A 144,179-nucleotide genomic window follows, 5' to 3' on the forward strand; every position below is an offset into this window, starting at 1 on the left:
GGCTGGTTTGGGAAATCAAAATAGATTTTCTATCTGATAGTTTCACAAGAAGTTCCTTGTAACTGTAACCACTGGCCCAATGAGCCAAGTCCCCTCATCAACTCCTTCATTTAATGATGTTTTTTATTACAGTTCAGCAACCCAGTTGAGTGAGTAGCTGCATGGGGAACTAAGTGCCTCTGACAGCTCAGCAGTAAAAATTTTTGCACATCAAGTGCTGTGAAAGTGTTCTCCCATCACTTGAGTAGGTATTTTTTAGTGTGGTTTAGGAGAAATTACACACTAGCAAAACAAATCAGGAGAATAAGTAGCCATCAACATACAAGTAATGATCAAAGATCAGTTTGCTTGAGAGAGGTTTTACAGTGTGTTGATATCACCATACACATCTTTGTGGTCAGAACTTCAACAACAAATACAGAATGAGACCCATTCCTGACCTTTTTTTTTTTTTAACAACCCCATGCAATCCTCCCTCCTGGCTCTTCCTTGCAGAAAAGTGCACTCTTGTGTGGATTAACTTGGGAGGTTTCCAATTTGCAGTGTGTCAGGGACAGAAACAAAATAAACTCTTACGTGAATGGGCTGTGGAAATAAACTTAGGTATAAGAAAGTGAATTGACTGCCCTGAGTCATTCTCTGCTACTTTATTTGCTCTAATTGGTTTGCTTTAATTAATTACATTGTTTTCACTTCTGTTATGATTTTGCATGGCTTCTCATTAAGCCTTGCCTTTTATCTTTTCCACTCTTTTTGGTCTGTGCAACAGGTATGCTAACTACCTTCTAGCATCCTAGAATGGTTTCCATCAGCATTTGTACCTGTTCTACACAAGCCTTGTAAGTGCTGCTTGTAAACGGCCAGGGCCCAGTGATCTTTTTGTAGTTCCAGAGGTAGATGGTGCCTAGGGAATGAGGCATGGCAAAGGTCTGAAACTCAAGGGGTTTATTTCTGGGGAAGTTCATGTCCTTAAGATCAGTTTCTTGGAAAAGGCCCTGCTTAGTTTTACGTTAATAAAAGATGTGTATTTGGCTTCATGTCAGAAACAGGAATTCACAGACTTTGAGAAACCTTTGAAGACTGTTACAGCTGTAATTGGTGTGTTTTGTCTTGGGTGGAGAATTGGAAAGGTTTATTTCGAGAATATACACTCTTAAGGGCAGGAACTGTTACTCATCTGTGTTTGGAAAGCAGCACCAACACAGTCTGGATAACAATGATACTACAGAAGGTTAAAAGAACAATTAAAGAGTGGAAATAATGACCTAAGGGAGAAACACTTAACTTTAGCACACCGACAACTGCACATCGTGTGTTTGGGGAAATCCGAGGGGGGAGAGAGAGAGTGAGAGAGTTGTCAGAGAGACTTATACTCTCAGAAGAAATATGTTGAAATCTCTGCTTACATTTCAAATGATATCAAATATCTTGAAGAAAATTCCTTTGAAATGGAAAGAGGGAATTTGTCCTTATTTGTGTTTTCTCCCAGGAGAGCTTGCCTCGTTTTTTGGTTCTTTCTCTTTCCTTTCTGAATACCTTGGGACAGGGGGAGTCTGTCAATAAAACAACATCTCCAAAGCCACAATTTGTGTGCAGGGAGATGCACACAAAAACTACTGGTAAATCCAGCTTCCCAAGGCCCCTCTTCCAGAGCAGCCTGGGTGCTCTGGAGCCAGCCAGCATCCCTCCAGGGTGGATACACCAGAGGTGTCATGTCCTGATGCCACTTAGCAGCTATTTTTTGTGTTTGTTGCAGGTTTGAGATGTTACATAGACCGTCGTGTTTCTGCAACAGCACAGGATGTAGGTCAGCCTTGGCTGTGTCCTGCAGGTGGGAGGATCAAGGCAATGCATCCTGGGCATTTTCAGGGATCACAGGTGAGTTTGTGACTAAAAAAAGTTATGAATTCCTGAGTTGTGTGCTCTGGATCTCCAGAAGACAACTCTCATACAAGCTGAAGTACAGACCTGTTTTCAAATACATCATGATTGACAGGCCTATTGAAACAGAACAGAATTTTATGTGTATATATATATATAATTATATATACACAATTATACATACAAAATCATGGTAATGATAGTAATAATTTTTAAAAGGGAGAGAATTTTTGCTCTTTTATCCATCTTCTGGAACATGTCAATCATGTCTGTATATACACTTTTTTCTAAAATAGTTCTTTAAACTACAAACAAATTACCATTTTCTTCCTGGCTGCATTAGTTTGTATTGTATTACTTACGGCTTTCATGAGAAGGCATTAAAACAAAGTAGAACAACTATAAAGTAACTACCAGGAAGAAAACAGGGTTTTTCTTGTGTTCTTGGCCTCAATTTTATCATCCTGAAGTGATCACTTCCTTTCTGGAGAATTTTTCTTGTTTTGTGTATATTATTTCTGTGTGTAGTTGGTCACATGAAATCAGCCTCCTAACAGAGCCAAAATGTAAATTAAAAAAATTTGTTGAGGAGTGAAGCGAACAGCATCAGTAAAGTGATCCTTTAAGAAATCAATTACAGTCTAAATATCTGAAAATACCTGTTACTAGCATTCTGTTATTTTCTTCACAGCTCCCACAGGCAATAATCAAACAGTGAATCTGTGTTATTAATTACTTCCAAGTATATAAATGGGGAAACAGTTCTAGAGCTGCAGATAATCTCCCTAAATCTCCCTCCTGCCCGTGTTTCCAGGCTGGCAGCTGCTGGCACTGATGTGCTGCTCTGTGGCATGGGGAGCAGTTGGGCTGTGCAGTGTTTGCTTGCAGTGTTTGCTTCCAGTGAGTGCCCCTGTTGGCTCCTTGGAGTTGCTGATCAATCCTGAAAAAGACATTACTGAGACACCTTTGATGCTGCTCTGCAGAACATTCGCAGGACTCTGGCACACCAGGTGAGGTACCAGCAAGCTTTTCTGACTGCAAGGAAAGGTGTCAAATGTTTCACTACCGAAAGTCATGAAAGTAGTTATTTTTCATTTTTTTTCCTCTGCCAGATGCCCAAGGGGCAAAGTTGGGTCAAAGTTTGATAAATAATAATTAACCCCCCCTCCCAACAAAATAATAATTTAAAAACCCCAAAACAAAAAACCCAAACAAAATCCAAAAATCACAACAAAAAAGCAAAAATTGGCTCCTTTTCCTGTTTTTGTCAATGGCTATTTTCTTGGTTATGTTGCATATTGCTAAGCATGTTTTTAGTGAAAAAAACATTGTCTTCAAAGAGTTTAATCCTAGCCCAGATGCCACTGCTCTGTTTAGATTTGTCTATTAATATTTCTATGCAGTTCTTTAACTAAAATCCTGGTGTGTTTCCTCTTTCCTCTCTGAAAACAATGTTTGGTAAGGACTGTAGGTTGTTTAGGTCTGTGGGACTGGTCATTGTAAGCCAAGACACAGAGGGCTGATTGGTGACCTTGTCTTGCTTTTGGCTGGAGCTTCTTCAGGTTGGTGTGACCAGGCCCAGCAGTTGCTTTCCTGTTTTGACATTGGTGGTCACTTTGCTGCTTCAGACATGTAGACAATATTATGTCCTTGACTTTTCCTACTCCTTGACATATTAAACTCTCGTGAAAATCCTGATATGTTGGTAAAGTTTATTAATGAGTTTTGGTTTTGATACAAAGAAACGGAAAATTAAAGTAGAAGTGTGGCAGAGGGAACCTGAGTGGTACAAAAGGAGTCGAAGACAGCAGAAGGATCCCCTGAAGAATGGGGGCTCTCACTGGAAGGGTGTGGGGAACATCAGCTGGGTGTTCAATAACACAAGTGAGCAGAGGAGGGACACTGACACAAAGAAAGAAACAAAAACTGTGAGATGTGTCCCAGCTCCACCTTCTCAGGTTCAGCACCACTGAGCTTCAGTATCTGAGGTTCTGTATGCAAAAGCATGCAGGGACTTGGGGGGAGGCTGCAACTGCAAATCCAGATATTGTGGGACTCATAGGAGCGTGGTCTTAGGAAGAGTAGAACATTGCTGTGGAATACTTCAATTGCATTTGTGAATTGAAAAAACAATTTGACACAGTTTGTTAGACAGCTGTAGTGTTTGATGCTAAATAAAAGCACACTCCAATAATAAGCCTCTGTTTTCACAGCATGAGTTACATGAATTGATTAAAAAAATTCAATCAGTTATTCCATGTCATGCTTTTTATCTGAAATTTTTATACAATGAAAAATAAAACAAAGTTTATTAAATGAAAATTAAAACCAATATGGCTTACTGTGGCAGCTCCCTAAAATATATACATGATAATTTATTCGGGCCTTGTTAATACTTCAAAGCAATTATAATAATCCAGCATATTTTATTTAATTTTTTTCTTTTAGATTAAAAAGGAATCAATATTAAATATTTCTGAAACATAAATATCCTCATGTCTCCTCCACATCCATGTGCTTCCTTTTTTATTTTACTTTTGGAGCTATTCCTCTCCCATTATCTCTTTTGCTCTCTACTATAGTTTATGGACTGATCATAATAGACATTCACAATACTCTATTTTTTACTGTTGAATTCAAGCACAGGCAGTCCTACAGACCTTCTCTTAACGTACAGTTGTAGTGTGCTGGCTTGGTACACGAAGCAGAGCTCTTGCAGAACTTCCCCTTGATACATGTTGATCAAGATCAAGTTGTAAAGAGCAGGACAGCTGTCGTGATGTAGTGCAAGGTATAAACACCAGGGTATTGATTTGAAATGCCTGCCTCACTCCTCTGCTATTCTGCACCAGCACTCTTCTGCTTATATGAGTGGGGGGACACCACTGGGAAGCAGGAGTTGAGCTGTATGTATGACTGAAACTCAATGTCCCTCAGGGAGCTGTGCCTCATAAAATATTTGCTATAGGAACAGAAGTACTGGATGTTTGAGCATGCTTTAGGAATTCCCAGAGGTGGCATGGGGGGTGTGCACACGTCTGTAGGCATGCCAGCAGCCACTGAATGGCCGTCAGCATTTTCTGTTGTACAAACAGCAGCTTGTTTGGGGTCCTTGCCGCAAACAGGCTTTATTCCCTCTGCTGCAGAGTCCCTGTTTTGGTGGATAATTGCAACTGACAGCCTGGATTGGTGGTATCCAGCAAATGTTCAGCAGCATCAGTGGCAGGTGATTGACGTGAACACCGCACAGGGAGGCTCTTGCTCTGTGAAGGTTCTGGTCTGCAGCAGCATGATAAGCAATCAGTGTTACTGGAAGCATTCTGACATGCTGCATCTCAGCCTGAGAGGTATTTCACCCATTTACACCCTGATCCTGAACACAGGGAGGGCAAGATGTCAATGGACACAATTTTGATTCCACTGCTGTTTGTTTTGGCCTCTGTTTTATTAGCAACTAATGGTAAACCCTGCAGTCCTTGCTGAGGCAGGGCAGCAGTGGTCTAGGCCTCCATGAATACAGACAGCATCAGGAGCTTGTGTTCCACCACCTTGCTTTACCTCATGTCTGAATTGTCCCCTGGGGCACACACAGGACGTTCACAGGTTTACAGTAGTTAACATAGGACTTAGAGAAGTTACAGTGAAATGGAAATGGATCAGGGCCTTCCTGGGGCAATGGTGAAAACTCACCTATTGTTGCAAGTCCAAGCTTGCATGCCAGACTTCAAAACTGTCAGTAAAATAGAGAGAATTTTGTTATGTATTGGAGCAAACCCAAAGGTTTGCAAAGTGTGTTTGATGCAGAGAATCTACATCTTGTCCCACCAATGTGTGCCAGACCAGACTGTATCTATCAAGTAGCTTCTAGTGCTGCTGTCTTCTGCTGAGATCCACTGGCATCAGAGTAGGCATCAGCTGTGTACTCCATCTGAGGGGCAGGTCCCCTTTTACCTTTGTCATTAAGGAAAAGTTTTGGGTTTTTTTTTGTTGACAAGTTGCCCTTAGAAAATGAATCTTTTTTCTACTCAAGTGCAACTGAATTTGCTTGACTGTCACAGAAGTATTTGGGCTCATGCCAGTATCATAGTGTAATACAGCTCTAGGATCTGCCCCTAAAAGTTTATCTACAACTTTCTTGGTTTGTTAGTTAGTTTAATGCTGTTTGCCATTCCAAATTCCTACAGATGCAACTATATGGAATTTCCCTAGAAAAAACCAGCAACTCTGTCAGAGAAGGTAAAAATTATTGTTAGAACTCTTGTGATGTATTTAGACTATGGACTTCAATGTAGGGGTTAATAGAGTGTTATTCAGTATTCCAGGAAATTGTCAAGATCACCAAGTATTGTACTGGCTTGACCTGTGTTACATTGAACTCACTCTTTCCATGTTTCCAATAAAAACATACAGCAGATTGTTCCAGAAGCAGTGTCAAACTCAGTTAAAAATAAATCCCCTCATACTTTAAACATGTAGTGTATATACTAAATATATCTCACCAAAATATATCTCTTGTAAGGAAAGCGATCTAAAATACATCAACCCTGAAATCTCCCCTGGGTCTCTGCAAAACCATGGGTTTCTGTTATGATTCCTAAAAGTTAAAATAATCCTTCTTCATTTATAAGCCACCAAATCCTCTGTGTTTTACCCTGCTTTTATTGCAACACTAAACCAGCTTTGTTTCATTCAAGTGCAGGATTTGTAAATAACTAATTATAGCCCTGTTTTTTCCCCTGAAGCGTTAACATTTGGCACCTGAGAGAACAGCCCTGTTTCTACTACCAGACAGTTCAGGGGAAGCACTGGACTGGGTCTCAGAACAGTAGGGTACAGCTGACAAGCTCTCTTGGACCACTTCACCTCCTGCTCTCAGAACAGCAGTCAAATGAGCCAGAGGGCAACTTTAGGAAAATATTTTCCTCTAGTAGCAGTAACATCTGTCTCCTTGGCAGCCTGCACTGGCAGTTGTGTTGGAAGCTGTGGGTTTGCCCCTAGCCCTGTCATGTATTTACATTGCTGAGAGGTTATCCTGAGCTCTGCTGGATCCTGTTACCTGATTTTCTTTTGTTCTGTCATTTTCCCTCCCTGATGCTTTGGCTGCTTAACTCTTTGTGGGTACATGTAAAGTGAAAATTATGTGTGCAGTATGAGACCAAAGGTATTAATTTAAAGTATTAAGCAGTAAATTTCTTTCTGGTTAGAGATTCAGCTTTTCTAACCTGTTTTAGCTGTATTTACTTGGCTTCAGCCTAGGCAATGTCACCATTGCTGTCTGAGCTTTTGAAGGTGCTGTTCTCTACACTTGTGTCTTCCACTTGTATCAAATTCTCTTTGGTGCTCATATTTCTCCTTCATTTTACTCTCCTCTTCTGAGTAACTGATTTTTGACTGATGCTTCATTTCAGTGGAACGATGGTATTATACAGACAATTATAAAGTAATCAGCACGGGCATATCAATATTTATTGAAATACTGAAAAAAATAATTCCATTGGTGATGAGAAACTCTTGGCAAGAACTGACATGACAATATGTATTTCACTGATACAGTAAGAGAACTTCAACTTCAACAAGTAACTCACTGCACATTCTAAGAGTTGCATGGATTTAAATCCAAGGCAGCTGCAGAACATCTGTAATACAAATAATCAGACTTTACAGATTGTCTGTTTACAAACACAGAACAACTATAATAAACCAGCCAAAGCTAAACCTTTTTGAATTTTAGTCTGCTTTTACTAATATATCCTGTAATCAATAAGGCAGTCAGAAGAAAATGCTTGGTTGCAAAGTAGTTAACAATTAACGTGAGCGGGTTCTTTTTGTGGGTTTTTTTTTTTGTTTTGTTTTGTTCGTGTACTTCGGGCAATATGATGGGATTCTTGGAACCCTGGATATGGGCAAATATAAGTTCAATTATCTGAAAGCATTTTCATGAATTGTTCCTTTCTTCTACATTCTTATTTTAATTCTTCTGTCCTGTATATGGATAATGGTGCTATGAATATTTAGTAATATTTTTTCAGCTTTTTCCTTAATATTCGGTGAAGTTCACTGTAGCATTTCAACAGGAAAAAAAAGAGAAAATACAGAATGCAAACACTTGAATTAATGCTTTGCTTTTCTTTCTGAAAGGAAAGAATGACCACACTTATCTTGTTCGTGTATTTCACAGCCACGTCAATCTTTACTATTCTGCTAATTTCGCTTGTTTGAGGGAGAGCACTGGTATTTAAATAATGTTTCTGTCTGCCTTGGGGGATGCTGAGGGGCTGTGCTCGGTTTGCTCGAGGTCTGTAGGACAGTGTGTGTGTGTGCTGTGGTACAAGACAGGCATGTAGGAGTTGCAGACACTTGGCTTTGCTGTGTTGGTACCCTATGCATGGACAGAATATTAGAGCTGATTAATACAGGCAGTTAAATAGTGTGCTTCGTACTAATGCAGATGTAATAACTGATGTCTTTGGTATACAATGGATGAATGGTTGGACAAAAGTGAGAGAAATGCACCTTTTCAAGTTCACATGAAACAGAAAAAGTTACAACTCACATAATTTACAATAGATTTAAATAAACTACATTTAGGATTATGAAGATTTACAGACATTTAATCAAGTGAATGATTTTAATTTGTAAAGACCCTTCTGTGTCCCTGAACTATGTTCCACTAACTTGAAGACATGCTACAGTAAACACATATATTTGGCTTCTTCATTCTGGCTATATCTTATATAAAGATGAAACCAAAGAACAATAAATTAGAATCATAATTGTCTACAGTGAAAACTATCATATACAATATAAATAAACTATTCAAAAGCCAGCAATCTTCATGAAAAAAAGTAAAGTATTAGGATTTTATACAGTTTCTACAAGTGATTGTGCAGCCAATAATCTCAAAAATTAAAGTAAAAATGAAATACCCCTATTGATTTTAGTGTCTCACGACATACAGTAATTAAGTACTGGTAAAATAATTACCAATTTAAAAGAAATAATAAGGAAATCACTGCTCTGCAATTTTATCACAGTTTTTCCCCACAGGACCTAAAGAATGTAAACACTATGTTTTTGTTAATGCTAGAGATTAATACTTTAATTTGAAATGTATGTTGATCTACACCTGCGCAGTTACCTTTAAGGGTAATGAAATAAGGCAAGACTTATAAATGTGGCACTACATGTTAATACTGATATCTTCATTTGGACAGAGAGAGAAGTGTTTGTTCTTTTCTAATATTTGTTCTGCAGCAGACTTTGGCCTACATAGACACAGCAGTATCACTCTTCTTTCTTTGCGTAAAATAGGTATATTACCTAACTTTGAAAACAGGAAGTTTCATTAGATATTGGATGTTTGAGTTGAAATTTAGTTTCCAAATTACTGGCAATTTTAAAGATCATTTCTTAATAAGCTCCCTGGCATCATCCAGTTGTACAATTCACTTGTCACTTCTTTTATCACAAAATTCTTTTAAAAATTTATTTTTGGATTTTTAGTATCAGTATTTGGTGTTCTAATTCTGTTTTCTTGTCAAAGAAAGTGTTGTTTGGGATGGCTAAAATATCTCTATTTTTTTATTTGGAAACAGGCATGAATATATAGTGGAGCCATCTTTTAGCAGCTGGTTGAGTATGCAGTTGAATTGGTTAATTTATTTTGGAATATTCCCTTAGCTGCTTAACAGCTATCTGATAAGAGCAATAGAAGAGGGATACTGCCTGGTAGAACAACATGAACACGTGACAAAACAAACTTCAGAGCACAGTTAAGAATGCCAAGCTAACTGGATCCCAGACTCTTCCTAGGAGCGGTTTGCAGGCCCCACAGGCAGGCCCAGACTTGGAGGGTTTGGTGGCCACAGCCACAGCACGTGGCCTAGGCCAGCTCTCTCTTACAGCTTGTTCAATGGATGCCACATCATTTAGCACAGAAGAAGTAAGCGTTGGGTCCCTGTAAGGATGACAGAAGATGCTGTAGATGCAGTTTTGCATCTGTTGTAACTGTTTTATGAGTCCTTCTATGCAGTGAAGGAATTTAGTGCACTCAAATTCCCCACCATCTTAGCTCAATAATACAGATCAGGTTTTTCTTCACCTAGGTTTCTTCATATTGGCAATCAGCAGAGTTAAATATACAATGATCATTCTGTCCTTTTTCTTGTTGACATTGGTGATGGTATCCACTTGGTAAGTTCACTCCGGTATAAAGTCCTATATAGATTCCTTTGGGGATGTGTAGCATATGATTCACAGTTTGCAATACAAATACCCTGATACATCACTTATTTACTATTAGTATTTGATTATTACACCATTTTGCAAAGTCTTAAAACCATGTTTTAATTAGTGTTGCTTGGAGCAGTTCAGAATAATTTCTTTTCCTTGAAAGCAGAAGCTCTAATGGGTATAATTTATGCTCTCTTTGCATGCAGCATCTCAATGAGAAGGTTATTACACGGCACATCCCCGTTCAGGTGTTTGTAGTAGAGGTATTCTTCGGCCTGCATACTGATAGCCCGGATTTCTGGTAGTCGCAGGAGAAGCTGCCCAAATTTGTCTGTTTGCTGTGGGTAATTACACATGGTGTAGTCCAGCAGAGCAGCGTTCACTTGTTCCTGAACACCTTCCACAAGCTGGAAGTTCTCGAGGTTTTTGACATCTGAATGATAATAAAAAAAAGACAGAAAAAAACCCAGGTAACAATTCAGTTGCATTTTAATTCCTGTTTATGAAGTCAGTGTTTCACTAAATGGATGTATTTTTTTGCCTCCTGACAAAAGCATACTTTACAAGCTGCTGAATATTCAGTGAACCCTTTTGCCAACTTTCCTGGGAAAATGATCACAAAAGAGCTTTAGTGGAGTGTCTTGTTGAAATTCTGCATATACCTCAAATCAATTAGACACCAATGGAGTCTGAGCAAGGTCAGCTCTTTTCATAGCTAACAAAAAGAAAGGTTGAGGATTCCTAAAGTAGAAGACCATAATATATTGCTAGCAAATGAGTCCCAAGAGGAAGCCCTATCTTTAACCTACTATGTTACACAATTCATATAATTCTGTATTAATTTTTCTGACCCAAGGTGAAATCTGTGTCCAGGGTATGATGTAGTTAATTCTAATAAAAAGTGACAGTGCTCTTGTTTCTGTTTGACATTTTCAAAATGATTCTGAAAGCCTTTGACTTGTCTAGCCTATGTTAATGAACCATCTGGTACACTCCAGTGACTGCCAAAATAATATTCCCTACTAGAAACTCTCTAAAATATATATTTCACTGACTAATGATCTTTATAAAATGAAATCATTGTCCTTTGGGTGGAATACTAGATAAGAATGGTACCCTTTAACCTGCATATGGTTTCTGAAATCCAACACAGATTTTTTTTTTTTCTGGTATTGGACAACGGGGCATTTACATCAGCACGGCAGGTACAGTTTGTTCACTCTGCCTTTGTTTGATTATCTTCTGTTCCTATACAGCAAGTACAAGCTCTGGAAATGCTGGTCAAAGATAAATGCCAGTATATTATCTTCTCATTGTTTGCTCCCCTGTGTAAAAACCACTCAGATGAAATTGTCTTTTAACATGTCTGGTGAATGCAGAAGTTATTCTAAAGCTTGCAAATTAGAGTGCTGCTCTAATGCAAGAAGAGGGAGCTGATTAGAGAGCACTTGCTGGGAGAGCTTGTTTTGGTCGTGTTTGATCATTTTTACCATCAGTAGAGTACTGTAGCACTTTCTTGTAAGGCTAGAGCATGGTGCTACTGGGCACAACTATGCTGCTTATTCACTTTGTAGAAAGACAAATCTGTTAATCTGTGGATATTTTTGGAGCCCAGGAGATGGAGAATTTTGCAGAATTTGGTTCATTGTAAATGCCAGCCTCTGATTGTGGGGAAATGAGTGTTTTCCTTTGCAAAACAGGAACACATGTTGGTCACCCACTCCATTGGGAGCCTGGGAGGCTGGGTAAATTGGGTCTCACTGCAGCTTTTCCTAGAAGTGCTTTAAACAGAGCAAATACTGGTTTCTGCACATAACTTTGTGCTGGAACATGAGGGAAATGGTTGGGGGAGGCAAACATTGTCTTTAGAACAAGGGAATAGGAAAGATGCCAAGGGTCCCGGTGGCTGCCAGTGGCAGCACACAGAGCCTCCAGAGCCGAGTTCCAGGCTGTGAGCAGGAGCCCCTCTGGAATGTGCTGGCTGCCAGCTGCACGCTGGATTCCCTCTTGCGTGAACCGGGGCCAGTGCTTCCTGCTGGGCTTGTTATTGCCTGCCTCTTTCCTGTCCCAGTTTCACTGTGGAAATGAAGCGAGTGACTCCTGGATTTGTGCTGCTTGTTTGGGAACTGGGGACATAACATCCACCACAATTTTGCTAGTTGACTTAAGGAACTTGCCAGTAATAGTGAAATTGTGATGGCTGTCCAACAAGAATCGTCTCAGCTTTACATTATCCCAAGTGAAGAGGACTGGAAACTTCAAAGCTGCTATGCCTGGTCCCTTAGCTATTCAAACTCATTTATCCAAAGTCTTTTTGCCAGTGTCTCTGGAGATCTTTAGATAATCACGTTTTCCTGTACTACACTGGACATTTTCTGATATAAAATATAGCTGTTTATTATTTTATGTACCTACAGAAAACTCCCAAGGTATTTTGTACCTAGTGTAACCTGGTTTAAAAATTGGGTGTTCTAAGCATATTTTTATAAAGCTAAAAAAGAAACAGTATCACCTATCACAATTAGCTTAAATAGGTTGTTTCAGATGCAAAATATAATCATGAATGAATTGCTAGAACATAAAAACTCCCACAGAAAACAGGGACTATGCTGGAGATTAAACTGTCTAACAGCAAGGTAAAATGTATGATTTCAGAATCAGTATTTGGAACTTTTTTCCTCTGTAAAAATAACTAAGTCAGAAAGTTTTACAAACTGTTATCTAATTCAACCCCCTTTAAATTCAAAGGGCATCTTTCTGTTACTTTCTGTCTATTTTGAGCCATACTGTGTATGAGATTGTGCTGGCTTCTTGGAAAACCAAGTTCATTATTATTTTTACCCTCTATTTAAATGTTATTGCATGGATTAGATATTTATTGAAAAATCACAAGATAAATTTTTACAGAGATAAGGAAGAAACAAAGAGAATTGCAAACTTTTAATATTTTTCTACAAAAGTGGCGAATTTAATATGTCTTTTAGAGCCAAATGTTCTTCTGTTTTTAGCTGTATTGATGCCATACTCCAAGTCAAGAGGAGGCATAATATTTTATATATTATATATTATCCCCAAACCCAGGATCAGTGCTTTTTGGCAGTGGGTGCATGGGTGCAGTGTGGCCTCAGGCTGTCCCATGGGCATTGCAGAACTGCAGGGGAAGGTCTGTGCTGGTCTCTTTCCTCGTCTTGAGACAGTTCCTTCTATGTGGCAACATAAGCACTGCATCTAAGATTTAGAAACAAGTCCAGTTTATGCTAACAGTAAACAAAAGTAGTTCTGGGCTCCTGTGCCACTTTCAGCCTGGGAAAATACTTTTAATGTCTTTCCTCTAAACAAGTTCTTGCTATTTGTGGTGAGGCTCGGTGCTTGTAAACAAGATGTTATTAGTTAACCAGTGAAAATATGTAGATTTTCCTGAATTTCTATACTGAATCAGGGACAGTCCAAGTTATCACAATTTAGGATATCACTACATAATTCATTTGTGTGTAGATGTCTTCAGGACTGCAATTACCAGAGTAGGGACATAGAGGCAACCTGATTTGGGGTGAGTCTCTGTGAAGTGACCAAGATCTCTGCATATGACTTTTGATGTGTGTTCTTATCTCATATCCATTAACAGTGAATGTTGCAGTTAAGCAAATGAGACAATCTGAACAGAGAGAAGTCAAAGGACATGTGCTGAGAGCGCTGTGTAAAACTCCACTGTCATCTCTCAAGCTCTCCTGGGATAGTTATATGTTGTCAAAAATACGTTTGCTGAACCCATAATTGCAATAAAAATTATGTGGTTTTTTTTGAGAGAGAATCATAAACTGTAGCTCTGGTTAAGATTAGTAGTAACAAAGGAAAACATGTGTTTCCAGTACCTTCAAATTATGCAGGTAGAACAAGAAATGGTACTGTTTTCACTGGTGATACTTAGTGTTGGTTGACAGTGATACAAATAATAATGTTGGGGTTTAAGTAGATGGTTTTCCTGTGGTTTGAGTTTGGTTTTGTGCTCAGTGTTTATTATGGAACTCTGGCCAAACAGATTTGGTTTTACAAGTATTTCCTTTGACTGCTAAGGAGTTAACTTGGTGAGACACCAAGCAATGCTGGTGTAGCTGCTGAAGGCAGACAGTACAATGAGTGTGAAATCTGTTACTGATGTGTACAGCACGACATCCCTTATCCTTTCACATAATTCCTCATTCCTGTTATTTTTTTTTAAACTGGAATGTCTCTTATCGATCTTTACATCGGTTAGTAACAATTTAAAGTACACATGTTTAAGCTTAATGCAAGAAATCATTTTCTGAAGTTCAGATGCTTGTAAATTAAATGAGTAGGAGTAGGTCCCCCCCTCCCACCCACACACCCTTTAAATCCTAGCAGCTAGAAAAAGTGTTTTGTGTTTCTACAGTAAGTATCAGTCTCTTAGCTCTTCTACTTTATTCACTCAGGGACTAATTACCAACTTTTTACATGAAACAGGCTTACTGTGAGCTCACAGTGGGGCGCGCATCTTTTTCTATCCTTACTGAAAAGTAAACCCTTAGGTCTTCTGGAATATATTATATATTTTACAAGAAATAGCAATTGCTTTTCTGTCAAACAAAGAATTTTTGTTCTCTATAGCTTACTTTTGACGATTAAGACAAAAACAGTATTATAGTGTGTCAGGATCTGCTCTGCAGTCACAGTAAAGATCTGCCAGTATTCCCAGACATCCCCCATTTTGATTATTTTCCACATCTGCCATAAAACCGTGTGTTAAGCTGAAACTGCATACAACATTCAGCCCAAGGAGAACACTTTTGCATATTTTCCCCCAAAATGGGTCTGGTCTTTGGAGGGGAAAAATATTTAGGTTTCAGAGAGATTTTCTCCCTCTCATATTCCAAACATGAAATAGTGAAAATTTGGGGGTGTACTAATCTATAGAGAGTTTCCTTTGGTCTGGGAATTTTGAAAAGAAAAATGAAACAGAATGAGAGATTTAACTTTGAAAAATAGTAACTCCTTGGGAGCACTAAATATTTCCCAGAGAAAGCTGCTTAAATTTTACTGCTCATGTCTTTTATTCGATGCTGTTTCTACATGAAGCCATGAAGAGGTGTGAACACAGCTCAGTTGCCTCTTTGCATTTTGCACCATTGCAAGGACAAAATAAGATTTTGGGCCTCTCCATGGGAAAGAGGATTTCTCCCTTTCACAAGGCTGCTTCCAGTCTCATGGATACTCCGGGCTCTAGAGCTGGTTACCAGCCCTGGCCTGAGCTCCCTCACCCGAGGGGGCTAATGAGCCCCATCATTTAAGGACTTTATTGAAACCCAATGCCTCTAAACTTAGCAGCTCTTTGGAACGACTGTAGCTCATCGATAAACTGTTACATCTTCTAAACTCTGCTGAGGCTGGTTTTGGCCAGGATGGCCTTTAGGCTTGCCCTCTGAGAGGTTTGCCTGGTTCTTTCCAACCATGCTGCACGGCTTAAGAAGCAGCATTGCCTCTGCCTAGAAGTGTTCTGTTTTATCAGGGAAAGAGACAACGTGCCTCCCCACATGGCTGGGGCTCTCATCATGGCCTTTTGGGTGAGGCAAATTCCCATTTGAGCTTGAGGATGAAATACGTTAGTTCTGATGAAGTTTTTTACCCCAAAATAGTTCAAAGAAGGGGAATTAACCAGGGCTGAGGTGATGTTATCAAACCTGATACATAACAAACCTTGAACAGATTTGTACTACTTTTTCCTGCTTTCTGCTAGCCCTGTGAAATCTGTGCATTATAGGACTTAAAACACAGGTAGATTTTTGACATGTGGTAAAAATTATTTTGAAGGCAGGTGTACTAATGGTTGATAAAGTGCCCATCTCTGAAAATTACCCACAATTCTCCTTCACTGAAACTAAGGGCAACAGCAGCAGTTCCATATAGCACATCTGTCATGAAGGCAGATGCATGCCATTCTATAGCTAAGCCTTCTTGACAGACAAAATGCTGTAATGAAGGAAGATTTATGGTAAAGATAAGCTCCTTACTACAAAATTCCCCTCAATTTTATTACAGCAGGACTGTGCTGAATATTATTCACTTAGAAGTCATGGGAAACAATTCTTGATAGATGTTTTTTAATCAGTGATAAGCTGCATATATTTACCACTTTCCAAACCTTGAAAAACCTCTATACTGTAAGAACAAAAAGCACTTTTCTTAAGACTCCCAAGTCCAAACTGAATGTGTAGAAAAATTTTCCTGTCTTTAGGATTCTTTTTTGGCAGTGGCTAAGCTGTCTGTAACAGTGCAACAGTCGATCTCTGATTATTTATTAGGGTCATAAAGTAATTTTCATTTTCAGTTGAACGTAACATCTGATAAAGGGCACATTGTTTTGAAAATCTTAATTAAATTCTTCTATAGCAGAATGTTTCATTCATGCCCTAGTATTGGGCAAGACTGTATATACTTTTAAAGTGAGAACAAGATACTTAGGAGAACAAGCTGCAATTCCTAGTCGGGATCCTATTTCACTCCCTCAGTTTTCAATCTTGATGGACTTCCGGTTTCAGAAGAACTTAGACTGAACTAAAACATTTTCATATTGCTTTATAGTGGTAGGCTTCTTTCTATTGCTATTTAAAGCATTGAAGCCTATTCTTCTTTTCTAAAAAGATTGTAAAATGATGGATTCTTACTGAGAAGCTCCTGATGTCTGTTAAAAACCATGTTTATTGATTTTGTGAGTAATTTTATAATTGCTTTTGGCACTGTTAGCTCTGCAATGGGAAGAGAGACATGGGAAAAAAGGTGGATTCCTCTCCTTGTGTGAATGTGGAAGTAGGTTACTACATTTCAGTTGTTTCTTTTCTTACAGTACCAGTAAAGACAAAGGGCAAAGCTTAATTTGATTTCTTGAATCTTTATGACTGGTGTAATTACTGAGTCATCACTCAGGAAAATAAAACAGCTTGACTTTCAGCAGCTCAGGCTGCATTTACTCTCTTGGAAGTTAAACAAACAAAATCTCCACTCACTTCTTGTCCTGACACCCCAGGAACCAACATCCTTATTACTTGCACATGAAGCATATGTGATATGGTGGCCATTGAAACACAATCAAACAAGATCCTGTCAGGCCTCTGATGGAAGAGTTGCTCACAGATCCTGTCCCAAATTCCACAGCCAGCTACACCCTTAAATACAAAGTCCAGCATTTCTCACTGCAGTTTGGGAGGGAAAAATATATCCAGGTTCAGCCACAAAGCCAGGGGTGGTAGATCTACACAGCCAGGGGTATGGGGAGCCAGTGGGGATGAAACTATGCCCCAGCCCAGGAGATGTGGGGACAGACCACAGCCCCAAGCAGTGGTTTGGTTCCACTGCTGGCATTTCAGCTTTGCCATGCTTAAACTCCACTACCACCTCTCTTTCTTTCACTTTCTAAAGCTCCCTCCCTGCCTGCAGTTCTGCCCCTGCTGAAGTCCAGCCTGGCTCCTGCCTGGTGGGTCAGCAGTGAAACATTTCTTGTCTCTTGCTCATCTGGGACTGAGGGGAGCCCATCCATGGCCCAAAGGTATTTTAGTCCAAGCTTCAGCATTCACTGATAGGATTATTTTCCATATAAAAGAGTAGCTGCTGCTTTCTTTGAAGACATGACAGAGGAACAGGAGTTTGGAGAGCAGTTGCTGTGTTGTGTCTTCAAGGAAATTCCCCAAACAACTGGAATCTCTCCCCATGCCAATGGGTGGTCTCTGCTATTGCTTGCTGTTCTCAGTGAAAGTGTGCTTCAGTCTTTAGGTTGAAGCACTGCTGGTGCATTGGATAAATTGACCCAATGTGGTTAAGCCCAAATTTCCTGCCTGCCTTGCTAGGCTGGTGGAAAGGGAACCTGCCTGGGCTGATGTGGCTTTCTGGTTCCTGCTTCTAGGCTTGTTTTGTGTTTGATCTAGTGACTGCTTAAGGTAAATGACAGATCAATTCTAGAAAAAATGCCTCAATCTAAATCTCTCTTTTCTAGGAAAAAAAATCGGTAACGACTGTCTTGTGGAGGCATGGTCATATTTGTATGTGAGCACATGTTGGTAACTAGGGCAGAAATGATTTAGTGAAGGTCTCATAGGTAAACCAAGAAAGAAGGTGAGTCAAAACATTCTTTTTGGAACTCCTCACCTCATCCCAGGGCCATAATATATGTTTGGGCAGTAAATGTTTGTATTTGAATATTCGGTTAGAATGAGCATTGGTAACAAAACTACTGTGCTAATTATCCTCCTATCACCATGTTTTTTATGTATATATGCTTACATACAGGCAAATCTGCCAGAGCAGTAGTATCACAGTATCAAATTTCATAAAGGCAGGAATTAGGCTTCTGATAAGCTAAAAAATGAGACTAAGTAGGAAATTTATTGAACGAAAGAGTTTCCCCAGTTAATTTCTGCAACATCACTTGAATCTTCAATAGCACACAGAGCTGTTGGTGTTTTAAGGGAATTATCTGTCAATGCCTGCAATTTGTAGGGTGTGAATAGTTTAAGATGTCATAAATATTTATGAAGTTCCTGGGAATGGTGATAGGACATCATACAAGTCCTTGAAGTTACGAACTGAGGCAGGAAGGGTGTTATATGCAAATTAAAATAATAGTGTGGTATAATTTTAAGAAGACCAAAAACCAATCTATTATTTAGGTGAGAAGAAGCTGAATATTTAGAAAGTAAGGAATGAAAATTTTTGAGAGATTTGCTTTTACCTAGAAAAATTTTGCTCTGCTTTTGCCTAGACATTTGTAACTTTTCTGAATGTTTGCCTTTATTGGTCTCATGAGAAGCTTGCACATTATCTGTCTTTTCCCTTTCTATCCCTCTCTTGCTACTCAAGTGCTGTTTAAAGTAGGAATAATGGAACAGATTAATCTCAGAGGTATTTCTGCTGCTGCCACTGGAAGTTGACCAAGGGGTGATATAGGTCCAAAAAGAAGAAATATAAATATTTTCTGGAAAAATATAGGATATAAATTTCTACTGAGGTTAAAGCACAGAAATGCAGCTGCCACTGAAACCCTTTTGAGTATCAGGCTCTATCCTTTTATAAAGCCCATCTGTCTCTGCAGATTATAAAAAATGCATGATCATAAAAAGCAGCACTCCTTAGGGGAAAAATCTCTCTGTACTAATCTTGTAGTCACTTCACAAAACAGTTTCTAATCCCAAATTTGCATTAGATTTTCAGTCAGGAACTTTTGTGGTTTTTGCAAAGTTTTCCTATTCCATTAGAATAAGATATGAGGTACAGTTTGTTCAGGTGGCAAGTCCAGACTATGAATAAACCAACGTTATCATATGAAAGAGAATTAAACAGGCAGATCCAAGTGGGGATATATTAAGCCAAATTTAAGCTCCAGTAGTTGAATTTAGCCTGTACTAGATGTCTGGTTTGCCTCAGGATATATTCAGCTTTCCAGCTAATCGACTGAGGAAAACTGCCTCAGGTATGATAAAATTTACAAGAGAGCTCAGTCAAATAGCTCTTGTTATAAATACTAGCTTAAAGGCATTCTTCTGGTCTTTGGGATCAGAACTGTATTTGCATTTAATTATTATATTTCAAACTTTTTCTACTTGGTTAAAAATATTAGACCAGCCAGTTTGGATTATATCATTATAGTGATTTCCAGATAATGGTTGAACTTCTTACCAGATTTTTATTACTGGGTGAATATTGTTTGGCTTTATTCTTTTGTTAAATCTAAATTCCCACAGGAGCAAAAATTATTATAATATATTCTCATTGAGAGAAGGAGAATTAAGCAAAGGTGTTTTAGTGATGTGCTGATCTAAGAGGTACAGCACTCTGTGATGATTTTCTGTCAACATAATTGACCACTAATTCAGAGCTTTAAGCCTCTTGCACTATTTTCAGACAAGGCTTAGTGTGAGAACTAATTTTCTTTTAGTCATTGATTTCAAAAACCTCTTTTTACCCTTTTCTGAGACTTTTCAAGACATGGTTTTACTAGGTCTGTGTGCCAATATTTGCACTAACAGTTTGAAGTTTTTTTCACTGAACCAAGTTGTATCAGTGGAAGCTGATTCTAGTTTAGAAAGAACATGAAAAAGAAAATCACCTCTGCCTGTGTAAGATACAGGAAGTGGAAATCAGTAACAGAACTATTTTCTTTTATAATTGTGCTGAGATAACATAAAATTAAATGCTTTTATTTATTTGCTCAGTACTGAAAGCACTACAGTAGAAACAAATATACGATGCCTGTTATCCAAACACTTGAATTCTGCTATTTTTGAGAGGTGGACTCTCCTCTAGGCAGTTACAGTTATCTTCTATGTAAATGTAGCTGCAGACAGCTAACAAGACATTGATGGTACACTGAAGCTGATGCTGTTTCAATCCCCTAACAAATTAGCACTGACAAAAAACCACACTGGCTTAGATGAAAAGAGCCAACAAGTTTGGTAATGTCATATACAGGAGTGTACCAGTCACCAGATCACTGCCACACCTGACTGCAGCAGCCCATGAATTCGCTCAAATGTGCAAAGGAGTATTGCCAGTATTGCCTTTGTGGACAATGAACACAACTAAGGGAGATAATTTTCTGCTGCACTATTTCAAAACACATTGTTTCTGACATTTGATCTGAGAGGGAGTTGCAAATTTCACTTTTTACTGTCCCAGATGTCTGAGCTTAGTTGTGGAAATGGTTTGACAAATGGGATGACTGAAGCCCAAATAGGGACATCTCCAACTACAAGTGCCAAATAGGGACATCTCCAACTGCAAGTGTCAGTGCTGCCTGTAGGAAACACTGGAGAGGCACCCAGTGTGTGTCAAAAGAGCCTTTGGACTATTTTTGCAAAGATTTAGATGTGTTCTTCATCCTTATTCCTTAAACTTTTAAACACACAGATATGAAGGCTAAAGAAAAGCCCACTTGAAAGTCCCTCTGGCAGCATGGTTACTCATCAATCAGAGTAGGGAAGTGAGGAATAGAGCAAATACTCTTACACCTGCATTTCAAACATGCAGCTCTTAGGAGAGAGAGAGAGTTTTACTTTTCAGTTGCCTCTGATTTCTTGACAGGAAGTCCTGGTCAGAAAGGACTGGACACTCTCAGTGAGGTACTGTCTCAGCACAATTTTAACATTTCAATCGCTCAGTAAGAAATAGCAGCAGGAAAACTGCAGATTTGTGCTCACTGCTCAGCTCAGACTGAAATATTTTGGTCAGATATGGATGAGATGTTTCCATAGACAACACAGTCACAGGCTTAACAGGAGGAGCATGAATTATGGGGCTCCAGATCCAGACTAGCCAAGAAGCTGTGCTTTCCTGTAGCCTTAGAGCCATGGCAGACAGTGGGATAAGCATTTGGCAGGATACAATTGATGTGCATACACATGTGCATCCTCATGCTTTAGTTTCATGGAAATCCACAGGCTCTCAAATCTAAGGTAACTGAGCATCAACCACTGCATTTACAGCTGTAAATCACCATAGTCTCAAAGTGCCAAAGTGACCACTAACTCCTGCAGCCGAGCTGCCTGCCTGCCCTGCAGGGACTCCTGCCCAGTTGCTGGGGAAATGACCTGAAACATTGAATGTCTTGGGCTCCTTCAAGGCAGTGCACTCACATGCTTACTGTTCTTGCCTTTCTTCATTTACATTTGCTAATTGGAAGTTAATTTGTTCCCAGAGGCAGGCAAGTATTTTTAAACCAAAAATCACCCTATTTTTTTCCAAACCTTGTGTTGAAAAGCAACTCAGTGCTTTTCCTAGTGCACAGTCCTAAGAGCACCTCTGAGTGTGTGCTAACACCATGCTGCCTCTTTCAACTCTATCCTATTTGTGTTTAACACAGAGATTATTGGTCTGTTTACCAGTCAGCTTGCTTTGACTAATAAGATAGACTACTTCCACAAAGATTACACAATTCTTACTGCTTCTGTCCAACCAAGTTAAGCAGAGCCCAGCAATTTATTTTGGTATTAATTTCCTCTGTCAGCATTATATTAAAAAAATACGCAGATAAGAGTACAGAAAGTAAAAATCAAGCCTGATACTTTGGGGGAAAAAAAATCACATACTGGAAAACTTGACATAGAATCCAGTTGTGTCAAAAATCTTAGATATTTGTTGTTTTCAATTCAGACATTCTTCATTTAGACCAAAATAACAGACATCTGTAGTGTACCTTACTGCTGGTGACTATTTAAGAAGTAGGTGCTCTCACAGCATGGTACTCTTTATGTGCACAGTAATGAAAGTTCACTATTGATTTTTCTGTAGCTGCTTGTAACTATTATAGTTGATACATCAATAGAAAAGGAAAGCACAATGTTTCACAGGAGGCAGAAAATCAGAGAATACATGATGCTCTGACAGTAAATCATGGCATAATCTCAAGAATTGATAGATGGTTACTGCTAACTCAAAACCCATGGCTTTCTCTGAAAAGACTAACCTATAATTGTCCAATACCTTCTAACAGACTGACTGCCCATAATAGTGGTAAAGGACACAACACAATGTTTCATTTCCAGAATAATGGTTTCCCCAAACCAGGTCGTTGTGGTGGAATTCGTTTTGTGTGTTACCACAAAGGAGGGAGAAAGAGTGGTGGGAATGCCATTTAGACTAATAGTTACAGGTTGTAGGAAAAAGACATTTTTTTTTTCCAGAAAAGAGCATAGAAGGGTTTTGTTTAAAAAATAAAAGAGGAAGAGAAGTTGTCATTAATTTTTAACTTGCAAAAGTCTGCAGTTAGTTGAAAAGGAAATGCAAAAGAGCTGATTATTCTTGAGATCAAAATATTGGAGGTGTTTTGTCAAGAAAGGCAAATGCAGAGAAAATACATTTACTGTAGCTGTTTCCAGTTCCACAGTATCCTGAAAGGGAGCCAAAGGCACGTAAGTAATGAAAGCTCTTTTAAGTGTCTGCTTCTGTCTGCTGCACTTTTGAGGAGCATAACAATCTCTGAATTTTACAGTATGCCTAGTGAATTTTTAACAGGAAAGTTCTTAATTGCTTTGTTCCCTCTTTACTCCCTGGCTCATCTCTGTAGCTTCATCTATGGTTTTAATTAATTGTGAGGCTCTTTTTTTCCTGTCTCAAAACAGAAAGTGAGGAAGTGCCACCCGTAAGAAGTGGCCAGCTGGAGCACAGTGTGCAGTCTGGATGACACCGCTCCCACAGTCACCTCTCATAATGTTCCTCTCTGGAAGATATTTTCATTGTGCAGCATTGTTTTCCAGCACTTGTAAAGTAGCATGTGATTTTGATACCTGCCCTTTTCACCTTTGCTGGTGACTCCATTCTCTAAAGACAAATGTGTCCCAAATAGGATGGTCCTAGACAAGAGGAAAGGACTTTCTCAAGGTACCACCCATCCAACCTGCCTCAACCAGGTTTGAAGGACACCTGTCCTGCTAAGGCTGTAGGTTTTCCCCTGGTGAAAGACTGGACAATGTTGTCTCTCTTGTCCCAAGCAGTTTGCTGATCTCTGTTACAATTTTTGGTTTTGGGGAGGAAAGATGCTGTTGTAGTCTCTTTCCCCATTCTGTTGTTGAAATCTTTCTCTTTGCTGAGATGAGATTTTCCTTCACCTGGCAAGCAGAGGTTTTATGTAATATGTTTATAATACTCATCAAACCCTCCTAGTACTGAAGATGATATTAAATGTAGGATTTTCCTTAATAATTTTTGAATAACCCTGTAAAGAAGACTTTTAAACTGCTCTTAGGATGATGTGTAAATTAAATTTTTTCAAGCCCCATGGACTGTTTTGGGGTTTACTCTTTCAGTTTGTCCCATGCTAAATGGCTCTGCACAGGACCAGGGCAATACTAGGAACTCCTGTTCTGAAAGGTTCATCCAGTCTTGGTAGCAGCATTGCCAGAACCTAAGGAATTGCAATTTTCATTCTCCACCCCTTTCCTGTCAGCAGAAATCATCTGGGACACACTCCAAGCCACAAGCTTGTGAAAGAGTGTTTCTGCACAGTCCCCTTCTGTCTCCCAATTCAAGATTCCAGCTGTGTTCAAGGCTGGGCCATAAAGTTTGTTTCTGAATTTTCCTTCATTGTTTCATTCCTGTTTGCTTCTGTTTCCTCTCTTTCCACCTCTGGCTTGGCTTTGATCACAGTTCTATGGTTTCTCTTTCCTTCCTGGCCTTTTCCCCCTATTTTCATGACTTCTATCTCAAGCCCTCCAGTCTCTCTCTGTTCCTCTGGTCCGCACCACTGTTGTCCCTTCTTTTCACCACTGTTGTCCATGGTTCCTGATCTGCCCAGATATCCTCTTCCACTCCTTTTCCATCCCTCTTGCAGAATCTTTTTTCCACCTGTGATTTCTTTTCATTGTTGCTTTACAGCATTTCCCCTCTCTATTTTAATTCCCTTGTTCCTTTAGAGTATTTCACCTCTCTATTTTAATTCCCTCAGAGACACACTTTGCTTTTGTTTCTTATTCAGTGCTCAATCTTGCACAAGCAGCAAAGGGGCAGGACAAAGAGGGAAATTTGCCATGGTCTACAGTGCATGTCCAGTAAATGGCCAACATTACCCATGTATAAACTCAGGTAAGAGCCTCTGCAATGTTTTTTTTTTAACTATGAATACATGAAGCAGTTTTCAGTCTATGTATTCTGGTTTTAAAAGTATTTAATAAGTTGTCTGTTACTACTACAAAGTTATTTTCATTCAGTGAAACATTTATGATTATATTCAAATTAAGACTATAGGGTAGTATTACTGGCTCCAAGATTTAGGATATTCATTCACTTATCTGTATTTTAATATATAACCATTTATTCCCATGTTATGGTAAGTACTTGACTAACAAAAGTAGTCACTGATGTTAAAGATTTCTGCCAACAGCAGCTGAAAAGATTCTATGTAATACTGTATTTCTTTTGTTACCTATATATTACATTTAAACTTGCAACTTAAACATCTAAAAATGGTAAGGAATTGTGAAATTTTTCCAAAAGTAGAGACACCTATAAATGTGGGTTACATGCAGGTAATTTTCCCCCTTATAGGAGGTGTTTAAAAGTCATCCTTACTATTATTCTATAAACATAATGGGGAAAAAGTGCAGAGCACACTGATTGGGCTATTCTGAAATCCCCACTGTCTCCACACAAAGGCAACAGTACAGAATACAAATATTGCTTGATACCCATGTTTCTAATTACTTGCAAGATTTGTATCTAACAAATATATGACCTAATTTTCTCTCAAGCATCTAATCCTATTGTTATTTCAAAACCTTGTTAAATATGCATTTTAGAAAAAAAGGACATGAAAAGGAAAAGTACTTGCGGAAGATGGTTAATCTTTTTTCCATGGCTTGCAGCTGTCAGACAAGCAGACAACATAACCAAGTAATGAACAGATTGAATCAAATTCATGCCTCAAATAATGCCATTGTACTCAACAGTTACATGAGGTATGAATTTGCAGCATTCATTGCATTTAATGAAATAAAATCAGGAACAAATCAACAGCAATTATTAACTTTCCTCTATAATTTAGTGTAGTTTATTCAAAAAACTCAATCAGCCATGAAACAGAAGGCTTTCTCTGGGATTCCTGGAAGAATTTTATCATTCACTACTCCTACATGCAGGGCTGAGATGAATGATTAAAATTTTATTTATTAAAAAATATTGGTTTAATTTTGAATTGTTCCTCATAACCCCAGAATTTGTATTTTATTCCTTTTCTATTACATGCTTTTTCCCCCCAAACCATTGATTGTAGATTTCATGAAGACAGATACTTGGAAGATAGACACTGTCCTACTTTTTTTTCATACTGCCTGCACTTGTGTGCAACCTGCATAGGAGGATGGACTAAAGCCTGTCAGCTCACTGAAATAATGTTCTTAGGAGCAAAACATTGTTTGTCACAGTCATCACTCTATATATCATTTAATATCTTAAAGAAATTTAGGAACCAATTTTTAATTGTTTGGCTTTGCTATGGGTTTTGACAGGTAAGAGAAATGAATACGTCTTTGTTTTTGTTTTTCCATAAAGAAATAAAAGCCAGGGGGAAAAAAAAAAAACCCAACACTTTTTCCTGCATGTACTAAATACACTTCTAAAATAGTCCCTCAAAAGATGAATTGTCAAAGTTTTAGACCCTGAAAATGCAGCAAGGAACTACTTTCATGCTAAGTGATTTATAAAGGAAAGGATCCAATTTTCTCAAAATTTAATCAAGATATTTTAAATCAGATTAATTTTAAAATGTTGTTTGTTATGAAATCTGTAGAGATTTCAAACTGTGTTGTTACAATCTGCCTGTACTATATAAGTATCTTTGAATTTTACCACTGTTTACAAAGATAGATAACTATTGCTTTTGTTTACCAGATTGCACAGTTGAGATATTATTTTAGGCACTTCAAAGTAATGGAGTGAGAAGCAGAATTAGAGACAAAAGGGTTGATTTCTCTGTTGAGCAATGCTGTATCCATGAAAGGAGAACGTCCCTCATGAGATTATTCTGAAATGAGGTTTTGTCCATATTCATTTGCTTTACTTTCCCAGAGGGTTAAAATAGAAAAGTGGAATAGCTCTTCTAATGGCAGAGTGGAGTAGCCTGGCTGCTTTGCCTGAGATCCAGAGAAGAGTTAAGTGTTCCAGGAGCAGGCTGGCTGTTTAACTGTTCTGCTGGCCCTCATCATCTCTAGTAAGAAATGGATCCCTGGTTTCCAAGGCAGTGTGGAACACACAGCAGTGAGGGACCATGTAAGATTGCTGGCAACTGTTCACATTAAAAGCTACCAAATTTGAATTTTTCAAATGCAGAAATAGTTGTAAAACCTGAAGTTAGAAGGCATGATAAATTTCAACTGCTTGACTATTTAGGGACAAGAAAGGACCCCCATAATCATCATTATTACCTCTTTCAGTCTTCTGCTCACTGCAAGGCATAAGTTCCCACCCAATGGTTGGGCATCAAGTCTATAACTTTTGACTGACCTCTGTGATAATAATTTAGAGAAGCACCATCTTGACTTCAGATTCAAAGAAGCAGAGCTTTCATTATATCCAGAGATTATATTTTCCAAAAGACTTACCTTGAAATTTGTGTATTCCTAATGCAATTTATTCCAAACTGATATTACAGAGCTAATCTTGCAAATGTATTCTCACTGATTTCCATGGGATGTGCACAGGGAACATTGTTTAGTTGATTAATTTTTTAACAGACACATGTTGCTTAGCAGATCACATCTCAGTGCCCCAGCATTTCATCCTTTGGCAATGGCAAAGGGTGCTGCCAAGGTACCCTTCCTATCTCATTGCTTCCCTGTCTTGGCAACTTTCCTTTCCCTGCCACATTTAGTTTCAAGGCCTTGTGGCTGTTCCTTCCTTATCTGTCATCAGTCATTCGGTGTCACAAGGTCACATCCTGCCCTGGACTTGCCCAGAATGCCATCTCCATTTTCCACCCACCACCTTTCCAGACCAAGTCCTTTTCCACTTTCTCTTTTCTGCCTCTCAGGCTTAATACGCCAGATCTATCTGTCCACCTTCCTCATTCTCTTTCAAAAGTTTTTGTAGTGACATCTGAGGGAAGCCTGGGCTGGGTGTGCTGGGACTATGCCTGTGATCCCTGTATTGTCTGCCAGTCAACACCTGTTCATCAGCACACAGGGAGACTGTGTGCTTTAAAGGAGCATTTAAAAATGTCACCTGCCATTAAGGATCCCTCATCATAAAATTAGGAAGTGTTCCTATTGCTAAGTTTGTTACAGTGAAAAATTCATCCTTGCTAGATGTCTCATTCTCCATTTTTTTGGGTTCACTCCCAGGTACTCTGCATATGAGACAATAATTTTAAAAAGTCTATTTGAAATAATGCAAAAAACCCAATAAGAATCCAAGGGAGAAATTTTTTGGTCAGAAATTGGTATGTGGAAAAAGGTACTTAAATAAATCTTGATTTTATCTATTAGTTAGTTGTCAGCTAATAATAAATTATGTTTAGTTCTTCCCTTGTTATAAATACATATTGATTAGTTTTAAACTCTGAACTTCAGAATGAGTTATATCTGGTCATTGCTAAACTGCTCTCTTCACTAAGAAAAATATCCCCAACACCTATTATACTGCACTTAATTAAGACAAGCATCAGCTTTATGTACCTTTATTTGCTTCTGCCAAGTCTCTGTGGTATAAATATTGAGCAGCTGCAACTCTTGAATACTAATCGGTCCTTCCTGAATTCCAAATGATTACATAAAGTTTAGGAAGTATTTTTCTGCCAGTATTAGTCTCCTGTACATACTCTGGGTGGACATGAGGGTTGAGACAGCCTGAATCAGATAGGTAGGCAGTAAGTATTTTTCTAAATTCAGACGTAATGTGGGGAAGCCTGAAAGCAGTGCCAGAGTGCTGTCCAGAACCCCTCGACTGCTGGTTCCTGGTGCTTACCAGGTGCAATTGTATAGGCGTCCCTGGGTGGCAGAAAGGGTGAATCTAAGAAAACTTCCAGTGGTTAAAATAAAACCACCTCGTTATTACAGCCCAAACATGTGTTTTATAAACAGCACATATATAACAAGACCTATTGAGGTCTAACAAGACCCAACTATTTAACTAAAAATAGTTGTGTATTTACAAACTCCTGAAAGTAAAAACAGTGAGAGCGACCACTTTGAAGAAGGCATTAAACCCTAAGTACTGTTTGTCCCCATGAGAGAGAAGTCATCTGTAATGACAAGTCCATGCCTGGATAAGCTCTCCATTACTGACTTGTACTGGCTTGCCAAGGAAGACTGTTGTGTAATGCTTCTCACTTCAAATTCACAGCACCTGCTTCATCCTTATCTGCAGTCAAGATCTAAATGCAAAATTTGCCAGGTTATACCTTTATATCTGTAGCACACTTAGTTATCTATAATTCTGCATTAATTGATTCTTGTCTAATTTTCTGGTCTGTTTTCCTGTTTTCCTTTTGATTTGATAAAACCCCTGCCTCACTAATTCCTTCATTTCATCCTCCTATTATATTTGTTTGTGTGCTCTTAACTATCATAATTAGTACAAAATTTTAGTCAATATTCCCTGTTATATTACCTCCAGCTGATGCTTATACTCTTATTTTCCTGTCTGCCTAAGTATGATATTAAACCCTCAGCAAAAGTATGGAAGTGAAAGTATCGACAACCTCATGTTTCATCATAGTTTGCTGCTGTATTTTTTTAATCTTTTCTGTGTATTTAGACTGGAAGCTCCCTGAAGCAGAGATTCTGCTGGTCTGTAAATCTAATAGAACAATCACTAGAAAAATGATGTTATATAAAGTACATTAAAAAGTGCAATAGCTATTTTTTTCAGTTGCAGATTGCTGTGTAACTGCATTGATGTGAATTGCTGCACCAGGTGGAACAGAGCACTGGCAGGCTTTGTGCTGCTGCTCCCCGAGTGCGTGTTTGAAGGAAACACCTTCTAGACTTGTGAGTGCTGGGAGTAGAGCTGCCTTGTGTATGCTTCATTTCAGCCTTTTTCATCTGCATTAGCATCTTAACAGGCACATTTATTTTCCATATGTGCAAATGGTGGGGCTTAGGACTTCAAATACCTCCTCCCATCTCAGCTCTGACACTTTACAGAGGCCAAAAGCAAGGAAAGATTCCTTTTCTAATATTCCTCTTAACTTGCTAATATTTCTCTCATTTTAACAGAGATGAGAATGGAGTGTTGCAGATCTACATGAACTTCTGCTGAATTTCTGCCTAAGTAAGACTGTGGTTTGTTAAAAAATTGAGTTGTTTTTTGCTAGTTTTTTTCCTGTTGCTTAAGCAAGAGCCCATTGTTTGATATCCACCACAATTAAATGTTTATTCTTTGTACTGGACCCTCTTGTCTCATGTTAAGTGGGATGTGAGATCAATAGTGGCTCTGCAATTATTTGTCCATTGATAAAGGCTTCATTTCTCAAATGAAGTACATTTGTCTGTGTCCTAACAGTGGTAAGGAAGCAGTACCAGTCAGCTGCTGCCTAGTCCAGCATTGAGCTCCACAGCCAGCAAGTGCCAGAACATGGGTCAAACTATGCCTAACTTTTTCTTACTGGCATTTCACTTTACAAACTGCTCTGATGGGAGTTTGAAAAATCATCCTTGCTGAGTTCACATAATAAAAGCTAGCAGGACAAATGGGAAGTTTTTATAAAGAGAAAACAATGACTGGATTTCAGGTAAAAAACAATGGACAAACAATGGAAAACAATGGACAAAGATTTCAGGTAAAATGACCAGTCTGTAAAGCTACTGGATGGTAAAATGAAGATGACAGACAACATTCCATTTAAGGCACTAATTTGGTTATTCAAGCATCATTTAAATTTAGTAATTTGTCAAATTTAATTGATGAAAATTTCTTTTGATTTTTTTTTTTTGTGATAGGAAGCAAATTTTGACTCCAATAAAAAAGAGTGACATTTTCTTGGCTTTAGTGAGGTCAAAATTGCATCTCCCAGTGGAGCATATGAATCTATTTCAGCCAGAATTAGACAATAAATCTGATAGATGCTGATCACACAGTTCTGTAACTGTTTTTCTCAGATGTTTGAATTCCATGTGTTGGACATGAGCTCATCAAGTAGTGTTAAAAGTAGGTTTAACACTCAAGTCAGTCAAAGATTTCTTTATTTTTTCCTATTTTTGCAATTTGTGCCTGGCCACTAACTTCCTATCAGTGGTGTGACTACAGTTGCTGAATTATCGTATCCATGCTGGTTCTTCTTCTTTGGAGGAAACCTGTCAAATGCAACTAAGAAGTTGAGAAATCCATACTTGCATATCTCTTGAGCTGCTGTTTTTTTTTGGTTTTTGTTTTGGGTTTTTTTTTTTTTTTTTTTTTTTTTTTTTGTTTGTTATCCACCTATCTTTAGATTGCAAAAACAATTGGCAGACATACCTGAGTTAAATTGTGGTTTGACATATTGATTACTTCACTCCCTAAGGTGGAATTAAGGGGAGAATATCTCTATATGTGAAATCACAGAAATGATGCCCTAGAAAACAGACTTTCTTTGGGGTTTGCAAATATAATGTAAACATCAGTCAAAGAAGGGTTGGCAAGGGGAACTGCAATGAAAGACTTTTATGTACAGAGAGGTAAGAACTAGCTACCCGTAAAGACATTTGCTTTTTACAGCTGAGAGGGGGAATTTAAAAATTATGTAGTTCTTCATATTTAACTATTTTATAGCACTGAAGAGATATCACAGTTAAGAGACTATTTACCAAACTATTCTGGCTTACTGAATAATTGTTGAGTCAACTATACCATTCTGTAGTTGGCAGTATTGGTCAGAGGGTCCCAGCCAGAGCAGGTGGCCCTGGGAAAGGACCAGTGCTCCTGTGCCTGGGGTCCCACACAGCGAGGTGAGGCTGTGCAGTGTGACTGCAGAAGGAGTTGTGTCCTGCCAGCCACAACTGCTACACATAATATGCATCTGGCTAAGCCTCAGCAGCGTCTTCTTTAATGCTGCCAAAAATCAAAAGGATTTTCCTGTATAAACCCTTTGCAAATCCTTACGACTAGATAACGAACAATTACCTCTTTAATTTAAAATCTTGCAAGCAAAATGGATATGGTTTAATTTTATTTTGAAAAATTATTCTAAGTACTTTGGGTTTTGAACATGGCTTTACTTAGTTAGTTTGCTAAAATAATTACTTCTGAAATGTTAAGTAAAAAGGCAGAACCAAATTCTTTGCCCTAAAGGAGATAGCTGGCTTTTGGATACACAGACAGGACAGTCCAGCCATGAATAACAAACAGCTTTATAAGGCAGTCTCATATCTATACAGTCATAAGAAACCAAACAACTTCTCAATAATTTAATTCTGTGGATTATTGACTTCATATTGCCTTTGAGAGGCTTTATAGCTAACATTTACTTTTCAATCAAGCACTGGACTAAAGAACAATAGTAAGAGGTTTCATTGGCTTGGTTAACACTCCTATGAACATTCTCAGAAATGTAAAAAGGCTATGTCTTGAAGCACTTTTTATTCCATTAAACATTACAGGGCCAGATTGTCAACAGCTGAGGTTTTTGAAATATTTTTTTTATTAAGTGATACATTATTGGTATTAGGACCAGTTTTCTGTAGAGATGCCTAAGAGATGTAGATATGTGCTAAATCCACTAGATACTTAGATACAATAATTGCTCCCAGTTATTTGTGTAGAATTTGATGTTTAGCTACTTCTGACAGCCCTGCTGAATGCCTACTAGCATTGTTAGACACTTCAATGTCTTCTAAACATGACTTGCTCTTAGGCTGTGAGGTGTCTTTAATTTCAGCTACATGATTAATTTGTTCTTTTGGGCAGAAACTTAAGTGCTAAGCTGGAAAAGGTATCTGTGTTTTTCATTTCAGTCTTGCCATCATTCTAGTTAAGTGTTTGCTTCTGTCCTGTGGGTCAAGTGGTAACATCTTTACATTTTGCTCTTTGCGGAGTAACATCTAGCTGTGACTATTAGCAAGTGGAATTTGCAGTATGCTAAATAATGAACTAATCGATTTCAAAGGTGTAGCTAAGACCTGTCTTAGCTACACCACTTTTACAGGCAAGTGATGTGAATAGAAGGTTCCTGTTAGCAGTAAAATTAGCTTGTTTTATAGTAGCATAAATGAGAGAAAAACTGGCTAACCTGGCTTGGTACAAGTTTGTAGGTTATTCCTGCCCAAGTGCTTCAGAAGTGGAGCACAGTACCTGGCAGAAATAGAAGAGCTAGAGGTGTGAGAATGATTCCTAAATCAGTGAAAAGTACCAGAACAGCTGATGAAAATCATTAAATAAAAAGCCTCCTAAATGTGAGCATTTTCCAAATGCACTTCATTTATTCAGCTAATTTAAAATGTTTCTGAACTGACTTGAATTCTCTAAATATTTTATAAGAAGAAAGCTACAGGCTTTATTTGTGCCACTGTATAATGACTGAAAAACCTACTTATGAGGAATTAGGAAATATGAATTCTTGTTATCCATCAGATTAATTCATAAAACATAATTTCTGCAACAAATGGTTTGCTTTCGCTTCTCTGAATCAAAGATATTCAAGCAATGAAGCCCTGAATACAAAATGTTAATAGTTACCAAGGAAATCCATCATCTCTTCCTAGAATTCAAAATGGACATACCTCAGAATGATCCATTCCTGTTAGCATCATTCTAATTTCATTATAATTTGTAAAATCTTTTCTGTCTTCTGCATGTTCTGTCCCCTGTACCTCTGAAGGATTGACCTTTTATCTTCCCTACATTTAAAGGGAACTTTATCTAAAATTTTCTCAAGCAAGTTCAAATTCTGTAACACCTAAGAGAGACGTATTTAAGACTGTAATTGAGATCTACAGTGTGACCAAAAGTGTCTCTTTTAGTCTATTTGCAATTGTTTCACAATAATTTATTTTTAGAATTTGATTAATTTACAGAATTTTTTAAAAACTAAAAATGAAAGGAAAGAATTACTAAATGTCACCACTGCTGATATCTTTCATTGTGTCCTTGTCTCACTTACTCTCTTTGTAGACAAAAACACCTTTTCAGTAAAACAGGAGGTTTTGCTATGGAGGAATGGCTGGGCCCGACCTTATTTATGTTTTTAAGTTTCTCCTTTCAACTCTCTGCCAAAAAAAAAGCCACTCACTTGGGCAAAGTTCATTTAGACCAGGTTTACAACAAAGTGCTAACCTGAGACAGAGGACAGGCAGAAAAATCTCTTCCCATGAAGTCAATAGGAATCCATCTCCCTAAGATCTTTTTTATTCTTGGCACCAGTGATTTTTCTCAACTGATTTATTGGAGGGCACTGTTTTAACTGATTTGTCTTGCATAGGTATCTTTCCCATTCTGTCTTCTCCACTAGTACAAAACAATCTTCCCTTTAAAGGTTATTTCCTAGCCAGATCTCTCCTAAAGCTATTATCATTAATTTGCAGTTTAAGAGTTCTTTTCACTTTAAAAAATCTATGAGATACATTCCTGATTTATGGTTTACAGTGTGACAGCCATCATATGCAAAGAAGATTGTTTATACTTACTGCAGACATCCTTGAACAAGAGGGAAATTTCAACCATATCCCCACTCCATGTGCTTTACATAACTGTATTTAATAGCATAGAAGAACATGGCAATCTGTATTTTCCACTGTTCTCTATGATATCTAATAGAATTTTATCCTTGTTCTGGAAAATTCAGTATTCACCTATCAAAATACAGAATGTTTATAATACTCCTCAAAATTCCATAGCTTTTCGGAGTAATTTCGATGGAAACATGCTTTTAATCCTTATACATAAATTCCCAGCAGCTGATAATTAAAAAATTATCCTAAGATTACTGTGAACCTCATTAAACATATTTCAAAATCATGTGTTTGATGAATAATTGAAGAAAAGCAAAATATTTTCAACGTTTTTTAGAAAAAACAGTAAGTATGAAGATTAGAGTGTACCTACCTAAACTAAACAGCACCAGGAATTTGAGACAGACAAATTCTCGTAGGTCGAACTGCAGCGAGCGAAGCTTTGCTACCAGTTCTTGTGCATGGCTCATAAGATTGTTGAGGGTGGCTCCAGCTTGGGATGCTATTACAGAATAATCCACCTGTAAAAGAGAATTGTATTCCTATCTGGTTGTCATACCCACACTTTAGGATATTTCAAGCAATAATATGCAACCAGGATATTTCCAGATATAGAAATCATATCTATCTTAATAGATATCATATATCATATCTTAATGATATAATAGATATCATATATAATATCTTAATATAATGTCTTAATTTAATGATGTTACCAAGACAAGATTATTTTATATATAAACCAATTTTAACCTGATGGTCTATATTGAAAATAACATTAAACCATGTATCTTAATGGTACGTGACATCACTGTGGGTGCTGGTTTGTCTGTATTAGCTTTTTTAGAAGCTTTAAATAGCTGCCTATGACACTGGTAGTTGTCCACATTTCAGTTTTGTTCCTTTGGTGTCTCCTGTTCTCATTGTAATAGTATGATCCTGCAGAGAACAACTGATGGAGTGAGCTTTGTGCCTACCCTGGCTGTATTGCTCCTGAGGGACACAATGATATTCATGGGAAACAGTCCTGTGTCCAAACTTGGCCAGAAACATCTATTCAGGCCCAGAAATGTCGGTGTATTCCCACAGGAAACAGAGGTATTGTGTGGGTGGTTGCAGCTCTCCTCAGCTACACAAAATCCCTGTATTTGTTGGGATTGACTGGAACTTGCTCGTTCTGGCAAGCGCTGCCCTGCAGGGGAAGGAGGGGTGGCAGGTGTGTGACAGCCCAGCTGCCCTCGCACTGCCCCCAGCAGTGACCACAGTGCACAGAGCTCCTTCCCTGGGCTGGGGCCACGAGTGGTGCTGGCCTCTGCTGCCCTGGGCATGCTGTCCCTTGTCCTCGGGCAGGCTGACCTGCCTGGGAGCTTTCCTTGTATGCGGAGATCCAACGGAGGGCTGGAGTTAATACACTTATTCAAAAAGGGAAAATTCACAAGCACAGGATGCTTAAGGTCTGCCATTGCTGACACATCCTTGGGTGATCCTCAAACCTTGGGCAACCTCCCCAAGCCCAGCAAGCTGAAACTGTTCCGGCTGATGCCAGTCCCATTGTGGGTATGTTTCCATGCAGAGACTGCCCCAGCCCCTGCCACTCTGAAGGTGTGCCTGCTTTGTCACAGGGTGGTGACCAGTGGGGAAGGACACAGCCTGTGGGAATGCTGTGATGGGAAGGTGAAGGGAGGAGCTGGGGTGGGCTGGCTCCAGGACAGGGCAATGGGTAGTGTGGAGCAGGGTGTAACTGCTGGATCAGAACTGGGGTGACCTGAGCAACAGCTTCAGCTTCAGTGCTCAGCCCACTTCTCATCAGAGTGCTCCACATCCCCTGCAAGTGCCACTGTCCCATGGACATGGCCTGCTGTGCTGCTGCTCCCCATAGAACCACTCCTGGCCAACTGGCTGAGACCTAAATGGGTCAGTGGCACATTTTCAAAATGTAATACCATCACCTTTCTTTTGCAGGAGCCTCCAGAACAATAGGGAAATTGCTAATCATACTTCATCTAAGTGAAGTCTGGCTGTAAATTATGACTAAGCACAATGGTAAGTGCTTGCTTTGGGTCAGTCATTTGTTTAATGGAATCAGTGCTCTCAACCCATCTCTAAGGTTTCCCATATTTCTTGTGCCACAAGAAACAAACTGATACTGCAAAATTTTGGTTTTCCAGTATTTAGATTTTTTATTTTTTTAAAATTATTTTATCTTAAAACTACCAAATTGATTTTGCTCAAGTATAAACAGCAGTAAAACTTGAAATACTTCTAACCTGACAAAATTGCAGCAAGGAAAGATAGATGACTAAAAGAAATGAAAATTAACTTTTCCTGGTAATGACCTTAATATAATCAATAAGTTACTGACTTTTACTAAGAGATTTCATTTATGTGTACTCTTATTGTGCCCTATAAACTGATTGGAGGTAACTGCACAAGAAAATGAAGTTACACTTTTTGAATGGAGGTTAAGAATAACAACACTTTGCAGTGTTGGAGCAGCTAGAGTTGAGTTCATGCTTCACTTAAATCAATGGATTATGCTGAAGAATCCTGTGAGGTGGGTTATTGCTCTCTTTTACACCTGGGGAAACTTGAAGTAGTGACAATAAATTGCTTAATCAGTGCCAAAGAAATCTGTGGCAAAACTATGATCTGATCTTTGGAAACCCCAGCCTATCCATCTTTCAAAAACTACTTGCTAGTTTATCTCTTGTTTATCACTCTTTCTATAGATGCATTTATGCATATTTTAAAATGTATATATATAAATAATAAGAAAAAGTAACATACCTCAAATAATTTTTACTCAAAGATAAGTTTAATGCATTGATGTGGTTTAACTACTTCGTATTGAGAAGCTGGTCACATATAAATATGAAATTTCATAACTTAATATCTCTTTTGTAACTGTTAAGAGGGGGGGGAAAGCTCCAAATCCCTTACTGAGCTTCCAGTTTGCAGGGAAAATATGCTACTCACTTCATAAGGAGAAGTTAAGATGTCTGAATGTCAAGAATATCAGTGGCCTTAGTGCAGCGATTATGCCATAATGGAAAAACCCAGTAGATGCCTGGATTTCCCAGCATCCCTCTACTGGAGAGCTCTCAGGCAGCCTGCTCCTCTTTCAGGTGCATTTAATATTTGCAGCACCAGCAAATTTGTCTGGGAGGCAAGTCCTCATCTGCCACTCACCAGGAACAGGCTGTATTAAATTTTTATATTTATTGACATTTCATTACCATAATTGACTGCAGTTGGTTCTCTAGTAGAAGGCACAGGGCTGCCTCCTAAGCAGGAGAATTGGTCCCTTGAGTAGGATTTGCAATTAAAAACAACGCAGAATGGATTTTTTTTTTAATTGTGTAAATATGATGAGTTGAATTTTCAACTTTAACTAGAGAATAGTAGGTGTGCAGAAGGCTTTTTTCAAGAGTGAGCAAAATTATGAGTCAGTGGAAAGACGACCCCCAAAGGTGTCAATCAGTTTATACAAAAGCAACTGTGCATGAAAAAGCCTCAGTTAATGTCTATTCTGAAAAAGTGGTCACATTAAAGACTATACTGTTCTGCTTGCTTGGTCCTTTATGCAGAAATTGATACTGAAATGTGTATAAATTCTTTTACCTTCCAACATGATTAAAAGCACTTTTAAAAGACAAAGATTTAACCAACTTGGATTTTATGCAAAATGCTTAATTGCATAATGAAGTCAGAGCATTTACTTTATATTGTACATTTTACTTCATATTGTGTATTGATTTCATTTAGTAAAATCAAATCCATGACTAAAATATTCTTGCATCCCAATTAATACTACTCCTTTTCACATTGATTTTGATGTTGAGGATGTTATTTGGCATTTTTGAAAACAGTAGCTTTGTCAGAGCATCCACATAGCCTAATTTGGAAGTACAACAATGAGCTGAAGTTATGGCTGCACAAACAGAAGTGTGAATTCCTCCTGTACCCTGGGGTAAAAAAATGCTGTGGCTGAAGGCCAAAAATAAAGGGAGCACCTGAGGTTTTTTTTGTTTTGCAAATGGTGTTTCATGGTAATTAAAGATTTTTGAAGACAAATTACAGGGCTTAGATAGTAATTTTTCTGGTGGAATCAGGTGGCTTCTGGTATCACCTCTTCTCTATGCTCACAAAACAGTCTAACACTTAATGGTGGAATTGAGTTCCTTTTTTCCTCTAAAATTAAAGAGTATTTGATTATTCTAGAGTATGACTGTGGTGTCATGGGTAAATATTGTGTGGAACTGCACCATCCCTTTCAATGCTTCAGCAAGCTTGAAATTGTCTCCAGAATATGATTAGAGTGATTTTACTTGTTGATGGTGTTGCCAGGTGCTGACTGTCCCTGAATGCCATTCCTTCTAGCCAGACAGGAATTGCAGAAGTAAGGAATTAAGCCCTTGCTGTAGCTCTGTTCAGTATAATCTAGCAGACTAAGGCAGTCCAAGTTAATAAAAAATTGGGTTCATATTGGATTTAGTAAATTAGACTCCTATGAGCTTGGGGTCTGAGGGCAGAGGCAGTGGGTGCCCAGGTGCAGCAAAGGGAGCATCCTGCTCCTCCTGCTCTAGAGGTGCAACCCTGGCCAGCACCTCTGGCTACTGGGGGCTGCTCCCCAGCACCCCCTCCTTGGCTTCAAACAGCACTGAGAGCCTGGCTGGTCCTCACTGACCTGTCCTGGGTCTCTGAGCCCTGACCCTGCTCAAGGGGATGCTCAGTGGATGAGTCTCATCTCAGAAGCATGCATCCAGTACATAGCAAACAAGCTCATTTACTATTGCAACCTTTCACTGTTTCCTGAGATACAGGTTTCACTGGAAACTGCAGTGGTTATTAGACTAATTTTAATATAATTCTTTAATTAAAAACAGTGCTTCTGTTACATTTCTAAGCAAATAAACATGGAAAACACTTTGAAGAGGCACCTACATACAAAAATTGAGGAGGTTTCAGAATGGAAAAAACCCACAGATATGCTTGTATCTGCTGGTAATCAGGTTTGGATATATTAATTAAAATTTTGTTGACTTATGCAGCATAAGATGCTTGTCATTTTAATGTGAGACACAATAATAGAAGATAATGAATTAAGTTGCCAGTGGCCCTTTCCCCTAGGATAATATAGTGCTTGATAATTAACTATAATATGCAAATAGTAACACTCCAAAGTACTGCAGAGTACAATAGAATCCATTTCTTTATGAAGTGCTATAATGTACTTTTGTTGTTTTTGTTGTAATGTACTTTTGTTGTAATGTACTTTGTTGTTTTTGTAATATTGAGATGAGATTATACAAAATCACTGCTGTGTTTGATATTCAATAAAGCAGATATCTGGGTAACATCTCACAAGGCTGTGTTAACTCAAACTGCTTCTTCAGGAGCTTTGAACCATGTAAGTTCACTCCCCCTTAAGAGACCCTCTTTATTTTACCCAAATTTCTGCTCTACTGTTTTAAATCCTTTCCCACAATGTGTAGTAAGACTGGCTGTACTCACCTTGGATCCCATCACTATCACTACTCCAGCAGGCAGTTGGGACAGACTCGTGTGGTGCTTTCTTCAAACTGAGTTTCTGAACAACTTTGTTTTTCCTGCTGGGCAAGCTTAAGTCAGCTAAGGGATTTTTCCTGAGTTTGGGTTGACAGATTAGTTCACTAGCATGGGACTGGTTTGGAGGACTAACAGGCTTGGAGAAATACTGCCAGACTCCAGGCAAATAACTTATGTTTTCTTTCTTACACATAGGAGCCATGTGTATGAAATACAAAAGAAATGTATTTCCCATGAAGACAACAGAGTCAGCATGTGGAAAATGAAAGTTCTGGTGTTCAAGGATTCATGTCAGGTGCTCTCTCCATGAACCTTTACTGGTACAGGATTTTAGACTTAAAAATATAGTGCTATGATGGTTTTGTGGCAACACAGCAAAGCACACGTGAATTAGGATCAGGTTGTTCATGGGTATGTCCATAGCTAAATGAAAGGCTCAAAATATGTAACAAATATTTGGAAAAACCTGAATTCAGGGCACTTCATGGTTATAACTGAATTTTTATGTGTTTTACCCAGTTTAACTGAGCACATCTAGTTCATCCCCAAGGAGCAGGCAGCATAAAATCTTCATATCTTCATAAGGCCCTTTTAACAACTACCACAACCTTACTTTCCTTTAGGCAGTAACCACTAGAATAAGAAACTGTGCAAAAAAGCTAATACTATACTGAATAGTGAAATAATGATTGCTTGACCTCATTTGTATCCTCCTTGAATCAAATCCTGTGTTTATTTGCTGATGTAAGGACTTATAGATTTGGCCCTCAAATGCCAATACCTCTTTTGTGCCCACCACAACTATGAAGCCTCACTGACTATAACACAAATTGAATGGGAAAAAGATAATTACTAGTTTCCAAAAAACATAAATAATAGGTTTCCACTAGATATCCATGAGCTTTCTATACCTATGACTTGTGGATGTCCTTTGCAGCCACTCCTCTAACACTTGTGTTTTTGTACTTTAGTGATACTTCTGCAAGGGTGGTCTTTCTTGACAACACCATCAAGATTTCATGCTCTTTCTCTGGTGCTATGCTTTAGAATAGAAATCCAGGTGTAAAAATGCATTTGTGTGGTGACTTCAACTAAATCAGTAGTTTCAACAATCTCAAAAAGATCTGAGATTTAGACACATTTTAAAATGGCCTTTTTAATTGGAAAGGCTTTGGCCAAGCTCAGCAGAGGGAATATTTGGCAGTAGAGTGCAGGTATGAACAAAAGGAGCAGATGAGGCTACAATTCACATGTTGTGCATTGACTGTTGCAGGAAAATGCACAAGTAACAATATTCTGTGCAGAGCTTTAGCATCTACCTTATGTGTGCTGGCTCTTGGAAGCTGGCAGTGTATTGCTCTTGTAGAAGATACAAGAGGGAAGTGCTGAAGTTGGAGGAATTAAAATTCTATAATTAGAAATGGTGTGTTAAAATTACATGGCACATGGCAAGCCTACACAACTCAGCATGTGGAGAGCATATTGGCAATGATTTACAATTAACCACCACACTGCAAATCACTCCTTAGCTGTTTTCTATTATGAAATTTTGAGAGTTGTAAAATGCATTTGTGCTACTTTATTTCCTTTTGAAATGGTAATTGCTACTGCTGAGGGGCAGTACTTAGTGCAGAAAATGAAGTGTGCAGCACAGGGAGGAACTTGTTTCTGAGGAACTGCTGAGGAATTGTAATGATCTGAAAAAAGTGCTTTCTTGAAACACATACACACAAAAGAGCTTCATTTATGAAACCCCAAATAAATAACAAAATAAAATAAAACACAGTCTCTTTTTATACAAGTCCAGAGCTTACTAGTTTGTTGCTGACTGCACTTTTTCCCTATCAAAGTGGGAACAGTGGATTGACACTGAGTAAAACCCATAAGTCGGTGGCTTGAGGGAAATGCAGATATATGGAAATGTGATAGGAGTGCCCTAAAGTAATGGGTTTTGAGCCAGTGTGTTTGAAAATTATCAAGTGTTCTTCTAACTACTATCCCCTTTTAGATACCTAGTGCAGCACTGACAGTGGTACCACCCTGGGGACCTGGATAAAGTTTGGCTTTTGTGTCTGAGGAACAGAGGCTGTGCAGTCTAAGTAGAGAGAGCAGATATGTTCTAATTAAGGGATGGTAAATTCCCCCCTTAGAGCTTCCACCTTGATGGCGATTTGTAAAAAGGACAGTGTTTATGAGTAGCTTTTATGGAGGGATATATTAAGAAAAGCGAGGAGTGAGGCTTCTCAGGTCTTAAATTTGCTAACTTGTGACAATAAGCTTGATCTCTCAGGTAATAAAGTTGGCAATCTAGCTCAGGTCCTCAGTTTAAAGTTATTATCTTTGAAAGCCAGGTGATTGACTGTAATTTTGCTCATAGTGCTTTGTTGGTAGCAGAAATAAAAACATCTAGAGCACTTTTCATCAGAAGTGTCAGAGTGCTTTCCACACCTTAATCAACTAATTTTTATGAAATGGTGGCATGATTTTTCCCTGTCTCTTCTGTGGGAACTGAAAGGATCAGGACAGTAATCAGAAAGCATGCAGGAATAGCATGTGCACTAGCAAAGACTCATAACGCCCAGGTCTAGAAGTGTGGCTTCCCAGAATTATTTTACAGTTTTTACAGAGGATACAGACACAGTTTAATTGTCTTTTCATAAATACATTTGAACAGATGTTGTGTCTAAGAGTGCAAGAGTCTGAGTCCATGCTTCCCAGATGGTTTACCTTGACAGGTAGGAAAAGACACAGTTGTATTGGATCAACTTGTCTGAAAAAAATAATTCACTACTGAACAGGGATGTGCAAAAGCAGTGCACAGCAGTTGAAGCCAGGAGTGGCTCAGGATGGGTGATGCAGAAACACCATCCATGTCCACTGCCATGGAGTGATAATGTTAAAAAGGGTTCAGCTGTAGTTGAAACTTTCAAGGGATGTTGAATTGCTAGTCTGGGATAATGAAAACCAGGAAAATGTGGGACTGCAGCTGGATTCAGATGGTGATTTTGTGGCAGCAAGCACAGACCAGGCTGAGGTTCTCAGTGCCACCTGTGCCTCAGTCTATCCTTACAAGATCTCCTGGGCTTTGTGCATTGCATCAGGGCTCAAGGAGGAGGAGTTATGAGCACTGGGTGTAAGTTGGAAAAAAAAAAAAAACAACACTTCATAGGAGAACCAAGGAAGAACTTTCTTCCCATGGAGATTGTCAGGCAGTGGTACTGGCTGCACACGAAGTTTTGCAGTTTCCATTCTTGGATGTATTCAAAGCCCAACTGGACAAAGCCCTGAGAAATCTGGTTTGAGCAGGGGTTTGGACTGGTCCTTAAAATTCCTTCCAGTCTGAATTGTCCTCTGATTTTAAGATTTGTAGCTCTGGCAATTCTAGATATTTTAAAACTTCTGCTTAGCTTGCCCAGCCTTGTCCATCTAAATAAGAGCTTCTTCCAAGAATTATTTTTACCCATGAAAATAATTTGAAAAGATGATGCTGGTTTAAAGTAAATGCTTTTGATGCAGAAATTGCCTACAAGCCATGTAGTGGCACAGCTCTGGCATTGCTGCAGCACCTCGACCAGCAGCAGCCTTTGTGTGAAACGTGTGCTGTGCACAGCCCGGTGCTGCTCCTGGAAGCAATCTGGCTTTTCACTGAGGAGCCAGTGGGGCCAGAGCTGAGTGAAACTGGGACAAAGCAGGGGCATTAGGGGAGATTTCAGAAACAGCAGCCAGAGACTCTGTAGTTCAGGTCCAGTGTCTCCCTGTTTCTCAAAGAGAATCTCTAATACATCCATGGGAGTATGTTTTGCAGCTGTTAGGAATTGTGAAATGGGAAAAAGGACTGGCTGTAGGGTTCTTGTTGCTGTAGTGATACCTCTCCTGCTCTTAGCCTAAGTGCAAAGAGGAAAGTAAAGAAGGTGATGGGAGACTCTGGGGGTGCTTGCACCAACTTCAAAATGACTAATTTTGACATAGGAAAGGGAAATTGGATTTAAAGAAGGATGTATGAAAACTAGTTTACAAACATGGGCAAAAATGAATGCAGTCATTCCAACATAGCCAGGTTTTAACTTAGTTGGAGACTGCCTGCAAATGCACAGCTTCCCAGTCCAGCTGCTGATTTGCAAGCAGTACATTTAATAAGCATCCTGCTACCTGTTGTCCAGCAGTGAAGAAACGCTCTGCTTTGCCTCGAGATCGTGTACAGCTGGGGTTTTTATTTTCAAGAAAAGATAAAAGTGGCTAATGAGGTAAAAATTACTACTGTGGGAAAATGGGGACAATGGTTCGAATTTAAGGGTATTTAGATACCTCTAATGATTTCAGTGGGACTTAGGCACTCAGTAACTTTAAAACAGTGCTAATCACATAACAAAGGAGACACTAAATTAGCAGTTCTCTCAGGAACAAAAACCTGTCAATGTACTTATAGGTTGATAAACAAGCATCCTGTGTGGTAAATGAAATAATTTCCAGTAAAATTGTCTATCTTGCAGAGCATGAAATGGAAAGGGAATCAGTCATTTTCTCAATTGCACCAATATAAATAAGAGTAATGCAACTGAACTAACTTTTGGTAATGCAATTAGGGAGTACAATGAGATAGGTTAATGACATTCCATAAAGTGCAGGAGTCCATTCCGTAGATAGAATTTGAGTTTTCCCAACTCCTTTCTTGAACAAGTCAATAATTCCTCCTTTCTACTGTAGACCTCTTAGTCATAAATGCAAACAGGAGAATCAGAATCCTTCTGATTCTGACAAACATTTATTCTAAGTGTTAAGAAATGGCTGCATCTTTAAAATTATAGCTAAAGCTGTAAGCAGATTCCACAACTTGCAGACACAAATGGTGTAGCACAGGAAAAGGAGCTCTTTCCCATGTGTGTCCAAATTGAGGCAGTTCAGTTCAGTTTGCAGCTACTTAAATAACAAAGAGCCTTCATTTGTTTTCACTTCAAGACAGAAGCATAATGTAAAGGCACACTTTGCTTTTCTTTGATACTCTCTCTCTTTTTTTTTTTCTTTTTTTCTGTTAAAAGCAGAATAACAATCTTAGAAATAAGATTCTTGTTTTACTGTCAAGATCGTTATGCTCTGGAAAGCATAGTGGAGACAAAACTTTCTATTTCTTTTGTGTTCTCAGTGCCACCTGAGAACACAAAAGTTCTCACTGTGTTTTCTCACAGTTTTCTTATATTTACTCCATTATAGCTCTTGCATTTTGGGAGATCCTTGTATCTGACACATGAAGAAAATAATCCCTGGATAGCCATGCAGGAAATGCAGGGTGCATACCCTGAGACAGTTTCTGAGACACTTTCTGCTTTTATAGCCTATGGACAGAATAATTTTCCTGTGATTAAATGTCTCAGCTGCCCAGTTTCTCACACATGTGCATATGTCTCTAAAAACAAGGTATTTCTAAGGTAATAAGCAGCAGGTTCTCTAGATTTCTGACCCAGCCACTGCTTCTTTTCAGTAAATCACAATTCTGAAAGGAAGAAAACTATACATGCTTAAACCTAAAGCATTAGGTTTGGGAGTGTTGTTGTTAGAAACCATTTAGCCCCAAGGAAATACTACTTCTTGAGAAACAGTTCTCATCTGCTGCTTTTCAATTACTGAAGTATTTGAAAAGCTAAGTGCTTATGATTATATCTGCTTTTTTAGGTTTATCCGTAATCAGCAGACTAGAAACAGAATGCACCAGTGATTTTACCTACACTACTTATGAAGGATCTCTGAGAACTCAGTAGTGCTTCTGATCTAGTTAAACTCCTGGTATTTTGAAAATTATTACAAAAACAAGAGATGACTATTTCTCTCAGACCACATACTCACTTGTTGCCCAGTAACCAGAAGGATGGAGCCTTCTTTCCCATGTACCACTTGCCGGTAAATGTGATCTAGGATTAAGAGTTCACTCCAGCAGTTCTGAAGCAACTTCATTTGGTCATCAACCTGTAAAGGAAACACAAACATTGGTGACATCACTCTAGGAGTAAGTCTGACATCACACTAGGGAGGCAGCCCTCCTTCACACAGCTGGCTGACAGGAGAACAGAGATGCTGTCTAGACATATTCATGCCCAAAATTGCTGTTTGCAGTTGAATAAACAGAACACTGCTGTAGCCTTTATCTGTAAAATGTACTCAATATTTACTTCTGATTGGATTCTAGGAAAGCAGAACTAGGAATTAGATTCTAGGAAGGAGATCTTTGCACTGTTATGCTCAGTAGTAATAATAGTATATTTATGGCAATGGGATTTTATTTTTACCCAAAACAAGAAGAGCAGGAAATAATGCTGATGTGAACTTTCTCCTATTCCCCATCTTAAACCTTAGCTTCTGGAAATAAGAAGGATTCTGCAGATTCTACAAGTGTTATTGCTTCAACAGGTCCAAGTCAGAGACAGGTCCTTTGCAAATTAAAAAGTGAAGAGAGGTTAAAAAACTCTCTAAAAATGGCTGTGGTGCTATGAAAAGAGAACACTTCTTAATAAGCAGAAGCTGAGCCGCTTTGGGTGTCACTGGTAGGGCAAGAAAGGGCAATGCACAAGTCAGTAGTGAGCAGTGAGACACATCCATGAGTGGATTTGGGAACAGAAGGAACATACTGGGCACCCAGAACAAGGAACCTACTTTAAGATTTTCTGAAGTTATTTGGGATCTATGTCTTAGAGGACAAAGAAATGTATCCGTAAAGTGACTGTAAATGCAACTAGATTGTATTCAGTCTTCTTCACTTAAAGACTGAAAAAAAATTAGGATTTCCATGGAAATGGGAGAAAAAATTATCACAAATTAGTGGAAGGTAGACTATGAAATTAAGTCATGGTAAGCGTCAATATCCTCTGAACCTATTTTTACTGAGCTTCCTGATTCCTTTTTAAAATCAAAGTCTTTGACTTTAAATGGGTGCCCTGAAAGAATGGAGAGGTGCATAAATTCGTCTTGCTAAAATTCAGGGCGGTAATAGCACCTATGTAATTGAAAGGACTCTAAGAACCTGCATAGACAGCAATTGCTGAACAAATTAAAAATGCTATGAATGCTATAAATCTAGTTTCAATTGCTTTAGAACTAGATTTTGTCATACACAGGAAACCACACTACAGAGAGTAATCCTGCATGAGCTGAATTACACAATGCAGTAGGTGTTTTCAAGTTTTATCAAATATGACCTAATGAATTTTAGAATTTTTTTCTTTCAGGCTTGCTTTCTAGTTGTGTAGTAGAGAAGGAAGTAACATTTCTATGAATAGATTTTCGTAATGTCACCTGTGAAAGTTACCTACTATTGTCTCTCTCTTTCCAGTTATTTGCCACATGGCTCAGACTTCAACATCTGAAACAGTGAAATCTTTGCTTCTTCCATTTGTCTTAACTTCCCTTCAAAGGCACAAGAGGCTGTGTGCTACTGTTCATGTTTTCCCACACAGATACAGAACAAGGCTGATTTGGTATTTAAAACCTCTTGCTCTGCCCACAACATGTATTTGACTACAAAACTGTTTCAACCAATTGATTTGTTGGCTCAAGAGAGGACAGGAAATCACCACATTGATACACTTGGGCCAGGTTTAATTAATTCTTTGAAAAAGATATTTGAAATATACAGATTCTGTTACTCTTGTTTTTTACATGAAACTATTCTTTGATCATTTTCTCCTCTGAACAAAAAGGTGTTGAAAAAAATCACAAAATCAGAGATGTCATGTTAACAGGATAATGTGACTCGAATTTCACACAAAGCTATCACAGCTTACATCCAAAGAAAACAAATTTTGAGAGAGTTTAAACCTTCAGCATCCATGTCATAACACCTGTTACCTGAATAAGATGTCAAGCACTTGACTGGACTATAAATGACTATATATTTCCAGTGTAAGCCAGCTGTCTCAGCCACAGGCTTTTGAAAACAAACCACACTTTAGAGGTCTGGCTTTCTGAAGATCCCAACAGCAGCTAGTCCACAATCAAAGCTTACCTCCCAAGCTCTATCCTGTCATTACTGAGCTGGTGCTGTGAGAACAGTGCGAGATGGCAAAATCACAAAAAATTGTTCTGCACATAGTCTGTTCCTGCTGTTTTACAAGCCCAACAAAAGTAGCACAGTGAACATCTGCTAGTGGTTCACAAAATCTACTCCTCTGTGTTCACTCTATTTTAACTAGTGAAAGCCCATAAAATGGATAGCATAACCAGCTCTATCACATCCCAAACAATGTTGCCTGCAGAAGATTATTAGATCCAGCTGCTTTTGCCATTTTAAGAAAGATGGTGGGGCAGCAGATGCCTCCAGTTTGCCCTAGGAAGGAAGAAAGAAACATGACTTTAATGAGGATTGTGTATTACTAAAAGGTAGCACAAATGACCAGTTCCAGCCTACTTCTGAAAGCCATGTAGATGAGGAAAAGCATTTAGATCACATTGAACAAAACCAGTAATGCACCACTTATGTTAGAACAAGCTGGTAAAGTTTATGAAGTATGTAAGTGCTGCAGAACATAAACACCATTGTGTTTCTGTGGCATGTTGATAAATATGTTGCAGAAGCATGTTATCTGTCAAAATGAGAAAATCAGCCTTTGACCAAAACAATTATGTGCCTTAAACTGAATGTGCCTGAAACTGATCCTGAAGGCAAAGAGACTCAAGTTTGCGTCTGAAGAGGAAGGTCCTCTGCAGGAAAATCCTCTTATGGACTTCAGTCTTCTGACTCCAAAGCCGGAGAAGGCTGCTCTGCCATTAGCAGTGTAAGCAGGAGAAGAGGTAAGATTCTGTCTCCAAGACAGCCACATTGAGTATTTCCGGGAGTGGAGGAAATGGATTCTCAGTTTGAAGAGGAAAGGTCTAACCCTGAGCACTGTGGTGACAACGCTGTCTCTTGGCAGGAGAAGAAGATAGGAATGGGAGTGTCACATCTGCCTGCTAAACCCTGGCCTCCCCTCAGCTGGGCCCTGAGCTTTTGATATGGAATTCAGTGGAAGTTTGTAAGTCTCACTGAGGCCTCTATTGACACTGAAATACACAATCACCCCTTATCAATTATAGTTAAAGGGAGGACTTATCTCAGAAATGCTGGTTACTCATCTGAAAAACTATTTGTGCTGATGTTATAGATGAGGAAGGCTAGTGTGACACAAGAGTAGTATTGTTGTAGAGTGTATGCTTCCCACAGCACAGAACGTTAATCATTATAAACTTTTGTTTTTTTCTGAAGAACAACACTGAAATTGCCAAACAGTAAAATGAAGAATAATGTGTATGCTTTGCTGAAATTCACCTTAATCTTATCAAAACCACACTGTGTCTTTCTTTTAGGAAAGTATTTCACAATATTTCGTGCTGTAACCAACAACTGCAGATTTATTGCAATTTTTCTTCTGAAGAGGTATTTTCAGCCTGAAACTTGATGAATTACCTGTTAAAAATTTCAGGGTCATGGGTTTTTTTGTGTTGTTCTAAGTTAAATATTTTCCTTATAATTATTGCAGCAGATTCAGTTAAACAATGTGTTCACCTTTTACCCAGTTTACACCTACTTTTCTCAGAAGCTGGAGAATCCTTTTTCATCTCTGTTCATTTACATCAACTTGCCACAGTAGCTTTGGGCTTTTCTGCTACTAAAAATTTAAAAGGGTATCTAATAATTTTAAAAAAAGACAATAATTGAAATTTATGTGATAAGACTGTGCTGGATTCAGCTGAATTATTTTTACTTATGATTCTAATAGGGAATGCAAATATGGAATAACATGAAGCATTCATCTCATAGTGCCACTTTTAAATTCTATGGCCATTGAATAGCCATTTCCTAGTGAATATGAAGTGATTAAACATCTGTCTGAACTGCTCAGCCTGAAGCACATCGGTTCAAGGAATGGTTGAACTTTCTTTCAAATGCAGTTAGGAGATCACTCACAAGCCATTGCAGACATATAATTTGAGTTGTTACTCCATTTTCTTATGTTATAGTGGTGCAAATCACCCCAAATCAAAGTTTTATAAGGCAAGTGCACTCCAGAGACTATTTTTTACTCCTGAATGCATGCATGGTTTCCAAATCATTATATAGGTAGGGAAGGATTTGGACTCTCCAGATGGCTTGCTGCTAACAGTGGGAAACCTCCTGTGCAAGGTTGCTGTCAGAAAGTAGCACGTAACAGCCAATGTGATTTTAGAAGTGAATGCACATAACTTTCAGAATCAGTGAATGCCCTAATAAAATATGATTACTACCTATAATCTCAGTAATAAAATGCTACAAAGTTCAAGAAGAAATGATTTAATATTAACTATAATTGTTCCAGCTCTTTACTAGAAACCTGTGGGTTATAAAAATTTCTAGGTGAAGGCAGGGAGTGATCTTTACAAGTCTGTGTTTGGTTAAATGACTGTCCTGTTTCCATCTAGCTCTAGCATGAAGGGAGTATAAATCTATTCAAGTTTGGTAGTGCTTTACATTTGTCTTGATTTGAAAATGAAAAGAAATAGAGAAATACTTCAGTGTGTGCCTTTTCCTGCTCCTTTGCAGCCTGTACAGAGGCTGTTACGCAAGTGCAGTTGTACTTGGAATGTGCCTCTGTGTGTAACTCTTTCTCTAGTAACTCCTGAATCCACCAGTCAGAGCCAGAATATTTCCACAGGAAGTTTTTCTATCCAAGATACTAAGTTTCTATATGCTTTGTTTGAATCAGTGTTGACACAGAGGAAAGTAACTGCTGAATACCACGCTGAAAGAAAGGTTAATGTACTCATCCTTTATTCAACAGCAGGGAAGTAAGAAAGAGGAAGAGAAAAGGACTAAAATGCTTCATTAGCTCCTTGCTTATGGAACCATTATTATCTGGAATATCAAATTACTTTGGAATTTTTTAAAGGACATAGACAAAGAATTTATAGCACAAAACAACATTTGAAAAGTCCCACACTGTTTTACCCTTCCAAGCTGTGGAGGGGTGCATGAGTGGTGCCCATGCTCTGAAAGGTGTGCAGTCTTTCCTGCTTAGGAAATGCGGGCAGGGAGAGCAATGGCTTTGCCACAGCTTCTCCACTCACATGGCCCTGGACAGCTCCCTGTGAGATCACTGGGACTGAGAGGACCAAAGCAGCGCTGCCCAGACATTTCCCAGTTTCATTGCTGATCCTCCAGAGAGTCAAAATTCTTTAACAGAGTAGCCTTGAGCATCAGCTCACACTCATCCTGTTTTCTTGCAGGAATAGAACACAAGGTGCCTGAGTCTGGGGGCCTCAGATTGCTGAAGGAGTAGGGGAGGGCAGCAGATGGTTATCCTACTAAAGAATAAGATCTCTCTTATGGATCTCTGCACTCCATTTAGAAACTATTCCCATCTATTAAGGAGAAGGTAAATGACCAATCTCACTTCTACAAGCATCAGGTGAAAGGGCTGTTACAATAAGTTTTCTGTGTATATAAATCTATTATATAGGGCATCAAATGTGACACATAGCACTCCTATTTCTTCTCCTTTTCCTCACATTTATCTCAGTGCAAACTGCATGAAAATGACTTGGTATTTCACAGTCAGCATTATTTGTGATGAATTATGAATGTGTTTTTCTTAGGTTCTTTTTTCGGTGGTTGTGGGTTTGTGTTTTTTATTTTATTTAACTGAAAATAAGTGAAGTATTTCTTTTTAGTACCAACTGAAAATTTTGCTTACAATGCAGTGTTTCTTGCCTCTCAAAATGAATAGAAAGATAAGGAAAAGGGAAAATTAATTATTTTTTGCCATCTGTTTCACAGAATAGAGGTACCTTCTTTAGCACTGGACTGATAGAATTTACCTTCAAAATCCTACTCCTGTGGGTATTTCTGCAGATGTTAGTAGCTAACAAGTTTGGTCTAGAATTTTAAAAGAATTAGATAAAGCTATGTAGTTTATGTAGCAATTTTGGTACTAGACCTGTGTTGATCACTTGAATTTCTCTGGAAATACACCTGGTTTTTTCTGATGTCAACAAACTAACTACAAAATTGGTTGGACCATATTCTTAACTCTTAACTGGCGTGGATATCAGTTCATTGACTTGCAATAAAATCTGAATTAGGCCCACCTGATGAATTGTTAGTCTTGTGGGTCTGATCTGCTTTTTAGGCTGCACAGTGATGTCCCTTGGGGAATCAGAAGACAAAACTGAGTCTAGTAAAGTTTATGGTACTGCTGGTGAATGTATTCTTAATATATTCAATCAGCAATTTCACTCTATTGTAGAGCAGCCTGTGATTAAAGTCTCTGTGGTCTTCTCCAAGCCACATATATTTTAGCATTACCTCAGAGGATTTCTAATGTCTGTATAATGTTCCATGTCTAATTTCTATATAATATTCCTTTCCTGTTTGGTGATTAATTGGTTAAATTATGTTTTCATTTTTGTTACAATTAGTGTATTGCTCCAGCTGAAACTTATTCTAAGAGTCTACAGGTAAACTCCAATATTAGCTCTCATTTTAAAATATTGTTTAGATATCAGTAACATCAAATCTCAACAGAGATCAATACAATATATGGGGTACATTATTAATGTTAAAAGACAAATTTCTAGTAAGAACTAACATTTTTTGGACAAAATAAATACTCTATTAAAACTCAATCAAATAGGCATTGTATAGAAAATATTTTTAACTTGTCACAAAAGACACTTGCTAATTTCAGAAAGCAATCTTTAATATGATAACAGGCAACCAGAGTAATTTCTCAACACACTTAGAGTCCCATTCTTTCAAGTGTTGTATGCCTCAGAACACTGTTTTTTGCATGAGTTTTTAACAATAGTTACTTAAATCAGCTCTCATTTAAATTACACTGTGTGGTTACTCTTCTGTTTAACAGGGTTAGTGTTTTTTTCCAGTACAACTGTTAAGTGGGTGTGGAGTATGGGAAAAAGGCAAGTCATAACTGAAGAGTAATCTTACTCCCTTTTAACAGGTGACACCTACAAATGTTGGTTTGTGTACACAGTGTGGGACTGTATTCACGATTACACCAATGGGAATATGCAAATAATCTTCTGAAGTCATGACTAAAAAGAAGTTGCTTTAATGTTAGAGCACCATAAGTAAGAGAAGAACAATTTGCCAGGTGAGTATTAGTGACAGTCAGGGTTGGACACTGACAAACCACACAAAGAATCCAGTACATTTAGTGTTTCACACCATTTGTAGTTATCAGTAAATCAGTAGTTTTTTATTTAAATGTTCTTATCTTTTGATTGAATAGCACTGTGATATTTTTCAGGAATTAAAATTTGTTGGTTTATATTTTATGTTTCATAGTCCTCTTAAAACTTTTGACTGACATCCAGCTATGGAAAGGCAAGTCTTTCCTTCTGCCCATACTTGAATCAGGGAAAAATAAGGATGTAGAGTCTCCAGACTGAGGGCTGGACACAGAGTCACCTGTAATACACTTTGGCAGTAGAGGCTGGTGTTACTGTGGAACACTGCACTTGCCATACAAATGTATTCCACTGTGTTCTCCTCTGATTTGTAGTAGAACAGCCAGAAAAAGCCACAGCAAAAGCAGTAAGAAATCATGAGAAACGGTATCTTCAGTCAAGATGTGAAAGGAGATGGTATACTGATGAAGAAAAAATACAGAAATGTTGTCTTATATCCTGAGGGCTGCAGCAGTAACAGTAAGTCACTGGGGCAGAGATTAAATGAGAAAGAAGACCCAATGCTAACGGAGAAAATGAAAGAAAAATCAACCTTATGAATCGGTGTTGTCATGTATTAAACCAGTATCCATCTGACTTGATAGAAAAAATTGCTTAAGAACACCACCAAAGGAAGCTGAAGTCATACAAGAAGGTTGTGGAGGTGTAGTGATGCATGATCCAACAAGGTACACAGGAATGATCTGAAACACTTTCTACTTCTCTTTTTATCTTAGAAGCATTGCAGGAGGCTCTCAGCACGCAGCTACTACCATCTAGCTAAATCCTTTCAACTAGGAACACTGCCTTCAAAATATTGCCTCCTTTCCCAACAGAGCCAAGTGTGAAAGAGCAGACAGAGCCATGTTATTAAAAATCACAGGAAGTCCTGATTGAATGAATGTTTAAGGAACAGGCAAGTGTGTATTAAAATCTTTTTTTTTTTTCCATTCATCCTTTCATTTGGCTTTGTTTCATTTATTCCTACTTCCTGTTTCCTGTAGTCTAATTTGGAAATCTCTGAAGTATCATTAAAATACAATTGTCACAGCTCTGCCCATATTGTCATTAGCTCTGCAATTAGGATTAATATTAATTTTTTAAAATATCTTTGAAGATACTGGTTTTACTTGGGTTGTTTGGTATGTTGATGAGAGGAACTTTTGCAGTGCAGAGCACAGAATGCGTAGGAACCTTATAAGCAAAAATGACAGTAGACTGTGACACAAATCAGTCAGCCTGACTTTCTCTGCTGTCACAGCCAGGCACAGGTATACAAACTGTGAGTCTCTAAATTGGGTTCCTACATGTCTGCATGCAATAGAAGATTAGCTGATTAGTGTGTTCAGAAAAATTGAGAGAGTATGTACATCTAACTTATTGGGTTTTCCTTAGCTTGTTTCTGAATGACAGCAGGGATGATGAACAACAAAATCAGGCTGCTCTAATTACTTCCTGTTCACCCATGAGTGCACCACACACCTCTACTGCAGGAGCTAAGTTTCAGACTGGGAGAGGCTTGGCCAATGGGCTACAGCTTCCATTAAAATGGAAACATTTTCTTCAAAAAATCTTTTTCTGCATTGCTTATGTGCAAGTATCTGGCAATCTGCTATTAATCAATTACTTTGGTTTGTAATTAGGTTTATTATGAATTTTATTATTGAAGGTTTGACATGACTAAAAGATTACCATAACACCCAAATGTAAGAAGTTTTGTTGTTTATTCCCAGGTTTAGCCCAATTTTACCAAAGTTGAGTGCATGATGACTCTGCCTCTAATAAGTTTTTCTGAGCTGTATTAGAACTTTTTAAAATATGGCTACTTAAACCTGTATCAGGGCAATTTTCCTGGTACATAGAATAGCTTGAATGATTTAAAAGTATAAATGAATGCAAGATTATACAAATATTCAGCATTGTGTCACTGACAGGTAATGGACTGAATTCTGTATTTGGCTAATCTGCCTGAGGGTCTGTTTCTTTTAGAGTATAAGGTCTTTAGGGACAGACTGACTATTACTGTCTTTGGGCAGTATCTGCCTATGTTACCATAAATCAAATAGCAGAAAAGGGTTGTCTGACTGCATGGAGCATACATGGACACTACTCTGTAAATAAAATTATCAGTCTTTCAATCTAAACTGCCAGCTTCCAAAACAAACACAGAATGTCCAATTATATAATACAACAAGATATTATTAGTGAAACTCACTGACTCCTTACATAAATATGACCATTAGCTTAACAACACCATGAGAATATTTTGCTCAGTAATTTTTGCACTGTGGCATAATCATATAACCTGACATCCTATGTAACCATGAAATACCAATAGTTGTGGCATTATACAGAATCCTGAGCGTGGATGATGCACAAGAAATTCTTACATTATGAACATCTTCAGTATTGATTCTACAACTCATATGCAGACAGAAATACAAAAATGCCTGGGTTTCAACAAAAGGCTACAAGGAGCCAGTCCTTACTTTTATTGCTTTGTATCTGTAAAGCCTTTGATAATGCACACATTTTTAAAGTACACCATAACATAAACCAACTTCTACGTTCAGCTTCATAAGACAGCTCCTTTTGTATTTCCTCTTGCATGAGCACACACTGCACCAAAATCCAATATACTGTATCAAATTTATGCATTTTGCAAATATATGACTATTTGATAAATGGAGTTGAAAGAGTTTTTTTTTTTTGTTACTTTTAGCAAATGAAGAATGTGCATAGTTTAGTTTGTAGCTCACATGTTGCATTCAAATTCCTCTTTCTACACTGCAATGTGTATATGAAGTTCTCTGAGATGTCTGAACTAGATTCACTGTAAGTACTTATCCAGAATATGCGATTAAAATGTAATTAATTTCTAGATATCATCAATATTCTGTCATTGCATAAGGGGAATGGACTAGGTGACCCATGAAGTCTATTCCTACCCTCATATCTATTATGATTATTTTATATTAGTAAAATTACTTTTTAAGGTCACTTTTATGTCATGGTTCCCCTTACACAAATATTTGGTACGTTTGGCCATTTATGTGTATTTTTTCTAGTTCTGCTTAGCATGGATTCAGTACAGGCAGAGCACCAAATGAAGGAAAAACGTGATGTTTTGTTGTAAATAATTCATAAAACAACGTTATGACCCTACCCCATGAGGCACCCAGATAATGAGCCGCCCAAATGAAGCAGTGAAAACATGCACTTCCCCTGCCATGGGTGTGCCCCTGACAGACTCCTCAGGGTCACAAACCCATCAATCTCTTTTCACACATGAGCTAATCAATTCAAAGAGGGAAGTGCCAATGAGCTATTAGATCAATATGGTGAAGTATGGAGATTGATCTTATCCCAGAGTGACTACATTAACAGACTCGTCAGTGTGACCTCTGCCCTGCGGCGCACATTATACAGGATTGCAAGTCTGAGATCTGAATGAAGACCTCAGGTCATTGCTTTTAATAATCTGCTTTGCTGAAAGAATTAAAAGTAAATCTGTAAAGAGATGACTAATGAAAATATGAAGTGCTTTTCTGCTCCCCTAGTCTTGGTATGCTTGCAGAAATCACGGCAGCTTTTCACAACAGCCGGCAGCATTGGCCGTGTCCCACAGGCACCTGCTCAGCCGGGCCGGGCTAGCGGCATTTGGGAGAACAGTTCAGTACAGCCTCTGAGAGAGTGTGCTCTCCAGAAACCAAATACAACAGGATAACAAGTACTAGCTCTGTCAAAATCACTTAAAGTCTTGGCTGAACTGCCAGACTGAGAGCTGGAATGGAGTCCTGGTGGTCTGAATTATTTAGCTGGTGTAAGTGGGATGGCAGGAGCTGCCACTGCTGTGGAAGTTGCTCAGAGTGCTGCCATGCACTGAGTGTTCCTTCACCAAGCAAAATGTTCCCCGTACTTGCATTAACTCGAGGTCCAGCCCTGGGAGTCAGTCTGCTTTCAGTGAGGCCAGAGGCCAGTGACTTTGGGGAGAATTGATCTGATCAGAGGAGCCTGGTTCACAGAATTCATGAGCAATATGTGCATACATTCTATGATGCTCTGCTGTCTCCCAGTCAACCTGTGCTGGTGAACATTACCAACTCTGCAGGAAGTCTGTACATGAAGTGACCACATGTAATACTATAAGAAACCATTTCGGGCATCTCATTTTAAAGACTCATTCTTTTCATATATAATTTCAGAGATGCTGAAAAAAAGTACACTTTTTTTTTTCTCAGAGCATGATATTAGTATTGTTAATATTTTTAAACTCTGAATAATTTCATTGCAATGAAACATTTATGTATATAACACACTTTTAATACTGTATTTTTATTATACCAAGCATTTTTATTGTTCATTGTATAATTGAATCAATGAATTAGGAAAAGGTTACTAAAAAAAGGATTAATGCATTTTTAATGAAACTAAATGATATAACTTCTGTTAGTCACTGCAAATAATGGCAGATCTATCAGGTTTATACAGATAAGAGCTTTGTGAGTTTATCTGAAAGCCCACATAATGGCCCTCATTTAGTGTAACCTAGAGAAACAGCCCTAGCAATCCTATTCAGGATTTTAATTCATTGTTTATGTATATGATCTCTCTTCCGCCTTGTGATCAGAACACCTGTCTAATGATGCAAATATAAATTTCTTTAGCAGACACATCTATTTCCACTTGTAAAACACTTACTGAAAACAATGCTCTTTCAAACTCTAAATGGAAGAACCAAGCAATGCAATACCACTGGGAAATGTTTCTGGACTCAGGGTAACAGATAGGGAAACCAGTGAGAACTCTGCACATTAATAGTGAGAATGTGAACATTTCAATGCTCGCATAGCTCAAATCTTTAATGAGCACACCAGCCTAAATTCTAAACACTTTTCAGGTAGAAACTACTATGCTTAAAGATATCCCAGTAGAAAATCCTTATATTGGTATAACACTGATTGAAATGTGAACACTGTACAAATGTCATGTAGAAAACTGTGCGGCAGTTGCAAACTTGGTTCTGAATCCTACAGAGACACTAAATATGTGATCTTTGCAACCTAGCATTTAATTTTTGATTATTTTGGAATGGATATAAAAATAGATAACAGAAGGTTATATTAGTACAGGATATACTGGACAGGAGGGACTTTATAATGACATCCTTAGAAATATATTTGCATTTTTTCAATTGGAGGTATGTTACCAAACTTCAAGAGAATGATTCTGGTACTTTTCCTACCTTCCAGTAGAAACTGAGAGTATGCAGAACATGTGTGGTGCACAAGATGCTGTTCAAGAACTTGTCTGAATTCTGTGAGACCACATAATTCATAGTGGTGAGCCACAGTTACATAAATCTCACCACCAAAATGGGCATACTTTTTCCTACCACTAAATTATAGTTTTTACATCATGTCCTTTCCAAACAAACTAAAAAGCTATTCTATAATAGAAGTGTTTTAGATCTAGAAGGGGTTTAAAATCCTGATATTATATTTGTATCTTTCCATTTAAAAAGCAAGGAAGCTAATACACATCCAACAGTACAGGTCTCAGAAGGACTTTGATGCAGGAAAGCTCTTGTCCTTGCCTCACTGATGGGAAGCTGGTGATTAAATATTTTCATTAAAATGAGAGTGATTCTCCTGAACAGGGCCAAGGGTAAGTAAGCTTATAGCATATACAGAACCAAAACACCTTTTCCAGAGATGATAATAACACTATCTTTTTAAGATTCAGTGCCTCACACTCAACAAGTGCTGGAAGTAAATGCTGCCTCCCAATGGAAACATAAAGTTTTTTTCCCAATAAAATGACCATAGAATTTCTAGTCCAATTGTTTTAACCTACCTCTAGTAAGAAAAGAACAATTTTCATTCTGGATTTCACAATCAAATATTTTGGTTTATGAATTTCATACCAGTGGGCTCACAATGTACTTGTTGAGTAAGGTAGATGTCTTTTCCCTTTAAAAACAACCACTTGAAAACTGGTCAGAAATACACGGAAGCAAAACTGCAATCGTGGTGGAGTTCAAACAAGGTCGTGAAGTTCACGAGAAATACAATTTATCTTATGATTCTGCAATTTACCATACAGCCTCACAACTTGTAATTGCAATATCACTGTCACACATGTGCTATCAACAGATGCATCTGCCTGGTCACAGAATCTGTGGCTGCATTAGAGATATCTGCTAGTGGCATTTATTTAGATGCTTGTTATGTATCTGAGTGCAAATAAGTAATACATATTATAGTGAGTAAGACGTGTTACTAAGTTCTTTGTAACACAGGAATGGATAGAAAAAAAACCACTCCAATTTCCGCTGCAAGCAAGAGTTTATAGGCAAAGAACATTCTGAAAACTTTCAGAACAGAAAAATAATCTTCTGGGAAAGTCACAATAGATTCAAAATACATGTCTAGAATCTAAATGCTTCCTCAGCCTCGATAGAATAAATAATGCTTTCTAGGTAAGTACTGCAGCTCTTTTGATAACATATATATTAATAAATTAAAAATGTCTGTAGATTGACAAGTGCTTTGTGGGCTTATACTGGAAAGCCAATAGCTAATTATGAAAGCCTGACTTGACTAATCAATTATTCAGATGAACATTAGGTGCCTATTATATGCGTAAACATGGGAATTATATTTCCCCTAAGTAACTTTGTAAAATAACAAACCCAAAACATGTAAATTTGAAACAGACAGAAACGGCACTATTATGCCCTTATTGCACATGCAGAGCTCCCACTGAATTATTCAGGGAACAGTGAATCGGGAGCCTCGATCTTCTGACTCGGAGCAGCACAGCAATAGCAGCACATGCCATGTAGTATTTGTTATGCATGTAATATTGATTTAGCTCGTTCTTGCTGGTCATGTTTCAAATTCATTTCATGTTTGGGAGATAGGGAAAAGGAGTAGCATCTCTGGATTGATATTTGCAATATATTTTTATGCCTGTTGAACACAAGATTATCTGATAAATTAGTAACACCCTGTCTTTTGATTGCAGGAAGAACAAGCTTTTGAAAATGAGCACCAGTGAGGTAATGAATTGTGTTTTGAGAAGGTTTATACTTGCTGCATTCCCCACCTCCTGTACGTAAAGACTGGGAGAGTGCTGGTATTACAGAATGGATTCACTTATGTTTCTTTAAGGCACAAACCATGACAAAATAATACATAATTGTCTTTTGCATTTAAAAAGGACCATGCTCCTAAACAGCATACAGCAACAGGGAAACCAGAAATAGATGTGACCAGACACCTGCTGACAAACAGTGACAAATCCCACTGACACTGCAGTGACCCCCAGTTAGTCAAGATTTAATTAAGGAGTATAATTAAGTCAGTGGAACAGAACACTAATGAGTGGTGTCTTTTTATATGGGTAATTACACATAAGAATACAAAGTGAGCTAGACCCCTACATATATCATTAAAATGAACAGTATAGAAGGACAACCAGGGCTTAAATATTTTTGTTTTTTCTCTGCAATAAGGCAGGTTGAAACACCCCATCTTGTCAAGCATATGTAACATGCTTACAAATGCCCCAGGCCCAGCCAAGCATGTGTCTAAGCATGTTGGTAACATGACCTTGGTGGCACAATGCACATCACCATGGCTATGTGTGCATGGGGCTGCCAGGCTCTGTCTGTCACTCTGTTTGCCTGTGTTTGTACTGGGCAGGGGTCACTCGGGCTCCTTTTCTAACAAATGACATTCTGTTGCTATTCTCTTACAAGTAACACAGCCTCTGGATTTCATTTATCACAAGTGTTGATTACGAGGAAGACATAGGTTACAAATTGTTCCTATGATTATCTGCATGTTGGGCACAGTATACCTTTACAATCAAATGACAGAGATTTCTTACAGCACATCCAGATCCAGTTCTCTGGAATTTATTCTGGGAATCTTCAGGCAGTTGAATGAAATAGCTGAAATATTTCTGACTATGTGGTTTTTGCTTATATTTGCTTATATTTCCAACATAAAAGTATTGTAAGGTAGATTTACTAGACCAACATTTTAAACTAGGGTGGAAAACATCATCATGAATAATGATGACAATGGGAAGGGAAAAACAACTTTCCTATGGTCTTGAAGATTTAAAAGAATGCCTGTGTAGTTTGGGGCCAACCCTCTGCTGGGATTACTCTATCTGCTCCCAGCTGGTAGCCTGCAGTTCATGACAGCCTTTTATCCGTTATCAAAGCAACAAGTGGAAAAGCAGATCCTCCTGCCTGCTAACACTCTGTTCTGTTCTCTCTGTAGAATTTCTGCTTCTAAATCTTTCCTTTTAACAAGTCCTCAGATTTCCTTCCTACGGCTGCAAGAGACACTAAATATCTCTCAAGTTTCTAGCTCACTTGTCTAACTTAAACTCTGCAGAACACTGAAGGAAGAAAGAATAATTGCACTGCACCAGCATGTTTTCTACAGGAACTGACTGAAATGCAGAATGAGCCTTATCTTGCTCACGCTGGAGCACTGAGAGTTTAGCAACTGAGTTCAGTGACAGCAAAAGAAGAACCTGATTACTCAAACAACATGGTACTGATACAATGCTTTTACAATTTATGTAAGTACAAGTTTTACTGTTGCAAAAACAAAGCAAACAACTTCATTGACACTTGCAAAGTAAATGCAGGATATATGATTTTTTTTAGTAGCATAGGAAAAATAAAAACAGGTAGAACTAGGAGATATTTAAGTATAATTAATGTAAATTCTTTCAAGCAAATTCTATCTACTGAAATGGAACCGTTAATTTTTATTAAAACAAATAGAAATGAATATATTTTATATAGTAAAATATATATCCAAATTTTGTTAAAATCATGCTGTCATGGAGTAATAGGCCTTAGATACACAATCCTGTAACAGTAACTACAATCAGGTAAAAATTAAGAGAATTTAACAAGCTGTTATGTAGGCTATGTTAAACAAAAATATATGTTAAGATTTTGGGGTTTTTTGTTAAGCACTTCAGTTTTTAAAGAGATTTTCCACAATTTATGATGGTCATGCAATGACAGAAGTTGCCATGGGAATGCCATTGTGGCAGTGAATCTGGGACTTGCTCTCTCTCTGGACCCAGGCCTTTGCCACCAGGCACCTCTGTGCATGCCAAGGTACCCCTCTGAGCTGGCCACAAGAGATGGGGCAGGGCCAGGTCCCACCAGCACTGAGCCCTGCCCACAGCACAGTCCTGTCACACTGAGCAGAACCACCTCTGGGGCCTCTGGTGCTTTGCTGAGATGTGGGCAGTAGCATCTCATTTTCATGAGGTGCCTGAGGTGAACATTCTGGAGAAGGACACAAAAATTTCAAGATGTGAAGTTTCTATCTTAGTTTTTTTCCCATAAGCTGCAGCACATGCAAAAACCCTAGCAGAACTTTAATGCAATAAACCAAGGGAGGTCATAAAAATTATGCAAATTATTTCCCCATTTTCATTTTTCTGCAGGCATGTGTCAGTATAAAATACAGGGTTAGCAGGAGGGACTTCTGCATGGGCTGCAGACACATGAGTGCATTAGGGTCCCTGACATCTTCTTCTGCCCCGTGTTTGTCCCCGCGAGGCTGCCCCTGCCCGGCCGTGTATGAATGAACAGAAGTGCCTTTCATCCCCCACTTGCCTGGTGCTTCAAAAGGAATTACAAAAATAGCAGCCACAAAAATCCAGCTGCCTGCCAAAAGGCCCGCACACGTCCCATTCTCACAGGCATGCAAAAGGTTGGAGAGCTCAGCAGAATTTTTATGTACGGGAGCAGGCCCAAGGAAAACTCACACGCCATAACCAATTGTGGACAGAGGATCATCTATCAGCAGACAAATGCAGGAACTCCAGAATGTCTCTCCTCAAATGAAATAATATATCTTTGAAAGCCAATGCCCGTTTTAGGCCTGAGGCCCATATATCAAGCCTGAGAGGCTTGTGGATACGCTCCAGGGCCATTAACCTTCCACCTGTTTCCCCTTGTCCTTCAGGATGAGACCCTGCCCTTGATTTTACTCCCTTCCCCTGTTCATCTTCCAACAGAGTGTAAATGTAAAGCAGAGGGCCTGCGAAATAATTCAAAGGCAATGGACCAGGGACATGGTTACAAATCTCTGCCACTGGCACTGTGACTTATGCAGGCAGTTTGTCACACATGAGCCAGGTGACCTCTGTGACATAACAGAGAAAAATATCGCCTGAGATCAAAAGATGAGATTCAGAGCACTCTAAGTAACTCTGGTGTACACAGCCACACTATGCAGTGGCCAAGGGTTTCCTCTCCTCCCAGTGCTGCTCACTCCCTCACTAGCAGGCGAGACACACTGCTGCTAATTTCAGTAATCTTTTTCCCTCATCTCTTTGGAAATCTTTCCTGTAACCTGAATATCAACATTTGTCTCCTTCTGAAGCCCCTCTTTTTTCAAAAAAGATAATAAAATTGACAAGGAGGGACAGCAAAGTGTCATTCAGCAGATAAAAATTAATGAAAAAATGCATCATGATTGAAAAGGGTGGATTAGTCACCTTTGTAAACAGGTCTATTTTAATCAAGTAATTTTTGAAATTTTAAGTAGTACTGAAACTTTGTATGAGCAATAATGTCTCTAGTATTGCAATAAAAAGTGTTCAAAGTTCAAACATTTATTGTGATTCAACTCTCATTATGGTAAAAATGAGAGTAGGGTTAGTATTAAAAATAATGTAATAGACCCAGGTAGCACACTTCTGTACCTATTAATATTTTACAAAGAGATATACTACAGAATCAGAATAACAGTCACTTGAAATAAACCCAATCAGAGTAATTTAAAAAAAAATCTTGAATTCATTTTTCAAGCTGTGTGCTACATAGGAAGTCTCCCAGCTGTTTTGTACATTCAGGACTCTCTGCTGGGTGCAGACAAAAGAGTAAGGCCTAATGCAGTGTTTCTCTTTCACTCCCTGTAACCTAATGGTATGTCTGGTATGGACATTTAATTTTGTCTATTTCATAAATTAAAGAAAACCCACAACTGTCACAGTATCCCTGGCATGATGATGAAATGAGAAATACAACTGTAGCTAAATCAGCCTAAATCCCACTCTAATCCTAAATCACTTTGGCACTTGCCAACATCTGCTTGATGAAAAACTCAGTTTAACCCTGAATGTATATAAAAATATACAGACACAGAGAAATTCAGCACATTGATTACAAGTGTGCCAAGTGTTACCTTATCAGCTATTTCATCCTGCTTCATCTCATGCCGACTTGGAAAACTTTGCAATGTTCAAGCTCTTTCTCGAAATCACGTTGTGTTCCACTATGGAAATATATCTAAATTCACTACATCTAAAAGCATAAAAAAGTTTGACAATGGATTGGTTTTGAGGCTAAATTGTGCAGCAGTTACAAAGAAACACACAGCTGAAAATCATTTCATGTTTCCCATTGACTAAAACCTGATGTACAGCAGTAAACCACTCTGTGCAGAATGCTGCAACAGTAAACACAGTAAATACAAAATTAGTATTACAAAAAGATTACTGTGAAGTGTTGCCACATTTGTAAAAATAAGACAGCTGTTTGATTTTATAGTGCTACAATTTTTTGGTCTGGTTCAGGCCACACGATTAAACACACATTTTCTTCTTTTTAATATCTCTAAAGAAAGTCTGTCAGAGACACCACAGTCAGCAATTACAGGTCAGTTTTGTCACCAGTTTCACTGAACTCCAAGTCAAATTCCAGATGTCTTAATTTTTGAAAATACCTAGTGTTACTTTTCATGTAAAACAGAGGTGTTATAATAAAATTTTCTGGCAGTCAAATCTTTAGCTCTTTTACACTTCTACTGAATATATTAATTTTTATTTAGTTTTGGTTTCACTTAGGCTTTCTGCATTTTTTAATATATTTGATGTATCCCTGAAAAAATTAATATTTAATTTCAAAAGCACCTAACCCAATCCATTTCCTTTTACAGTAAGTATGATCTAGTGCATCTGCTTTTGTAATATTAATGAAATCTGGAAATCAAGGCTAGGCATCATATGCTACCATCATATGCTAATAGAGGGTTTTGCTCATTTGAGTGTTTGATCTGTTTTGAATGCCCAAATGGCCTATTAGAATTTCCAAGACATAAACTACTGTAAATGTTATTATATGTATAAAAATACTATTATATGAATGTAGTAAATTTTAATTTTTATAGATACACACTCAGATTCACATGAAATAATTTGTCTCATTTACCTCCTGCCATGTGCTTTTTGTGTAAATATCTGCTGAGCTATTTTATAAAACTGAAGGTTAAATTATGCTGATTCTAAAGAAGAGAATTTGAGTCTTGGTTGTAATATAACAGAATATCTTGTCTTGAGGGAAAAAAGCCTGAAAATAATTGGTTTACATAGTACATGCATGCTACCAGCCCAGTTAATTGTATTTTTGAGTGGATATGCCTCTCTGATTCAGGCATTTGAAACAAAGTAAAGCAAGAAGTATTTAACATTAACAGTAATATAACAAATAATAATAATTTGGGGCATGAATCATTCCTTACATTCCTTTCCAGCTAGAGACAATTTCTGTTGGGAAAAGTGCCATATAGTATCGACAGTGACAACAAATTGTATTGTGCGCTGAACATCTGTTTCCGACTCCCACACTGATATTGCAGGTTGGCTACTTCTGATTTAGTCTTCACAGGCTGCCCAACCACAGAGGAACTGGAAATTACTGGTATGTTCAACTTTTATTATTGGAACACAGGAAAACTTTATCATCATGCTGGGAAGGTCTGTGTCTTTTGAAATATTGGAAGGAGGATTATGTGAGCGCAGAAAGCTGCATGCGACAGTTCTTAGGAAGAAGGGGAAAAGTGGCTCCTGCTCATTGTGTGTGCTCATACACATGGGTATGAATGTCTGAGATTAAAATTTCAACATGGATCAGTATTTCTGTTTTCAAGATGCGATGTTTGATGGTGAGGGTTTGGTGAGGGGTGTTTATTCTTAATAAAACCAGCAGCACTGCAAAAAAGGACTGGATTCTCCCAGTCTTGCTCAATAGGTAGCAGTGTCCCTATACAAAATACCTCTGGAGTTCAAAGTAGTTTCTATAGGGCAGAGCAGACTGAGGTTTAGTTTGAATTGCAGGCTCTAGCCCCAGAGAACTGAGCTGTTCTAACTCGTAATTACTGCACCAATTTACTATGATAGCAACTGAAACAGTAAGGCTGTGTTAACTAGCTGAAATTACACCTGTTTAAAAATCAAAGCCAATACTAAGCATTTTTTTCAAAACTAAGGGGAGCTTGTTAGAATGATCAATGTCATTTTTCTCATAGTTACACCACCATTGTTAGAAAAAGGTTAAGTTCCACTTTGGCTGGGAAAAAGAAAAGAAGATACATTCTAGATAGGCACCATGTACCAGTTTGATAAAGCTCCAACTCCTGATCTGTAAACTTTTTTACAGAGAAAGGAGAGCAAGAAATTCCACTGAACTCCTGTTAACACTAATTAGAGTTGCCAGCATGCAGTGGAATCAAAGGCAAAACATGTGGAGCTCCCACTGAAGTCAAGAGGAGAAGGGTATGACTTAAAGGAGAGGCATGCAAATTAAAAATAAATGTGGTTCAACTTTACCAAATGAGATACTCATGTAAATACACACTTTGAGGTCTAACCCTTCCTACTGGGAACACTCTCCCTGCAAGTTCATTCCTAGTCAGGAGACAGCATTGTCCTTGACCACACTTGCCAAATGAGAACCTATCCTGTAAATAATGGGTCCAAGCCATGGACAATGTAAAGCAATTGCTGTATGTTTATTTCTAGCTAAAGTTGTTACTATTGTTGCTGTTGTTAATATTCTTGTCATTTTATTCACTGTTCTATAAGCAAGAACCATTATTTTCCAAGTCCTGCCATCAGAAAGGCAGTGCTACTTACAGCAATTTTGGATTTCTCAAAGACTTGAAATTCTAGGTAAAATCTTAGCAATATGGCAAATATTCCAAATAGTGTTAGGAGAACACACATATTGGCCTCAGATGCAGAAAATTGCCTGTTCTTGTTTTTGATGAGTATGATATGTACTAACCCAAACAATACTCAGTAGAATTTGTTTGTGAGCAGCTGGCTTTCTATGTCCTGCTCTTCTCTCCATGTGTAGATTAAAGGTACCTCGGTGACTGTGAAGTTGTTGAAAAAGAAACTGAAACTATTTTATGCTATAGTGACCTGGGTATGAGCTACACATCAATTTTGGCTTCCACTTGCTCACTGGATTATTTGCACCACCACCTAATTTAATTTCATGTCTCCTAGCAGCCACTCTAATACATCCCTGCCATTCCCACAATTCTAAGGACAGGGTTGTTATTGCCCTAAAACCACTGCACAGACAAACAGGAACAGAAACAGAAACTTTGGGCAATGGTTATTCTTTCTACATGTTTTAGCTGTTACATGAAGGAAAGTTAATACTTAGAATTAAATAACTTTGTAGTTTTATTGAGCTCTAGAAATATCAATATGATGACAGCTGGCCTTTATGATCCACATACCATGAAACTTTTTCTCAAATATTTCCACTTTTTCCAGAAACGGTGCACAAAGATTTTGAGGGCTTGTCACTGAAACCACAGACTGATTGAAGCAAAAGGTCAGTGGAGCCCAAAGCCACAAATAATTGCAGTTACTGCTGCCTATATAGTGGCCATGGCACTAGCACAGTATTCAAGATCTTGCACTTCTTACTTGGACAAAATTCTCATTGGTTACAGTAAAGCTTTTTTTGATATGCAATATAAGACTGGGTCCATAAGCACAGCCTGACTTAGACTGAAAAATTCTATATACAAGGCTGATTTGTTTAGCTCTCTATTTAGGAGAGCAAGCAGTTATAGGTACATATTAGTTTCCTTGCACAGTGAATTCTGGCCATAGCATGGAGATGAGGAAGGTTCCTATCACTGTTAGTCTTTTCTGCTCATATCTTGAAGAGGGATGAAGTAGATGTGACAGCCCTGTCTCTGCCTCCCCTAAAATGCTGGATCATCCCTCAGACTAATCAGTTGCACAAGAGATGCAGAAAACTGCTTCTTGAGTGGTGAGGGATTATGACTCAGCACCACCAGTGTGCTCATTACTCAGGACAAACTGGGAGACTGCAGTAAGCATTCCCCAATAAATACCAAAAGGTATCCAGATGAAACAAAGAGATGGTGTTGACTGTAACACCAGAATAAAGAAACAATTCTTCCTCACATTCAGTGTCACTTAGTCAGGGTGATGTTTCCTGTACTCAGCAAACACGCCAGTAAAAGAATTTCCTTGGCATCGAGACAACATGGAAATGTCCTTTTAAAATCAGTTCATACCAATAGAACTCATGAGCTAGCTGGAACCATTTCCTATGCTATGGAAAGAACACTCAAATAAGGTTAACCAAGACATTTCACCCTCCCAGCCTCCCCCCTCCCCATCTATTTCTGGATGTCTTCTTTTGTTCACCCTTTGCTAATTATAGTGGCCTTGCTTAGGTGATATTTATAGTCTTAAAAGAGTTGCCTGACTTTTAGAACACTTTATTCATGTATATTTCCTGTGTTTATTGTTGCCTTAACTAATTTTTTAAAATTAATTTTACTTGATCCAAGATTTTATTTAGCAACAAAAATCAAAGTAACTGTTCTTTCAACAAATGCAAGAGCTGTATTTAGATGTAAAAAGCATTTTTCTATTTCTGAATTTCCGAACACAGATTTTAGTTTCTTTCCCTCTCCAAGTGATGAGTATGACAGAAAACTCTGGAATCAGACAAAATGAAATTTCTTTTTTCACTGCCGTATGGTTACTTGGTATTTCATTTTACTAATTTATCCTTTTTTGTCAGTAATGGCTGCTTTAATGAGTGGGGTGTTTCTAAGACACAGTGTTAAATATTTTTTTTCCAGACTACCCTGATGTTTTCCTAACCACCTATAACTCAAATTCCACAGGTTACAGAAGTGGAAAAAAGACACTGAGAACATCTACAGAAAATTACATCTTTACTTTCCCACCTGCACCATATTTCATAACTTTCTTAGTTTTTCTTCATTCCTTCTTAAATCTGCCCTTTTGTTTCTTGTGTGGTTGCACTGAAAATGTGCCTGTAGTGATGCCAGTAGCAACAACTTTCAGTCCCTATTTCAAAATAGCAAATAAAGAACATTTTAAGGAAAAATCTGATGCGTGCCTTTCAACTTTCTTGACAGGAGTTGGAAATGCTAGAGCAAGACTAACTGGTGTTCCACCTTTCAGCAGCAAGGCTTTCCCCGTCCCTGGAAGCGGCCGCAGTCAGGCGCGCGCAGCTCAGGTAAGGGAGAGCACCTGGCGGCTCCGGGCCGCCGCCGTGTCCGGTCCCCGCGTCACAAGGGAGCCCCTGGCTGGGCTGGCCAAGGACACGGTGCCCGCCGCAGCCGCTCCAGGAGGGGCGCAGGGAAGTGAGCGGCTCCTTCTCTGGGAGAGCCGCTGGAGCCCCTCAGCCCCTCGAGGCTGGAGCCCGGGGCTGGGCACGAACCCCGCCACACGCCCGGCCCTGCCCGCGCTGCAGCGGCGCTGGAGCGCAGAGCTGAGGGCGGCAACTCGGGCTGCCAGCCCCGACCCCTTCACTCGGTCCAGAGCAGCCTCAGGGGAGCAGAGCCGTGGCTCGAGTTAGCCGCTTTTTTCGGCTTTTCTCCCGTGTTATTTGCTGATGCCTGCGCTGGGCACAGCGCTTCCCTCACCTTCCCTCACCTGCCAGCCCCAACACTCCTCATGGCCCCACCTGGGCCCCACCTACGGCCGCATTCAAGCTCCAGCCAAGGCCCTGGGCTCCCTCACTGCCGGTGCGTGTCCTTGTCCGGTCCCTTCCAATTCTGCCATGTCCCTGGGGCTCCCAAGGCTCTCTGTGAGGGAGGGAGGTGGGATGGGATAGTCCTGTGGGGGGATGGCGGCTCTGCCCCTCAGTAAGGCTGAGGCCATGGTGCTGCCGTGCCCGGCGGTTTCTGTAGCACGTGGAGAGAAAACGTTTCAAATCCATTTCACAATGGGCTAAGATGGTGTGTTGTGATTTAGGTGACATTAGCTCTGAATAAAACTGTGCTGGAATGGAAAATACTTAAGTCCTTTAGTATGTTCCTGTGTTTATACAGCTGAATAAGGTGTCCAACCTGTTCTGAGTGATCCTGTGATTTGCAGCACAGTTTGAAAGCTCTCAGCTTTAGGCCTTCTCTGCAATAATGAGTATGATGGCTGAGTGCTGTGGAAAACATATTTGTGGTGCTACTAGAGGCAGCTCCAACAACATTTATGGTGAGGAACTACACAGTTTCTCGCTCTCCTAGGTACATTTTGTTCAGATGTTGTACTTCTCCAAGGCTTTCATATGGCTATGTAGAAGAGCATCCATTTATATGATGCAGCTTCAGCAGGGCTTAATAGGAAGTCTGTAAGTGACTTCAGTATGGCTGGGATTTCATCCTTACTGCAGGTGATCCTAAAGGCCACAGGTTGACAGAAGAATATCCTTAAATCTGACCAGCTTTGATAAATTTATAGAGGCAAACTTCCACTGTAACTAAGAGCCATCTCATAGATCAGAAATATGATAGAGATATTGTATACAAGTGCTGGTTCTGAATGATACAGATACTATACAAAAATTCTGGATTGGAACAGAACAAGTTCTCTTCCTGCTCTAAGATCTACAGCCTGGTTGTAAAAATATCATAATTTGCAGATGAAAAAACAGCTCTTTTTGGTATTTATTTTGTGGGCAAAAGCTTGCAAAAACTGGAGAACTTTGCAAGTGAAGCTCTGTCATTCTGACAATAAAAATGTGACCTTACTAAGTCAAATCAGGCAATATATCTGATTTTTCCAAGAGATTGGAATTGTTTAATTGTCAACATGTAAAGCTTTCCATCATTTGGCAAAATGATCAGGCCTTCACAACAGAAAGTAACAGCTAAAAATTATATGAAAATACAACAGTCTGTCAACATGGCTGAGCATTCCCTGTTCAGTTTCTTAGTACAGGAGTTATTGTTGGAGTTAACTTTAACATCCCTTTGGACTACTCAGCATGCAAGATCTAAAGAGCACTGGTTTTTCATCTCACCCTACAGCAATGTGATATACATTTGCTAACACACCCAAGTAATCTTTCTGTGTCACTGCTGGCAATTGTCAAACTTTAATTGGAAGCTTACATTTTGAAGGAAAACAATTAAACTGTAATATTAAACTTCTGTTTTGTGTAACCAATACCTCAAACTCAGATTAACTCAGTGTCTGCTTCAGGATTTGTAGCAGGAGTGGCTGTAGCTATGTAATTCGTGGTGTCCATATGTCAGGCTATTACATCTCTACTTAGGGGCTGGCAGCTTTTTGAATGGTTTCTTGCTCAAATTTTCTCTGTAAGTAACAAAATTTTGTTACTGCACCACGGCTGTTCACAGTAACTTTGCTGGTGAAGTGCTGGGGGCAGGTGCACTCAGGTGCAGAAGTGGTAGTGCTTCCAAAAACACCTACATGGAACATGATTCTTAGTCACAGCATGATGCTTAACTGGCTATTAGATAAAAAATTACTGAATCCAGAGAGACTAAACTCAGTCTCCTGCTATCAGAGGTGATAACATCCGACACCAGAGTGAAATTAAAGTACCAGCTCTGACATGGAAGAGCATAAGAGAAAGTCATCTTTCTCTTTATGCCTAAAAAAAGTGCCAGCACTGAACAACCTGTTTAGAAAGGCTACAGAATCACATGCCCTCATGCTGAAATACAGTGTTTAATTTGCCTTTTTCCAGAGAAAAGCCAGATCATCATGAAGTTTATTCTAACAATGTGTTCCTCTATATTTTTGAGTGTTCAAGGAATATTTTTCTTAGATCCAGACACACTGAAGCCAGACTACAAATCAGCAGTTACACATGCCAACATAGTAACTAATCTGATTACTGGAATCAAGTGTATTCCTGCACCTCAGTTTCTGGCAGCTTCTGTAACTGAAAGAAACTGCAGAAATTTTATTTCATCAGCTATGTGAGTTGCATTTCCTGTCCTGATAAACACACACTACAAAGTCCAAAAGCACTTCAAGTTATCAAATTGCACTTGATTACTTAAGTCTTAATAACGTATCAACCTTTCATCATCCTGAAAATTTTTAAGGTATTTCAGTGCTGATCTTTTTCTCAAAAAAACAAAACTCCAACAGAACCCAAAACTATTTTTTGCTATTCTGTGCTAATTCCATTTAATTGTTGGATTTCCATTGTATAATTCCTTACTTTCTATGCATTCCTTGGTACTCAACTACATATGGACTGAAATTTGAAATTAAAGCTGGTATATAAGAATTACATTATTACATCTATGTAAATTGATTTCACAGATGAAATTAAGAGCCTCCAGGAGTTCTGTTAATCCTATTCACATTAAGTTTGCACTTACAGAAATAAGTTGAAACTCTGATAATATAGTTTCACTTCTGGGGAATATGTAACACAAAGCTAGGCCCTTGTTAGTTTATGAGCTGCCAAAATATCTGTGGTGCCATGTATAGTGCAAGTTCTATAGACAGGGTCCTTTGGAGATAAACCACTGTTTCTTTGAAGGCTACAGCTAATGTAAGCATGAGCAAATTTACACTTACAGCAAGAAATCTGGCTTGGGACTGACACAGTCTGACATCAGTGAATAGTCTAGATTTGCAAACTCGGTGAATAATTGTAGGATGAGCTTCTTTACCATGAAGTGCACTGGTTCATCCTGCAATCATTCTCTACAAGGTTTGTGCTCACATGGTACTTTGACCTATGACATCCTCACTAAAATAGCCAAATAAGGAAAGGTAGTTTTTTTTTGTGAGTCACTATTCTTTTAGTGCCTTTTGTAACTATTAACATTCAGTTCATTTTTTCTGATCTTCAGCCAGAAGAAAGTATCCTGAGGACTGTTATTCAATGCAGGTCCTGTTTTTCTCCTGCTCCAGGCAGAGACTGCTTTCTTTTATGGGTTCAGTAATAGTTAGCTCTGGAAGCAGTCTTTGAATTTTCCATGATGTGGGCTGATGAGGAAAGACCAGTCCAGAGAAGCTGTCTGCATCATTCCTTGGGGCCAGGCAGCCTTTGGACTTTAGAAACTCTTGCAATATTTTCTTTTTAGCTTTGTACAAAGACCTTTCACCTGACTAAGACAGCTGGCGACAAATCTAGCATCCCCAGGGCATTCCTGAGTTTTCTTAGCTGAGGATAAGATGGCTATATCTTACTTTTATATTTACTGAGCTTTCAACAACTCCAGAATAGCAAACAAAGGCCTTCTTTACTATTACTATTACTATTACTATTACTATTACTATTACTATTACTATTACTATTACTACTACTGTTATTACTATTACTATTATCCTGAGTCTTTTGGGATGTAACCTCTGTATTATTTCATCCGTGTATAAAGAACCAAACAGAAATATATCTCATTATGAATAAAAAAGTAATATGTAACATTAACCCCCAGAATTTATGTCTTAATTATTCCTTACAAAGTATTCTGACTTCACAAGACATGTAGGGATGTTTGAGATTTTAGCAGGTGTTAAATTCAAATTTACTGGATTGCAATTGGCTGCTTTGGATCTTACTCTGACATTATTATTAATCCTGACTAGTTGGCTTCTTTAATTTTTCCATTAGTTTCTGATATCCTACATGAAGATGAGAGGATCTGCTCCCCAGCAAGTGTGAAAATTACCCTTAAATTACATACTCAAATCCATACACAGGTGATATTCCAATGCAATGCACGCTGTGGGTAGTTCTACACAGTCCATATTTCTCCCTTTTACATCCTCAAATTGTAACATATTCCAAAAGAGGCAACAAAAATCTGTAGATCAACAAGTGAGAAGATTGTGAAAAGCTTAAACTGGTGAAAGCTTCAGAAAATAAAATTTTAAACCAGATTTTTTTTCATTTGAAATTTCTTAAAAAAAACCCCAAAACAAATCTGCCGACAAAAGGGAAGAAATAAGGGAAAGTTAAAAGCTGTAGCTCAGTGGTGGGTTTTTGTTATTATCTCTAGGATAATTGTGGTCTAAACCACTGATGGACTGGGACAGCATTTTTTTATCATATCCTCCCCCTGAATTCTGCTAACTACAAATCTCTACGTTTAGCAGAAAGGAAAATGATTGCTCCTTTTTATTAATTGAAGAGACAAGGGTGTAAGACAAAATTTATGATGAAAAGATACAGTAAATAATTGTAGACATGCTCCTAGTAACTAACAGCCAGTTGTGCGAGGCATCGCTCATCATGACAAAGCCAAGATGAATTGCATGCAAACCACATTTACAATTTTGTACTGTTTAATTATTTGAATAATTTAAATTTTTAGTCCCAGAAATCTGCTAATGCACCTGTCTTATCTGAAAGACAGGTCAATATTCCATTGCTTAGACAGGTAGGAATAAGAGTAAAATATATTTTTGAGCAAATACCTACTTCTCAGCTGTGAATAGATAGGGAACAAAGTTAGCTGTTCTGAAAATCTAATTGCATTTTTATCACAATTGTCTCCCCTTCCTTCTGCATTTAAAATATGTCATAGTCTTAGGTGGCTTTTTTTTTTCCCCACAGGTATTCATGTCCTGTGGAGCAATCTGAAATAGCTGTTTTTGCTACCTTGATCTGAAGAACCTGAAATCGTGAATGGATAGAAGAGAACTGCATTCAAGACAGGTCTGGAAATCTTCTGTTTAATATTGTTCTTGTCCTCTCAACAGAAAAGAGATTTTGTTACCCAGTGCTATTGGGTCTGATCTAAACATACTTTTGACACTGAAAAGGTTAAAGTTCATAGCATTGTGTATAGTCTGGTCCCTAAATTTTGGATGTGGATGGATTTCTTAATGAGTTGTTATTGTTCTGGAATGCTGTGCAATTTTTTTGATCTTGTCCATCTAAAAAAAAATAAATCTGGATATACCAGAAGGTGTGACACTGTCTGGCCTCGAAGCTTCCAAGATACAAAGGGTACAAACACTAAAGTGAAAGCAATGCCTTCTAGAAATGTGTGAAAATCAGTTCATAAGCCAAAGACGCTGTCTAGAAAATTTTTAGAATATGGGTATTTCCAGAAGCTTGTGTGTACATGGTAATGTATAATACATCCAGAACCAGGAGAAGTTGGTCAGCATTTTCATAAACAAATTTCTGCATATTTTGTGTCTACTAGTAAACATAGGTTGGTTGAAGAACATAATCCAGGCTGAAGTTGGAGGTGAAGGCCATCTTTAAAACTGTTCCCAGTATAGCATGTTGAATGCTTATAAAATTTGTCACTTTAATCATAAATGAAATTTTAGGGCAGATTTTTACTTAAAAGTTTGTACACTGAAAGGTATATACAGGACAGTCACTTTTAACTCTAGAGTACCTTACTCTAGACTAAAATACTCCCCAGTGTATGGAGAGAAAGATCTGGTCTCAGATATTTGCCACATAGTCTACTGGAAATATAACATGTTCTTAATTTCAAGTTTTAAATTATTTAAAATGAGTAGCATGGCTTATAGCTGACTACAAAATTGTATACAACTGAGATAGCAAACATGTGCGAGTCTTTTACTGTCTTTAATGCATTTGGTTTTCCTCTCTAAGTAAACTTCCTCTCTTCTTTCTCTTTGAATAGACTGAGCTTTCAGTGATTCCTGCAATCATTCTCACCAAAAAAAAAAAAAAAAAAGGCAAGAAGCTGGAGTTGCATATGCAGCATATACAGCTTGCTTTTCTTGTAATCTGGCTTTATGTCATGTGTCCATGTCCTTATGGTCATGACAAACATGCTGTTGTGGCAAGCTCTCCGAGTGCAGCTTTTCAATGGATCTCCCTTTTGTGCTCTTAACTCATGTAGATTCAATTCTCAGTGAAATCCAACAGTAATTGTTATATTTGGAAGCTGAGTTATTTTCTCTTAGTTTGAAAGTAGTCAGAAATTACAGGCAGTCACAGAACTTTACAGATGTCAGTAGCAAATGTGGCAAAAACATCTCTCTGTAGCAGACAGACACAGTAACTAGCAATGTAACAGGGAAACTCAGATGTGAGTTTAGTTCACCATTTTGAGGGTTTTTTTGAGACTGAAGATTATTCTTTCCAGAGCTGATTTTTGTATCGAAACAGTGGTTAAAAACTGTAGTCCATACCTATTGTCTGATCTCAAATTTCTGGCTTAAAATTTCTGATTTGAAATTTGAGACCACAAAGCTGCTTTAACAATAAGTCTGAAAAACGTAAATGGGTGAATTTCTGTCCACCAGAAAGCTGTGCATGAGGATTTCCTGGGTGCTCCAGCAAAAATAAGAGCATTGTAGCAGCCTAGACTAAAGGAATCCCTCACGTATCAGTGGTGATGAGAATCAAAAGGAGTCCTTGAGGTATCTACTTCCTCATTGCTTTCTGTTCCGTGTGTATCCTGCTTAGGTTTCAGCCTGCATGGTTAATAAGGCATGGAATGCATAAAATAATATCCCATTGAGAAACTGAATTTTCCAAATATGGACTTATATAAAGTGAATGGAGGTGGACAGAAATGGCACTCCCCCATATGTTAAATAAGGTAATGAAATAATTACACAAATCAATATGGAATGGTGGAACAGGTGTGCTTACAGCCCTGAGTACAAGCCAGATAGTGAGTGATGCTGACAGGGAAGGAGTAGGATTATGTGAGGCCCTATGGATGTTAAAAATAGTTGTGATAAATATTGAAGTAAAGAAAAGCTGAACTGAATATTGAATCTCTTTGCTACAGCTAATTACAGGCTCAGGTGGAAGTCAGCAACAAGTTTCCCTTCTAATAGCCTGCCTACTTCAAACCAAATAAATAAAGAATGAGATGCTTGGGGGGGAGAAAACGAAACTCATGCTTTCCTGCTTGAAGTACAAGATTGTAAGAAATAGTATTTTTTTCTTGGCTGAATGATAATATAATGTAAAATTATTACCTACCTTAAGTTCTCTAAAGAAGATGCTACTCCTCGCCCACTCAACAATGGAGAAGAGGGTTTGGTCAGCCATTTTACACATAAGCCCGAATGTGTTGAGCTTCTCATGTTTGCTTCTGTTGGCTTGCTCTTGCTGCAGATATGCCATGATTTTAGCTTGGACTTGTGGCTCATCAGGCTCACATTTCAGGAGTTCCAATATCAGATGTGGGATACTTGCTGGTGAGCTTGTTTGATAACTATCCATGTATGAGTACCCCATTATTGACTCTGGTGAGCTGGTGTAAGGGTCAGGGTACTCGGACTTGATAGCACGGCTTGGAAAGTGGCCATAGGTTTGGTAGCCTTGCAAACTGCCGTGTGGCGGCATTGTCATGCTGATGGGAGAGGTCACAAAGGGACTCCTGTCATAGTCTGTGGGAGGCAAGGCAGTATGGTTCAGAGGTAGGCCTTTAGAAGCTGAATGGATGTTCTGGATTGCAGAGGATATTGTCAGGTCGGTTGGCATTGCTTGGATCACCTGAGTCATGGCTTCCAGTTTCAGTCCATTGGCTCGGATAAGAGCTTTCTTCTGCTGCTTCAACGCCCTGTCTCTCTTGTACATTGGTCCAAACTTGTTTCGACCGCCACGCATTCGGTCAGCTCGCACAGCTGTCAGGGGAAAGGAGCAAGTAAATCATTACTAACACTTGGAATTGACATTTGTAATCAAACAGATATTAGGAAGGAGCAGAAATGTAAAAATTTAACTATTTGTTTTTTTTCCAAATTCAGAGTTGCACTTTTGTTCCTAAGGAAAAGGATTTATTTTGACTTAACAAATGTCACTTTTTTCTAGTGATTTAAATGTCACATGCATATATTACTAAAAAAGAAGGACTTCTCTGTACATTGATTAGGACACAGGGACAAACACAATGGATGGCTACAGGAATTTCACACCTGCTATGGGATCATGTGGAAATCTCAATGTACATTTGGGTTTATATCAAGCTACTATGTCATTAAGAAACAAGGGCTGAAGTCCAGAATTTGTCTGAGACGTATCCAGCAGACCACATTGTCTCATTATAATCATTCCATTACTGCCTTCCACCACAGCAAAACATCTGAAATGTAAATTGTGAAATGTTCAGTAGTCACAAAGAGGAATACATTTCTCTTGGCAAAAGGGAAGCATTTCCTTTTGATGATTGTGTCCAGGTTGGTGTAAAACTTTGAGATTTCTAGTTAGCTGAGCTCTATGGAAATGTTTAGCTGCAGTTGGAATGTGCAGAGAGAAAGCTGTCAGCTTGCTGCCTTCTACGTGGAAGATAGAAGTGAAACAGAAACTATTGACACTGTTCTGGCTTATAATATCTCTGGAATTAGAAATAATTAAAACAAATCCTACTTAACAGCTGCCTTGGGAGTCATACTGGTGGTCTCTGTCACCGCAGTGTCTGTCACCGTGGGATATATGTGATGGACTAGTGAGGAGCTTTCACCAAGCCCACCTTGCCCAACGGCAATTAGATTGAAAGAGGAACCTTTGACAGCCTGGTGACATGTTGAGACTGCTGAGATTGCTGGAGGTTAAGTTCTTGAGCTTTTTATCTTAGGGATTAGTAGGACATTAAAAATTTATTATGAATGCTAGATACGCATAATACTGTACCTTATCATGTAAGGACTTTAACGCTTAATGATTTTTTGGTCCATGGTAATTTATGAACTCGACTTTTAAGGCTTTATATATCACTATCAGGGAAATACACATATAAATGTCAGAAGTATTTACAATTAGGAGAACACATGTTCTTCCAATTTCCTAAACAGTGAAAAAGAAGTTGTATGGATATGTAGATAAGAAAGCTAAAGTACATTTTCTGCAGTCCCTTTAAAACTACAGGTGTTTTGCTTGAATTTGTAGGAAAAATGAGCTGCCAATATTACTTCTGAATGCTGACTTTTAACAAAATGCATTAAATTAATTTTATCACTAGTAAATGTAATTAATTTTAAATCTGTATACACAGTATCCTCACAGGTACTCTGCAATTAAAAACTGTGAGCCAAATAGGATTAGCAAGTGCTTTTGCATACATCCCACTTAAATTTAAGGTGAACTACGTGTAATCACAGAAGACAAAGTTTAGTCTTGTATCATTGTCAGCAAGTGAGAGTAGTTGAAAGTAGGAGTAGACAAATATATTTTATCCTTCTTCTTAATGCCAACAATGACAAAAGGATTCCACATGTCCTGTAATTGTACTATTTGAATTTGGAAGCACATACAATGATTCAGGATGTTTAGTGCAGTGTGTCAGTGCTAGCTCAGTCTTGTGGGCAAATACAACACTATTGAATCAATCAAACTGCAGGAGGCTGATTTTTCTGTTTATCTTCAGTTATATCAACAGCTTCCCTTTGCCAGAGCCTGGTGACTGTCTCTTGTCCTTTCTGGTTCCCTTCATGGCTTACAGTTTTCCTCCTTGGCCTGATTTTTTTCTGGTTAAGTGTCGAGGGTGAATGTAATTTCATACGGTTGTAACAGTAAGGAATTTAGGAGATTGTCCTTGGTCAAGGAAAAATGTCATCTGCTGTGAAATCTGAATTTTAATATTTTATATATCAAAGTTAGAATGAACCATGCATGATTCACAAATTCAAGTTGATGATATTTTTGCATTTGGTTATCTCAAAGGGTATTGTACACTTTTCATTGTTCTCTGTAGATGAGAACGTGAAATGAAGTAAAAAAGTGTACTTCAATATGCCTTATCCTCTTTCAATCACAACAGCCTCGCAGGTGTAGCATCACAAAAATATAGGACACAACTTTAGAGATTATTGGCTCCTTAATCTCAAAGGCAAGTCAGTCTGAGAAAAACCTTTATTTTATCTGTTTCTTTGTGTTCTGCCTTGATGTCAGAAGAACATATGTAAAAAAACCAAAACAACCCAACCCTAGATAAAATACAAATAAAATCAGATCACTCTCCATAGCAAATGAGTATTTTTTTTCTAATCTGGACAGTTGTTTTATATTTAATCTAATTAAGTCTTTTTTAAAAGCTGCAAAATTATTCAATCTACATCCATGAATTCACAAACTTGAAAAGCCTGAAATATCAAACTATATACTTATATGACAAAATGGATCATGGTTTTGACTGCTTCCGAAATAGTAGTGATCTACCATTTACTTATTAGATTTTTTCCATAAAGCAACAATTTCACTGACCATACAAAGTAATCTTTTATTAACATTTCAAAGCCATAACTATTTAACTTTTTAATATAAAATACAATGCATTAACATCTTATCCTATAATTTTATAGTATAGTTGAAGATATCAACAAGACTATAGCTCTTACCTTCCAATTTCATTCCAACACTTAGACATTTTTGAAATCGACAGTAAGGACATCGTTTTCGCTGTGTTTTGTCAATCTGGCAATTCTGATTTTCTATACATGTGTACCTTTTGTTATTCTGGACTGTTCGCTTAAAGAATCCCTGTATGATAGACACAAAAATTAGCCTGTTTTGTTTGAACGTGTGTTTCATTTAGCATTTCATGGAAATAATTGTAAGATAATTTTCAGAAGCCATTCAAGCACTTACAAAGTTACATAGTTTATTTTAAATTAGCCACCTGAGCCCAGGAGATAACCACCAGATTCCAGAGGTTTTCTTGTGCTAGTGCTGTGTTTTATAGACTTAATGTCAAAGCTAGGTGAGACTTTAGGAAGGCTGTAGCCTTCTGTGTTTCTAACACCAGTGGCAGAAATAGTGACACTGACTGCTTCCTTTTGCATTCTTAAATCATTGCAGAATTATTAAAGTCTTCCTTTTCAAGTAGTTTTACATGAAATAAGTAGTTGCAAAGATAAGAGTAGTACAGAGTACCTCTGGCTATTTTACATCCCAGTGGGAGATGCTGGAGGCATAGTAAGTGCTTGTCATTCACTTCTCATTGATTATTTTTTTTAGTGAAAATATAGTGGGCTTAGTTAATTTTTCCATGCAACTAAGTGTTTTAAATTGCATTGTTCTGGCAAAGGAGCTTCGCTTACAGTGCACTGCTTAAATAACAGTAAAAACTCTCTAAAAATTTTTACATGAAAAATCTGACATAAATTCACAATTATTTAAACCTTATAGCACAATAGACCAACACAAGTATATTCATCTTTTATGTGTTAATTGGTTACTTGACTTTGTGTGTCAAAGTGACAGTTAGAGTTTGCATGAAAAAAGTGCATGGTCATTATAATCACAGAGATTGACATTGCAATAGTGAAGAATGAAAACAAAAATCCTAAAAAAGCTCCATTAGATTTTACAAAGCTGATCTGCATGAAGGATAATCTTCCTACTTTATCTTCCAGAAAAAGAAATATAAATCAACTAAAACCAGTATTTAGCACAGTTAGCAACGAAAGTTGTTCTAGAACTACATCACGATAGCAAAATACTAAAAAACAGTGACAAAACTACAAAGCAAAACAGTCCAAGTTGTTTGCATTTGTGCAGATGTCTCTCTCAAAGAGACTTCTACATCCTAAAGCTTTTTGGTTGTTAATTATTTTATGTGAATATATTAAGAAACATATCAAAAATAACCCAAAATATTATACATCTGGTTTATTCATTATCCTTTTTTTCTGCATGTATTTGAAACATTTTTGCTGTACTTGTGTTTTTATGGACTGATTAGTACAGAACCTTGCAGCTTTCACAGGTGAGAAGTCCATAATGGTACCCAGACACTTTGTCTCCACAGACTGGACACAGCTCTTCAAGGTCTTCATCATAAGAGTAATTCACCATTTTAAACTGAGACACTGGGGGAAAGGAGAAATAGCATATTCAATTAGAATTTACATTACTAACTCAAATATTCTGCAACTTTCTCATCTAGAGACAAAGCTTACTTAAACAAGCGCACCACTGAAAATAGGGAGAAAAAGGTTTTATTTAAAAAAAACAAATTCCATGGAGACATTCAACTTCCCATCATCAGCAAATCTGCATGGTACTTAGCAAGTGTAGTAAAATGCATCAGCTTCTAAGTTTTATGTTCTAAGTATTTATACTTATAGAGTGCCTTTAGCCTAGTCCTTATTTTATGGAATCACAAACTGAAAGAATTCATTTAAATCCGAAAATGATCAGGTGCAAACTTTAAAAAAGCAAAACGAAAAGATTGTCACTTGTATATTGAAAGTAATTATTTTCCGTTAAAGTTTTCATTCAACATCAGCCCGCAAATTTTTAGCTAGACTAAAGCTGAATCTCACAGACCCAGCACTTTTGCAGCGTGTGAAATCCAGGTTAGTTACTCGCAAAACCAGGTTAAAATCACCTCCTCCGCGCCTCCCAAGCCCGTCGCCTCGGGATGACCGCCACCCCTGCGGGCCAGGGCAATTGCTGTGCGCGGGCACCCCCGGCTGTCGCAGCCGGCAGCTCCGCGATCCGGGAGAAACGCTTTTTAGCTGTTCCCGTGTCGGCAGAGAGACACGAGCCGGGACCGCCGTGCTCGGGGGATGCGCTCAGGGTCTGCCCGGCCGGCGGACCCGGCGTCCCCCGCTACGGGGGCTGGCGTGACCCCTGCACGCCGGCGCCGCCTGAAGTTTCTGCCGCTCGGGGAGAAGCCGGCGGTGAGGAGGCAAAGAGGGGCTAAAATAAGCGGAATGAATGCCCGGAGCGTGCCCACTCGAGCCGGGCTACCCTCACAAGGAGCCCAGTCAGCCGCTCCGGTTACTTCTAAAAAGAAACCTTGCTGCTCAGTGCATGGCCGGTTTCCTTCCCCTTCCCTGCCGCTAAACCGCCGACCTTTTCGAAAAGCACTGTGGCAGCGGAGGACTCCTGAACACGGCGAGAGGCGCTGGGCATCGCCGCTGGACCGCTTAGGATGTCGCCTCTTTGTCTTTTAACTCTGCGGCTGCCACAGTTCGGGGGCAACGGGGCGGCCAGACTCGGCCCGAAGCCCCCGGCCCTGCTTGCCAAGGCAAGGGGCTGCACCCGGCGCTCGAGAGAGCTCCCGGGAGCATTATCCCGCCCTCACACTGCCAGCAAAACGTCTCCTGAGCCGCCTCGGCACAGCCGGGGATCGCCTCCTGTCAGCGGCGTGGGGCGGACACGGGGCGGCCGCAGGCGGAGGAGGAGGAGGGCCCGGCCCTCCCCTCTGCTCCCGCGGTCGCGGCTCCAGGGTCTGGGACGAGATTGCCCCCCCCAGTAGGAAAGACTGGGAAAGCAGGGGTTTACCGAGCGCCGCGCCCTTGCACGGAGCATCCTCCACAGGAGAGAAAAGGGGCGGTCAGGTCGCTCCCAGCAGCTCCGAAACTCCCGGCCCACCCTGCCTCTACTTCCCAGCAGGCTCCCAAGAGCAGAGGGGACAGTTTCTAAAGAGCAGCCGGGACGGGAGTTTCTGCCCCGGGAGAGTCGCTCGGGGCGGGGCGGCCATACTGGGCTCCAAGGCAGGGAGCCGATCCTCGGCGGGGTCTGCGCCGCCTCCCTCCGCGCACCGCTCCGGCCCCCAGTACGGCACCGGGAACAGCCCGGTCCCGCCACTCGACATAGACATTTCCAGCGCCATCCCAGCTCGGGCATCCCTCTGCCTTCCTGGGTACCCCGCAAATCCCCCACGGAGCTCTCTCCTGCGAAGTTTCGCGACACCGCCGCTACCACCTGCACGGTACCTGTGGGCACCGCACCCGCGGGACAGAGCCCTCGGGTCCCGTTTCGGGACAGTGTGTGACACACGGGGTGCTCGCCAGAACTTCCACGCGTACCTCCACCTGCCATAAACTTCGAGGCAGTTTTGCGCGGAATGGGGATTAGACCGAGATCCCCTGGATCTGCAGCGGGGCCAGGCAGCGTCCGACGGGACGTCGGCACCCTAGGGTAGGCTCGCGCCGGCCAGATGCTTGGCAGTTTCTCGGCCCCGTTTGCACCTTCTGAGCAGGGCTTTGTCGTCGCCTCGGCCCTGGCACCCCGGCCCCCGGTACTCGATCGAGCCACCCTGAAAGGCGGCCCGGGAAAGCAGGGGCTCGGCGAGGCGCGGAGCGGGCGGTGACGGGGCAGCTCGCAAGCAACTGCCGCAAACTTTTTGGCAGGACGAAGGGGCGCTTTGCCGAGGGAAACCCGAGCGTGCGCGGAAGGGGAGCGCCCTGCGTCTCCCCCCTTACCTTGCATGTTTTCCGGCATCTGCCCCTGTTCCCCATTCGACCGGGCGAGTCCCAGGGCCTCCGTTTCCACTTTGGGTAGCATGACAAGGCGGCTGCGGGCCGGGCTGGGGGCTCCGTGTCCGTCCGCGACACCAGCACCTGGACACGGCAGCACAGATTTAGCTGGAGCAAGGGGCGCTCGGCGGCTGCTGCCTCTTCCCCTCTTCCCCTCTTCCCCCTCTTCCTGTTTTTCCCTCCCTCTGCTCCACGCCAGCCCTTGCCCAGTTGCAGCGGGAGTACCGAGCGGCCCCGGCCGCCGGGAGGAGCCGCCGGGTGCCCGCGGCTAAGGGAGCCGCGGAGTGGTAGTCGAGCTGCAGGCGGCGGGAGGCGGAGGAGAGAGAAGGAGGAGGAGGAAGACCGGGGGTGCTGGGGAGGAAGGAGGAACCCCGGGAGCCCGCAGCAGCTCCGCCCGGGGCTCAGCACGGCGGCAGCCCGGCTCCCCGATCCATGCGGAGCGGCACAGTGCACAGGAGCACTCTGCCGCCGCTGGTGCTGCTGGCCAGGGTTCCCACCCCCGTCCCCCTCCTCCCTTCCTCCCTCCCTCCTCCTTCTCCTTCCCCTCCCCCTCCTCCTCCCCCTTTTCCCCCCGGTACAAGTGCGGAGGTGCCGAGTCGGGACCTCTAGCCCCGGGCCCGCGGGGAGGCGCTCCGGGAGCCCGGGGGCTGTGGGGAGCGAGGACTCCGGCGGAGGGGGGCCCCGACACCGCCGCTGCAGCCAATGAGGCAGAGGCGGGATGAGCAACACCCCCAGCGCGCACACACAGTGGCCCAGTGCAGTCACCCCTACCCGGTTCTTAAACGGGGCTGCGGTGTGAGGGTCTGGGCTGTTGCCTCCCCTTCCAGCCCCAGCGGAGCCCGACGGGCAACCAGCCTCGCCAAGCCGGGCTACGCCTGCACTGCCATCAGCGGCCGTGCCTCTTTGCCAGTGGGCAGCCACGCTTAATCTCTCTTGGGGCCGGTGGGGCAATGCCTCCGCCCGGCCAGCGCCGGTCGCGGAGACCCCGGCCCTGGCCTTCCCTCTGGGCGGGCGGGGGTGGACAGCGGAAACCTCTGCCCTTGCGGACACGTTGCCGCCGCGCAGCCCTGGAGTCTGAAATAAGCAAGCGGGAACCGTGTTGGAGCTCGCTCTGCTTATTCAGGCTTTTTGGGTCTCCCTTCCCTAAGTGTCGTGCGAAATCGGTTAGTGCTAGTCTCTTCCCTTGCACAGAAGCCAAAGCCCTGGCAGAGCCATCGCTTGAGCCCCCCTTCCCTGGCTCACAGTGCAGCAAGCGGCACTATTTTCCAAGTTGTCCTAAAGAACTCGTTTCTCGCAAGTGTGTGCCTCAGCGGCGAGAGCCGAGCGGTCCCGCGGCGCGGCGTTGCGGGGGCTCCGGGCGCAACTGGGTGCCGACCGCCCGGCGAGCCGGGCCGGAGGTCTGCCTGCCCTCGTTGGCCTTTCCGCCCCGCTCTCCGGGAGGGCCCGGGGGTTCCGCGCCGTTCCTACTGCGCCGCATAGGTTTGATGGTGTGGGATGAGCGATATTTGCACCTTGGAAAGCATCCGAACCCTTCGTCCGAGCACTCAGTTGCCCGTTCTCCTCTGACTCTTTAATCTGTATAAAGTGTTGGAGAAGCTGAAAATGTTTGGCGGTGAAAACTGCTTCCGATGGAAAGTGAGGCGCGGAAGTGTCTCCATCGCGGAGTATGGCATTTCCCATCGGCTGGGAGAGTCATAGTGAAAACTGGCTGTTGTAATGTATTCAGCAGTGCTGATGATCGCAGGGTGAACCCGGGCTGGGACAGGCGCTCCAAATGCAGAGGGCGAACTCGGCTGTGCTCTTAACTTTTTGCAATCAGTAGCTGTGACACCTTTGCTAACTCAGCGCAGATTCCTAGCCAACCCAACATCAGCACCACCGGAGTAGAAGAAGTCTTTTTCCCTTCTCTGCGCAGCGTTTGATATTTGGGGGATGGATCCAACGCTCAGAGAGGCCCGGACCTCTCTGTCTCTTCCACTCTCACCTTCTGCCATTCGCCTTCGGGCGGGAGCACGAGCGGGCGAACGATACCAACACCTTATTTCTCAAGTTATAATTTCACAATTAAACAGGTCCTCTGCGAATAAGTTTTAGGACAGCAACATGGCGAGATGCGGGACCGAGCAGTTCGACGGCTAAGACGGGTTGGCTGAAAACCATCTAGAGAGAATGATGCCGTTTCTAGGCAGAAGTAGCTCGTGTTAAGACCCTGTCTCGGCCCTTGGGAAGTTATTCCCAGGTGTATTAGTTACAAACATTCCCTCTGTCAGGCGCCACCGTGTAGCATCGCCTTGCGCTGATCCCGGGCGGCTCAACACTGGCGGCGACAGCAGCACAGCGCCGATTCGGCTCCCTCCCTCGGGCGCCCGCCGAGAGGGCTGCGGGTCGGGGGCCTCCGCTTCTCGGCGGGGCCGCGGCCCTCCGGCCTTCCGAGCTGCGGCCGGGCCGCCCGGGCCCGACGGGCGGCTCGCAGAGGAGCGGCATCTCCTCGCAGCCCTTCCCCGCAGGAGAAGAGTCCTCAGGGCACAGCTCCAAGCACATTTACAGTAGACCATCAGGACACCTGCGGACCTGGCTCCTGCAGCCCGCTGGGCTCCATCGGGGACAACCGGTCCCCTCCCTCTCTCTCGCCGCCGGGTGGGTCACGCCGCTTGGCGATTCCCCGACGGGGCGCTCCGTGCTGCCGCTCTCGTTACTGCTGCTCCGGGAAGGCAGCTGCGTTTTGGGGAAAAGCCGGGAAAGGAAACGCCGCATCCGGACAGGGCAGGCGAAACCAGCCCGAAACCTGCGGGGCTCAGGCGGGCTACGGCCCCCGCGGGCACCGCGGCTAAGTGCCCCAGCCGGCAGCACTCCCCCGCGGGCGCGGCCCTAGCATCGGTCCCGGGCTCTTCCCTCCTACTCGGGGGCTTAGTGTCATTCTGCCAGGGAATTGTTTGGAGGGAGTTCCAACTGTACATGGCAAAGTGACTCTGCGAGCTATCGCTATGGATGAAAATACTTTGGAGTGGTTATTACACATCCACATTTCTCCGAAGTAACAGTTTAGGGCAGTACATATTATAAATGATACCTGGTCCCTTATGGCTACATTTAATTTAACATGGAGTTCTAGCTCTCACGATTGCCTTGAGCAACCTTAATTACCCTTTCTTCTAATCTCTTCTCCATTCCTTACCAAGTTCTCCAAACTTTTTTTTTAATGCGATTTCTCTCCTGAGTTTGCCTGCCTTGTTCTGACTTTGCCTGAAGGTCTTGATTGACGCGTGTAATTATAATTATAAAAGATGATGGCTCGGGGAGCTTCCAGCAGCCTTGATTAGTACAAGGAGCAAGACCTGGAATACTTTATACTTCCCTATTTAAATGTATGTACATTTACATTTAAAAAAACCCCACTCTCTGATGTTAAATAATCTGCAGCTTTTCCACCTCTTTGTTTCCAAGGCAGAGGTTTCTGTGTGATGATATTTCAAGGCAAGCTCTGATTGCTTATAGCTTCGGCTATAAGAGGGCACAGAACCTGAGCAGATTTCCAAGTCTTTTTCCCTAAGCAGAGACATTTCCAGCGTGGAGTGGTCCTCTCGATGAGAAACAAATAGCATGATCTCTTCCAGCTTTGTGTCGGGAGGTGTCCCAGAGAAGGTTTAATTTACCTTCCCAGCAAAGTAGCGAAAGAGAACATTTGTGGGGTGGGATGAGCAGGGGAGGGTGGGGGAGAGGTAGATGTTCAAGAAAAACTTCCCAGAAACAAATGAAATAGATAAATAAGCGGAGGACTGAAACTCTTCGTCTGGGAAGTCTAAACCCAAAACCGATCAAAAAGACTTAAAGGGAAGTATTTAAGGAGGGAAATCCTCATCCTGTCTCCCTTTCTCTCCCGCTGAACATTCCCGTTTGCCGCCGGCGCAGAACCGCTCTGAGCGATCACTCATTGAAAACAGTGACTTCAGCCAGGCTCGGGGAGGGAGTCAGTATCACGCATCCTGTCCTCGGCATAGGGACACAGCCTCGGGCACAGGCTGTCACTGCCACGGGCACGCAGTGGCGCTGCCTCGAGAAGCGCCCCGGCGAAGGCAGCGTGCGGCAGGCACGGGATCCCTATGCAGCTGGGAAAGTTCAGAACGCGATTTTGCTGCTTGACCTCACACACCTGTCACGCCCAACTTTACGAGACTATTTACACCAGGAAAAGCGTGGCAAATATAGTTCTCCTCTCCTCTCCTCTCCTCTCCTCTCCTCTCCTCTCCTCTCCTCTCCTCTCCTCTCCTCTCCTCTCCTCTCCTCTCCTCTCCTCTCCTCTCCTCATCATTTTGCCGAGGCGATATTGCATTCAGTTCCTTGGGATTCATTAAATGAAGATTGCTAGTGCCTCCAACTCAGGCTTTGGGAAAGAAACTGTCCCTTCTAAAAAAAACAAAACAGAACAAAACAACAAACAACCCAGAAAAAAAAAATCCCTAATTTACAAAATCAACCCACTCCAAACACAAAAATACACTTCCCACTTCCTCCTCATTTTTTCATTTTCTTCTTTTTCTTCTTTTTTTCCTTTTTTTTTTTCTTTTTTGTTTGTTTGTTTAGTTTAGTTTGGCTTTGATCACTCTCAGCAAAACAGAGTGGATGCCTCAGACTGAAATACTTTTGTAGTAAAACGCATGCTACAGAGGACCACGTCTGTGCCTGCTGCCTTCATTTTATACAGCTAATCATTCATTTTTGCTTTACAGAGACGTCGTTCCGCTCTGGTCCGACATAGAGAGCCATTTCCAAACGGTCAATTATTGACCGAAAAGCTATTTTTCAAGCTCGGCCAAGCTCCTGCTGCCCGCCGGAATGCACTGCTCTCATGAGCACCTGGCAGCAGCGTGATGCAGAATGACAGGAGACTTCGGAGAGAGGAGCGAGCAGGGCCAAGTGGGTGGTAAAGCATCGCTCTGATTGCCTTTCTTTTATTGGTAAGTGAGTCATCAGTGAGGTGTCGTAACACTTCACCGCGTCCCGTCGCCGTCTGCTCCGTCCCGCCCGGCTCGGGGCGCGGGGCCCCGCCGTGGCCCGGGGAGCATCGCCCGCTCGGGGCGCGCTCCCTCCCGCGGGGCGGCCCGCACGCCTGGCGGCTGGGATGGCCGGCACTTGTTGCTGCAAGGCAGCTTTCCGACCGACATTCTGCTGAACCGACTGGAGGGCGTGGAAGGGCTAAGGCATGCCCGGGCGCCCCTGGGGACGGGGTGAGCCGTGCTCAGGGCTGGCGGTACGGCTTCCCTGGATCGATCCCATCATCAGGTCTCTTTCATTCAACACTTAAAGATCCAGTTTTGCAAGCAGGGACTCTATCAGAAATTCCCCCCTCTCCTTCCCGTCCCGAAATTACATGAATTCTGTATGGAAAACGCCTTTAGTTCAGCACTGCCTGGACCTGTTGCCATTAATGGTGCGACGGGGAAACGCGCTCGCTGATCGCTGCTGTCTGCCGCGGGGGCGGCGGCTTCCCCCGCAACCGGAGGCGGGGAGGCGAATCCATCAGCGGGGCTCCTTTCCGCGCCCAGGAGCGGAGCCGCTGCCCCGCGGCTGCCGAGGGACTGCCCGGACCATCCCCACGCTCCCCTCCGCCGCCATCCCATCGCCCCTTCCCAGCACTGATCATTACGGTTCTGATGAGGCGATTTTGTTTCTCTCTGTGCTGCCCTTTTGGAGCCGAGTGTGGAACCTCTAGTTAAAAAGCTAGAGCTTAGTCTAGGAATAGAACTCCAAATATATTTGTATATACCGCAAGGCTCCCGTCAGGGCTGAGCACTGGTCTCTGTATCATAAGAGATAATTGATTTCTATCCTGCACAGACAGGCTTAAAAATGAAATTTCTTTTGCTGAGGCAATTGACCTTGATCTGCTGGTGGAAAAAAGAGATGGTTTAGGTCTGCTTCTTCCCTCCCCCTTCCTTCATGTTTCAAAGCTTGGAAAACTCTATTTAAAAATAATTTTTATAGCTGATCTTTATAATGAAAAAAGTTTAAGCCCATACACAGCTATCTGTCCCAAGATTTATCCACACATAATGTAAAATAATAACTACAAGAAGATAAACTTGGCATAGTTTACACTTGAGAAATCTTGATAAGGATTGTGTACATTTGCATGTCTGTTCATTGCACATAAGAATGTATTAATATATATTAATATATAAGGTTATATATGTATGTACTCATGTAATATGTGAGTAAACTCTAGACATTAATAATGATCTGCCATGAGAAGTTTTAATGGGTTTCCCCACAAGACAGATGCACACAAATCCTCCTGCAGACACTTCTTCATTTTCACCCTATATATATAAGACAAGTTTGAGAGCTGACCTTTAAATTACCCTCACAGACAAGAAGCTTGAGGCGTTTTGTCAGTAGTGGAGAGATCCCTCACACAGGCATCACCTTTGCCTCATGTATTGTCGTATTTAAAATCAGACTAACAGAAAAAAATTGGATGTAAATGTAAATACTGCTCCTTTTGTAGATAGCTCATTTGCAGTATAAGCAAATGAAGACAGGAAAAGTGGGAAGAAAATTAATAAAAGAGTAACAGCAAAAGTCCTATGATATAAGAAAATAACCTATGGCATATCTTACAGTCCTAACAAAGCTCAAACTGTTCACTGCTATGAAAGTTTTGCCTGCATAAATGCTGGCCAAAATCCTGATCCAAACTTTTAAAGATAGTATACACTGTCTTTGTTAATCACATGAAAATGCTACTATTCCTATTACTACTAAACATAAAAACTAACTTTGCCAAATTCACGAGCCCTAATTTGAATACGATTAATTGCCTGAGGACACATTAAAATGAAGATAGCAGTAAGTATTTTACAAACTAGAAAAATATCACAGTTGGAAACTACAAGTAGATTATTTTTCCTCTTATATAACCATTTTTAAAAGTAAATGAAACAGTTATTTCTGTTAAATAGTCATAGCTAATGCTTATAAAAATTTGCAAAGTGTCCCTGATGACTCTAAGACAAGAGGCTGATTCGAGGAAAAATAAAACTATTCAAGCATCTTTGTATTGCCTCAGAATCTGATAGAAGAAAAAAATCATGGCACTTCCATAAAAACATTTATAAGTCCATATGGTGTTTGTCATCTGGAAGATAAGATGTACTATTAAGATTTTGTGAATTCTGGTTGTCTCTTTGTTTGTATGACTATAAACCTAAAAGCAGGTGTCAACAACCAGTAGTGCCCACTCACAGTCCAGCTGGTTGTGTTTGCCCTCCAAGGGAGAGGTGCACTGCTATTTATATCAGTGGAGTCTGATTTGCATTCATGGGAGCTGGAAGATGCCCTCCTTGCTGGGAGGAAGCTGTGACATGTCAGTAGTTTATAACAAAAACTAACTTATTGCCAGGTGGGGAAATGCACAAAGTGCTCCCTGACAAGGGCAACTCAGCCTCTGTGGTGGGAAGCAGCAAGTGTCCCTGCCTTGAGGGGCTGGTGGGATGAAGGTGCAGTGGCTGTGACAATCCCTCACAAACCAACCCACTCTGCCTTGGTTCGAAGGGGAAAAGGGAAGGAGAAGGCCAGGAGGGACAGGACAAAATCAAAAGTCTGGGGATAGGATTTACTCGTACGAGCATATGACCCTGCTGCTGATTGTACTTCTACCCTGGGACCCTGGGAGAACAGCTTTTTCTCCTAAAGAATTACTCTCCAGTGCAAATAAGAACAGAATCTGGCTACTTCCTATTTGGTTCCCCCAGCTCCAAGCAGAGGCCCTCAGGTTGGTGTGGGTTCCATTTAACCCTTACGGGTGCATGGTGATCAGTTCAAAAGGCTGTTAGGTGAGTTTTTCAGGGATGCTACCATGGGCTCTGGCTCAGCAGTGTCATGGAAGGACAGAATCCTTCCCCTGACTCAGAGTGCACAGGATTTTGGAAAGTTTCCCAAGATTTAGGCCTGCTTATTTCTGGGCCATGCTCTATGAATCTGTCCTGGTATTTTTGTGATGCAGCACATGTATAAGTGGTATGGTGACAAGAGTCTCTGCTACTCCTTGTAGCAATCTGTTTTCTCATATCCACATGAGTTTGGGAAAGACCTGCCAGTCGTCTGGAAAGCATGAAAATGGCATTTAATTGGTCTAAACATCACAGGTGAGTGTCTTATTTTCCCTTCTTCTAGGGTTTTATCCTTTCACCTTAAGAAACCTTATCTGAGTAACCACTCTTCAGATAAATGAGATGTATTTTACTATTCTTCAGGAAAGAGAGCCAGAGGGTCCCTCTGTGGCAACCAGAAAGAGGAAAAGTTAGAGAAAGACCTGGAGGGGAAGCTGGACTTGCCACCTTTTCCATGTGTTTCTGGGGACAGAGCTGTGCAGAGGAGTACCCCACACCTGTAGGGAGGCACAGGGACTCTGAGGGGACATCTGGTGAAACACAGTTGGGTCCAAGGTGGGAGCCCTTCTCTGGGAGAAGCAGCAGCTCTACCCAGAAGACAAAGATCAGTTATGTTTGAGGCTATTTCCTGCAGCTGTTGCTGTGCTCTCCATCCCCACGGTCCCAAAGCCTCCCTTGATGGCAAGGTGCCCACATCACACCCAGCATCAGGGTGAACTCCTCACCTGCCCTGTGATGACGCACTTTGGGGCAAGAGGAGGAAAGCGTGCCCTGATTCCACTTGTGGGCCAAAGATCCCTTCTTTCATCCCTGCCAGGAAATGCTGTGCTGAGGCACAGCCTTGCAAAACCCTGGGCTGTGGAACCTGCAGCGCTGCTAGGTTGGCTTGTGGAGCACCTTCTGCTCCATGAAGGAGAGTTTTCCTCTGGTAAGCCTTCTGCAGTCCTGCTTGGCCCCAGTTTCAGCCTGGGCACAGCCTGGTGGGACAGGGGAAAGGAAAGACACCTCAGTCCAGGTGTGTGGTGAGAGACAGAATGGCCTGAGACAGGAAGTGTGTACAGAAGGGCAGGGAGGTGGTGGGGACATGCACCCACCGGGGCTCAGCCACAGCCACCACAGCCTGGGACACCCTGGGACATCTGGCTGTGCAACGCCCCTTGTGCCTGCAAGCCAGAGCAACCTGTGCCTGATGGCTTTCTGACAGGGAGCGGGTGCTGTTTCCATATGCTACTGAGAGTATTCACTTCTTTGCTGCTCTGAAGTCTTAACTGACTTCTATTACCCAGCCCACTCCCACTGAATGACATATCTTAATTTTCAGCTGTAAGAAAGAATCTGCATTTGACAGAAACCACAGTATCACTGAAAAGATGAAACCATTCCTGTGGTTTTCTTCAATATGAATTATCAGGCCAGAAGCAATTTAAATCTAATTTTTGCAAATGTTTCTACATGCATACACACAATTTCACAGTTATTATCAATCATAATAGATAAAAATACCGTTAATTATCCAATGATATATATTTGATAATTGCATTATCTCTAGAGAAAATTGTTACTCTATGGATCATCATCTGTTTTCTTATCTTTTTACATGGTATTGTAATATTCTCTCTAGCCTAAGTATATGTGCAAATTAATCATAGACTCACCCAATTGTAGTGATTTTTTCAGTTTGGATACCCAGAAATCTAATATATTTATGCAGAATCTTCAAAACAGAAAACTGTTACTTACCAGCTGATGTAAGTCCATGTTTTATAGATTCCTGTATGGTGGCTGTGTGAGAACCAGAAGACATTATTAGGTGTAAATATACCGTACCCTTGGGTACAAGGGGTACAGCATTGAGTACAGGAGAGGTGCAGCCTGTAAACTTTTCTGGCCTTGAGACCCAGGCTATGATAGCCTTCAGTGAAAGTCGGCGTGATGAACAACAACAAAAAAAATATCCAAGAATTCAGAAAGTAACAAGCATGTCTTTGAGTGGACTCTGTACTTTTTCCAGCATTAGTGACCTGCTGTAAACCATGTATCCCATTTCATGATAGTCTCTAATCAGAAGAATTGCAACTTGTGATAGGTTTGGCACCATCACGTGATTTAGTACAGCTTGATAAGAGACCCTGTTATAAAGTGACAGCAAAAGAGATAAGAACTGTTGGCAGATAATGGCAGAGAAATGATTAACCTAGAGTGGAGAGATGCTATGAAGCCCAGAGAGGGGAAGGTTGTAAAGTTGTGGGGTCATAAGATCATACTGAGTGGATGAAAAGCCATACCAACATGAGTGTAATGTCTATAAACTCAGACTTGTGACCTGTCTTCTTGATGTCATCACCTCTTTGCACAGTGGACAGCAAGCATGGTTGTTTTGGCTTCTGTAAACACTCTTTGGATGGCAAAATAATCAAGCATTAATTCCTTAAGGGAGACTTCTGAATGCACTGGGGATTCTACACTCTGACTAACAGCACCAGCAAATCTCTCCCGATAGTTTGTCACACAAAACCATTTTATTGCCCCAGTCCTCAGGCTGGAGAGTAGCTCCAGGTTGTAGCCATTTAGTTGAAAGCATATACTACTTTCTCACTAAAGAGCTTTACAACATGGTTAAACATTGATATCCCAGGATTATGATACGTTAGAGTATTGGACTCACCTCTAAGGCTGTGAGGCACAAACCCTACCCACAGCATGTCAAATGGCTGTCAAGTGTTTGGCTTTAAACAATTTTTACAAAAGTGGGCAGCTGTGCAGATGACTGGGTGATGTTTCAGCTCAGCTGGGAGTGGGTCAGGTTCTGCTTTCACCCTGTCCAGAGGAAGGGCAGGGCATGCCAGCTCCCAGCCTGAGCACAGCGTGCCTTGCTCTGCAGTGCCACCGACAGCCTCTGCAGCTCCAGCCCAATAGATCAGGTCTGCATACTTTTTGTGAGATCAGACTCAAGCCTGAATAATCAGATGATATTTTACATTTCATTTCTCTTGAAAAATAGAGTGAAGCTGTTCCACTGTGGGCTAGATCTAAAGCCTCTTGAAGTCAGTGAGAGTTTTTTTCTCTTTATACTTGCAGAGGGCTGTAAAACAGCATGTGCCTTTTTATATACTTTGTCATGGTGGTTAGATTTTGGTAATACAGTGGCAAACAGATTAACTCCTGCACAAACTGAACTGCTTCTCTTGGCTAGGATGAGAGCTTGAGAGCTGGTCTGAAAATGGGGCTAGTGTGGCAAACCAAGCAGTGACTGGGCCTTACAGCCAGGAGCCCTGAATTATCACTTGGTCTGCACAGTACTGCCCTCCTGTAGACGACGTCCTGTTAATAAGGAGGACAAGCTGTAGAGGGAAGGTCTGATGTCTCAAATTCTTACCTTCATATTTATCACTGGAAAAAAATTAACTTACAAATCTGCTTAAACAGGTACTGTATTTTTTGAGTGTCACTGATATTTTTTATCTGTTTAGACTGAGTGAAAGCTGGAAGCCAGCTTTTAAAACAGATTTCATATAAACCTAAATAATGGGACTCTTCTATTTTATTTCATTTGGTTATCAAATAGATTTTCAATTTTATTCATAAAAAGTGGAAAGAAACATTTATTCCATCAGAAAAGACATGTCTTTGGGGACTGGGGATAAAATAAATGAGAAATGCTGCAAATGATACTGCGGTTAGAAACTTTCCATTGTATCATCGGAGACATTGCTGGAGCACTGTTGGCCCATCTTCAAGAGCTTCTATAAAGGAATCTGCCGTATGTGGGGGAGAGAGATATTAAATCATAGGAAATATAGAGAAACTTCATGCTTTTGGCTTCAAACACTGTAATTCCTTTCCTTTTTTGCATCAGTATCAAATGTCAGGGTCACTGAAAAATGTTCTATTTTTCCCTTTCTGATACTTTGTCTCCACGGACAGAGGAATGTATGCCAGGTGCATAACCAGACAGACTTACTTTGCCTTTCTTTATACCTAGTCCAGTAGGGGAAAAGAAACTCCTAGGGAAACTCCAGGACAGCCTATATCAGCCTGTGATCCAGCAGCTCGATGTGTTTAGCAGTGATCCATTTGGAGTCCAAGTGAAACGAATCCATAATGAGGCTTAGGAGTTGTGCCAGTGAAGTACCTGAGTTCACGGCTCATTACTTTGCTTGGAACTGTAACTTTTCACGAGTAAGTCCCTGCTAAGGCAGCCACCAGCCTCACCCAGAACAGCTTTTCCTAGCTGTGGTTGGAGCATTATAGACTCACTTTGTATTTCCCTGTTTTTCTCTGCCTTTCTTTCCTTCCCGTTTTCATCCTGAGAAGGTGAGATGAGTTAATTTTGTTTCAAATATGCTTTTCTGTCTCAGATCTTTCAGGAAGATAATTAATTGATAAACTTTTAGTTTCTTTCTTGTTTAGCCAATTCTTGTGTGATGAAATTGTCCCTTGTTTGTCCCTCTAACAAATGTCCCTCAAAGAAACTGTTCCTGATTTCAAAAGCTTGGCAACAATCCCTCCTTTGACTCTTGCACATCAAATTATTTTGCAACCATTTACCACAAAAATGGAGTCAAAATGAGTTTCTCTTGTCATGGGCATTTCCACAGGTGGCATTTCCTTTGGCACATAAGAATATTAAGAAATAAGCCTTGAAAATGGACTAACTGAAATTAAAAATGACCTTTTCAAAGAGCTTTTTTCCCCGACTTGTATAACTTAGTGTAAATTTAGTGAGCTCAGTCATGATTTTGTAATTTTCCTGTAACATTTTGGATATTGCTTATCTGAATTCAGCATATTCCTTGTTATTTTCTATGCCATCTCGATGTATTGTTGTTTTTATTATTCATACAACTCAGAAAAGATATGTGCTCAGCTCAGCACTCATCAAAAGAGGGACATGATTCTCATTCTACTTAAAGTGCAGGGAAACGTGGCATTGATCTTGGCATGGTGCCCTCCAGGCATGAGCTCTCTGGTCCTGAGAGTAGCCCAGTTGGTTTCAGCTGGAGTTTGCATAGGTGGGAAGAGATTTGCAAGCTCTTTGTTCTTTGATCTGGAAATCACTCTTTAAAATTTTTTCTCTATTTCAGTAATTCCAATGTTCCTCCATATCTATCACAAACATTTAAAATTATTTTGGATGCTTCAGTGTATTTTCTCCACCTTCATGAATTTTATTTCACATATGCAATACCAAGTCATTAAAATACAGGTTTATGCCTTTTCCTTAGTAGTTCTGTAAAAGAAATTGTGAGAATCTGATATATCTGATGATCTTTACCCTTTGGATTTTTCAGTGGTTACAGTACTGAAATAGAAGGTTTAATTTATTAAGGCATTTTCATCAGCTGATCCTTAATTCCTGTTTGGTCTTATGGTACAACTGCACTATTAAAATTTCTTGTTAGTTTTGTTTTTTACTTGTATGTGTTTTACACATGATGTTTATCATCTCAGTAGAATGCAATTGCATTAAAATGCATTTAAGTATCTGCTACTCCTTTACTCAGGATTTTCAGCTTATTGGAAAGGAGCTCTGTAGAGCAGAAGCTTCTGCATGTTGCCTTCTTTATGGATGTCCAAATATGAACTTTCTTCCTTGATTATGTTTATCAGTATATATTAGTCTCTCATGTTTCTGTTCTCTGTTTAGATGAATACAATTTAATGTAAACCATATTTGGAGATGAATAATGAAATGTAAGAATTATAAAATTGCTTCCTGTGATTTTTCCTTACTAATTACAAAAATTATTTCAGTGACTATTTCTGATGATAAATTAATGTCTAGAGGAGGAGGTAAGTACAGAACACTTTTTTTTAGGTTAATTGAGCAATCAGGTGACCTCCAGGATTTCTTAAAAGGAAAACTCAATTCTGTGCAGATGGAAGGATACAGTTGTGGATCACAAAAGTTCTCTTTTAGTCTTAATTATAGAAATAGCATGAGCTTTGTTAGGACTTACATTTAGTGCTAACTCTCTGCACTGAAAGATAAAACTTTCTCATGGCTTGAGGAGTTTCATCTGCTGGTCTATCTGTGTAAGTAGCTTCAATTTAAATTTCTTGTACACCTTTTTTTTCCACTAATCTATCTTATTCGTGTACAAAGAGAAAGTTAAAAAGTAGTTACAAATAAGCTTTACAAAGCTTATCTAGGAGATATTTACTGGTAATGGGAGCAGAGTGTTTGTGAGAAAAGAACAGATTTCAGGGAAACAGGCAGGGGGAAATGACTTGCACGTATGTAGCAGTAACAGGTGTTGTGAACTCATCCATCATTTCACACAGCACTCAGGAACAGACAACAGTTTCTTAGAACACTATTAATAAAATATCAGGAATTTGTTACTTTGAAAGGAGGAGAGTAGAAAGAGGTGCGAGGGAGTCTTAAAGTGAATCTGAAGTGGAACTTAAAACCTTCTGAACTTGGTATCTAGATTATTTTTTTTTTTAAAGATACACACATAGGATATAGGGATAACTCTGTTTCCACCCCTGTTCCCACACCACAAAAACCTTCCAAAACCTTAGTTGGAGGTGGGATGGAAATACTGAGTCTTACATCAGGAAACTAATTTGTGAAAAACCCTGAGTGCTCTGATGAGTTTCTGATTAATTTCTGCTCCTGAAGGAAGCTGCATGTGTGCTACACCACACAGATGGCTTTGCTTGAGACCATGAAGTAAGTGCAAGCTGCATGCTGCTGAAAGGTGAAAGACTGGAAGAGGAGAGCAGTTCAGTGGCATTTCATGTCTAAGCAGAGGGGGTCTCCTTGCTGAAACTCATTTATTGCACCAGGAACAGAAGGATGTCAGGAGGCTGATGAACTGCAGAACCACGTGTAATACACTTGACAGGCCACATTCCAGCCAGAGGGAGGAGAAATCAAGGCTTGGGTGGCTCCTCAGATCTGGTGTACAGGAGCACTCCCACTTCTTTCTGTCTTCCCAGTGAGCACGTGCAGAATTTGTTCCAATTTCCAAGCTGACTTTCATCAGGAAGGACACTGGGCAGGAGAGAAAAGTAGGGTAAAGGCCATTCAGAAATAAGGATTTCTGATCATTTTATTAATAACTGTGAGAAATGTAGCAACTGGCAGGAGAGATAAGTGGATTTTCCTAAGCTCTGTTATAAGCAGGTAAATATTGTTCTGGTTTATGGCACTAATAATTAAACAGAGCACTAGTCTGTCTCTTGGCAATTTGAAACTTAAGGTGGTTGGTTTCTGGAGGCATGTTGAAATCTGAACAAAAACTACTTTACATGTAAACTTCATAATAGAAGGCTGTATATATTCTGTCCAGTGGATATATTTCAGGAGCATATATAGCACTGAAATAACATGTTTTTTATTGTCTTCCAAGTCATCTAGGCACCACTTTTGGTAAATATTGCAGTTCTTAAAAAACAGACCAAGTAGACAAGATCTGAGAAATACTAATTCCTTCAAGAACATTGTCTCCCCAGTGCAGTTAAATGAATAATAGATTAGTATAACATTAATTTTTTTTGTATCTTTTATACAATATGCTCACAGTTTGTGGGACAGTATACTTATTTCATGTGCTTAGATCACAGTAAAAAAATTGCAGATGGCTCTGGAATTGGAGTACCTATAATCCTGGGGAAAGCAGTAGCACCTGGGACTTCTGACAAGTCCTGACTTTCAGAAACCAGCTTTAAATTAGACTGTTAATGCATTTGCAATGGCATGCAAATCTTGTTTGTATAGTGCCTACACCAAGTTCTGTGTCTCAGACTGGGGCTTCTGGATACTTCTATCTCAGAAAGAAAAATGAAGAGAGGTTCAGGTACCCTTATTAACCAAAAACTTACATTATTCTCATTCTAAAATTGTTACTCTTTCCTCTGGTCACTCCTGCCAACAGTCCAATGAGACTGAAAAGCTTTCACTGGCCCAGACAACAGCGTGTATGGCTAAGAGGGAGAGCTGCTCACAGCCTCTGGAAAATACTGTTTTACAAAGATGTGTATGCACTTGAGAGATCTTTACTAAAGCAACAGTAGGGGATAAAAAAGGGAAGATTTTGTCAGGGCCCCAGGTCACTAATGGGCCTTAATGACCCTGATCGCTTTCACCTGGGTCCCCCTCACAGCTCCTGCCCACGGGGCCACCTGCTCATTTCAGCTCCGGCTGGGAATGCAGCTCCTTCTCTGAGCTGTGCTGGCTGAGGACACGTTCTCAAAATTATTCTGTGGCTTTTCTGGTGTGACTTCAGACCTTGGCTGCTTTCATTGCTTCTGCACAATGACCACAGGAGCACCAATAGGACTTGGTGCTGCTCTGCTTGCCTGGCTCTACTGCTCGGGACTCTGCTCTGTTGGTGAGTTCCCTACCCAGTCTATGTTCTTGCTGCCTTTAGCTCCAAGTTTGCCTCCTCTTGGGGTGCAACTGGCTCTTGCTTTACCCTGAAGCTTTTTGTAGGAAGTCTCCTCATCTCTTCCTACAATCTAGCAATAAGTACTCCAATAAGGAAGCACAGGGACTTGTTGGGGGCTTGAAGTGCTTTTCTGTTAGAATGTGGAGGCTTTTCAGAGCAGTTGGATTGTCTTAGGCTTCTTGCTATAGATGTATAGTTATGTGGGTTTTTTTCTGTTTAATTAATTGCTTTTGTTTTCTAAGGGGGGAAGTTTTTGCTCTGATAGCTCACAATGAGAGGCAGTTAAGATGGCTGTGCTCTTTCCCTCTGGTGAAGCCTGGACAGGACACTCACTGACCCTCACAAGATCTTTCCTATGAAAAGCTTGCAGTAGCTCCAAGCCAGGTGATTGCTGTGTGGATGCATAGCCCGTCCTAGCTGCTCACTAGTGTCCCAAGAGGGGACAGAGTACTTGCTAGGTGAGAAGCTAGGGCCAGGACATTTGCAATGTGCAGCTCAATCATACTTCTGAAAAGCAACCTCTGTGCCTTGTTTTACCATTAACCCACTGCCATGTCTGACACGGGTATCAGTTGATGGGAGATAGTGGCTGAACAATAGCTATTGATTTTTCATTTCAAATTAACGGCATGGCAAGCTCTGAGTCAGATAGTGAGGGTAGGATGCTAGTGTAGACATTCCTGTTTGGCTGTGAAAGGAGTCTCGTTGCCTTCCCTGGACCCTTACCTTGTATAGGATTCTCTCATTAAAGCACCAAACTATAACATATATGTATGTTTCTGCTGGTTTGTTTTTTTTGTCTTGGAGCAAGCATCTGTTAAGCTCAACATAATAAATGTTTATCAATTATTTGACCAAAGCACACTGAGGGAAATGGCAAACAATGAATAACAGAACAGGGCTGGAATAGAGTGGAAGCTCTTTCTGATTGGAGATGAGTGTTTAGGCAAGTACAGATAGACACTGGCTTCATTTGGTGGAGAGTTCAACAAACTCTGTGGTTTTCTTTATGAGAAGAAATATTGACCTAGAATCCTTTTCTAACTTATCCTGGTAAGATCTGTTTTAGTCAAGTCACTGGCACTATAATTGTATAAAATATTGAGAAGAGATGAGATATTGTTTTGAGATTTCAAAAGTTTGCAAAATTATGGTAGTTTTGCAACAGATCCTAGGATTTTGGCAGCAAGTTAAGTGGAATGCTTATATAATTTCTCCTGTAGTATCAGCAAACTTAAGAAACTTGCAGAATTCAAGTGAAATAGTTTTAGCTAACAATGTTTCCACAGCATGAATAAAAAGCACAGGTTGTTACTTCAAACACAAACATTTTAATACTTTGCTTTTTTATTCTGTTGCTGTTTGATTTTATTCCCCCTCCCTTTTGGCTGTAGATGTTATTTTTCACTCTTTGCCTGGCCTGTCACTATCTCTGCTTGTGGACAGCTTTGCTCTGGCTGCTGCTTCCCATATGTCTGAAATCTTGGTACCTGCACAGAGAACCTTCTGCTGTACAGATGTTGGGGATTTTCTGTGTTAGACTTTTTTGCTGCTTGCAGTAATAGCACTGCTGCTGTTACTAGAAATGATTCTATAAAAAAGGGTACAGTAAATAGTCTATATATGCAATACTACAATAGGCAGTACTAGCAGTCTAGGTCTGAGCTCTTGCATTGTAGTCTGGAAAAGTAAGAATTGCTTTTAACCTTTGAATTTATAGCATATTCCTTTACCTTCTGTGGTTGCTTTAATTGCAGTATGGCATTTGGTTCTGCTGGAAAGATGAAATCCACAATGTTCTGGTTTTCAAGTCCCTCTGACTACTCTGGATGCTGAGGGTATGAGGACCCCATTCCTGGTCTGGGCTATTTGAGCAGAACAGTTTGTGACACTACAGCCTGAGTGGTTTGCAATGTAGAAAGGCCCTGGCCTGCTTTAAAAAAACTTCAACAATAACCAACAACTTTTTTGGTTGGTAAAAACCTCAAACTCCACAGCAATGCTAGAAAGCTTTAGCTCTGGGGCTTTATATTAGATTTTTATAGGATTTGAAACTAATCCTGATCCTTTAGCAAAAGGTTGTTGAGGATGTCTTCAACTCAAGACAACCATGTCAATACATCTAATGGCGTGTTTGAGCAACCGGTACAAAAGCTAAGCACCCCAGAAGTACCACAGCTGTTTTTGATTCTGCCAAATCATCTTTGAGATGAACTGTTTAGAAAATACAAGTTACACATGTTAAAATGAAACCTTCAAGAAAGTGGAGTCTTCCATGCAAGACCTCTCTATATATAGGGAAACTCTGAGACCTGGCAGAGACCTGAAAGTCTACAGCTTTCTGCTTGCGGAAGGTAAAAAGAGCCATTCTAAAAGCAGACAGACCCAGGTGGCTGGCTAGTGAAGGAGGTGATCCTCACTTTATCTTATTTGATTTCATTGCTCACAATGTTGAAAGCCATCTGCAGTGTGTGGTACTTTGTGCTTCTCCTTAAGCCTCAAATGGTTTTATGCCATTGTTCTGAGAAGCCATTTAGAGAGTTTTGAACCACTGTGATGATATGATTCAGCCCTAGAGTCACTCTGTAGCACAAAGGCCCTATTGTCCTACCATATTATTGAAGTGTTGTAAAGGATAGTTTGCTACTTGTAGTTTTGGAATGGTTTCTCACATTTCAAGCATGCCAGCCAAGAGGAGAATCCTTACTAAACTCTGTGACTTCAAGATGCAACTTCTTGGGACCCTCCCCACACAGTGTGCATGTGCCTTTGGGTAAGGCAGCTCCAGTACACGCTGCATTTCCTCACAGCCAAGTGTCTCATTTCCAGGGCTGTCTGCCTGTTTCAGAAGTGGGTACATGTACTAGCTTTTGTTAAATGGTTTTACTAGGGCTTAATGGTCTTCAGAATTTAACACCAGTTTCACAAAAGAATGGTGTTAAATTAGTGCTGTAGTGAGTTGTTGTCCTCCCAGCTAACCTAATTGGAAGTATTATTGTGGAATTGTACTGATTTGTCAACATTTACCAAATGCTTTAGCAATATCATCAGCTTAAGTTGTATCCATCCTAAAACTGCATTTAAACAGGACAGATACTATAACAGAAGGGGAAATTCACTGAAATATAACACAGATCTTCATAATCAGAACAATGTTTTAGAGGCTAATATAATTGGTCTAACTAAATTAGTTTCTGCTGCATTTATGAGTGCCTTATTTCCCCATTTTAAATGGAATAAAATGTTGGATGAAATTCAGCAGATATCTACTTAGGGTGAAGTTGTGTGGTTTGTGGGAGAAGATAAAGCCCCTTCCTTCTTCCCTTAGGAATCTGAACATCAGTAGGGCACAACTGCCTTGTGCTTCCTGGCTGACTGGGCAGAGATCCCTTGAGTACCTAAGGAACCAGTCATTTTCCTACAGTGTTGTGTGTTTTTACAGGCAATTACATCACATTCTTTGGGCCCTTACATTTCTTATTCTTAGCTTTCTGTGAACTTTCTTTTTACCTTGCATTACTTTATTTCTCCTTTTTTTTAAATTAGCAAATGAATTCAATCAAGTCTTTATTGATGTTCAGGAAAGACAATAGTGTGAGGCAGTGGTGTTTTCATTAATATAAACAATTTCTGTACAAAAAGGATTCAGCTCTGTTAATAGGAACTATTCTGTAGCAGGGTTTCCTGTACATCTGTGCTAAAGTGGAGCACATCTCATCCCACTGAGGGAAGTGCAACATATGAAGCTATTAGAGAGAACCTATAATATGGAATAGAAAAGATGGCCAGATGAATGCATAAAAATCCTTTTATCATGCTGGAATTTGTGTTGAAGCAAACAATTTTATAACCTGGGCTGCCCTACCAGCATAAACACAATGAGAAGGCAGAGTAGTTTATTGGTCTGTCTTTATTACGTAGTGTATATATAAAATGCAGTGGGGTTAATTTGAAAAGTGCCAAAAATGCATTTTTAACTGTGTGACATGATTTGATTAAATGGAAAACACCCCAGATGAGACATATGTTACTGTCTATAAAATCCACAAAGTTGTTAAATACTTCTGGTGAACTTTAATCAGTTTTAAAGTTCTAAAAGTTTTAAGTTGAAAACTTTTAAAGTTTTAAGCTTTAAAATTGCAATTCAACAGGGTGTTTTTGTAAAATATTCTTAACCTCATGCCTGAGATCTGCTTTAATGTCACGCTATTGTGATATGTCCCTTCTCTGTCTACAGGAAGGTGCAACATCACTTAATCACTCTACAGGTAGCATGATTTAAAACACTTTTATGAAATTCAGTATTGAGCTACGGTGATTCACACTTGCTGAAGATCTAGTCCAAGGTTCATAAAGCACATTGAAATAAGGGATAGCATGTATCACAAAAATGCAAAGTATTCCATCAGTGAGATAAATGGAGAAAAATTGTCTTCAATTTTCAACAATGAAAAACACAGAAGTCAGAAAGAAAATACTGTGTACATCATCAATATGCAATGACTTCCATTTGTGTGGTATCAGTTCTGTAATTTGTTATACACAGTAAATTATCCTGCTTAAATTTAATCTGGTTCCTCCACTCCAGATTAACAATAGACAAACTTGTCCTCTTGGAATTACAGTTACTAGATTTTGGGCATGACTAGAGGTTTTTAGAATTCTTTTGCCTCAGTCTAGTCATTAGAAGTATTTCTGTTCAAAAGTGAAAAACTGTTTGAAATGCTATTTGTATTTTCCAAATTCTTGGTCAGAAAAGCTGTTTATTTCATGCTTGGTTTTCCTGGGGGGAATTAACCTCATGTTATAAATTGGATTGATCTCTCTACATGCTCTCAATGACACTAATCATTGAGAAGAGGAAGGTGTCTCAGTGCCACCTGTGGTGAGTTCTGTCAGTCTTGAAACTTGTCTATTCTGTTTGCTTTTGCCCCAATGAGGTACCTGGGAATTTAATTTGGGAACCTTGGCCAGGGGTCTTGGGACCCAAATCAGGAATGATGTCTGTTTAAACTGGCAGAGATTGAATGACTGATGTTGAGCTTAAGTGAAACTTTAAGGTGCTGTTAGTTTTGAAACAGTACCTACTGTCAGTACTGCTGAAATACTAACTTTTTGAGACATAGAGGTCTGTCCTTTTGAATACTCTTGAATAAAGCATAAGGTAATCCCTCTTGTAGGCATTATGCATGTGCATCCTATGGTAAAAAATGTGTGTCCTTGGATCTGGTGGGACAAATTCTTCCCTTGGTTACCTGAGAGAAAATGCAGAGTAAAGTCATAGCTGATGCTGATTTCTCCAGTGTTCGGTGATGCAAATGAGGGCTGAATTCATCCCATTGCCTGTATCTGTTATTTTGCATGGAAGCGCTCACTGTGCTGAAACATTCTCACGTTTGCAAGAATGTGTCTGTGTAGTTTACATTTCCAATTTTAATTTTTGAGCCATGTGTAAGAGACTCCAGGGAACAGTGTGTACTGTCAGCAGAAGTTATCTTTTTGATGAATCAGGCACATTGTTTGTAACTGTGCATTTGATAGACATGTTGTAATAAGGTCCTGAACTGCTTACTGTGTCTTTATGTACCTTCCCCCTCAGCAGTTGTAACTATTGTGCTGCTTGACCTATATTAATGGTACTACAAACAACAAGTTTAACCATTAACTTGTGGGCCCTGTTTAAATGGGTTTTACCAAGAGATGAGAACTGAAGATTTAAGGAGGTAAAAATTAAAAAAAAGGGCTACCCAATATGGTGGTTTTTAGTGCTTACTGATCCGATATACAGGGTAAGAAGGAGTTCAAAGGCCCAGGAATAAAGGCTAACATCATATTATTATGGTATGAATGACTAGTGCCATTAAAGGTATGGACAAGCTTTCCTTAGATGTTTTGTTTACTTAATAACTTGTGAATTTATCTGTGTGGTTGTTCCAATGAGGTTTGCTTGCTCTATTTGCTAGTCTATACACACTGAAGCAAGAAGAGGCTGAGAGGGTTACACCGATGAGGGGGTAAATATTGCCTGCTTGTGCTGCCTGGGAAAAGGAAAACTGGCTCTTGAGTAACATGTGAGGAGACAGTGAAAGCTAGAAAGAGACCAAGTGGAAGGAGCCAGTGTCAGAATAATGCTTTAGGTATGGAAAAAGCTGAGCAATTTTGCTTGATTTACATGGACTGCATCTCAGGAGCTTAAGTTCACTGTGCATAACTTGTATTTGAGACCATTAAATGAAAGCCAAAACTCTGATTTCTGACATACATGACTCCATAACCTCAGGAACAAGCAAACTGTCACAGCTGATCTGTGGTAAGTGACTTATGTGTGCACAAAGCCAACAGTAAATCTGTGGTGGTTCAATATCTGATGTGATTTGATCCTTCATGGAAAAGTAATTTTCTGTTTCTAATTTATTGACATCAGTGATCTTTGGCTGAGGTCCTTAAAGAGTAGGCATGCAGAAGTTAAACTGGGGAATGAGGGGGTGGGAAGTGCTGTGCTCTGGGATGTCCTGGCAAAAGCTCAGTTTTCCCTGATAAAGCTGCCTCATCGTATGCAGGCAGGGCTTTAAATGTGCTACTGTTTCCATTTGGTGGTTATCTCTGTCTGCTGGGATTTCACCATTCTGGCTCCACAGGGCATGTGCAGGTGTCTTGTGCAATTCAAGTGTGTGTCCTGCTGGCTCCTGCTGATTGACAGGGGCAGAAATGTGTGCTCTAGCTAAAAGTAGCAGCTGATATTTGTAGGTGCAAATGTCTGTGGCTCATTGCACCTGAGCTGTTGTTAGGCATTGTTAGAACATGGAACAAGCATTAGGTAACCCTGTGCATACAGTCAGAACAGAATCTGAGTGAAAATCCCTCACACTGGTTAGAGGCTCTTGCAGAAATGCAGAATTGCTCATTTTACCTAGGGTGCACCAAAACCTGCAGTTAAAAACATGCTCTGGGAATGTTTCATTTGCATATAGTATCATAAATAGTATTTATGTATATGATTATTTTAATGTAGTCAAAGCAAGGTGAATGGAAATGTACCTGTCTTGGCACTGATGTAGTTTTTTATTGAAAGAGGCAAGATGAAACAAATTCTTTTCAACCCTGACCATTAAGAGTTGTTAACTGACATCTTTGGGCCTTGATTTGAAGATTGTAAACAGCTTGGTGAACACTTAATTAAATCACTGAAAACTTCATCATAGGAAGGGAAGCAGTGAACAAGACTGTCAAACATTAAGTGATGTATAAGACAAGCTAGGGAAGGAAGCCCATGATTTTAACTGCCAGGCTTCTTTAACTAGGGACTTCCTTGTCTTTTTTGGATTCCTAAAGACAAAGAGGCACCAAGTCACCCTTACAAGGAAGTGATCTCAATTAGAGTCAAAGGGGAAAAGCCAGAAATATTGGGGAAAACTTACTGTGAGGAAACAAAAATGTAACTGCACCAAAATAATTTTTCTTGCCCCTAAGTTTCTGTAATTCCACTTTTCTCTCATGCCAGCATTTCCCAAGGTTTCTGTTTAAGTAAGTTAAACTGGTAAAAGCTGGTGTATGTGCAGTTTCTGGGGATTATTTCTGCTTTCAATAGTTATTCCTAAAATTCTACAGGAATAAGTTTAGCTGAGGAAAATCTGTTTTCAAGTTTGTCCATATGTTTAGTGGCATTGATTAATCTGGATTAGCAGGCACATTTTTGCTTCACTCAGAGCAAAGGTGGGAGCAGGGCAGGCCCCTATGGCTACTCTTGACTTTTTTTTTTGTCTATCTATTCCTTCAATTTGGAAAGGGCCATGTTCAGAATGAGGTTACAGCACGGTGATTTTGTTCTGAACATTAACTTTTATTCTAGCAGCTGTGCTGGCTGGCACCCATGCAAGGAAATGTAGCATTTCCCACTGTATTGGTACAACAGTATGATTTTTATTTTGCCCTAATGGGCACGTTCCGGCTTGTAATCATGAGAGGGCCTGGCAGATGAGCTTTTGAGATGCTTGTGAACAACTCTGGTGAGAAGCTCCCCCCAGTTTTGTGTGTTTAAACTAGCTTGCAAGTCTTAGGATTTTTCTCCTGATGACTCTATGTGGGAATGTTTGTTTACTTACCAGTTTAAAGCACCTTGTATAGGTTCACATGTTACCCTGATGGGAAGAAAGGGAGAAATCTAATTTAATAAACTGGTTGTTTTTTGCCAGTTCTCAGGTATGAGGGGGGGGAAAAAAGAGAAATTTAGTCACAGAATGTGACCTGTGCAAATATGGGCAAGACAGGTTAAATGAAAGCAGCAGTTTTAACTTCGTGTCTTCTTACAGCTTGCAAAACAATTGTCTGCCAAGAAGAGTATTGTGACCCAGTGACAATAACTGACTCAACAGTGTCACAGCTCAGTTAATTTTGCTCATTTAGTCAATCTCTCTACCTTCTAGTAAGTCAGCCCCTCTATCTTTCAGCAGCTGTCATGGTAAGACTGCATCTTTTAATGTCTTGATATTTCTGTGCTAAAAGTTTAGTGTGAGCTGTTTGAGAGAGTTTTGTCTTGTATGAGAGCTATAAGCCTTATCTGAGTAAATAGAATAAAGCTGGCTAATGATCACCAACTCTTTCAGGGGATAGGCTTGAAAAGGTAGTAATTTCTTTTGACAATGCAGAAAGCTTCATAGAGAAAATAGTCTTCATTACACATCAGTAAAGATAAGCCGCCTTTTCCAGGCTGTATTTTCCTGCAAAGAGTACAGGAATGGTGTGTGTGTAACTTGCTTGATGCTCTCTGTTCCTGAGAATCTGAATCTCAAGCTGTACTCTTACACAGAACAGGCTGGAAATCAGTGGAAGTTGTGCATGTCTAAGGACTGTGTGATTTTATTTATTGTTATATATAGTTTTGGTTTTTAATTGAAGACATCTCAGAGATTAACTCATTAGAACCATCAGGGGGAAATGGAAATAACTTGTTTGATTATGTGGCTCTTCTGAAATGGAGGGTTGCCAGCTGGAGGCAGCCATATGTATGTACAAGATTGCAGCTGGGAGTGCAATCAAAATTCCTTAAAAAGCAACTAGATAGTGCTTGCATTTATTGCAAATTGTGTAAGGTAAAGCTCAGGAGCAGGGAAGTACATTGTGGAATGGTGAAAAAGACTCATGTTTGCAAACATCTTCATTAAAAGTAAGTAGCAGGACAAAGTGAGATCTCATGAGATACCTTGGGATCCCCATGTGCATGTTAAGCACAGTTAGATAGAAAAAAGCCATACAGGACCACAACATCTCAATTTGTGCCCAAAAGACTGAGGTATCATGTTAATTATCCAGCAAACATGGGGTTTTCTCTAGCTCTGTGTATTTGGACTTCTAATGATATTTGAATTGACATACAGAAGCAGGTCTTTTAGCCCAAGAATCTTTTCTTTGTCTCACTTAATTGCTTTAGCTCTGGACTTCTCAGTGCTTGCTTTCCTCATTTTATCAGTTGCTCTGTCAGAGTATCTTTTTATGTAAGTTTTAGTCAGCAATGCTATTCATTCCAGTGACCCTATTTGGAGATATTCCAAAGGATGTAGTTGTTTCTAAATGAAATAATTCTGCTTCATTTCTTTCCTTGTGCTCATATCTGTTACCTTATGAACTCTACAGTACTACACATGGGTTATCAAAACTTGTTCTATTAAATTATGCATTAACCAGCACTATGTGTTTACACTGTGCATGTTTAATGGCATATTACTACAAATACTGCGCCGTATAAGGACAGCAGCTTAGTAAAAAGCATATTGTTATGAGGTGAAAACCAGAACTAATCAGGGTTTGAAACTCTGTGTGAAATGTGAAGTTTGGATAGACCAGCTCTGGGAGTTTACAGACTATAAAATGTACTCAGTGCAGATTGTTTCCCCTGTCTTTATGAGGGGAAGCACCTAGAGCTCTGCAGGAGCTTTTCCAGTGTGAGGATTGTAGGGCTGGACCTCAGGGGCAGCACTATGGAATTTTACCTGCGCCAAATTACATATTTTGGAATGATTTGAACATTTTTATAACTGTTGATGTTTGAAGAATATTTTGGTGCTTTTTGGAGCAAGCCCCTCTGCCAGCATCACAATAAAGGGGTGCTGAAACAGATGATGACTCTTATATGACTGAGGAGTACAAACCTCTGAGAAACACAACTGAACTGTTCTTGATAGCAGATACATAAGAGGATGTTAATAAGAAAATAATGCATTTATTTGCTAGCTCCATCAGGAAATAGAGATGTATGTCTGCCTCTGGTGTTCTCTGTTGGTTTTGGTTGCACAGAACTGGCATCCAGGCATGCAAGCCAATCCATCCCTGTTCTGATAGCTGTTAGTGTGTAAGAGGAATATTAATATTTTCTCTGAGGTTTTTGTGATCCTAGGACACAAAGGTAAAAGCAAGGGCTATATTGCTGTGGATCTTGGATAGGTCTAGGTACAAAGTGATTAAGTAATTTACCAAGACCATATGAGATGGGAAGCTGACAGTTCTTTTGATTATGGTCCTGTGTCCTAGATTCTTGCTAGACAGCATCAATTTTGTCACAAACATTGGTTTTTGTCACAGCTGGTCTACCTGGTACCAGGTATATATGACCCAAACCTACTTTTGGCCAAACACTGGCTTGCTTCCTGGTTGTTTCTGTATTCCTATAAAATATATACCCCATAATATTCACATTGCAAGACTTAATACTTTGAGAATAAAGATAAGGAATGAAATTCTGTCAGTGTGATGGCTTCACTGTACGCAGAGGACATTGGTGGATTCTACATTAGAGTACTGCGGATCCTGAATGTCTCTCATATATTGGCAAATAGAAATTTGTTGATAGGCTCTGGTCAGTCTCTGGTCCAGGGCTGCTTGTGACTGTCCTTGAGTTGCCAGCTGTGGTGTCTTCCAGTGCAGTGCTCCTCAGCATGCAGTGTGGGAAGCAGGCACCAAACCTCATGCAGTTCTGCTGCAGTGCTCTTTTCTTTCCTTATTCCAGTCAAATTGAGTTTGCCATTTGGGTAACTGCAGCTGGGCCAAGGTTTGGAGGACTGAGGATTTGGGTTTTTCTCATATCCAAAAGAGGTCTTAGTATCTTTGACATTGCATGGGACTGGCATTCCAAGATCCTTGTGTTATCCAAACCCATTGGAAAAAAGTCTTCCTGGAGACACAGGAGAACTAGAAAGACAAATTTTACTGGATAATAATCCTGAGTTGCCCCTGTGGTCCAGATATTTGGGATGTGCTAGAAAAAATACCCTTTAAGCTCACTTGTTTTTGGCAAATATTGTTTCATTACTTCCACGCAAAAGTCTTTAATTCACAGTCAGGCCAGCTACTCTTTCATGATCCTCACTTAAAACAAAAGTGCCATCTCTTATTATGAAAGTCTTACTGGTGCTTTTAATAATGTTTTTAATACTTTGGCTTTTGGCAAGTAGCCTGGACATGTTGCATATTATGAAATGAGCCAAATGGCTCTTCACAATAGCTGTGGTAAATGCACAAGTGATTTTGCTGCTTTGAAAACAGGAAAAAACCTCGTGTTGCATCATTCTGGCTGGGAAGTGCTCAAAGTTATTGTGACAGGACTGTATTTTGAGCAATTGTTGGTGATTTGTTTTTTAGCACACAAAGAAAGTAATAAATCTGTCACCCTGAAAAATCAGGTTGTGACCTAAAGGAAGGAGAAAATTGTGGCTTTAGGTAAAAAAGAGTGACCTGTCTATGAGGGTCATTTATCATTATAACAAAATTGCTGGTGCTCTCCTAGCTGACCAGGAAGAAAGGCTGTGGTAAGCAGAATTGAGGGATGCAAGCGTCCGAATATTTTTAACTGATCAATATTTTCAGGATTTACAAGCGGCCAAAAACCTGTCAGCATGCAGAGTAAGTTCACTGTGCATCTGTTCTAAGAAAGAAAACAAGGGAGAAAGAGTTTATTTTGGCCATTAAAAATTAAATGGATTTTAGATTTGGCATCAATAGTTCAATTCACAACTGTACCTCAGTACAGATGCCTTCAGCAGCCTGTAGGTCTTGTAGTGATGCAGAAAATATGTATGACACTTAACTCCCAAGGAGGTTGAAACAATAAATAACATAAATTCAGGGTGGGGTTAGCAGCATTAAGTGTCTCAGAACTCACTTGGGGTATGTGGTTTTGTTGTTTCAAAGTAACAGGACCAAAGTGGCTTTGGTTAAAAAAAGAAACAATCCCCGAACTTTAGTTCTTAGCTCACTCTCACTTATTCTGCATTATCCTATATGTAAATAGATTTGCATGTATCATATTAATAAAAAAAGGCAAATTGAGGGCCCCAAGTGAGGTTGGTAGAGATTGGATCCATTGCAAAGGGTATGTTCAATGAGTTCATGTGACTTGCATAGAATAACAGCTGAACCTGTTTTGAAATACAAGATTGAAGAAGAGGAATTCTTTTTATGTCATTATTCTTAGGTATCAAACCTATCTCAAAATTTAAAATACTTCTGGTTAATTCTGGAAAATATTTTCCTACTGTTCCATCAGTCCTAGTGGTGAATTTTCACTTTAATCTGTTTTTACAGAGTTCACAAAGGCATAATGAGAGTGCAGGGAGAAAAACCCAATGCAATTTCTTGTACAGTAATTTTCATGCCAATTGCTAATTTCCACTGATTGCCTTAGTTTAAGAGTGTCTTATCAGACCAGAACATCCAATGCTAAAAACCAATTCTAACATATTTAGAAAAGCATTTATGATTCAGGCTATCACTTATCATTTGGCATTACCAGCATTATACGGTACTAGGAATGCTTAACAAACCTATTTTAATACAATTTATGAGGACATTTTAGTGTATCAAAGCTGGTAAAGTACTGTACACTTTACAGGTATTATGAAGACATTAGGATAAAAATCACATAGAAGGTAAAATAGGAATTTAAAATAAGAACTTTTTAAAAATACACTTTGATAATACCCCTTTTATTAAAGAAATTACTTTAGCATAATTATTTTTAAAATATAAATTCTATTGATTGATACACTGTTGACTACATGGCAGTGCCAAACTCTGGTGTAATTCTGTACCAAAGTGCCCTGTCAGATTTTACCACTGTGGAGGATGAGGCTGGACTAGAGGCACTTAACTGAAGTCTCACCACTTCATAACTGAGGTTTTCATGATCTAAAAAGATTAGGCTCTTTTTTAAACAGTTCTTCTTCCACTTTGAAGAGTCAACAAAGTTAGTCTGGAAAAAAGGTTCCCTTAACTTGTCATGAGATAGCAACATTTTTGAATGAGAAGGTTCTCTCACCAGTATATCTCAGATATACTTTATTCAAATTTGGCTTGAAAATTTCATACAAAATTTTGTGAATCTGTGCACAGACATGTTTTTTGTTATTTATATATATGTGTGTGTATATATATATATATATATATGTATGTGTGTGTATTATTGACTGAGGTCAGACTTCCAGAAAAGCCTTTACCTATTATTTTTATTTACTATATTATATACTCTGGTTTGGGTTTTTTGCTTCCATTAAGCCTATATTTACAAAGTCATGTAGTGATAGGACAAGAGTGAATGGGACTGTGCATAACATTGATCCAGCTTCAGAACTGCTGGGATTCTAGATTATTATCAAATGTGTGGATAATACTTCATTTCCAATATATAGATGTTGATACTATTAGCTATCTGTGAAACTTCCAGTCAGAAGTCTGTTTTTGCTTCAGCAGATAAAATGAGGATGTGTTAAGTGTTCTGATTTCTTAATGTCCTGTTAGTACAGAAACCATTGAATGGTGTCTGGAACGATCCTGTTGTTGTTGTGCTCCTATTTATTAATCAAATTCTAAATTGCAATGCAAGAAGTCATAGCTGTTGCTAGAGAGTTCTTTTTATCCTATTATTTTTGGAGAAATTCCTGATTCAGATGTGAAGTGTTATTAGGACAAAGGTGCCAGGTTTTATCTGGGCAAATTTTCTTGCTGTTTTTAAGAACAAATGTGGTTGTATTGGGTACCACAGATTGGCACTTAGATGAGGCTGGAGCAAGCAGCTAATCAATCATATCTGGGTAATAGACATCAGTGATATTGCTTTGCAAGGTTTATCCTCTTTGATTTATACTAGAGGATTGTTTTTTATGGGACTTTTAGAATATTTGTCACTGAGTAATGTTTTCATGACCAAGCCACAAACACAAAGCCAATATTTCTTTTAAGCTGTCGATCAAGAGTTTGATTAAATTTGTACATATTTTGAGAGCATTCAGACTGGATGCCATCAAGTGCGATGAACAGAAGATGCTTCTAAAGCAATAGTGATGCTCGGCCTGAATTGCTATTGACCATCACCTTGTAGAGTCATTTACAACAGGAGGATGTGAAAATACAACTAAGTCAAAATGCCAGCCCTTTACAGGCAGCCTGTACTCCTCTTTTGTTGATGTTAAGCTCTGCAGAAACATAAGCACAATGGAGTCTTGAGCCACTGTCCATTAAGCATCACAAAATATTCGGCTATAACACTTTGACCTGTTTCATTGATTCTGAAGGATTTAAAATCTTTACTATAACTCAATGTGAAGAAATAGCAGCTATGACTATGAGCACCTCATTATTTCATCTATTTTTGGGCCCTGCCCAGTAAAGGAAAGAAAGGATTGAACTAGAGTGAGTTCAAAGGAGGCCATCAAGCTTTCTGGCTGCTGGAGAAGTGGCCCCGTGAAGAAAGGCTGAATACCCAAGACTTGCTCAGCCTGGAGAGAAGGCAGCATGGAAGAAGGGAGAAACCCAGCAGCACAAGATGAACCCAGGCTCTCACTGAACTACATGGCAAGAAAGTAAAAGACTGGTCAGAAATTGAATCTGGATGTTTGGTGTGAGGAAAAAGAAGTCAATAGGAGTGTAATGAAGCAGTGGAACAAGTGCAATCAGTCCTGGAGATTTTCTGGAATTGGAAAGGCCCTAAGAAACCTGCTCTGGATTCAGTGCTGAAGCTGCTCTGAGGGGGAGGCTGGACAGAGATGCTCTGAGAGTGTTTTTCTTTTTTCCTCACAGGACTTTTGGAGTGGTCCAGGGCATCTGGAATCTCCAGAGGACTTATCAGATGCATGCAAAAGGGTTTGAAGCCTAAGTGGGCTGTCTTTCCAGAGGTGAATGGGCAGAGAGGGCTGCACCCTTGGGAATCTGTTCTTATCTCCACCTTCATTTATCTGAAAGGTTTTAGTGATTCATGTAGACTCACTGAAGTATACACAGAGCAAGTACTCTGCCATGTGATGGCAGTGTAGAACGTTAAGTCACCAGTGAGGCAATTGAGGTGAAAGCTGTCAAAATCTGCTGGGTCGGTGATTAGGGAAAAATGTATTTGGACATTAGGGAGATGTGATCAAGTTCTCTTTAAATCACTGTCTGAGACTTGGCTACACTGATAAGATAAAACTAAGACATTACAAATGAAGCAGTGGAGACTTAGGTTGTAGCTTACAGTCAAAATTAAATGCTGTTTTAACTGTATCCTTGAGGGAAATTACAATGTAAAATGATGAGAACTCCATGTTCCTCAATGCTATGCAGAGGAGGCATCACAATGAACAAATCTTATCTCCCTGTTTGTAAACTAGTGTTTTGTCTCTAATCTACCAGTGGACAAAGCTATTCTGATGCCCTTCTGTTGCTCATTATGGTCACTCTGATCCCCATGTGCTCAGCTTGATTCGGCTCCAAAGCATCCTTTCTAACCAAGACATTCTTATTAGAAGACAATGTATTTCTGATATTTTGTTAAGAAAGACTGATAATATTCAGCAATCTTACAGCACTTTTACATTGCTTGGCTCTGATCAAATGCATTTGCAGCAGAGTATGGCCAGTCGGGGTAGGGGAGAGGAACAGCATCCTCATTCCCCAAAGCTGACTCTATCAGAAATGCCACATGCTTCCTCTTCAAAACATTTGCATTTCAACACATGAGCTAGTTTCCTCCTGATGTCTCAGAGTCTGTATCCCTGGGCTTAGGACTCCCCAGTACAAGAGCTGTATTGGGATAGAGCTTTCTATATAAGGTTGCCCTGTGTTGTAAAAATGCTTGTTCTAATTTTCCATCTTCCCCTCATTTGTTTGTTATGCTACGTGAATGGAAGGTCAGGCAGAAATTAACTAGAGGAGTCTTATTTTGGGGCCATATAAATGAATGCAAGAATTACTCCAAAATATAGGACAACAAGGAACAATGCTGGCAATACTGCCTCTTTTATCTGGATTTCAGGAGCTCTGCACTTGGATGTGACACAGCTACAACAATCACCAGACGGGTGTGGAGAGATTTGCTGTATGGGTCATTGGTATGATGAGATGTGCCTATTCAGGATGACAGCAAAATTTTAACCAGAATAGTATGGCAAACCTCAAGTATCTAGTTTAGGGATCAGTTTTTCAAGAACAGATATATTTCCAACCTTGTTTTCTAGCACATGGCATTCTTGCTGCAGGCTTGGCTTTCACCAATCAAATTACTCTTCCTTCCTGCATGTCTTTAGCTGTGATTGCTGCTACTTAATGGGGTTTCGTTTCCTTCAATGGAAGTCTGTAGTTTATGGATTACTTTTGCTGTCACACCTTGTGACAGCATCTCTGGTTTGAGAGGACATAAGCAGAAGTGACTTGATGATAATCTGGTGGTTTTTAGCTGCACATCGATTTTGGACCATGTTGCAGAGCATATGCAGGTGACTGTGATGGGATGGGGCAATCCAAATGAACAGAAAATGTATCTCAGCACATAAGCACCCACTAAGCCCAAGGAGGGCTGACAGTTTTCAAAAACCGTATAAACACGAATTTCTTGTGACAATATACTTTTGAAAATACACTTTTTGTGTAGTTACTACTGTGAACTCTGAGTCAGAATCACCCTGCCTTTATGACTTGGTTAATACAATGGTGAGCCTTATAATGGCAAAGGACCTGGCAAATTATTTAAACACAAAAACTTGATAGTGGACCACAAAGTGGATTTCACTAATAATCTCCCTGTTTATTGAGGTGTGTGTGCAAATAGCATCCCTATAACATTTTTTAGGGTTTTGTTTTAACAGAAACGTTTATGAGCAGTCAGATATCAACTTAGCAGTAGCTATTCACAGGTGGTTGGTTGACAGATCTGCAACATAATGTGTTTGAATACAGAAATTGAAGCTGTATTTTTTTTCTTAAGTCATCCTAGAGCTTTTTGAATAGACAGAACACAAGTTTCCACCACAGATAGAAGACAAGTTTCCACCACAGATAGTTTGCTGTACTGCTATTCTACTTTGCAGAAAACACTTTTTAGTAGATCAGAAGCAACTTTTTCATGGCTAACTCATTTTAATGAACTATTAACTAAATTACCTACCTAAAATAATTTTCATCTGAACACCATTTCATATACTAAGGAACAAGTATTCCTCAGGGGAAAGGATATTAAACCTTACTACCAAACTTCCAATGTCATTGCTGCTGGTGCCATGACACTGGCATTAATGTCATGACATTAGGTTTATCTCAAACCATTAAAATGGGGTACAAATGCTGCTGAATATTCTGGGTTTTTTTTTGTTTTTTTTTTTTTTTTTGGCGGCACTTTATTGCTAAATACCTTATTATTGGAGTGACATGATGCTGAGCATCTTTAGGAGCCATAGATTGAAGCACAAAATGCTTGATTCATAGAACTGTTTACTGGGCTTTTACATGGTGAGTTGCAACCAAAGTAAATGCACAAAGCAGAAGCCTGGATTTGTATCAATAAAAAATTACAAATTAACTCTAAACAGGCATGTAAAAGTGAACTAGGCATTTCTTCTTTCTATAAGAACTCTCTCTGATTGTTGTTGAGGAAAAGAGTGAAATAGACAATAATAAGTAGTATGGAAGAGATGTTAATTTAAAACATTTGCTATAATGATTTTTTTAAGGAAATATATTCAACTCTTCTAGCATCTGTGAAGGCCACATTACACTTGAATGCTTGCTTGCTACTCTGGGTGGGACTATAAAAGCTAAAATAAACTTTATCAATAAAAACCTGTCCCCCTGCCACTTACAGCCTTAGGAAATTAAAATTTTTGTGTCAAATCACATTAATATATAAGGCAAGATTTAACGTAGGTTTAAAACTCATTAATGAATAGCTGATGATTGTAACTTGTAAATCTTACACTGTTAGGAATTAACATTTATTCAAAAGGAGGAGGAAATATTTGCTATGGCTGGAATTAGTTAGAAAAATAACTTTGCTTCATTGTTGTTTGTGCTAAGCCAAGTAGAACAGGAACAGTTATCATAGAGAGCCTGCACATTTACTGTCATGTCACAGACTCTAGTGCAATAGGGTGTGAAGTGCTCCAATGACTTGCTTAGGATGGTAAAGTGACCCTATGACACAGCCAAAAACCCCCTCAAGTACTGGTTCCTGTCCTGTGACCCATTCCCCGGAACATTTGTGCTGAAGTCTCAATAAGGAAATAAAATGCCTTTATTAAACATGGAAGATGAACAGACTTTTGACAATATATAAAGACAAAAAGTGTCATAAGCAGGCAGTGCCTCTCTTATATCCATTTTTAGCCTTGGTTCCAAGTTCATTTTGGCACAAGTCTGTTAGCCTGTACTGATGGCACTTTGGATATTTGTGGGAAAAAAGTTTTCAGAGAGGTATAGTGTTCTGTATCCAGAGAAATTTATTGAGAGGGAATGCTGACTGACAAAAAAGAGATGTGATCCCCCAGTGCACAGCCTGTGGTGCAAACTTCTGGACCAAACTGAATAGAATAGGACGGGATTGACTAACCCTGGTGTGGTGCCTGAGCTCTGCCACAGATCTGGAACTGCCCTTTAAGACAGCATTTAAGATAGATCTCCAGCACTTAAGATAACAGATCATTTTGAGGCAGTGAAGCCTGTGGCGTTGGCTTACAGAGATAACTGTGGGTAGCAAACTATCAAAGAAGAAAAGTGTGAAATTAAATTCATCTGTGTAAATATATTTATTTGTATATATTTGTCTGTATTAATGCACAGGATATTGGGAACACTTTTGTGAGGGTTGGTGATTGTTGTTGGTGGTTTTTTTTTGGCAATATGAGAATTAGGGAATTTTGAGAAGGAAGGAAAAAGAATAAACCAGAGTGTTCTAGACAGTGTGGTTGTCATGGAGCACTGTCCTGTTTGGCTTTTCCCTGCATACTCCTTCTGTGTTGAATACCAACTTGAAAAAGACAGATCTGAGAGTACACATGTATGAGGTTAGATGCCAGCTGCATACCAGACACTTAAGACATAAAAGAAAACTCCTGACTCAGACAATGCTTTTAAAGCTGTTGAGATAAGAAACTGAAATTCCTAAAATGCAGGATGTCCTGCTGCACGAGGGGCCATGGAGAAGGAAGTGGAAGGAAGCTGGACAATCCCAAAGAGAACCATTCATACAAACTTATTTTCAAGACCAAATCCAAAACCCAACCATGCAAGTAAACTTACATAAGAGAAATGATTGCAGCAAACAAACTCTCAGCCACCTGTTGTCTTAAAGGGATATCAGCAGTGTTGGCAGTGTTAATGAAGGAGCTGAACTTGTTCTTAGTCATTCAATAAGTTTTAATAAAATGAAGGTATGTGATTTATCTCCCCAAACTGAGAGAGACCTAGGTCTTCCCATACATTAAAATAAGGTTTACTGTGGTGTGTAAATATACACTAACTTCAGCTATGCAAAGCAGTCTATAAAGAAGCTTAGTACCTGTTTCTAATCCCTCTATCTAACTCATTCAGTAAGTTTTGGAAATGTGCTTTAGGTCGAGTCTTAACACAGGAATTTGTTTTACTTATTAAGCTGTTTACTTGTTTCACTTTTGCTAATTGTCTTATAGCCATGGAACTTAGGAAACAATTTTATTAACAAAATTTTGTGCTAAATGTAGACACTAAATCCAAATGCATAACAGTGATTGTTCTTTACATGTTTGTAGAGATATAAAAATGAATTTAATATATACAAAGGTCAGTATTGATATATGTAAACATGTGTATGAATATGAAAATATGTGTACAAAAATGTAAAAATGCTATAGCTACTTCCTCTTGGTAGTTATTTTTTGAGAGAAAAGAGGTCTGGAAACAATTAAAGGATCCATCCAATTAAAATTGAATTACTTCATTTAACTAGGCGGAGATTTTTGCAAGAAGTAGGAGAACACATGGGGTGCTACACATACCTGACAACAGAAAATAGTATCAGAAAACTGCAGTTTGACATGGAGCACAGAACCAACTTGTTTTAATTCATTAAGATACATAAGAAAATGTAAGAGAATATTTTGGGGGCTTTTTTTTTTTCATTTTAATTAATATTCACACACTTTAATTGTTGTCCCCTGTTACATTTTTAATTATGTTGGAGAAATGTGCAATGTAGATTTTCTCTTCTCAGATGAAGTGTAATATTATGGAAATCTATTAACATAAAGAAAAAAATAATCCTGGAACATTCCCACTGGCATCCACCAGTGTGGTTCTCAAATATCAAATGGATGTACATGACAATTAGCTCAGGCTTTGCCTTAGAGAAGCACAGAACAGGATGCCAAAGTTCCTATCCTATGATGCAATAAGTTCTTTTTTTATTAGCAGAGCTTCAGTTTTCAGTTAAAAACAACCTAAACTTGCACTATGTACTTTATTCTCTGTGATGTGACTCTGTGCTCCTTCATGGAGTAACTGATCCAACTCTTCACAGCAATTCCTTACAAGAGAACTGTTAACAAAAACTGACTGGAAATTCAAATACTTTGGGTGCAGTTAAGATTGATTTATACTTGCAAGAAAACATTTCAAACTATCATATTGCTGGTTACATTTTTTCCTATGTATTCTACACACACAGAAAAGTAATATCATCTGTGGAACATCAGTCATTCAATAGACCCTGCTTCTTCTGTGAATGCTACTTCTTCTCAGATTTTTCCACACAACTGCACTTTAGGCAGATAATAGTGTTTAATGCATTTGCTCATTAAGCCAGAAGTAGCAATAATTTTGCACCTGTATTCCCTCAACATATGGAATATTCTCCCATGTTTTGAAAAGTGTAATGCACACTTGTGGCACACAAAGGCATGTTCTTTAGGTAGATAAATGTTTTGGAGGATTAGGACACTTCCCCTAATCAGGTTAAATGTCAAATCATTGCCCATTGGGGCAAAATGAACTATGGACACTCTGACAAAATTGAACTGTCTCTATCAGTCTCAGAAATTATTAGTGTTTAACTAGACCTGACACAAGAGAGACAAGAGCTGATGGCAGAACTTGGATTCTGCTAAGGTTCTGTTTTGCTGGTACTGTAGAAGAGTTTTTTAATGATCACAAAATTTCCAAGTCATTCCCATTGTGGAAACATACATATTTAGTATGTGTTTTTGTGTTTATACTAAAAAAGCAATAACACATGGTTTCCCTGATTTGCCTTGAGATTACTGAAGATGAGAATTCAGCCTTAAACTCTGACAGCCCTTCAAAATGTGCTTACATACTGTCTATATGAGCCTGTTATGTCTCATTGTAATGCAGTTCTTGGAGAATTTTTTTTCAGTTCAACTTCACTAAAACCTGTGGCTTTTCATCCCCGAAACACCATCTCTTCTGTTTAGAAATGTGTCCTATTTGGACTGTCCTGGCACCAGCTTGGGGTAATATTTCCCTAGCAAGGAAGTCTAGCTTTAGGTCACACTTTTTCCTGTGGCTACTTTAGTCATGTGACACGGTTGCTAATAGGAAAAGTTACCTTTATCCCTGTCTCTGTAGTGACTGATACAGCAAAATACCTAAGTTTGAGCTGACCTTAAAAGTCACAAGAAGTCCTAAGTACAGGGAGCTGATGTTTTAAATTCAAAACAATTAAAATCAATCAAAATATTGTGCCAGTGTAATGCTTTGTCACTATTGTTGGCATGACTTCAGCTTTAGCATGTTTTGCTGCCCTATCATCTTTATTTGGGTAAAAGATTAATTTTGTCTGACAATTCATGGAGCAGGGTTTTCCAGTCCTTCATGAAAGAGCTGAATGCCTCCACTGATGAATAAAAATACAAAGGCATTGGTAGTATGGGGCCTATCTGACAGTGGTCCGTACTGAAAAATCTTGTCTGCATGTTCTGTGTATCCCATGTGAGCTCTGAAGGAGAAAAAAACATTTTCCTTACAAGACAGACTTTATTTTTCCTGTAGGGCCAGTAAGTTGCCAAAGGACTGATGGCTTTTTTTATTTGTTTCAGATCAGCTTCCTTACCACCTCTCATCAGGTGTCAGGGGAGACTGCACATCACAGACTGATGTGTCTGTCGTGGCTTGGTCATGTCTCTGCTCCACCTCCCACATGTTTGAAATGCCAAGCACACCAGAACTCTTTCCTTCAGTGTTGCAGGTGGGTTGTGATTTCCCCCTCTCCATAAGAATGAGTAGCTGATAGAGGAGCAGTTGGATCAGTCTTCAGTCCGGGCCAGTGCCTCTCTCTCAGTGGTGGTCAGTACCTGCTGCTCCCCAAAGGAGTGCAGCAAACTCTGCCTTGGCTAGTTCCTGGTTTCTACTCCTAAAGTTGAAGATTTTCCTGAGGGCCACTGGAGATTTGCATATGCTCCTGGCCAAGGGGGTGACTGCTACCATCAGTCACATCAGAATAAGCTGCACTCTGGTGTGCTAGAGATGAAAAAATATACTGATATTACAGAATTAGTGTACAGAAGAAGAAGCTAGGAATTATTTTACTGCCCCAGGGCAGCTGAGCATTGCAGAGTCATTACTTAGCTGTACTAATATTTTTTCAACTGAATAAGAATCCTGGGAGCATCATCAAGATTATAATGATTTTCTGAAGTTATACAATAATTTTCGGTGGGGGAGAGGAGAGGGGAAAGCACATGGTGAAACAGTGCTCAGGCTTGCTGGGTGTGGATGTTTCTTGCAGACCTGCCAGCTGGTTTCTGCAAGTGCTTTTGTGTAACACTGCTGGACAAGACCACTTGTAGGTGGTCAAGTCCCAGTTATTTTAAATCTGTAAGTATTGCCAGCTCTTTTCTGCATGTCTTTGGAAAGGCTCATAAATTTATCTATTACTTTGGTTTATTCAGTGCAAGAATTTTGCTGTAACTTTTTCTTTGCTAGCTCAGTTTCACACCCATGTGGCTGTATCTGGCAGCCAAGCTGTGCCGTGTGCAGGCATTTTATAAATTGACCAATAATGCAAAAGCAATAATAAAAAATGAGTGAGAGAATGAGTTTGGGAGAGCTTTTTTCCTGGAAATATGAACTCAAATGTGAGGTTAGTATAGCAAGATATCACAGCTTTTGTACTTTTCTCTGCTGGCAGCTACATGTTTGGGGATCAGCTTGCACACATGCAGCCTGTACAGCTGTGGGGAGCCTGACTGCAGCCTTGGTTGAGTTTACTTGGGAGGCATGTAACATTTCAGAGGATGGTAGGAGATGAAAAGTTGTCCTGCCTCTGTAAGCAGCATATGACTTCTGCTGTCTTAACTGTATTGGCAAAGCCCTTTGTGAGGTAAAACAACTTAAGTTACAGACCTAAAGGGGAATCCAGCAAACTAGTGAAAGCTTGTATGTCCTTGCTTTCAAGCACTGGCAACTTTTTTTCCTGAAATAAACCACTAAACCCATTTTACACCATTTTATGTATTCTGAGGCATATGAATTGAAAAGAGAATTTTAAAAGGAAAATCAATGAGAGCTTTGGTGTTGAATTTAAATACTTGCTTTCATTCTAACCTCTTATACTTGCTATCACCTGATAATTTTGGTTTTTATTTATATGTGCTGATGTGTTCAAAAGTAGATGCTTATGCTGCCACCTGCATACAATAATCAGCTTGTGCAACCTCAGGGATGAACTTGGCTGGTGGCATAAGCAGGAGTGCTTCAACCAGGACGTGTGCTGATACATAATCTCTTATGCCTTGATAAAAGTAGATCTGAGGCATCATAGGCAATTGAGAGACATACAAAGCATGGCTGAAACTTCATGGGAAATCACCCCTGCTTGGGAGAATCAGAGTCAGGCCACGAGTGAGGTGGGAAATAGTCAAACGCTTTGAATTTCTAATGCAGCAAAGAGCAGCACAGGCTGTCTGACAGCAGTCTAGTGCCACTCAGGTCTTCTGCTGCCTCCTTGTGCTGGGCTGGGTGCCTCTCTTGCACTTCACAGTCCCCTGGCAGCAGAAAGGGGAGGTTTTCCTGTAGGACACAGAAATCTGCCTTAGCTTCAGAATAAGAAGCTTTCCAGCAGGTCAGAGAACATATTAAAGTTTCAGGGTGGTGTGTATGAGAAGCAGAAGAGAACCTTTGGTTTAATGAAAGATCACTGTGAGTCCCATGTGAATGATTCCTAGATAAGGAAAAACACAGTCCAGGGAACACCATAATGTTACTGGAAGCTATTCAGTGCAGCACAGTACATGGCCATAAATTTCATATGAAGGTTATAACAGTTTTCTCCTCAACAATTACACACTGAATGACTCTGAAAATGATAGTGGGCTCATCTGACATGTCTTTATAATAAAATATTTTTTAAAGGAAAATCAGAATGAGGAAAAATAAGGAGAATATTTGTATTTTGCCTTCTCCTGCAGTATCAGAGCTATATGCAAGGGTGCTCTATAAAGTCATATGGGGGATAATGAAGGGGACAAGTGAAGATTTCGTTTCTCGTGGCCACACACACAAAAGCAGAGACTGGCACTTCTGTCTGACGTCTGTGCCAAGAGGAGCAGAATACAGCACCAATCTGGAGACTAATATTCTCTGGGTGTTCTAGAATGCCTTTCTCCCTGCACTCCGTGCAGCAGTGTTTCAATAGCCAGCATGTTCCTGCTGTGGAGTCTCACTTTTCTGTTCTGCTTTCTGTCCCCTACCCTCAAGGGTCTCCTTCAGCACTCAAAGGTTCTGGGTACTAGCTGCTCCAGGATCAGAACCATCTCTCCTAGGTAAAGGCAGTAGCTTCAGCAGCATCTGGCAGGACTCAATTCCTGTTCTTTTCCTTGTTCTCTCCCAATCACTTATTGATGGAAAGCTCTACTTCAGAATGCGTTTATCTTTTTTCTTTCCTATTCTTAGTAAATAGTTTTATCTGCATTTTCATCAATTCAACACATCAGACAAAATCCTGAATTAGTTTTGACTGAGGAATCTTATGAAATCAGTTAAGAATGTTTTTAATTTGAATATATACATATTTTATTTATAGATCACATTTAATAACATGAGCAAAACTATATTTGTGGTGTGCCAAGAGCTGGAGTTGTTATACTGAATAATATTCCCATGCAGCCTGATGACTGAGTGGTGCTCCAGGGATAGGCAGTATTCTACAGCACTGTGGAAAATACTGATGCTAAATGTTGGTGCAGTTTTACTGTAAACATTGCTGAGAAAATAAAAGAAGCTGCAATCTGCCTTGGGTGGAAGTGAATTAACTGGCAGCATCTTCACTGGCAGTTTGTCAGATTACACCAAAGCCTAATCTGGTTCTATAAGAACAATCTCAACACAAAGATACTGTAGTAGGAAGCTGCAAACAATGACTTCTCCTTAAGTTCTTCTATCCCTTAAACTTTTACCAGGGGTGGTTTGGCCAGGTTTCATGTAGTGTAGTTAAACTTCCTTCTTTGGTATTGCACTTTTTGCCCCTTTTCAAACACGTGTTTTTTCTCTCCCTCTCATACTAGCAGATGGTCTCCAGTTATGTGCAGGAGCTTCTGTTCCCTGGGTTGCTATGCAACAAAATGCATCCTATCTGCATCCTTTCTGCACTGAATCCCGTTTCCGTTCAACAACTCAAAATAACCAGCTTAGTGCTTCAACATGCTGCTTCCTCTTTTCTACAGAGTTGAATATCTATCAAGTATCTTCCTGGGCTTCCTATCTCTTCCTGTTACAGCCTTGAAAAAAATGTGTTTGCCCTGAATTGATTTTCCTCATCACTTCCTATTTACATCAGTCCACTTAGTGCTAAGGCAGGCAAAACATACATAAATGAGTCACGCAGCTGCTAGCCCATAAAAAAATAGTGTCAGCCAATTGTGTGATGTTTGAAAGCAAGATTCTTCATTGTTGTCAGGTGTGGAGTTCCTGTTTGTCCTTTTTATCGTGGCTTTGTTTCCCTACTGATACCAGAAAGTTGAAAACAAATTTTTTCTTTTTCTTTTTATTTTTTCTGCTGGACTGGTGAAAAGGAAAATATTAATCTCCAGCACAGCAAGGGAGAAGATGTGACAGAATTAGTAGCATGGTTTTCCCTGGCTGATAATGAGGAAATCTTTTTGATGGGGTTCATTTTGTGTTACTGGACATTGACCACTATGGTTGCAATTGCAATGTTATGAAGTACTTGTTTAGTATTCCCTGCCAACACTTAGTTTTGTGTGTTCTAAAGCATTTACACTGTTTTTTAATGCTCATCAGGCTAAGTGCAATTACGTTGCACTTCTAATACTTTATAGATGAACTTAATTCCAATTTTGATCATGTGTTGGCTTTCTCCACAGCAGGGAATTTCACCTCTGGAAAACCTTTTGTTGCTTGCTCTATAGATAATTTAGTGGGTTAAAGGATAGAGATTTCTCTTTTGTAACTTGAGCAGTCTAAAGTCAGGCATGTGGTGTGTCCTCAGTACCTACACTCCCCCTCTAGTCAATGGAGAAAGAGGCACCTTCAGTAAATGAATTACAGTAATTCAGTCATTCACTAAGATAGATGGGATGAATCATTGAGACACAGGATTTGTCTCTTTAGCAACAGTCAAAAGAATTTGGCTGATAGCTTGAAATGTCTGATATGCAAATTGCTGAATTGAATCTGTATGTTAGCAGTCTATTTTTGTATAATTACAGAATATTTTTCTGTTTCTAAAAAATAATTTCCATTTGTTGGTATCCTGTGCCATCATTTCCTGGTACAAATAATTTGATCAATGTTAAAACTACAAATATGAGTAACCACTCTGCCAGTTTGGCTTTTTCTAATTGTTCTTCAGGGATAATGTGTATAACTAAATATCTGGGTTTTTTTGTAGTCTGAGCTCAGCCTATGCTACACAAAATCCAATCTTACGTTTCTGGAGCAGAAATGCCTAAAACCCCTGTTGTTGCCAATAGCAGTGCCCATGCTCAGATAAGGACTAGGTTAAGACCAGCTGAGTTTCAGTGCCTGAATCTGTCCAGATTGCAGTTGAAATAAAGCTTTTGGTGAGAGATTATTCAAGGCAGAGTTAGATGATGCTTATCCAGAGCACTGTTTTAAACTATGGAGAACAATTTTCCACATTGCCTGAAAGCAGAATTTTAACCACCATTACCTTTCTGAAGGAATCAGACAAGTTATTTTATTAGATATCATTAGTTTTCTACAGATCAAGTGGACTTTGGAAGTCTATGCTTCCTGCATGGTTATTGACTTATTTTATTTTTCCTAGAGCTATCCCTCAGTCATTCTGGTTCTGACTCCCTGGCATGACCCTCTTCCAGGAGCGGGGGATGCAGGGCAAGGCTTGTGCTTCTGGTGTTGCTGGGCTCCCGCTGTCCTCCCTGCCAGTGCCTCTCTCAGCCCTCTGGCTGTGGTTCTTGGCTTTCACCTTCCCTCCCACAGCCTAGGACAGACTTTGGCAGGGACAGGCAGATTTCTGCAGCTTGTGAGGGCTGCCTCTGCACTGCCTCTCTTCTTGGAACCTTCTTGGCTGGCACGAGGAAGCAGAGCAATTGGATTCAAAGCATTCCAAGTGGAGATACAGCACCTTGGAGTACAGCATTTATTGGGGCTGGGGGTCCTCTGCTCACTCTCTTTATTGCCCTGCAGAGTGCTACAAAACCTGGGCACTGCCAGAGGATGTCTTGGGAGCAGCTTTTCCTTCAGGAAGCTCAACCCCCCACTGCAACTTCCTTACTCTGTGGTGGCAGCCTGTGCATGGGTTTATCCCTGTCAGAGCCCAGTCTCACGGCTTCTCCTTTTCCTCCACCTCCCCAATGTGCTGTAAAGTTGAGGATTTCCACTTTTGCTGCTCCCCCTCTACTCTGCACCATGGTCTTGATTTAGAGGCTACCACTCTGCTTTCAGGAGCAACACAACTGATTCTAGCCACCAGGTTAAAGTTGTTCTCATTCTGAGACAAACTAGATGGATTTCTACTTGTAGAGTAGATAATAAATAGTATATTTATTTAGAAAGTGCCAGTTTCAAACTGACATTATAATACAATAAAATTAATGCACAAAGGAATTTTTCCCTGTTGGATATTCAGAAAACCTTTACATTAATGCAGGAGGAGAATGAGTTCTGTAGTTCAGCAAGGTGTGGGAGTTGTTGGTTGTTATCTGAAGAACTCTGTGTGTGGAAAGGCAGCCTTAGGTGTTCATGCTTTGCTCTAGCTTTAATGTTTTGGAAGCTGTGCATTCAAAGGATAAGCAATGAAGAAGGGTGGCTATGGAGAGGCTGTCAGTGATCATCCTTTTAAGTAATGTGAGCCATTTTTTAATATCATGAGAAAGGAGAGGAATTAATTACAGGGGGGGTGAGGGAGTTCAACCCAGTAGGAACTTTCACAGCAAAGGGTAAGATGGGTTTTGCTCTGAGAAATGATGGAAGGATCCCTCTAGACGGATGGTGTCTCTTAATGAGACAGGATGCAAACAGGAATTTGGATTATAGCCCACAAAATTTAAGAAGAAAAAGAAAGGCAAGGCTAACCTGTACTTTATTTCTTCATTCTGATTAGTATCCCCACAGCCAAACATCTCTGGTGTCCCAGGATCTGTGCATGCAGGGACATTTGAAAGCTTAGGCCCCAGATTCAGCATATGTCAAACACAGAGCAGTAGCAGGTGTGCTGTGATTGGTGTTGCTTATTTTATCCATGTGCATTGAAATGTGTACCACTGTTTAAAGTCCAGATTAAGATTTCTGGACTCAAGGCTTACTTTTTGCTAGCATGGGGTATGTATAAATTAAAGCACAATTGGTTCTTTTTGTAGATATTTTTGTAGCTCTTTCCTTTCAATAAAGCAAATATCACCACAACTGCAGAATGATAGGAAATGGTAGCTGTGGCCAAGTTATTTCACAATCAAGTTTTTATTGTGAAAATGATACTACCTTTTAAATGAGCTCAATGCTTATTTCTTCCCAGTATAGAATTTAAAGTAATGTATAAGAGAAATATTCCCTCAAGACATTATTGCTAACTAGGAGATATAGAGAATACATATATTGGATTATGACTTGGTAAACTTCTCTTTAAAAGGGAGCACTGTGCCCTGTTGATGTCTGTCTTAGAAACATGAACTAGAAAGACACAGAAAAATCAGCACAGGCTAACACATCTTCAGTTCTTTTAAAGCAATGGAAGTCCAGGTTTCATGGAGTTAAAAAGTTTGCTTGCAGTTTTTTCCTATTTGAACTTTAAATTTAGCAGGTGCTTTTCCTGAGTGTTGGCATGGTTTTTTTAATTCTAGTAAGAGGTAAGTTTAGTTCTTTTTAAAACACACTCTGTCACTCATAGGATGGTAAGGTCTTTTCTAGCTCTGCCTAGTAACAATATAATGATGGAGTCAGAGAAACAGATGAATTCATATAACAAAAATTTGAAGAAGAATGTTAGGAAAAATCTCAACTGGGCCAAGTCTTTGTACTGTCTTTGTTTCATCATCCAATAACAAGCAGGAACTCCTGGAAGAAATAGTCTTCACTATGATTTTTGTTTATTTCTTTTAAAAATTCAACAGGGCTAATCCCTGAGAATTAGAGGCTAGTCAGTGGGAGGTCGGAGTGGGAGGCAGAAGTGCAAAGCTGCAACTCATTTAACATGAGATGAAATTATGTCCATGTGTTTCTCTAATAAGCAATTTGCATTAATCGCTTTCTGGTAGCTTCACTAGTGTGTGTCCATGGAGGCATGTTCTTTCCCAAGCATGGATTGCCATTGTACATTGGGGTCACTTTCAATGTATTTTCTGATTATATTCAGTATGCATGTAGAAGGGTTTGCAAGAGGAATATTGTAAATGTGATTTTTAACAAAAATGACAATTACCGAAAAATGTTTCAACACCAGCTCTTTGTTATTGACACAGTAACACAATAGAGGCAAGCACAGTAATTAACAAAGCAATCAATTCCAGTGTTATGCAGATTTTCTGTGAAGAAAAAGGGACTGTTCTGTTCGCACATCATGGATTCTTTGCTTTTTGCTGCCTTATTTCTTCATTTAGCCTGGTCATTAGGATCCATTTAAGAAAGTCTGGGAATTCATACTGAGTTTACAATCTGACTATAGGAAACCATTAAGATATCAATAAACAACATTTATTGTATGTAAGTAAGCTATGACCAGTATATTGATAGGGTTAGGCCAAGTTCTGGAATCTTTCTCTACTGGAATCTGTATCTGAAATTCATGCTGAGAATGAGCCCTGTTTAAAAAAAAAAATTAATAAATGGTATTCTCATGTCTTTCCAGAGGGGGGGGGTGGTAGCATTGTGCTGCAGGTTTAGATTTCACAAGTAAGTAACATGTTACAGCAAGTGTCCTTGCAGGCTCCTGCTCCTCGTCTGCTCCTGGCAGTGGTGGAGCTGCAACCTTCATCCCATGCAGTTACTGTCACTTCAGGACTGCTAATTCAGCTGGCAGTAGCTGTGTGGGCAGGTGAAGTCAAGGTCATCAGCAGTGTCAGGGTCCAGGCAGGGCCACTGTGGCCTCTGAAAGCAGTAAGGGAGCTCCAGACTCTGGGGGGGGGTGATGTACACGGTATATCTTATGGTATGTACCTTTACAGCATTGTGGATGTCCTTGAATATAATTGTTTTAATGAAATAGAGTTGCTTTTTTGTCTAGATTTGATTAAAAGTGATTTGTCCCGTTGCTGGAGTTATTTCTATTTTAAAGCAGTCTCGGTAACTAAACTAAACAAATTGAGAAACAGTTTGGTTATATAAGTATATTACCTCTGAGCCCAGAGTGGTTCTTCTCAGTATGTTAAGTTTAAAAATATTTCTAATCCTAACTCTGTAGAAGGTGCTCACAAGGGACAAATAGCTTAATATTGACATAGCCTTAAATATATTGAAAATACATAAATCAGAATAATGAGATTCATAAATATGTTAATATTAATGGGGAAACCTTTTGGGAAATGTAGTCTAAAATCAAAGAAAAAGATGAACTTGAGATGTAAGCAATGATTCTAGTTAAATGAATAAAAGATTGGATATTTTGTTCCTCAAGTCAGAAAAAGACATTACATCCTTTTGAAATTGTGCTTATGTCTTTAACACTGTCATAAACAGACTGTAAAAAACAGTAGAGGAAAAACCTAAAGGTATCTGTAAAAGCCTGATAATAAATTAAAACACTGGAATGATTTGTTTTTCGCATCATGGAAGGAGGAAAGCACCATGAAGCCTTTCTTTCAAAAATTCACTCTAGAATCGATGGACTAATTCTACACTGAATTTCAAGGCTATAAAACTTTATTAGCAAGAAGAATATGTATATTGTTATTCATTTGTTCACACTGCAATGGTTAAGGTCCTGTCAGCATTTCCATTAAAAAACCCTATAATTTAACAGGAAACTCCAACACACATAAAAATAAATGCAGGCTGCATTTGACAAAAGGGTTGCTCTAACCAGATTCTCAAAATTAATTCTATTAAGATGTTTTATAGCTTGAAAAGAAGTGAGTCATGTTCTCAGAGGTACATACAATCTCATACCTTCTGCAAAGTATCACCAATGTCGGCAGCTGCCAAACCAGAGCTCTGTATCCCCCCTTTCCTGGCTGACCCCCACTGTCCATACCTCCTGTCCTGCTTCCAGTTACTGTGCCATGTTTGGCTTCTCTGCATTAACCTTTGTTGGCCTGTGTGATTTTTGTCTAGGAAATTCTTCCAAAGAACTTTGGCACTGTCCAGGGCATGGGACAGATTCTATATCAGCAAAGATCCTGTGCTGTCTTGACTGAACTTCTGATGAAGGCTTCTAGGGCAGCTGCACTGTCTGTGGGTGAGGACCTAGTTCTGCCCCAGGTCAGGGAGCTGAGGGTGATGCACAGAATCCCAAAGGGGTGCTGGGCTGGCCCAGCCTAGTGTCCCCATTGCACAGGGGCAGGGGCTGAACCCCATCTTAAACCCTACACTAAACTCAGCAAGTGCACTGGTGTGGAGGGGCATCTTTGCAATCCCCTCCTCAAAGAGTTTGAATATGAATAATCACATCCTCTGCAGAAAGCTGAATTTTATGTCTTAAGACCAATATATTTTGATATAGCAAGAAATGTTTTACTGCTAATGATTTAAACAGATGCTTGCAGTATGTATCTAAGGCAGAATACAGCTAAGGAGTGTTCAGATAGTTTGTTAGCAAAGTAAAATTTGGCTGTTGAAACTACCACACCTTCATGCTTTAAGCACAGTCAGTGTAAGGGCATCACACCTCCTGGATATCAGACAAACCCTGGTAAGCTGGCCTTGTCAGGGTGGGAAATGAGATAGAAAACCTAAAAGCATCTGAACTAATATATCATATCATAATTTTTTCAGTGAATGTCTCTATCTGGTTGATTAAGATTCCAGAAAATCATGGGGCTTTCTGAGCAATAATTAAGTTGAAGTTGTTTGTAAAAATGTTCAGCTTCTCTACTGCTTAGTTGAGCTGTCTGCTGTGTAACAGCAGAAGCCAGACTGTAAAATACTGTTTGCTCCACTTTAAAGTTCCATCAAAGATCACTCTCATTCATGTGTAGCTGACTACTGTACATCAGCAATGTTTTCAAATCTCAAATCAATATCCTGGATGTTTCCAGAGAAATTAATTAGTCTCACTGAGGAGTGCTTTCCTAGTTTGGAAAAAGCCCCCTTTGCTCCTGTTGGTATTGACTACACAGTCAACTGGATAGACACAATGTTTACCCTCCTAAGAGGTCAATTTAACTGCTCCAGGCACTACAGTAAATGTAAGAACACACTTTTCTGCTGTTTGGTTTTAAGCATTGACCACACACAGACTCTTGCTTAAGTAGAATTGTTTCAGGCTATTGTTTCACTACCCATTTTTATGAATGCCTATCCTTGATTCTAATATGATTCTTAAATTAGTAATTTTCTGTTTAGAGATGGTCACTTCCCTAATAATAATATGTATAAAAATATCTTTATTTATTTCAAGGGAAGCAGACAGATTTTATCAAATGAAGCTTTATGATTAAATTATTTAAATACTGAAATTATGAAATCCTACAATGTGCATTAGAAAATAATTTTTGAGTACAAAACAAAAGCTCATTAATATAATTTGCATATGTCTCCACAACAGTACTTATATTTACAGTATTTTGCAGTGTAGGAGTGATGCAATATTTTTCCCAGAGTCAGAGCTGCCCTTCAAATTTTTATGTAAGATATTTCTGCAGGAATGTACTACCCTCACTATGTAACTTAGAGATATACATTTTTAAAACTACATGAAAGTATATTTAAGCTGTTTATGCTTACATGGTGCAGATTTTTATGAGAAATTGATGACTTCATTGTAGACTTTGGATGGGTGTTGCAGTGCTTCCAGAGCTGCAGACCTCTCCCACCTCTTGTTCTCAAGTAAAAAGTTTGGAAACTGGGAAATTTCATTTTGGTATTTCCTAATGAAATGATTTTATTTATTTCATTTCCCATTTTCCATGAGTGAACATTTTCCTAGAAAATACCCAGCAAACCCCACAAAGGAAAAATTCCAGTAAGCTTAAGTAGGCTGAAAATGAAAGGATGTTTGTTGGGCTGCCTTGCACTGGCTTTTACCCATTGGTCTTAAGGTCTCCAGTTTATAACGTTAACATGTCATCAGGAAATAAAAGCAGTAGTGAAATTCTCCCCTTATCTGAAATGTCCTAGCTCAGCTGGAGTTTACTTCCCAAGAGATAATGTGAACTGTAGGACCACGGAACCCTTTGTTTCAGCAAATAGTTCAGTGTCTTGTGTGTATCAGGAGCCAGTAAGACTGTCCTTTAGCTTACTGTTTTGGACATGTTCTGAGCAGAGAGGAGACCTGGATCAAGGGCCCTTGAGCAGAAGAGGAATTCAAACAGTGTTCTGGGGGGAAGTGCTCTCACCTTTAGGGTCCCTGCTGGCCAGGGAGAGACTGCTTGGGCTTTTTAAAATTTTTTTTTAAATTTTAGTCCTTGGTTATTTTGAGGTGAAACTGTAACTTTGGCAATAACTGAATAGGTCTTTGCCAAAACTCACTTTTGATGAATGCTTTATTTGCTGAAAAATCCTTCAACTCTGAGTGAATAATTATGGATTTAAGTGAATTGTCTCTAGAGAGTGTATCAGATCATTTTAGAGTGCAAAGAGTAAAGTTAGAAACCCAGAAAGTGTTCTGCAGTCAGCTTCCTGCATGTCTATTAAAAGTGGGAAGCCCTGTTGGGTTTTCCTTCCTATGACAGCTTGCCCATAACTCTTTAATCAGTTTTCCATAGCTGAAAAGTGTTGGCTTTGTTTATTACAGAGAACTGTGAGCCTATGTTTTCTTCTTGGTATAGCCAACGTGAATCATGGTTTATAAACATCCTGTTGGTATTGATGGAATAACTGGGGACTTAATAAGACTTTGATCTTTTCAAGTAGCTCACATATAAGGCACAATGGCGGTGCTCTTCAAAGTGTTAACATAAAAAACCAAAAACCAAGAAACCCTCCTACAGGAAAAAAATAAAACCCTTGAGTGTAGGGTGTACACTGAAATGTCATTTCATATGCAGTGTTTCTAAGAATATATCTGAAACCCTCTAACATATTTGGATCCAAGGAATACAAAAACTGATTGGATTTCTTTCTGCTATTTTATAAGAACACATTCAGGAATTTGTTGCAAGAGTTATGAGAAGGATGAGCTATTCTGAAATCCAAAAATTTTAAAATTATTTTTCTGTTTTCTTCTGCCTTTTTTTTTAATCTCATATGTACATAATGGCTGACATCAGTTATAGAAATGGTTGTATAGATGTATATATTGCTATAAACACGGTGATAGAATTGTCCTCTGGCAAAGCCCGATCTCTTCTTGTGTCTAAGGCTGGCAAACAGTGCTGCATGTAAAAACAGAGTTTTAAAATTAGATAATTGATGATGCAAGTATTCTGAAAATAGAAGATTTGTGAACCAGTCAACAGTTATGAAACAGATTTTAGAAACATCATTTACAAGGTGGGGTTTTTTGTTGGTTTCTTTTCTGCAAACTTGACAGTCCTTTAAAGATGACCCTGTGGAGTACAATAGATGGGACAAACAGTGAGAGACAAGTTTCAGATTGCTTTTGAATAACATCTAAAGCTTCATGGTGGCCCCTTTGATGTGAGTCCAAGGGGACTGACCACCTGTGTTGCTTTGTGCAGTGATGATTTGTTAATCAGGAAAACAAGAAATACAATACAGCCTCAAGTAAACCTTTAAGGAATCAGAGATTAAATTTAGCAGTTTTTCATGATCTTTGTCAGTCTTTATACAGAATAAATAATTTCATCAACACTATTAACTGCTTAATTCAGTGATTTTGCATCCAGACTTCCAAGATCATAGATTTTTCACTTTAAAAATACTTCTCCCTCTATCTCCTAGAATAAACTGAATAAAACAGGTAAGGCTTTTTAAAAGGACAATCTATGTATATGACCAGTTCCTTTTTACAGCTTTACAGGTGTGAAGTTTACTCAGAGACTTTTCACAAGTCATTACAGATTATTGAATATATTTCTTAAGTAACCACGACTATAGCAAAATCTCCTGTGGCCTGATTTATTCCCTAAGAATAAACAAAAGGACTAACCATTATTATTTTACAGACATTTAGAAAGATGAAGTAACTTTATATTATAGGATAATAAATGCTGATATCCACACTCCTTTTTTCCATGGATTTCAATACTTATCAATGAGGCAATGACAGATATTTTTCAGTTTTTATACTGGCTGTAAATCAACCATTCTACAGTCATCTGAAGTGGTAGTAAATACCACCTCTTTATAATTTCCTGAACATAAAAATTATATCTATTACTTCAACTAGGAAGTTAATGTCAAGAGGATATATTGAAGCTTGAATTTCCATAATAGAGTGCTGGACTGGTGAGCATCAAAGTATTTAAGATATTTGCCAGTCATTTTTTCCTTTTCAGAGAGGAATTGTCAAGGGAAAGGAGAGGATTTGCTATAGATGAACTACAGAATATGCTCTTCTAGAATGTGTAATGTTCTTTCTCTACAAAGCATTCCAAACCATCAGTAATATAAGGTTTTCTTCAATAATGACATTTTAGCTTGTCATATTTCTTTCTAGAACACATACCTGAAGGAAAACTCATCATACATGTTTAGGTGTATTTATAATGAGAAAGAAAGTTGCTAGGGAGTACTTAAACTACAGATATTCTTGGGTGAAGGGCAAGTGATTGAGAAATGCCAGTTTAGTTCAGGCAAGGACACAGAGTTCGGTTCGTATCTGTAACTCTGGTATAAAGGAGATTTGAGGCCACAAGGTTTGAGTGTTAGGGGGAAATCATCAGTGTCCTCCAGACTTGCTTTACAGATTGCTAAACCCCCCAGGTGAATTTAAGTTTCAAATGGCTTACAGGCCTTCCTCCTTATTCAGGACCTGAACTCAACCTATCTTATAGGATGTAGGCTGTTAAAGGATGAGACCAAGAGGTTCTGTTATATGGTGTGCTGAAGGTCTGCTGAAAGAGAATGCTCTGAAAATTCCTGCAGCTTTTGAGTACTCACCATAGGAGCAGGGAGAAGCTAAGAAGCTTGGGGCTGTAGCTGTCCTAGGCTGGCTCTAGGCCCCCCAGCTCTCAGTTCGTGTCCAGAGCACTTTCAGCCCACACCTGGCAGTGCACATCGTGGCTCTTTTCAACTCAGACCCTGGAGCATTCAGAAACACAGGCATGGGCAGAGGTGGGGGCCCATGCTAATCAAACCTGTGTCTCTGGCTAAAGGAGTTGGCTCCTTACAGAGTGGCAGCCTGTTAAGAGGTGGGGTAGAATAAAATGACATAAGCACAAAAGGACAACAGTAATAAAATTGCATGGGCAAAGTTCTCTTACTACTTTGTGCTGCAAGTTTTATTTGTAGGCTTCATTCTTTTCTCCGTGTGCCTTTGTGATACAATTCCATGTTAAGGATCTCCTATTGTCATCCAGATAAATGTGTTTCTACCTAAAGAATACTGCAAGCTCACAAATTCCACTTAGGATTTGTTTAGTAGTTCTGTTTAGTAAATCTTTTCAAGTGAAGTGTTGCTGTTTTTGCCTTGCTTACTTTAAACCCACCGTTGGGATTAGTTTGGTTATTTACTCTTAATAATGGAAATAAGTCAAAGGGGAAATGCTTTTCACACTGAGCAGGCACCGTGTTCTTCTGGAATGAGCATTCTTTTCCTTTGTTTTCGAAACAATCTTTTGATTTCTTTGGTTTTCCTTTCATGACGTTTAGGAGGAAAGGAAACTGCTCTTGAACACGGGATGCCTGGGATTTCTGTTTTACATTAGACCTTTTTAAATATTTGAACTCTGCTTTGTGACGGAACAAATTAGAGCTGAAACTGCAGGGCGGGTAAGGAGCTTCAAGGTTTCCTTATTTGATTTTCAGGGGTCTATATTTACCCTACTCCATTTTATACTGTGAAGTACCCTTTCTGCTCATTCTAAACAGTCTTTTTATTGGTAGCAGGCTTCTAAACTCATACTAACCTGCACAGCAGCTGCCAATTGTCTCTACTACTATGTTTAAAACAAACCAACCAAACAACAAAACCCCAACAAAAATAGCAGATTTCTTCTGCTATGTGCTTTGGCAGGCAGATGAAAACTTCCCTTATGCCCTGTTTCATTTTTATTTATTGTCTCTGCCTATCTCAAAGCACAGTTTATAGTAGCTTGATTTCAGCTTTATGAAAACTTAAAGCAGTGTGTTTTTCCTTCCATAGTAAGCGGAGACCTGCATGTTGCAGCTTTGTTCAGTGGGACAGAGCAGTGCTGGCACTGCAAACTGGTGCCTTCCCAGAGTCCCAGCAAGGCTCCATCTAGACCGCAGTACTCAGTTCAGATGCTTGTGACAAGGGGATGTGTAATCTCCTTGCTTCTATATTGGGTATATTTGCTGTGTGATAGAAACTTGAGAGAGATTCACTTGTTCAATAAAAAGGCAAGTGAGATGAAACTCATTTCCTAACATATTTTATCTATGCCAGCAGTTTGGTAGTTCTTATGTACAGTAAGCAATAAAACTAGTTAAAAGATCATTAAATAACTCCCATGAAGTTATAACAATGCAATAAAAAATCTAACCAACACAGAGCACTTTGCATCATGGAGCCCTTTAATCAGTCTTTTCCTGGGCTGTGTTCAGACCAGTGACCATAAATCTATCAGCTATCTAATTTCCAGCACTGCATTTCCTCTTTTGCTCTGAGATCCTGGGCCACCATGGAAGGAGAGCTGAAATCTTGCTGTAGTTGCTGTGGTGTGCCAAGCAGCTGTTCAAAGCTAGAGAAATTGCTTTGAACAAGGCAGAGAGAAGTTCTGATTTTAAACTTCTATATTAAAGTGGTAATGAAATGTATTTTTGTACATAGCTTTGAAAATCCCCACTGTGGAATCATGTGCTATCAAGGGTCATTTTAATAACATTGATTGTTAAAAGACACAGCTCCCAGTGTAAAACCAGAACTCATCAGAATTCAGGATAGAGCTGATTACAGAGGAATGCGTAAAACTGAATATTAAGAAGATTAAGAGGAGCTAGATATCAGTGCTATACTCCAAAGGGAAATTCACCATGTACTTACTGTCCCAATCAGTGGTACCCAAAGGCAATGTGTACCTCTGTGAGTGTACCCTACTGGAGAGGGAACTCTCAGAGTTTGGCCAAGGGTAACTATAAATATTAAAACCTTTATTATCAATGTTTGATAGAAACATAAAAAATTTATGGTTGTATACAAATTCTTTCTTTAGCAGAGGAGACACATGAGATTTTATACTGCCACCGTTAAGTCACTTTTTTCTTTCAAACAAAATCTAATTATTTCCACCCAAATCTCTTTTTCTTTCTTTAGCAGAGGTGGCATCATCTAAAAGTAAAACAGAATGAATAGCTGAAGCCCTGTATATAGTTAAATAGCAGATTCTGTATCAAGGTCATTCAGATAGGCTGTTCTGCTATGTTTTGTTTATTTTTCTTTTTTTCCCCTTTTTTTAGTTTCCAATCCCCCAGCCTCTCTGCCTCCTTTTGCTATTCAGTATGTGTTTGTCACAGACTCTCTCTTGGTTAGAGACAAATGCATTCAGACATATTTGGTACTTAGAAAAGCAGTCTCAAATTATATCAATCATTAACATACCAGGAACCCATAGGAGTTATCCAGCATATAGAAAAAAAACCTGGGAAGACTTTAGTGCACTCTGTAACTATACAAGATGGAAATTAGAGGTATCTACCCAAATGTGAATTTCCATGCCCCTATAACATGCAAATGGCATTACTTTCCACGTTGTTGAGAAAATTTGTTACATAGATGTAGAATCTGAAGAGGGAGCCTTGTCTTGTGGTGGGAAGCTGTATGAGATGTAGCAACACCTATGTATTTAAAATATGATTATCAGAATTGAAATGCAGAATTGACCAATCTTTCACTATTTATGCTAATGGAACAAAAAATGTAATTTTCCTGAAAAATACAGTGTGCAGAGAATAGCTTAGAAACTAACAGTCAATAGTGGCACTAGTATCATTCTAGAAATGTCATAGTTCTCTTATGAAGTACACAAAAAATGAGGGCATCCTGGAATTCTACATTTTACTACTGTTTTCTACTTTCTCAGCTGGTGTCTTTGAAGTGGCCAGACAGAAGTCACTGGGAGCTTTTCCCCTCCCAGCATCACCTCCAGTAAGACTCCAGCTCAGCTGTAACTCTGTGCAACAAATAACCAATATTCATCTCTTTAGTTTCCCTTGGGCCCTCTGCAAGTCCAGAAACATTATTGTTGCTGAAGCACTTGAGAAATACATAGTGGGGATAAAAAAACTCCAAACCAACAGAAACCAGACATTTAAAATATTCTTCTAGGCTACCTATCCTCCCATGTAATGGTACTACTATGCTGCCATGGCCTTTACTGCAGTTATTTTTCCTGTGGAAAATTACATGAATCCTCTTGGCTTTCCTCTTGCAAACTACACTGTGTGGTCAAGAGAGTGTGAATTTTCATACATTTTTGAGCAAAAATGCACGCTTAGATGTGGCAATATGTTTGTGGTGACACTGCTATTGCACTACTAAGTTGCAAGATTCATTTCATGTACATTGCTTTAAGTTTATTTAATTTAGATTAACAAAACATATCATAGTATTAGGATAATCAAAACTATATAAATAACTGAAGCTTCTTTTGAATAAATCAATTTTTGAACAGACAAAGAGTAGAATACACTTTCCTGCAATCTAGGACAAAATGCTGTGTATAAAAGTTTCAGTAACTGTCCATGGACAGTCTTTGCTGTAAATGAATGTTTTTGAATAACACCAGTAATCTGAAGGTAATGAAAGTAGTTTATGCAAGGTGCAATAAACAACCATTGTTGTGTCTACAGAACATTACTTTATGCTACTGTGAAGATTATGTCTTTTTAGTCTTCCATCTGTTTTGAAAAAAAATAAAATTCAGAGGCCACTAGTCTGAAAGAAACAAGGACAAGATAATAACTAGAGACACAATTAATCCCTGTGCTTTGGAATAGGACAAATTGTTACAACAATCACAGAGAAAACTGTACAGAGGTTACAGGAAGGCAAGTTAATGCAATGCTTACAAAAAGGAACAAAGAGTGTTAGAAAGAGCTAAATTACTAAAGCAAAGAAATGAAAATACAGCTTAATAAGGAACAAATGTTGCATGCTGTGTATTAACAGTGGAATGCTTGCAGAAAATATGGAAAAGTCTTTGTTTACTCAACCCTGACTCATGGGCAAAGGTTTACATAAACTGAGACTCTCTCCTGATCACAGGTTTGTGAGAAGTCCTTTGGGGATGGGTAGTCAATGAGGCTTCTCACTCACTTGAAATCAGACAAATGTTTGGATTCGGTCACTCAGGGTAGAAACTTGGCTGCATAATTGTCAGCAAAAAGCTCCCATTTTATCACTGGGGCCAAGATGGCACTAATGCAGCAGGCCCAGCTGTGCTGCCAGCACAGGTTGCTGAAGGAGCAGCAGAGTTGCTGCAGGCAGGACCCATGGCTGGATCTCAGCCCAGCTCCTGTACAGAGCAGGCGGGGTCTGTGCCCTCCCAAGCTGCTTCTGGGGCTCCCCTTCACTCACTGACAGCAATGAGCTTTTGTCTTGTGTGCAAAGGAGGAAATGTTAGCAATAAAAGTCCTGATTAACGAATATACAGAGCAGATCCTGCTTTCAGTCATGCATTTTCAACCTCACTGAAGTTGAGGCTGTCTTGAATCTCATCAGGACTTTTTTATGCCTGCATCACCTCCAGAAATCCAGAGAGGCTTTGGGATGTTAAGGGCCAGGACCAAGAGAGCAGAGGTTTATATAGTGGGACATCAGAGTGGGCATGAGAAAAATGCGCCTAGAAAGGACCACAGCAGGTGATGTAAACCCTTATTGCAGTCTGCAGCAATTGAATGAAAGCAAGTCAGAATAAATAAATACCTGAGGTGGAACCAAGAAGCAGCTGACCCAGCCTGAGTGAGACCTAAATTGCAGTTAACCCTATTGCATCACTAAATTACCCTCCTCAAGGGGAAGGAATAAAAGTTCCATGTTGGTTTTTTTCTTTTTTTTCTGTTTTAAAAAAAGTTTTAATAATGCAAATAAATGTCTACTGTTAGTAAATGTGCATGGTAAACACTTGATGGATTGAATTCATTCCTCTCTTTGTGTGCTGACATCCTTCTCGCTGCATAGGGAGATTCTACAGATGTACAGAAATGCTGCACAGGATGGGATGTTTCTTTATGGCATTTCCGTGTGCTTTAAATCTCTGAAGGGTTTTCTCTGTGTGTGCTTTATATTGAGTTGTTAAATACAAAAACAAACTTATTCACAAACCAGCTTTGATCTAGGCTTCCTGTGATTTATCTCTGCTGCCTATAGCATGCACTGAAATCCTACCTGATTGTTATTAGCTCCCCAAATATTTATATCACTCCAGATAATCAATGCTTATCACAGCTAATACAGACGTTACGAGTTCCTCAAAGAAAGGCACTGTCAGCATAATAGCATTTTAATTATTGCAGCATATGTTTTCAAATAAGTCTTTTATTTCCAGTATCAATTGGACAGAGTAACTATACACATCTTATTAATAGATGATGTTAAAAATATTATACATGTAAATTACAGCTTTTCCCACTAAGTGTAAGAAGCAATAATGCAATGTCTTGGAGGTATTAATGTTCACTTAATTTAAATCATGTTGCTAGTGCTATTTTCTGTTCTCATTCCCCTGCGTTTGCACTCTCTACAGAATGTTTTTCATTCAACTGCTGTGTAAAACAAATTTGCTTGTGGGGGTTTGGTGATATAAAGTATCTGACTGGCACCAGTGCGTTAGTTATTCTACATGTAACTGAAAACATAAATTCAATATTTGGAGAAGTAGAGATAGCAGCATCTGCTGGTTTAGAAGATGTAGATGACATGTTTTTTCTTATCAAGTGTGCTGCAAGTTCATGGGGAAGTTCAGTGGAGAACACTCTGAGCCCTTCTGTCCCTCAGCTTCCCAACTTTATGTAGCTTCTTACACCCTGCACCATTTTGAAGTTCTCCAAAATGAAGTGCAATGCTTTTTTCTTTTTTTCAAAGATATCTCAGAGAAATAGTATTATTTACTGTGTAAAGAAGACTAAATATTCATACGTCTCCCAAGAGATTCTAGGCTAGGAACCCTACAAAAATACTTCTGTAGGCAGCACAGTCATGCTTTGAAAAGGGGAATTACTCTTTATCTCTTTATAAAAGTACCTGCTGCTCATGCAAGATATTAGGGACTCAGTTCTGATTCTGTCTTCTGGATAGATACAAATCAGAAGATAGATATACAATTTAGTGTGAGGATTTTTCATGCCTTAACTACCTAAAACTTCAACTCTCACCTAAAAAAACCCCAAACACTAAATTAAAGTTTAAATTATTTTTGAAGTGGTTTAGCATATTTCTTTTATTACTGTTCTCAAATCTGTAATTTTTTTGCTTTTTTTGTATACAGAATATACACACACATACATATATGTAGCTACATGTAGACATACAAAAGTCTGCTGAAATTCTTGGGTTTTCCAACTCACACTGAGTACAATAATCAAAGTTTTTCCTGGAAATTCCTGTTTCTGAGGTCATTGGATTAGTTCAAAATTTCAGCTTCTGTTTGAAATGCAGACTTTCTGGAACCTCAAAACTATCTGGTAAATCTGGACCTTTCATG

The 144,179-nt window shown here is 39.6% G+C and overlaps 1 protein-coding gene across 1 annotated transcript; it reads right to left on the reverse strand.

Moving 5' to 3' along the window:
* Positions 1 to 10,298: 10,298 nt before the first annotated feature.
* On the reverse strand, positions 10,299 to 93,986 carry NR5A2 (nuclear receptor subfamily 5 group A member 2). Its single transcript, XM_066555901.1, has 8 exons — positions 93,923 to 93,986; positions 84,240 to 84,377; positions 81,775 to 81,893; positions 80,421 to 80,562; positions 77,065 to 77,711; positions 45,651 to 45,770; positions 34,618 to 34,765; positions 10,299 to 10,546 (listed from the first exon to the last, which is right to left on the reverse strand). Exons 1-8 carry the CDS (start codon positions 93,984 to 93,986, stop codon positions 10,299 to 10,301), a joined length of 1,626 nt encoding a protein of 541 aa, XP_066411998.1.
* Between the last annotated feature and the right edge of the window lie 50,193 nt (positions 93,987 to 144,179).

This window comes from Molothrus aeneus, chromosome 9 (assembly GCF_037042795.1).
Source record: "Molothrus aeneus isolate 106 chromosome 9, BPBGC_Maene_1.0, whole genome shotgun sequence".
Classification (NCBI taxonomy): Eukaryota; Metazoa; Chordata; class Aves; order Passeriformes; family Icteridae; genus Molothrus; species Molothrus aeneus.

Excerpts from the sequence above, each read along its gene's own strand:
- NR5A2 (XM_066555901.1), bottom strand. The coding sequence starts at position 93,986 with ATGTCTTCTGGTTCTCACACAGCCACCATACAGGAATCTATAAAACAT. Across the intron at positions 80,563-81,774 it reads TCACCTGTGAAAGCTGCAAG|GGATTCTTTAAGCGAACAGT; the intron begins GTTCTGTACTAA and ends TCTATCATACAG. Across the intron at positions 10,547-34,617 it reads CCTGGTGCTGTTTAGTTTAG|ATGTCAAAAACCTCGAGAAC; the intron begins GTAGGTACACTC and ends ATTATCATTCAG.